Below are 116,805 nucleotides of genomic sequence, written 5' to 3'. Positions count from 1 at the left end.
ATGAGCAAGTTCTTTGGACTTAAGTTGTTGACATTCTGAGTTGATTCAGGGGATCCTGTATTGCAAGACACTTTATTGCCTTGCCTCTGATAACAATATTTGTGATATAATTTTTACCAATGTCCCTATACTTACAATGTGTGAGCTACCCACTTTATTAAGACTTTTATACAGAATTACTCTTAATGATAAATCTTCCAAAAAAAATAAAGATTTGCTGTCATTGAGGATATTTTCTTTAAAAAGTATCCCAGAGTATAAAGGAAATTTCAAAAAAGGAGAGCAAATGTTTTAAGCAATGGCAGCATTATTAGAATGATTTAAGTTAATTCTTGGTAGAAAAATAAACATTTATTAGGCTATATATGTTCTGGTATTTATTTTGAAATATCTGTTACTGCTTTATAGTCATACCACATAGTAAGCAGCATATAGGACAGGGTTTAGAGTATCTTAGCTATCCAGTAAATACTTACCACAAAGAATCCTAGCATACAGAAAGTTCATAACTGGAGTTTCTGTACATTTTATGCCTAAACTGTAGAAAAGTAAAGCAATTGATAGGAATTTATTCAATAGTTAAATTCTAGGTTTGTGTTAGGATTAGTAGGAATTAAATTCAGACCATTACAATTTCTGTATTTACAGTATTCTACAATGACATTTAATATTTAGAAAACATTTGCTAAACTTTTGATATTCAGAAAATATTTGCCAAACTTCTGTATACATGACTTTGTGTGTACTATGTGTATGAGGAAGGATAGGAGATGAAGGTGAGGATACAAAAGGTATGTCCCTTACTAGTTTATAATATGTGTGCTTAAAATAGACAGATAGAAGTCTACAAATAAATAGCAAATTAACAAATAGATAAGGAGTAAGAAGCCATATTAAATATGGGCCAGATGTGGAATAAGGCAGCCCCGGAGCTGCAAATTGGGAATTTAATGTTTTTAAATTCCCTCTCAGAGGCATGATGGTTGTTAGTGCATTTGTCTGGGGCCAGAAAGGCAGGCCAGATGGAAACGCCATTTTACAGTTGATTTCCAATGTTGTAAGTGTGGTAGGTTGAGAGACCAGAGTGAGTTTATACTCAGCTGCTGGAAGACCCAATTTCCTTCTGAATCAAAGAAAGTTTAAATTTTATTTTGTGTTTACCTGCATTATAAAATTACATTTCTTTGGAAACTGTTAATTTTTGACACTAGGAAATCAGGACCAGGTTGCCAGTGAATAATTTTTTTAGTATGAGTGTCCTAAGTATTGTATAGGACATACAACAATTAAAAAATTATTTGTTGATTATCTGAAATTTAAATTTAACTGGGTGGCTTGTATTTTATTTTGTAGCCCTGTAAGGACCTGACAAGAGAAGCTGAAATACAGACTGTACATAAGTTTTAAAAAGAGTGCTAGCATTGAAAACAACATCTAAAGAGCATCTGTTTATTGCCAATCAGAATAGGTGGTTTTTAGATTCACTGAAGTCAGTGAATGTGGTGAACTAAGGTTCTGAACTGTCAAAGAGAATTTGATAATGAATCTAAATAACAACTAAGGTTGAGGCTTCTTCCTGTGTATTTTTTGGTAAAGGAACCTATAAGCGAAAGATATGATTAGCCCTAAGCTTATGGATGGCAAAACCAATATTTTATACTTGTACTGGGAGACACAAGGAAGATTTGGGGGTAGACAAAGAATTTTAGAGCTAGAAAAGTGCTTTGAAAACCTAGTCCAACCCTTTCTTTTACAGATGAGAAAACTGAGTCCCAGGTACACAGCAGCCTGCCCTAAGATCCTACAGTAAGGATGAAAGCCCAGATCTGACTCCCACCTTAGTGCCTGTTCCACTGTTCAATGTTCAGCTTTCCTAAACCGTGGCAAAAGTAGTATTCATTCAACAAAGAATTTGAGTGCCAGCTGTATGTAGTGTCACCTATAGTTTCAGATACTAGGCTGGATTTTGGGGATAATATTGGCCAAAGCAGGTAGTCTCTGTCCTATATAAATTGAAATTTATTGTCTGTCCATTTATTTATCATAGTTAGTGCTAAATGAGCAAGACTTAGGATAAAATAGTTTCATTAAAATGTACAGTCCAGGGCTAGAAATCTGACTCCTGATCCCTGGAGCTCACTCCCCTATTCAGCAGTTTATAATAGTTGTGAAAAAATTTATGTGGGTCTCCAGATATTTTATAACCTAAAACATTTGTGCAGTTAATAGTTTGAACTGCTGCTTTATTTATAGTTCACTCAGTTATCCTCAGTAATGAAGAGTAACATTGATGAGACCTCAACAGTTACATGAAATAAAGTGCTGTAAATTCATCACCTGGCACAGTGAACAGACAAAAATCTGACCTTGGCTGAAGGCTGTATCTTCTCCTTGGGTTAGATTCCTGCCTGCTGAGAGCCTTGGTGTGGAATGATGTCTAATTTATAAGAAAGTGAGTGCCTTTGGGTGCTTACATAGGAGCTCTGGATTTGTCAGCACTGTGGTCTTGATTTTCCTCTCCTCACTTGGAGGAGAGTGTTTTTATATGTTCTTGGTTTTAGTTTACTTTTATTTTTGTTTTTAAATAACTATCTGATTTAGCATTCTACATATAACTAAATTGATGGAAAAGGTGATATTGCACATACTGTATGAGTTTTGCCTCCTAATTCACAGTCCAGTGAATTCTTGGATATGTTTTAATGGTTCCTAAATAAATATATGAAATATATTTTGTTTGATTTAAACGTTTAAAAAGTAAATATTATTGTAAGTTGTAAAATACTAGCATTGCCGTTTAAGCAGCATTTATTTTAATCCCATGTTGAATTTAATCCCAAAATATTAGTATCTTTCTCTTTTAGTAAATAGAGTGTATGGAATAAAACTTAATGTTTCTTGTAATGAGAAAGACACTAGATGATCTGACCACTTTCTTGGCCTTACTGCCTAGTAAGTTGAAAGTACAGTTGTCCCTCAGTCTCCATGGGGGATTGATTCCAGGACCACCCCACCTCCACCCACCTAGATAGCAGAACCCACAGATGTTCAAGTACCTCACGTAAAATATGTTTGCATGTAACCTACGCACATCCTCCCATATACAGAAATGCATTGCAATTTCGTTGTGCAAATGTCACACAGTGTACTACACAAACGTAGATGGTATAGCCTACTGCAGCCCCTAAGCTATGTGGCATGGCCTATTGCTTCTAGGCTGCAAACCCGTATAGCATGTTACTGTACTAAATATTGTAGGCAGTGTAACACAACAGTAAATGTTTGTGTATCTAAACATAAAAAAGGTACAGTAAAAATTGGTATTATAATCTTATGGGACCGTTATCAAATCTGTGGTTTGTCCTTGTTGACCGAAACGTTATGCAGTGCATGGCTGTACTTTAGATCATCTCTAGATTGCTTATAATACCTAACATAATTAAATGCTATGTAAATAGTTGTTATGCTGTATTGTTCAGGGAATAACGACAAGAAAAACATGTCTGTAAATGCTCAGACACATCCTTTTTTTTTTCCCCCGAATATTTTCTATTCGTGGTCGGTTGGATACGGAATCCACAGATAGAGAGGGTCAACTGTATTAGTAACCCCAGAAGGAGTATTATATTAAAGGAATTATAGATATATGGTAGAGACAGGATCTATATATTTTTATCTGGACTAATACTCAGTTTTCTCTTAATGTGTATGTGGCCACTGTAATAACACTTATTGTCACTTTAATATAAATTTATGTGCATCTATGCATGTATATACACCATATACATGAATCATGTAATTTCATGTTGAGAGTGAACATAAATATGCCATGCACCGATGTAGGCATAGTGAAACATGGAAATGGCCTTTGTCCAGAGAGTGCTCTTAGACCAGTTAGGTTGTTTATCAGTATGATTGGTTGGCCATAACATTCATTTATTACAGTAGTATTTCTTAATGAAGAGTATACTCACTGTAAAACAAATTTTGCTAAAATTTCCTTGGGAAATTTTTTGGAAGGTTTAATGATATGTTCCGTTACATTGGATAAAAGGCAAAATACAGTTGTGGTTTTAAAATTTCTAACTACAAAGTAAAATAAAAATGAGTGTACGCAAAAGCATATCAGTATCTGGCATTCTTGTAGTAGGGGAGAAGAGAGGAAAAGAATTTGAGAAGGGGGTCTGGTCTTTGCTTAGGGTAAAGAGTAAGTCAAATTACAATGGATTGTAGATATTGGAACAGCATTATTTAGTACTTGGAAATACATTTCTAACAGCTTAAGCTGGATATACTTTTGGTTTATCTTCTCAAGGGATTAGGGTATAAAATAATCCATCATCTAAAAATGGTGAAAGATTGCCTTGAAGAACACATGCTGAAGGAAATTTTAGAAAATTTTCTTTCTTTAAAAATGGTAGTGTTTTCATTCCATACCTGGAGATAAAAAGTATATTAAAATTAAATAATGCCTGAAGCAAAAGTGGATCTGTTAGTCTGCTAGGGCTCCATAACAGAATGCTACAGATGAGGTGGCTTAAACAACAAATTTGTTTTCTCATAGTTCTGGAGGTTGGAATTCCAAGATCAAGGTATCAGCAAGGTAAGTTTTCTCCTGAGGCCTCTCTCCTTGGCTTGCTGATGGCTTTCTTGCTGTGTCCTCATATGGCCTTTTCGCTGGTATCTCTTCTTAAGGACACCAGTTCTATTGGATTAGGGTCCCACCCATAAGACCTCTTTTAATGCTTAATTACCTCTTAAGACCTTATTGCCAAATATGGTCACATTGGAATTTAAGGCTTTTAACATAGAAATTTTAGGGGGACACAGTCCAGTCCATAATAGAGAAAACAAAGAAATTCACACTAAAATGTAATTTTAGTCAACTAGAACATGGTTCTCAAACTTTAGCATGCACCAGAATCACCTGGAAGGCTTGGTGAGGCCATACCCCCAGAGTTTCTGACTTAAGACGTCTGGAGCAGGTCTGAGAATTTGCATTTCTGCCAAGCTCCATGGTGATGCTGATACTGCTAGTCTGGGGACCATACTTTGAGAGTCACTGATTTCATATTTACTGTTTGGATTGAAAGAAGTTGTCGAAGAAAGCCCCTGAAATAAGGGAAACTGTCCTGAGGATGGGGGAGGGAGGTTAGTGACCAGAGGGATTGCAGTGGGAAATAGAAGACACAGTGGGCATGTTGGTGAAACATTGATTTTGCTTACCCACAGTTACGTTTCCCAAATCAGTGAGTTGAAGAGATACTTTGACTGGAGGTTAAAAGCAAGCACTTCTGTTGTCTGTTACAAGAGGGAAAATGACTCTAGGCTTTATTATTAAGGAACTTAATTCCCAGACTATTTATCACCTCATTTAGATTTTTGGTCAAATGTCCCACTCTTGGTGAGGCACTCCCTTGATCATCCTGCTAAATTGCATCTATGAATGACTGTCACAATAAAATATGGCAATGGCCGAGGCTACATTGAGAAATACAAATTAGGTAGACTGGGGCCTGAAGCTTGGAATTTAGAGTTTACTTAATTTCAACAAACTTTTTGAGTTTAAAGTATAGGTAGTTACTAAAATTGGATTGTGCTCCAGAAGTTCTCCTTCGTTGATTTAGAAATTGAAATGAATTTTTCTGTAGAAATACAACTGTAAACAATGGTCAAGGAAATTGTAAAAGGAAATGAAATTGCTTGTATTAGTAAAATGAGACATGGGGGTCCTGTTTAGATTAATATGGGTTAATAGGCAAGAGGGAGAGAAGCCAAGTTTCTCTCCCCTGTCCAATCTCAAATGGACCAAAAGGAAAAGATTAAGTTTTAGACAGTAAACATAAAGCTCTGCATTACCTGCTCTAAAATAACTCACTTTTTTTCATTTAAAAATTACTCTTTTCTTGGTGTGGCTGATTTTAGCTGAGTGCTGAAACAGTTCTAATTTGTTATGTAGGCTGAATGACCACTATTTCCCTAATCCTTCAGAGGTTCTTGTATTTTAAGAAGTGGATAGGCATGTGTATGTTGTCTGTATATGTGTGTATAGCTATGTATAAATATATATGAAACATGAGTTCATACTGATAGCTCCAATTCCAGTCCAGTTTACCGGGTTCTTCCTTGCCTTCCACTCATCCCATTTCTGTCTTTATTCTTCCATAGTGAGAATGGTAGCTCCCAGCGTTAGCACATTTAATTCTTGGCCCTCTGCCCCAACCCAATTTGTTTCAATTTTACATTTTGAATATGTAGAACATTAATGTGCTTCTAAAAGTTCAGATCTGCCTACACAAAAAATGTACAGTCAGTCCTTTCCTTTTCTACTTTCCCGTCCCTGCTCTTTTTGTAAGTAACCAATTTTCATGTTTTTTGATTTATTATTACTGTATTTCTTTTCCAAAAATAGACATGTATGTTTTCTTATTTCTTCTTTCTTACACATAAAGTAGCATGTATTTTGTACTTTGCTTTTGCCTTTTTCCCCCCAATGGATATATCTTGGAAATTCCACCATACTGACTTGTAGACATTGTGCTCATTCTTTTTTACAGCTTTATGGTATTTGGCCATTCTGCATATTCCAGACGTTAGGATGTTTAAGTAGTTTCCAGCATTTTGAATTTATTAATAATGCTGCAATGCAAAACTTGGTTCATTTGTATTTTCATAGTGCTAAGGTTTATCTTAGAAGTGGATTCCTGGAATTGAGATTGCTGGAATGAAGGGTAAATTAATATGTAGTTTTATTAGCTATTGTCTGATTCCCTTCCATAGCAATCCGTTACTACATAACAGACCACCCCAAACTTAATTGTGTAAAACAATTGTTTTATTATGCTCCTGGATCCTCAGTCAGAAATTTGGGTTGGGGACATCAGGGTGACTTGTTCTCTCCTCTACACTGTCTGGAACTTTCATTGGAAAGTCTCAAATAACCGGGAGCTGGCTAGAATAGTTAGGGGCTAGAATTACATGTTGATTTCTTCATTCATATCTGGTGCCTAGGCTGGGATGACTGCTGATATTGGGCTCAGTTTAGACTGTCAACCAGACACGTACACATGGCCTCTCTTTGTAGCTTACGCTTCTTTACGGAATTGGGAGCCTGATTTCTGATAGGGCATATCTGAAGAGTGGGCATTCCAAGACAATCAGACAGAAGCTGACCTGGCTTCAAGTCCCATAATGTTGCTTCTGTGATATTCTTTTGGCCAAAGCAGTACTAAGTCTGCGCAGATTCAAGTGTAGGGACATAGACTACACCTCTCCATATGGCTGTGTAAAAGAAAAATTGTGACTAAGTTTTAAAATTGCCATATGACGTTTTATGTACATTGCTGGTGAATTGATTGTTTCCCCCAAACCTTGCCAAACAGTATTTTCCAGCTTTTGAACTTTCATTAATGTGAATGATGACAGAGGATATTTTCAGCATAGTTTTAATTAGCATTTCTCTTTTGAGTGAAGTTGAACATTTTTTCTTATTTTTTAATGGCTATTTTTATATTTTGGTGAATTATCTATGGCTTTCAATCATTCTTCTTTAGGATGTTTGATTCTTTTTTCCCTCAACTTAAAACATTTATTTACTGTATTAGGGAAAGTAGCCCTTTTTCTGTGATATTGCTAATATTGTCTTCAAATTTGTTAACTTCTGTCACACAACTTATGTTGTGTTTTGCCATGCAGAAGTTTAATTTTGTGGTCAAATATATCACGCTTATATAATGCCTCTGATTTTTAAGTCATAATAAAACCTTACCCTATACTCCGATTACAGAGTGGTTCACCTATGTTTTCTTCTAATTCTTGTGTAGTTTCATTGCTTTGTTCCATTTGGAATTTATTCTTATGTGGTATAAGAAATTGATCTAATTTTATCTTTGAATGACTGTTCAGTAGTCCCAACACAGTTTATGGAAAAGTTCATCTTTGCTTCCTCTCCCTCACAAATGGTTTAAGCTACTACCATTGTCATATATTTATTTCTGTATGTAGTTAGATCTGTTTCTGGACTTTCTATTTCAGTCCATTGGTCTTTTTATCTATCAGTGCTGTACTGTTTTATTCATAGGGACTTTACAGTGTATTTTAGTATCTGGTAGAGCTAATATTTCCATCATCTTTATTCTTTGCTGTGGTTTCTTGGCTATTTTTGCGTGTTTCATTTTCCCTATAAACGCCAGCTTGTTTAGTTTCAGGAAAAAGCTTGTTGTTTTTATTAGGCTTGCATTAAATTTACAAATTGACTTAGAGAAGTCCTAATCATGACAAAGAATGTCTCTCTTTGTTTAAGTCTACCATGTTATATTTCAGGTGTTTTTACAGTTTTCTTTATATAGATTTTGAACATTTCTTGTTAAATTTATTCCTAAGTGTCTTTAATCTTTTTTGGTTGCTATTGTGGTGGAGTTTTCTGTTATGTTTTGTAATTGGTTATTAGTTGTGTATATAAAGGCTGTTTTATGTATGTTTTAATTTTTATACTTTACTCGGTTGTTTCATTGAATTAATTTTCATTGGCTCTCAGTCCGTGATATTCGAGGTCTACTATTATGTCATCTGTAGAGGTCATTTTTCCTTCCTAATTCTTATGTTTCTAGTTGTTTTCTTTTGTCTTATTCTTTACTGATATCTTTAGAATGATGTTAAATAGTAGTGGAGCTAGCAGGCATCCTTTGCCTTGTATATTAAATGTCTCTAGTTTTCCCCATTAATTAAGATAATTGACTTTAGGACTGAGGTGGATATAATTTATAATGTAAAGTACTCATTTCTGTTTACCAGATTTTCTAATATTGGACTATATATTCCTGGTATAAATTCCACTTGATCATGGCATATTTTTTCTTTATGCCGTTTGGAGACTATTTGCAGAAATCCTAACTAAAATACTAGCATCAATTTTTGTAAGTAATGTTGGTCTGTAATTTTCTCTTACTTTATTAGGTTTAGATGTCAGTGTTTTATTTGCTTCATAAGAAACTTGCATTAGCTGGGCGTGGTGGTACACGGCTGTAATCCCAGCCACTCAGGAGGCTGAGGCACGAGAATCACTTGAATCTGGGAGGCAGAGGTTGCAGTGAGCCGAGATCATGCCACTGCACTCCAGCCTGGGTGACACAGTGAGACTCTGTCTCAAAAAAACGAAAAAAATTATAGAGATTTTTCTTTGCAACATTTTCTGTTTCATCTGTCTCTGTTATAGTCAGTTTTGGTAAGCTGTATTTTCTTAAGAAATTACTTCATTTAGGTTTTAAGATTTATTTTCATAGAGGTCTTTAATCTCTTATTTTGGGGGATTTCCTCTTCTGTCATTTTATTCAGTATATCTGTGCATTTTTCCTACGTTATCAGCATATGTGTAACATATGCATTCTTTTCTTTTTACCGTGTTCCACTTTTGTTTTAGTCCTACAATTAAATATATTAAATGCTTGCCATTAGTCATTTTGCTGAAGCTTCCCAGATTAGCTCTTGGTTGGATGAATTTCACTCTCTAATAAATTCCTCAGGAATGCTCCAGTGTATTGCTGAGTTCTTGTACATTCAAAACTGTTTGTTTTTCTTTTTGTATACTTAATGCTTGAAGGAAAGCTCAGCTCCCACATTCTGAAGTTTCTTGAAAATGCTGTTTCACGGTTATCTTTCTTTATATATTGTTTTTGAAGTCTCATTTTCTTACTTTTTAAAGTAATGTTTTTTTTTTTGTTCTGATGCTCTGGGGATTTTTTTAAATCTTTAAAGTAAACTAGTACATGTCTTGAAGTAGTTTGTTCTCGGTCCAATTTTCCAGATATACAGTGGACGCTTTCATTATGCTGGTTTAGATTGCCTCTTCTATCTGGAAAGATTCCTTGAATTATGTTTTTAAATACTAGTTCTGTTCCATTGTTTCTGAAAAGACTCCAGTTATACAGTGTTGGATCTCTTGCACGTTTTCTGTTTCAGCTACTACCTCTTGACTCTTACTCCTTTTTTAAAAAATCTAATTTTCATTCTCTTATTTTTCTTAATTTCTTCAGTGACCCTTGCTAGATTTTCTACTCGAAATCCATTCTCCAATGAGCATTTTGTAATTCTTAATTTCCAAAATAATTTTGTCTTTTTTCTTTCATTTTCCTCCCTGAGAATGATCAGGTGTTATTGTATTTCTTCCTGGATTTGTGTTCATCTCTCTTTTTGGTTTTTGAATTTTTGGTTCCAGGTGATTTTTGTTTCTGTTGTTAATATCTGCAAATGCTTGAGTATTTAATTCAATTTGAAGTATTGCTTTACAGTTTTCTTCCATTTTGTGGAGTGTATGTGGGGCAGGAGGTAATTGTTTTGTGGAGAGAATGTTCATCAGCTGAAATGTGATTTGCATTTTCTGTTTTCTTCCTCCAGTTCCTTTTCTATGGAGTTGGCTTGATTTTTATTTTCTTTTATTCCTTGGTAGTTTGTGAACTAGGTTCTTAGTTTAAGAATGTCTATTGTCAAAATAGTGAAGTACATCTTTTTAATGGATAATGGTGGTGGTGAAGAGGAGGCAGGAATTTATGTGTCTTTCTCTTTGGTTTCTATAAGATCCTTAATTTTCTCTTCTTTTCCTTCACTGCCATATCTCCAAGGGACCCCTCCCTTCTCTGTTTATCTTCTCCCCCAGAAGCCCTTATTGTGCCTGCCATTTCCGCTGCTATTCCCTTTCAATCTCTTATATAGCTGATATTGTGAAATATCAAATTCTAGTATTTAGTATCTTGTCACTGTGTGTTGGACTTTCTTTTCTGTGGGTGATTTTGTCCGTACTTCCTCTATGTCCTTTGGTCCCCTTTTCTCTTTTGTCATAGAGTCTTAAGCCTCCCCTCTCCTATGATGTACCCTCAGACTTGCATTGGCCAAGGGAGATTTGTTGGATTTTGGCATTTATTTCTCTACTTACAGGTAATTTGAAGTTTGTGGTACTCCATCTGCTATTAATACTGGAGGCTACTTGTGGTTTTATTTGTACTTCTTATGATACCATGCTTTTTGGGGAGAAGAGAGATTGAGATCAGGCTACTGCCATTATCCTCCTGGCTCAGAAGTTCCACAGGAGCTTTTTAAAATCAAGATTCTTAAGTCTTGGTCCTGGAAACTGATTCCAGTGGTATGAAGTGAATTTTTAAAAGACTAGTTCCATTATGTGGATCTAGAGCTAATTTTAGCAACTGGTTGCCTTAGACCAGGGAGAGGCCAGTATTTTTGTAAAGGGTCAGATATTAAATATTTTAGGCTTTGAGGACTGTCTTTGTTGTGTGTTCTTCATTTTTAAGCCGTTAAAATGTGAAATAATAAAATAAAAATTCTTAGTCTTTGGCTGTGCAAACTCAGGCTGTGGGTGATTTTGGCCAACCTCTGCCTTAGACCACCTTCAAAAGTCCTTTTTTTTTTTTTTTTTTTTTTTTTTTTTTTCAAAAGCTTGGCTTAAAAGTTATTGTAATGTTTACCTTTTTCTGAGAGCCTGAAATAGTGATTTTTTTTGTTGTTGTTAATGCCTTAAGTAGCTTTGGATCTACTCTGGAGTATAAACCAAGAGGTACAAACTAGAAAACATGGAAGTAACAATATGAAATGGGAAATGTAAATGTAGTTGTTACCAGTTAGATGCTTCAGCAACAGAGGAACTTTATATTATTACTGTAAAACACCTAACTTTACGAACACTGTGGATGCCTAGCATATTGACCACCACAATGATTAGCAGCTAGTATGCATGTAAATGTGCGAATGAGAAGTTCTTGGAGAGTAAGTTGCAAATGGCCCTCCAGAGTTGTTTGTTTAAATTTTAAAAATTTATGTCAAAACGATTTTGACTTTTGCATGGCTGAAATTGAGCCTTTCTGGCAGTATACAGGTTCAATTGCTTCTTAAGGCAAGTCTTGATTTTTGTTAGTAAGACACACGCAAAATAGCTTCCTATTTGCCATGGCCAGAGGGTATATCCTTAGTCTTGAAGCTGCATCCCGTTGTCTAAATATAATGGAGAAAGTGTGTGAAATCTTACTCTGTGTGTGACCGCCTTTACTACTTCTGATTTTCCCCAGCAGCAGTAGTAAACAGTCATAAAACTCAAGGAGCCAAAGAGATCATTTCAGAAGGGTGAATAAAATGAATAACAGCATAGTGTTGAGAACAGATAAAGCTTAGTTTGCAGGCTCGTTAGTCATTGAGCACCTCTGAATGTCACTCACTGACAGGTTCTCTCTACACCCACAAGAAGAAAACATGAAGTGGAGGCCAAATGGCCACTTCAAAAAATATCATTTAATCCTTCTGTATTCCACGAGGGGATTGATTTCTATTATGGAATCACTATGGTTTGAAGTATAGGTTATTGGTTTTTTTTTAGGGAAAAGAAAGGCAGTATGTTACGCATCTTTAGTTTTTTGGTCACCAGTCATTTTATCTTCGTTATTCATGGATGTGTAGTCAGTGTGTAAAAATCTTTTGTTAAATAGGGGCCAGTTAGGTTAGTTTGTAGTGAACTAAAACCCCTGGATTTTTTTTAAATGATTTCTCCATTCTGTGTATATATGTGTGTGTATATATATATATATATATAATTCCTGCATGCTCCCAACCCCCTGAAATCTAAAGGCGGGATTTAGTATTTGTAAAATGTCATTTGTTCCTTTCTTTGTCCCATTCTGTGAACTTCTAGTTACGGTATTTGAAACTTGTCTTTTATGCTTTCCTTTAGGTTTTTGATTAAAGAGTGAAAAGGATGAACATATAATTTAATTGGTATTCTACTACTGGTGGAATTCTGAATAGTCACACCTGATTTTATGATACTGTTAAGAAGAAGAAATGAACATTGGTATGAGCCTTGGTATCAGGAGAAATAAGCAAATGAAAAGAGTTGAAGGAACCAGTTTATGTATTTTTATGGAAGTAAGTAGTAGTATAATGTTACTTCCAGTACAGTTTTCCTTTGAAGGTAGTAGAGGAGGATGCAGAGAGGGTACATTTGTTCTGTGGCATTTTCAATTGTAAAATGAGTAAATCGTAAGTTTCGTTATAAGCTTGGTCTTGTGTTCTTCCATTTAAAGTGTGGCGAATCAGATATTGCCATTAGTGAATTAAGAGGAGAATATTTGAAGGACAAATTAATCTCAGTTGGAGACTGTTCCTTAAAATGTTCATTAGTGTGCTAGAAAGATTTGGGAGAAGGTATAATCACTACCTCCCACTTCCTAGCATACAATTGAAATTAAACTCCTGTGGATAAATCACTCAAAACAGCTGGGCTCTGCCTAGGAGTGTCTCAAAAGCTGGGCCCCAGATCCATGTAAAATACAAGGTGTTTAATATCCTACAGGGTCTGTATTCAGTATAATTTGGCAGTGACAGAGGAAGCTTGTGTCTGCTGATCCTTGTGTATCCCTGCACATATACAAAGTAGTTGTTAATCTTTAAAATTGCGAAATGCTTTTCAGAATAGCACTGTGATTGTTTTTGTTTGTTTGGTGGTGGTGGTGGTGGTGGTGGTGGTGGTGGTGGTGGTGGTGGTGGTGGTGGTTTTCATTTTTGAGAGAGTGACTTCTGAATTTTTTGGTCCATAATTGCATACTAGTTCCTACAGAGTTTTCTTCTGAGGAAAGAATGTGATTTGCCACCGTGTAGAAAAGGCTCACTTTTTTTGTTTGTGTTATATAATAATAACTAAAAAGTCTGCTTTATAAATTTGATAATTATTCTTTTAACAATGAGAATTTAGGATAATTATCTTGTAAGACTGTGGAGCCAGAACGTTTTGTTTTATATGTGTGGCACAGCTATAAAATGAATAATCTGTATCTATTTGCAGTTTTTATACTCAGTTAAGTAAAAGTGTCTTCACTTAGGGGAGACTGCATTCCCCAAACTTTGCATACTACTTTATTATCCTGTTAAAGCAGATATTACCTACATACACATCAATAGTAGAAAATTCTTCTCATTTAAAAATTGTAATATAGCTGGGTGTGGTAGCTTATGCCTGTAATCCCAGCTTCTTGGGAATACCAGCTACCAGGAGGTGGAGATCAGCCTGGGCAACGTAGTGAGACCCTGTCTCTACCTAATATACATATTATATATATATATGTAGAGAGAGGGAGAAAATATTTATTTTTCTAGACAATTATGACTTTAAGATGAGTGTTCTAAGGCATATGCAGTTGTATATGATGCTGCACAAAGTCTGACGAAATACATCACCAGTAATTCTAGCAACCATCAATTGTGTAAACCTTGTCTGTAGTTTCTTTTGCAATACCTTACATGATTCTGTACATCCAAGGTAAATTCAGAAACTATTTATTGTTGAGGGTAAATTGAACACCTTCGGTTTTAACCTTGTAATCTGTACTTCCCAGAGCCTCTCAGGAGCACCTACAATGGGAGAGAGGAGATTGGGAGGTTCTCTAAGATTGGGAGGTTCTCCATCACTGCACTTCTTTCCCTAACCTCCACCTCACCCAAACTCCTAGCTTGGATTTTGTGTTTTACGTATCAGACATAATTAACCCCCTCCCCCAATGAGGAAACATTTGATGACAAATTCCTGAAGTTGTTTAAAAAGGAAATTCTTCCAGTCTAAATCGATTTGTTAAATATTCTTTAAGTAATGTTATTTTCTGGGAATGTTTTATTATTTGTTTTTGAAATAATAATACTAAAAATAACTCCTGGCTTGTCAGGAAACTTTACAGTAAAAGTAGTATCTTTCCCCAGAAAGTTAACAGAACACCTATCACTAGAATTATAAATGCGCCTGGGGCAATCCAGAAAAGACTCCTCTCTTACCTGTTTTATCAGTCATGTGAAATATTTTGGTGGTCCTGAACTTGAGTTGTGGTGGTCACTTTTTTTTGGAATGTAGTAAAAGCACTTCATTGCTTCAATTGTAAGTTACGTGACAGCAATATATATGGAGAGGGTGCAGATTTTATATTTCTGTGTTTTTCTAGCAGTGCCATTTATTCATTTAACAAATATATAAGTGCCTAACTTGTGTTCGACCACATACTTAGGCTCATTGCTAATATAGCAATAAGACATGTTCTTAAAATTCAAAATAATAATTTTTAAAGATTGAGGAACTACAGTAATTCTGCTTTCAGAATACAGGTAGTCATCCATCAGAATAGATTAATTAACTTGTCTTGAATATTTTGATTCTGAAAGACGTAAGTTGACATTTATATAACGTGATTCTCTCTATACTGTTAGATTTACGCATTACGTGTGAAAAGTATAAGCTTATTGCTAGAACAAATTGAGGTTTTCTAGTTCATTTTTAATGAACAATTCTTGGATTGTAAACTAGACGGAGTCTTTTCCCTTTTTCAGTCTCTTTGTGTTTCCTTAGTGTAATATGATGCCTTTCACATAATGGGCTTTATTAAATATTGATGATAATGAAAATTGTTGATAATGGTTTCATTAACAATTCATCATCATTATTTTCATTGATGATAATGAAAAATCCCTAAAACACAGGATACTTCAGGATTAAAATTCCCAAGAATTTTGGTGACAGCTTCTTAATACATAATATCTCGAGTTTCTGGAATACCTGTAAGAGCTTTTCAGATTTTGGTTAATCTTAGCATGTGACAATTTTAAGTGTTCAAATATCTGATTCAAGCAAGTACGGTTTATGTAAAGGCTAGTGTTTTCAGTAATGTGAACAATATTTTACATTTACTTGGTAGTCTATTTTTTGTTTTTAATTCTATGCATTGCTTTTCCAAATAGATGATTGTCTCAGAGAGGTGTGGTTCCATGCCTCCATAACATACATGCAAAGGCAGAGTGCTGAGGAGCAAACCACACTGACTGGGTGTGAATCCCCCCAGCTCTGCCCCTTAATAGTTGTGTGAACTTGGACAAATTTCTTAACCTGCCTCACTTCAGTTTCCTCTATTGTAAAATGTAAAGCTGATTAATACCAGTCTCATAGGAACACAATAAACCAAAAACGCTGTTGAAATGTTAGCTATTGTTACCATCATCATTAATAATCATTCACTGTATGTAAAACTGGCAGCATAGTGCTCTCCATATAGTAAGTATTCAAAATTGGGTGGTTTTTCATTTAGATTTGGCAGCAAGCCAGAGGCAGTACTTTGAGATGTGTTTGCTAGTATAGGTACAAGTTCAAAGAATTTGTTTGTAATACTGCCTTGTGACCAGACGTTTCCCATTTACCCATCCTTATCTTTCTCCAGATTCTTTTCCTTTTTTTTTTGCCAATTCTAAAAGGCTCTAATCAGACACAGCTTTGAACCCTGTGTGAACTTCATGCCTACTTTTTTCTTCTTTTACTGAACTGTGAATAATAAAAGATTAAAAAAAGAATCAACCAATATATACTTACCACAATTGTAATTAAATTGTGTAATTATAGTTTGATTGATTGATCGATACCTCTTTCAAAGGAATATAAATTCCATGGAGACAGGAATTATTGTGTCTTGCTCACCACTATGTCCCCAACACCTACCATGCAGATAAGCCTTGAATGAGGCAATATTATATGAATACCTGGTCTTTTCTTGCCCACGTCAGTAAGAGGTTAAACGACATGAAAGGTAGTCTTCACCTCTTCAGAAACATAAATTAATTGAGGTATGCAGTATACAGGTATAAAGAGCTAGAAAAACCCAACTTGAAATGCTCGAATAAAAAACTAGCTGTAAATTATTACTTGATGTTTATCTCCTGATTATATTTTAGAGGGAATGATGACCCAGTGCTAGCTGTGACAGCCCCTTACCACTGGTTTTACTCATGTCATATTCATAACATTTCCTAATTACCTCATCAGCCCTCAATCATAGCTGATATGTATAAGACCACTGCTGCCCACCACTGCTGCCCTTATCTTGGAGATGAAAATCCATACACTTCAAATTAAAATTTGACATAATAAAGAACATTTTGCAACCATCAGGTAGAAATGTTGGGTCTTTATGAAGGAGATTGTATGCAAGATGTCATATTTGTTGTCTTTTAGTCCTCATGGCAGCCTCACAGTGTTGATAGCAGTGTATCTAATATTTTATGGACAGGATTTGTAATTGTTATGTATGACCAGATCTGAAATTTTGTGGTTTAGAGGGAATAGAAAGAAAAGATGAATGTGGTAAGTTGAGAAGAAAAAGGAACTTAGCTACTTATTGGATATTGGGAGACAGTGAGAAATCAGAAGTGCTTTTATATTTAAGTGATGGATACTTTGAAATAGGAAAGATGAGAGCAGCATATATTATTCTGTGAAACAGTAGTTTGAAGTGATATTAATAGGTGCTCTGTGGGAAAAAAAAAAGTAGGTAAAAACAAGTTCAGGAAATGTTGCATATAATATTTCCCTCTTGTAGGTTCACAAATATGCAAGGCTACGAAAAGTATCGGCTGAAGGAAACCTATTTAACTGTACTGAACACAAAACACCTTTTTTCACAGCACAACTATTAACATACTATGAGATAGCTTCTCCAGCTCACCAGTTTGGAAGTCTAGTCTAGAGGAATTTGGAAGTTCTTAATAGGAATAGAGTTTTTGTGTTTCAGTTTGAGGATAGGACTAAGATTACTGTCAAGATTTTGGAGATGAAAGATAAATGAGGCTTAGAATTATAGTTTTGTAAATTCAGCTAAGTGGAAACAGGCTAAACTTGGAAAGGAAAATACAAATATCCAATTGTATTCCTGAACCCATTATTGAATTGCATGTGGGTCTTTCAGACAAGGCACAATATTTCAGTACCTCAAGTGTGTGCAGATATCGCACTAGACTTAATATGATTCACAGTAGTTGGGTAATGAAGGGTACAGGTAGTGTTTATAAATAGAAATCTAGAGTCGTAAGTTTGAGTGCCAGTGAGAAGAAAACAGAAGACTCCAGACTCTACTGTGGTGGGTGTGGAGATAGTGGTTGGGTGGGAGAGAGGCAGAAAGTACATAGAGGAGCCAGTCAGAGACACAGAGAAGGAAGGGTCAGAGAAATAGATATAAAATTAGAATTGTACATGGAAGGCAAGAGACATGTACAAGGCAAGACGATTTCACGCGATAGGCAGCCATATATGCTAGATAAGAAAGGAATAGAAAGGAATATACATACATCAGAGGGCCCGGTTTCTTTTTCTTCCTTTTTTTAATTCTTTTTTTTTTTTATTTTTTGAGAGGGAGTCTCATTCTGTCACCCGTGCTGGAGTGCAGTGGCGTGATCTCGGCTCACCACAGCCTCTCCCTCCCAGGTTCAAGCAATCCTTCCACCTCAGCCTCTTGTATAGCTGGGATTACAGGCGCCCACCACCATGCCCAGCTAATTTGGGTGTTTTAATAGAGACAGGGTTTCACCATGTTGACCAGGCTGCTCTTGAACTCCTGGCCTCAGGTGATCTGCCTGCCTCAGCCTCTCAAAGTGCTGGGATTACAGGCATGAGCCACCGCACCAGCCAGTTTCTCTATTTTATACATGAGAAAAATGAAACCAAGGGAGATAGAGCAATTTGCTTAGGATTAAGTGCTAGCACAGCAGAGTCAGAATTAGAATTTTGTCGTTTCGTTGTTGCTTCTTTCTACTCTAGAGATTTCAAAAAGGAAGAGATTGCTAATGATGATACTGAGGTATCTCCTCTCTTGGGATAAAGGAGACTTGCTGTCTCTAAAGGGACCTCTCAGGACAGGGATTGCATCTCTTAGTTTACCATAGTAAAGAGTCTGAAACTTGCAGACCCTGAAGCCTAGTATTTCTACAGTTACCTAATTTTTTGTCTCAGGCTCATATTTACAGAGTTCATGAGCTTGATATAAAAATCAGAATGTCTATTAATTTACAGTAAAAAAAAAAAAAAAAAAAACTGCCTTGGGAAACAGACTCTCAGGTCTTGGCTAGCACATTCTCTTCCCTGTAGATTTACCACATGGGAAACAACGTTATAATTAGGAGGTTGCTTAGTGAGTATGTAGGCAGAACAAGCGGTATGCTTGGAATGTGTGATGGACTCAGGCTTTTCTTAACTTCTCAAAGACCAGTTAGTTACCTCATCTGGCAATTGGGGGTAATAATATTAAATACTACATTGTTCATAGGGCATTGGGAAGATTAGGTGAAAGGATCCATGTAGAGTATACTGTAAATTGCTAAATACAATGTCTGGCACAGGTGTCCTCCTCTTAACTGTGGTAAGTAGTCAACATTTTAATCCCTCAGTTAGGATACAAATACTACTGTAACCTCATTGTGAACGTAGAAAACTCTTCCTTCTAAATACTGCTTGAATGAGAAAGGCCAGATTTTCTTTTCCTCTTCTAATGATTATCCTTTGCCTGTGCTTTCATGTTTGATCAACCCATTTCTGACTGTTAAATGCTTTTTTTCTCCTTTTGAGTTAAACTGACTCATTCAGTCTACCTAATTTCGGATCTTGAGTCCTGGGCTCCATTTTGCTCTTTTTAGGTTGCCCATTTTGAATGTTCTGCCCAATCCGTTTTATTAGGTTGAGCTTTATGAAATTGCTGATACTCTACTGGTTTTCATCCACAAAAATGGCAGTGTCATATGGTTTAACCCGATATAATGTATAATGATTTTAAATTTTAATTCCTTTCAGATGATCCTAGCAATTCCTATTCTAAGTCAGTTGATGAGGTCTGAGCCCCCTCACCCCCCTTTTTTTTTTTAATGTATAAGGCCTGAACTGTTATACTTCTTTCCCTGTGATCAGGTTCCAAGAAGGTTCTTCTGTTGTATGTGGGCATGTGTCTTTTGTGTAGTGTATCATTTTTCCTTTTCTCTTTACATTTAGCTCAGACCAGCATTAACCAGGCAAATCATTACTTGTACTTCCTTAACCGATAGTTTACGTTTTGCATTTATTATTAATTTTTTTGATTGTTGAGCCAAAGTTTGCTGCTCAGTGTACATTCTGTTTATGATATCCTAGGACATAAGCATTAATTTTAAAACCTTCACAGCTTTGGTAAGGATATTGTGGATTAGTACCAGGATTGGCAGATTTCTTCTGTTATACTAGAATTTCAGTGTAATGCTGATAGATCAAAGTCAGAATGCCTGTTGGATACTCTGTTCAATACTTGCACGATGGGATCTTTCATACTCCAAACCTCAGCATCTGGCAGTATACCCAGGTAATAAGCCTGCACATGTACTCACTGAATCTAAAATAAAAGTTGAAAAAAACAAACCAAAACAACAACAACTACAAAAAGTCAGAATGTGTAACAATTGAAAAAAAAAAAAAAACACTTCAGTTTTATTTTGTGCACATAACATCAATTGCATTTAGGAAATAGTCTGTATTTATTTCTTATTTATTTTTAAATGTATTTATTATTTTTATCATTATTTAGAAAAGAATCTGTTGGATTGCTCCTCTGACAGATTAGCTCCTTTTCCCCTCCTGTTTCTGGTTCTTGTCCATTTACAGTATGTCAGTTCTACATGATTATATCTATCTTTGGGTAGATAGATTTCTGTGCTTTCCCCCTGAATATTGTGTCACAAAGAGTTTTCCAATTTGGTATTTAGTTTCCTAGTCATTATTTTTAAATCTCTAAGAATCTTAAACAGTTAATCATCTGATTTTAATTGTGAGAAGAAAACTTTTTTCTCCCACTGGTGTTGTCACTCTCCTTTTCTTCTTAACGTCAACCATTCTGGTTTGGAGATCAGCAGTTATAAAATTATAGATACATAATACATCCCTCTTGCTTTTTAATTCTTAAATACTATTTGATGTCGTATATAAGGACATCACATTCATATACCGAACTGAATATTTTTGTTTATTTAACAAATATATATTGTGTGCCTTCTGTATCACCAAGCTAACTTAAGCATAATATAATGTATGCAAAATAGTTTGTTAGAAACAAATTAAAAATATTACTATTATTACCATAGTTATTACACTTAATAATATACAGTATACAGTTCATGACTGTTTATTATTAAGTGCCAGGCCCTAGCTCTAAGACATTGGGATGATTCTAAGATACTTTGTATGGTAATTCATTTAATCTGCTCAAAAATTATGAGATGGGGGTGATATCCATATTCTACAAACGAGGAAGCTGAAGCACTACGTAAATTGTTCAGGGTCACTCAGCTAGTACGAGAAAGTACTGGGAGGAAATCTAAAGCTGTGGACCTGTCATCATCCTAGTTATGATTTAGTGTCAGGTCAGGCATCCTCTTGAGTGCTGAAAAAAATCTTTGCTGCTTTGGGATTGACAGTCTTTTTTGCTGGCACCTGAGATGGGCCTCGCTAAAGGACATCTGTTTGTCTTCAATATCATTGCCACATGTTCTCCAGTTCAGTTAAGTTACCCTGTGTTGAGCAGTTTCTGTGGGCAAGGTACTGTTGCTGGAGTGGTCACTAGGAGATACAGAAATGAACAAGACCATCCTGCCCTCAGCTTACAGTTTAATCAGGAAGAAAGCTATGTAACAAGAAAATGCAGTACATACTGAGTGTGTTGTAGAAGCTCAGAAAGATTATAGAAGCATAGATACATATTTTAATTCCATGCCATGGAGTCAGAGTAGAAGGAGCATTTTAATTGTTCCTTGAAGAAGTTAATAGAAAGGCAAAGGGAATTGACTAGCTTTCATTAGGGAAAACTCTTTAGTATGACAGTAGGAGACTGTTACTTGGAACTTGTCCAAAGAGAGAAAGAAGGAGATGGGAAATCTAAGAGGTATATTGGAACAAATGGATGAGAGAAGGGATGCTGATTTGGGACATGACACCCATACTGAAGCTGTCAGTATCAGTACCTCCTCTGTTGATCTACTACATGTGTGATCTGTTGAAAACCTCGTGAGAGGGGAAATGTTTATAGGCTAGATGCTGTGCAGCTTCTATCACCATCTTGAAAGTAATCCCTCCTTATTATCTCCCTGGTTCATTCATTTTACCTTTTGCAGTTGGTAGAATGGAAATATCTTCTCAAAAGATGGTGCAAATCTCTCTTTAGGCTTCTAAAATAATTTCAATTGCCTATATTAAAAAGTTACCAGAAAGAATTAGGAAGTCAGGAGCTTTTGAAAACTGTTTTTTCTCCCTCAGTCTAAAAATAACCCAGAGTTTTGGTTACGTTTCTTTTTTATGTGTGTGCTGGTTATCTTATTTTAGTTTTCTGTTAGGAGAGCTTGAGGATTTTAATAGCATTAGTCTTTTGCAATGTAAATTTTATTCTAATAAACAGTGAAGCAATCTGTTAGCCTCTGTAGGGGCTATAAAAGAACATGAGTTGTGGCTACTGCTCTGCCCTCAGGAAGCTTAAGTTGTATTTGAGAAGATGAAGTTTTAAGAAAACCTCCGGAGGTACAGATAGGTAATGCGTTTTTATGATGGTAGCAGCTTCTTTCTGTGTTGCCTTCTTGTTTTCCTGTGTTCAGCTATATTAAACTACCATTCACACTGCAGTTTTTAGCCCCTTCCCCAGCTGTGCACTACTCTGCCTCAATTTAGATATATCCTAGACAGTGAAGCTCTTCTTGAAGTCACGTACCTGGCTAACACGTTGTGTTCATCGTATCTTTTGTGATATTCTCTGCAGCACTTAATTGTTTTCTTGTTTTGGCTATTTAGGTTCTTTTTTGGTTCCATATGAATTTTGGAATGATTTTTTCTAGTTCTGTGAAAAATGGCGTTGGTAGTTTGATAGGAATAGCACTGAATCTGTAGATTGCTTTCAGCAGTATGGCCATTTTAACGATACTGATTCTTCCAATCCATGAGCATGGAATGTTTTTCCATTTGTTTGTATCATCTGTGATTTCTTTTAGCAGTGTACAACACTTAATTGTACTTTCTAGTATGCTTGTCTTTCTCCCTCATTTAGACTGTAAACTCCTTGAAGACAGAGCCTTCGACATAGAGTTTACTCAGATACCTTTGGGACTGGTAAGAACTTTGGAGAACAACAACAGGTGTTGGGGGACAGTGATAAGTTTAATATTGGTGATTGCATTTTAAGTGCAGCAAGATACTCAAATAGAAATGTCTGTTAACAGAACATGGCCTGGCACTTGATTAAGGTGGTAGATGTAGGCTATAATATGGTATGAGTTGCCAAGAGGCCTGTGGATAGATCCCTGGGTAATACCCTCACTTAAGATGTGGTAAAGATTTTAAAAGGGGGTGAATGTGAGCAGAGGAGGATGGGTTAGAGACCTGTGAGAATAAGTAAGTGATACAATGGACAGGAGGGAACAGTACTGTCAAATGACACAGAATTAACAGGAGGATGAGGACTGATAAAAAGCCTGAGATCATTAATAGATGATGGCTAATAGAAGCATTAATAGAAGATGGCTCTTCATAGAGATCCATCTTAGTAGTGTGTGGACAGAAGAATGGATTCAGTTTGTCAGGGTCAAGGTGAGAGTGGACCATTAGGAAGAAGCATTGTGAATAGATCTTTTTAAGAAGTGGGATAAAAGGAGGGGGAAAAAGAAGAATAGCCTGATGGGTTATCAAAATCCAGGAGAGACATGTTTTTTGGGTTTTTTTGTTTTTGGTTTTGGGTTTTTTTTGTGGCGGGGAGGTGGGTAGAGAAAAATGGTCTTTTACGTAGTAGAATGTATCTGAATACTGGCTAGTCTGAGGAAACCAAGAGAAAGGGGATGGAAGTGGTGGTAGCTTGCAGTGGCAAGGAAGCAAGGTCTTGGAGCAGACTTGAGGACCCTGGAAAGAGCTGGAGTAATTTAAGAAAGTCTTGGAATTGAAAGAGGAACATGACAGGAAGTTAGAGATGTGTCCGTGGATCATATATGACTGAGAAAAAATTCTGATGGAACTAAGAACTCAGTTTTTAAACTTTTACCAACATTGCTCAGCCAGATGGTATGTCTATTCAGGGGTAGCTAATTAACCAGATGGGTGGTAGGAGGATAAAGAGCAAGTGAGACATAAGAGCAAAACTGGAGTCGCTGACCCTTGAGAAGTAAGCATTTTTAGGGAGGCAAGTGTTGATCAGAAAGGATCTTGACTACCTTTGAGCTTGAAGGTCAGAATGTATACACAAGATTCAGTAGAAGTGAAGAGAAAATGAGATAAGTTGTTCACTGGAGAGGAAATTTTGAAAATAGAACAATTCCGAGGGATGGTAAGTTTAACTTGTGGCCCTCCTCTTGAATAGCAGGTAGAGAATACAGATCAAAGTCTTAGAATGAAGGTCAGGAGTGTGTGAAACCAGAGAGTTTGAAGGATCATCAATATGTTGTGATGAGCGGGCTACAGTTCAGCACATCCCTGTTGCCCTATTCTTTGCACTTTGATGAGTTAACCATAAATAAATTCTTGTCTGATATCCTCTTAAAATAGAATTTACCTTATTTTCCAACCAGATTATTTAAATGTTTTGCAAAAGTGAGTATTGATTTACTGAACTGTTCTTTAATAATCACAGCTGGAAATTGCAAAAGATCATCAACTATGAAACTATATAAATAAAAAGAGATAAAGAAATGGGAAAGTGCCTTCTTCCCTTAGTTCTCTATTCAGTTGGTGAAGAACTGGAATAAATCTTATTGAAATCTAGAGTTTTTAATTAAGAAAACAGAAAGCTCGTGTTAAATTTACAGATAAGAGTTATGCCTCCCTCAATGTTGCCAACTTTATTTTTGTGAGCTCTTTCAGTGACATAATGAGCATCCTGTTTCCTTAAGCATGTAAGTGTAGGTTCTTGTGAATTGACAAGATAGAAGCTCTTAAGAACTGAGTAGGCCGACAGAGCAGCTGGTGTGACATTCAAGTGTTCATGTTGCCTCCTAGCTCCTGAACAGAAGGAAAAACACAGTTTTAATTTAGAAATCTCTTCTTTGACTATAGCTGAAAATTTCAACACCAGCGAGACTGGAAAATGATAGAACATTTGGTTCTCATATTTAACTGGAGATATAGTATGTTCTTATATTTGGTTAACTGCACAGGATTATATAAAATTAACTATTCTTTGAGCTTTTCAAAAGCTTATTTTACTAGGAAACTTACTGTAAAGATGAAAGGTTTCTAAAATGCCTAAATAGAACAATAGGAGAAAACAAAGTAGTTTATTTTGTGGTAGAACAAGAGAAAGTAGGTACCTAACGTTCTCTGTTAAACTTTTAAAAATTTAATATTTTTTAGGTGTTCAAAGTAATTTAACATATGTTCAGAATGTATCAATATGAGTCTCCACATTTTTTGAATAAAAGAAATTATTTGCAGTGTTTATGTATATTTGTGTATTATAAGGCTTAAATGGAAAAATATTAGTATACTTGGTACTAAAAATCAAAACACACAAAAAAATCAACTCAAGTAGTATTTTTAGAATGTAGTCTGCTTTCGGTTATCCATGCACATCAAGAATAGCATAATAGGCCGGGTGTGGTGGCTCATGCCTGTACTCCCAGCACTTTGGGAGGCCGAGACGGGCGGATCACGAAGTCAGGAGATGGAGACTATCCTAACATAGGGAAACCCTATCTCTACTAAAAATACAAAAATTAGCTGGATATGGTGGTGCATGCCTGTAATCCCACCTGAGGCACGAGAATCGCTTGAACCCAGGAGGTGGAGGTTGCAGTAAGCCGAGTGCACTGCACTCCAGCCTGGCGACAGAGCGAGACTCTGTCTCAAAAAAAAAAAAAAAAGAATAGCATAATAAAGAACCATGAGTAATTTGCCTTTATTTGTTTGAGGAAACTTTTGGATCAAGGTGACAGTCCAGCAGTTTGTTCCCTAGTCAAGGTTGAGGCTACACTTTCTGTCAATAGTAGCTCTCCAGACCAGCAGCATTAGCATCACTGATATCTGAGAAGTTGTTAGACAGTCTCATGAAGTGTTCAATCAACTGAGTGAGGCTCAGCAATCTGTGTTTTCACAGGTGATTGAGGTGATTCTGATGCATGCTGAAGTTTAAGAACCACTAATCTCTAGTGTGTTAACTTTTAAGTTTGTTCTGGTTTTGGTAAATTCAGAGGGATTGTTTTTTGTTTCATAAGTATAACCTTGCAAAATTAGACCAACCTCCCAAGAGACAGGTATCATAAATGTTTGGGATAAGATGATACCAACTGACTTGACCATAGACCAAAAATTTCTATAGTTCAAGATACCTGTGTTTGAGATCATTCACATTAAAATTTTATCATATACTCTGCTTAATTAAGTACTTTGTTGGCATGAATGAATAATCTGTACTGAAAATGACAGCTATCAAAAGCCAAAATAGTTATCTAACAGCCCCAGGGAGGGAGGCGAGTCACCTCTTCTGCTTTGGGCTGGCATATTTCTTTATAGACTAAAGGCTGTGGGAAACAGGAGCTGTGCTTGGGCCTTTAGGATAAGAAAACCTGGGTGTTTTTTTTTTTTTTTTTTTTTTTTTTACACTTTCACTGAAGTGAGCCAGACTGTTACAGTGTGGTTTCATCATTTTAATTGAATTGTGGAATTCTGAAATATGAGAGAAACAAATAGGCCCTGTAAATGCACATGCAAATAAATTTTTATTATTATCAATAAACGAATCTCGTTTCCTCTGACTAAAAACAGATGAAAGCAATTATAAAGGCTGCTGTGCCATCCAACCCCTCCCTACTGACTGCTTTGACTTCTTCGAAAAAAGGGACAAACAGTGGAAAGTGAAAACAAGCAGCTAGAGATGACAGTGTAGTGGGAATAAGAGTCAAACATCAGAGAAATGAAGGCAGCAGAACATTTCAATAGTCAGGGAGTGGTTAACAGTAGCAAAGGTTGCTAGTAGGTTAGATTAGGGCTAAATATGTCCATTAGATTTAAGAACACGAGAGGTCAGTGGTCACCTGGAAGAGGAGTTTCAACACAGCATAAAAGAGGAAGCTAGATTGTAATAGGTTGATTTATGAGTGGGAGATAGTGTAGAAACAGCCAATTTTGGAACAGATGATAGTTAGATGTGGAGTTAAGTGTTTTTTTCACCAAATGGTATTTACTGGGTAAGATTGTTTTCATTATTATTTAGACCTACTTGCCAACTTTATTACCATGTTGATTTGGCAGATTTTTATTTAGCATGGGTAACCCTAACAAATTATTTTTCGAATAAATGTATTGTTTCTTTCAGGCTGTATGAAATATTATAATTCAGTATTATTTCTTTGCATACCCTCAAGAATCTAAGACCCTGGTTAAAAAACATTGCCATGTAGCAGGCGTGTAATTCATTTTAAAATCTGAAATATCCTTTAACTTATTCTGTTGTCTAAAAGGATTTAAAGGAAAGCTGTAATATATCTGGCATACCAACATGGTTTGAAAACTCCTTGAATGCTGTGACTTTCTCTTAACTCATCTAACACCTAACATATTCTTTTAAACAAAGTGTTAGGAAGTTTTGTTTAGCTCTGCTATTTAAATTGTGGTTGCTTCCATTGTAAAATCTGTTTTTCAAATTTATTTTAGCTTATGGTTCAAGAGTACCTACTATGTTCCAGACAGTGCTGGGGTTAAAAATGAATGGCACAGATTCTCCCTTGAGTTACAGTTCATTGGGAAAGAGAGAGGTAAACAAATCATTGCAGCTGTGTGATAAAGGCTATAATAGAAGAACAAATTAATGCCTTCCTTATTCTAATCTAGTTGTTTCCCACCCTGAGAGATTCACTAAAGTGTTTATGCCAAGTTTATAACACAGCAGCTGTAACTTGCCCTTTAAAGTACTGTACTTAGTCTCTGCCTCTGGAAGAGTCTACTAGATAAGTAAGTTACTTAGGGGAGTAGGACTAATTTTAGTCAACGCAGACACAGTGATGGTATTTAGGAATCCTTTGAGACTAATAAATCAGGCATTTTAGATAATGCTTATTTTCTGCTTTATCAGCTCTATAAAACTAAAATCCTGTTTGGTGAATTTACTTTTGTTTATATGTTATTCTTTACTCACCTAATATAAATTACTTTTCTAAACAAGCAGTATAGGTTTAATGATCTTTTATGTGAGTGTGTATGTTTTCTTTAAGCCCCTTAAAAAGTGAAAAATGTGACTTAAGAGCAAATTTAAATTTGAGTCATTCCTTGATTTCTTTAAAGCATTTTAATGAAATAATTTGAATGTATCAAAACTTTGTAGAATAAACTCTTTACCATTGTTAATCTTGTAGTGTCTCTTTGATATGTATAATAATAGACCATCTGCTCTTTTCACCATGAGAGTGAGTTATTACATGCAAGCACTTATATTTAAGTTTACAGTAAATTATCATGGTTGAAAGACTTCAAATTTTTAGGATGTGAATCGGGTAAAAGGTTATTGTCTTTCTGCAGAAAGTGATTATATAAGAAGGTTAAAAGATCATAGTCTTTTTGGAAGACTGAGTAATAATAAAACTCCAGTCTCGTGTTAAAAAAAAGAGAAAGATCATAGTCTCTCGATAAGATATGGAGATCAAAGATGGATAAAGCATGGTTTTTTGCCTTTAAATAACTTTTCGGTGTAATGGACCATAAATTTAGGCTCAGTTATGTAGTATACTATCCAAACCTATAGGACATTTGCAGTGCTAAGTTTCAGATTGTCCACACTGATTGAGAATCACTGCTGATATCTAGGAGGACTGGGTGGGGTAGGGCTGGATTTTTAAACTCGTGAGGTAGCTGTCACTGTCAAAATGCCAATAGCAACCACAGTGAGAAACAGCTATGTAGGCTAGCTATCGCTCTTGCTGTAACTATGTCTGTGTGCAAAGGAAGTGGAATTGATTTTATGTTAAAGAAAAAAACACACAGTGAAAATGGAGATCTCTTGAGTTCTTTTTTGAAAGCCTGTAGTCAAAAATTATTTTTTAGTTCTTTGTCAGTCAAATGGTGCATCTAATGGTCAGGGTGTCAGTACCAGTTTTAAAGTACAGTGCCAGTTATTTCCCTGATAGTAGTAGCCTCCTTAAAACTTGCATATTGTTTATCCTGCGATTTAAATTTCAGCTATTTACTCTCATTTTTAATGATTTTGTGAGTATTTAATGCTTGCTTTATTTTATAAGTATCTTTATCCATTTTGGAAGTAGACGATTATGAGTGTTTGGTTTTAATGGCCATAAAATGAACTATTGGATTTGATCTCCAACATCCCTTTAGCTGTTAAATTCTAGAATTCTTTGCTTTGTAACCATGATTTAACAGACAAGTCTTTTTTAAAATAGTGTTTTATTTTGATTTTGATTTAGTAACTTTTATAAAAAGTAACACTTGCTTAATCACTCCAAAAAATCAGTAATTACTCTGATTAAGGTATCATATTAGTATATTTCGGTCCAGGGAATAAGCTCTAATTGTGTACAGTTATGTCAAAGTTGATATTAATTTATGAGGTGGTACACATTGACTTCTAAACACCAAAGAACTAAAAATTTGAAACTTAAAACTTTGTATTCTCATCAAATGAATGAAAATAAAGTGTCTTTATCTTTAGAAGATTTTTTTTTAAAACCCTAAATCAATAATTTGTGTTCATATAGAACCAGTCATGGATTAAGACCCTTTGTAAATACTAGTTTTGGATTTAAAAATTTTGCTGAGACATGTAGTAAAACTAATAAATCAAAATCTGACTTAACATTTAAATTATTTCAGTATATCATCATATACTGATTCTCTTTTCCTCTAGTTTTAAAAATCTTATTAAACCTTCCACATCTGAAATCGTTTGAGGTCTTCCTCATCTGGGGTGGGAGAAGGCTGTTCTCTGCAGAATGTATCTGCAAATATTCTTAAAGAACAGTAAAAATAGCTAAAATGTATTTGTCATTTACTGTGTGTCAAGGTAAGTTCAAAGTGTTTTACATGTATTTGCACATTTAATAAGATGTGTACTGTTTTTGTATCTTTATTTTACAGATGAGCCTGTTACATAATAGGTGTGTATGTCCAAGGCAAAGTAAAATAGGTCTGTTAGCTCCCTTTGTTAGATATTAGGTTCGTGTCCCTACTGCCTGAGAACACACATGCTTTGGGAGTGAGGGAAGGCACTTAACATCAGTCATGCTAATTAACACCAAATTAATGCATTTTTTAGCTTTGAATAAACTGAACTTTTGTCTTTGCATATATGCTATTGCATTTCTTGTATGCCATATTTGTATGGTTATGTTTTGGGAATTAAATGTAAGAGGCCATACTTTTATACCAATTAAATTTAACCTCTCATTCCCATTTGTCCAGATCCCAATTCTGTCGTGTAACATATTGCCAATTTTTACCTAGCTTTGAGTTGCTTATAGATTGGATAAATACAACTTCTAGGTCTTCAAATTTCTAACAAAAATTTCGAATCATTCAGGAATTAGGAACCCAACAATGCGTTAAGAAAACACCTCTTTCTAGATTGGTCCTCTTGTATCTAATATATTTAATTGTATTAGCATATATTTCTGTCTTGTCTGCAAAAATCTCATGCTGATGTACAATATTAATAATCATTTTTAGCACTCCATGTCTTATCTGTTAATTTACTTTGCTATTTTCTTATATTTATTTAGTGTTTCTAATAATTGATTTTTTATTGTTGAGTCTGGATAACTTTCTTTTTTTTTTTTTTTTTTTGAGTCTCACTTTGTCCCCAGGCTGGAGTGCAGTGGCGCAATCTCAGCTCACTGCAAGCTCTGCCTCCTGGGTTCACACCATTCTCCTGCCTCAGCCTCCCGAGTAGCTGGGACTACAGGCGCCCGCCACCAGACCCGGCTAATTTTTTGTATTTTTTAGTAGAGACGGGGTTTCACCGTGTTAGCCGGGATGGTCTTGATCTCCTGACCTCGTGATCCGCCTGCCTCGGCCTCCCAAAGTGCTGGGATTACAGGCATGAGCCACCGCGCCAACCAAATCTGGATAACTTTCACACAACTTTTCCTTGATCTATAAAGTAACCTTATGAAAGAAGAAATTGAAATTGTATTATTAACCAACCTCTTTATGAGCTCTACTAACTACCTGGGTATAATCATCCTTTTGTCTTTTTCTAAGGCCCTACCCATTCACAGTAAAGATTATATGTCAGTAAAAATCTACCTTATTGTTCATTTTGAATATTGTAACCATTTTTGCCCAACTCCAGTCTTCAGCTATGTGTGTGTGTGTGTATGGGTGTGTGTGTGTGTGTTTTGTAATACCTCAAAGACTACCAACAGTGGTTTGTTCAGAGACAACATTTATTCTGGGATAAATTTTGTAAGCCAGGAGGCCTACATGTGCTTTCTTTAAAATCTCCCTCTTCTTGGGCCTCAGCTTGCACTTAACAACATTTTTTCTTAGACTTTTCAAATAGAAGGTAAAATTCTATTAGAGAACAAAGAGAAGCAAAATAGATATTCTGCTTTCTGTTGTATATCAATCCCAAATAACCTGTGTCTTAACTTGATTGTCATGTTGTCGCTAACAAGTGAAAAGCAAAACTTTTTTGTTGTCCTTAGTATTTTTGTCAACCAGCCAGTTAGATGAATGGAAGAGTAGGTAAAGAAGAAAATAGTAAAAGGAGCTATAGATGATCTAGAAATAGACAACAACCTGCTGTATAATTTGTAGGTGATTGGTAATTCAAATAGGTCCACTTTGGGAAAGTGGCTCATTTGCGTTTGGTGCTTTTGTCTGGATTTCCTTTTCTTTAAACAATGAGGGAATTGAGCATGATTAATAGTCATGTGCTTATCAAAGCTCTGTGGCTTGCAAAGTAATAGAAAACTCAACCCCTGAAGGGCATTTATTGACAGATTACGGAAAAGATCAGTGATAGGACAAACTTTAGTCACTGATTGACCCAGGGGCTCAATTGATGTCCAGGATTGACAGGCACATGCTAGCTCGCTCGCTCTCTCTCTCTCTCTCTCCCCCCCCCCACATGCTCTCTATTGGATCCATTTTCAGAGGCTTTCCCTTGTGGTACCAGATGACCACAGTAGCTCTTCATGTGTCTCTCAGATTTAAGTTCTGGGGATATCTGGGAATGGGGATAGAACTCTGCTCAGACTCTGTTGAGCATTGGGGAAGCACAGATTCCTAAATGAAAAGTGAGGCTATTGCTGAAAGATAGGGAAAGGGATGCTGAGATGGCAAATAGCAAATACAGCAGTGCTCCTTCAGTTCTGATTTATTGTATAAATTGGTACATTTGGTATTATTTCACGATTTTGTGACCTACAAAAACTTCCATTTTGACCTATTAAATGTGAAGATCTAACGTGGAGGCTGTATAGTGGATAATAGTTCCAGTCTTAGCTGTATTATGTATCCTTATTGTTGAGGAATTTAAAGGCATTCAATGAATAATATTCTTTTCTTCTGTTTGAATTCTGTGAAGAGAAAAGATAGATTGGCACATAGGAATAAAAAAAAACAGTTTTATTACTGATAAAAGCTGGAATGGATGACTTGGTTTTTGTGTGACAACAACAAGGCTCTAGTATTGAACCCAGAACTAGGCAATTATTTATCCACTCCAGTAGGCTTTTAAACCTTGGGGTCTGCCCCTAAAAATTCAAACCAGAATACGTGAGTCCTACAGTTATCTGGCTCCCCAAAGAAGGCAGAGGTGAAGAAGCTACATAATAAAGATCATTTTCTCTAGGAAAATCTCCTATCAGGCAGGTCATTTCACATCCATGGTGATTGATGGAGTAGCAGGCCAGGAGTTGTTGAGGAAAATTCCTCTTTGTGGAAACCAGAGGACAGATGAACAAACATGCCCTCAACACACAGACTTCTTAATTATTTTATTTGTTAAATAATAATCTATTTTAAGGTTAGTGTGATGTTCAGGCCAACAAATTCTGGATATAGAAACCTAAGGAGATTATCAAATAACCACCCTCTCCAGTTTTTCAAGTTGGATTGTTATAATAATTGATGTGTGCGTAGGAGGGAACCCACTTTGCCTAGGAGATGAGTAAAATTGGTAATAATTAGACAAGCATAAGGATTTGTGAAGTGGGAGGAAGGAGGCAATGCAAGAAAATGTCTTGCAGAATCTATAACTATCACATCTTTGCAAGCTAAACCTAAGGCAAGCAAACTTTTCTCACCCAGCCATCCTCAACTCACTCATATGAATTCTTTTTAGCCCATTCTCCAGTTCAGTTGTTCTCACAAGTGTGCTCACTAGACTGATAGCATCAGCATCACCCCAAAAATTATTAGAAATGCAGATTATTGAGCCCCACCTTAATCTCCCTGAATCTAAAGATGCTTGAGGTGTGGGGCCCAGCAATCTAACCAATTCTCCCGGTGATTCTGATGTATGCTGAAGTATGAGGACCATACACCATGACTTACAGACATCTTCATAGCAATTTCATAGCTGAAGATTTATTGCATTTGCCATTCTAATCTTTTCTAGTTCTAATCATCAAACATTTTAAAAATATTTTGGAGTGCAGGTAGATTGCTTGAGGTGGGAAGACATTGAATCTGTAAAATGGAGCCAGACAGTCATGAGCAGTGGAACTGCATTTTTATCTTGTAGGTTTAGATTTAGTGGCACGATGCCTATTTCAAAAACTAAATTTAGCAGCAAAATGCTTAGGGCATTGTATGTGTGAGACATTAGAATGAGGAAGAACCAAGGGGTTAGTGATTATAATTTGCATAGAGGAACTTGAAGATCAGGAAGAAAACGAGCTATATACAGAAGAGACTTTTCAAAGGTAGAATTAACTTAGTAACTGACTGAAGCCGGAAAAGATGGAATCAAAGATGATTTAAGATTCCTAGCCGAGGTGATAAGGATAATGGTGGTGGCAGAGCTGTTCAATGAGTGAATGAGATGAGTCCATTGTTGGGCATGTTAACTTTGAGGTGATTGTATGGAGAAGAGAGCTTATCTTTAGGCAGATTAGTATAATAGGAGGACTTGAAAGTGTGATGAAGAAATAAATGTAATGCATGTATTCATTCCTCAAACTTTTACTGAGTGCCTACCATGTGTCTGGTACAGTTCTAGGTTCTCAAGATGTAGTAATGGGCAAACTCTGCCCTCAGAACTAATACTGTAGATGGAGGGAAAAAAATAACATATAAACAAATGAACAAGAGAAATTCAGGTAATAAGAAGACTGGGCAAGGAAAACAAAAGAGTAGAGAATTTCTTTATATAGGGGGTCAAAGGAAGACCTGAGGTGGTAACATGTGACAAATCATATAGAGTATAGTTTTTGACAGCCGGAAGATGGTAGAGTCACAGAGTGGCCAATGAGAATCACAGGAAATAATATTAAAGGATCCGTTATGCTTTTTGTCCTTTCAGGGGCTATTCCATATGAAAGACTTGGAGAGAGAGATCTAAGTATAATGTTAAAAGAACTTGGGCTTGGAGACAGTCCACCTCAGACGTTTCAGCCATTTGTTAGCTGGGCAGAAAACTCACTTTCTTGAAGTCTGCTCTTATCAGTAGAAGAAGAAGGAGTAGCACCTCATGGGATTAAATTGTAATGATTAAGTGAGAGAATGAATTTAAAACAACTAGCATAGTGCTTGGAACAATAACAGTAATGCTGAGTGGATCATAAAATTCAGTCATGTGAAGTGCAGTTTTATTTAATAATGTAATCTAATGTCTTTTGATATACAATTTAATTTAAAAGTTGTACTTTGATCTTTTATCATGCAAAACACTTTAAAAGCACAAGACTGGAGTTCAAAAATATTTATATTATTAAACAATGTACTTTAGCTACCTGATGACATTTAGAAAATATGCTTATGTGCATAATACTCTAAGATAGATTTTATTAACTTTTAAATATTTTCTTCTTACAGGTGTGTATATCTCATGATTGATACGGAGAAACTAGTCATGGGCCAAAGGTCAAGATAATTCTCTGGGAAATGTTGCTGCTGATGCTGCGTTACAAAGTCATACAATGAGTGTTTGGTTTAAGAAAGATTTTCATATTTAAAAGATTTTCATCTTGGGAATACATCAAGTGAAAATTAAATTCTTTTGGGAAACATTTTCCTTCTGATATATTATACTTGTAATGGGCGACATGGCAAACAACTCAGTTGCATACAGTGGTGTGAAAAACTCTTTGAAGGAAGCTAATCATGATGGAGACTTTGGAATTACGCTCGCAGAGCTGCGGGCTCTCATGGAGCTCAGGTCCACAGACGCATTACGAAAAATACAGGAAAGCTATGGAGACGTCTATGGAATTTGCACCAAATTGAAAACATCTCCCAATGAAGGTGAGTTTTATTATGCTTGTTTTTGGTTCTTTGTGCAAAGAGTTCTATATATTTGGCTTATAAATAAGCATGCTTATATTATCTTGGCAATTGTAAGATTATGACATAATTATAGTGACATTAAAAATGGGTTATCAGAGTACAGTTAAGGTATTTTTATATTAACACATAAATGTTGCAAATTAATTTATATGTTTTAGATTGGTGGGGTGAAATATTTTCTTCCATTATACATACTACTGCTGCCTGTTCATGATAAAAAGATTGTCTTCCCTTGAGCTATAGAGGAAGGAACCAGGCTTGGATGTCTCCCAGGGATTTGGTGGAAATAAACTCTCGGATCACTATCCTTCATTTTGCTGGGTGGCTTAAAATAGTTGTCACTCTCAGTAGTTGACTGAGTTGGTTTTAGCTTATGAGGCTTAGCCTAACCTTTAATAATTAGCTCAGGAGTTCCTAAAGCAAATGAAATAGATAAAATGGAAGTTAGTTTTTCACCTAACAGACATTTCCTTTAATGAAACTAGTTTTTAGTCTTTGAATTATGTTGAATATCCCTGTGTTCACAGAAGCCTTTGGTTTCAGAAATTTGTATTTGTGGCAGGTTTTCTTTTTGAGAATCAAAAAGGAAAATTCATTATAACTTTCTGGCATTATGGCCTTTGAAATAATTTCAGAAGATTGCCTTTTATAAATTAATCAGATTGAACGTAAAATAAAGGTTAGGACGTTTCAGGAAAGCAATTCCAAATTGTAAAGGCAGGGTTGGGAAGGGATACATACGAGGATGAATGGGGATTACAATTTATTTTATTAAGGATGAGAAATTATTAATGTAAAATTTTAAAGTATATTAGTATATATTCCAAAGCCAATTCTAGAGAAATTAAGCAAAAGTATTTTTCTTAATATTTTTCCTGAAACATTTTATGCCATGCTATTGCTTAGATAATATATAATGTAATAGCAGAAAGTCTTTTCCAAAATTAAATAACTTTAAATTATATTTAAAAATTCTTTAAAACCTGTGTAACCTATGTAATTCATTGTGAATTGTTAATTATTTTAATGATAGGTAGTTACTTTGATTTCTCTGAAGTAGCATGATCTTGAGGAAGCCACAGTCAGTATTCACACGTGTCCCAACAGGGCTTCTTTAGACTATTTGGAATATGTTCTTTTCCTGCAAGACCTGTTAACTCTTCAAGGTTTTCTGGATCTTTTCAAATTGGAACCACTAGAAACACCAGCTTCTTAGTTATACCTTAGATATGCTATACCATTTTAATGTAGTTGGGTTTGATTACTACAAGATCGATCCCAACTATTAATACATTAAAATGATATTGCATATCAAGGTATAACTAAGAGTATCAGGAACAGTTCCCATGGACTTGAATAGACAATAATTTGACAAAATTGATTGCATACTTAAGGTATAACTAAGAGTATCAGAAACAGTTCCCATGGACTTTAATAGACAGTAATTTGACAAAATTTGAAGATTGTTCATTATGCAAACCGACTCTGAGATATTATATAGCGTCTTAGAGATTTGTACATTAGTATGCTATTCTCAGCTGGTAGATCTATTAATTCAGCTTAACCATTAAAAATCTCATTGTTTTATCATCATCAAGTTGATAGGGGACACTAACATTAAGGAGCCCTCAATATAACAACATAGTTTGTTCATAAAAGCAATATTGAACTTTAGTTTCAAATCTTCACTCAACTGTACTTCCCCTAACCAGGTCCTTGCATTTCTCTATTAATCAAAGTTCTTGTCTTCTGGTAACTGAATACCCCACCCTTTGAGAATGAGAATGGCTTCTCATTTTTATAGACATGATTTCTCATTAGTTTGCACTACAGTTTCTTTCACGGTATTATTTGGAGCAGTGCCTTTTAAATTGGTTTAATTAGTGAAGTTAAGTTAACTGAAAATTTTGCCTCTAGTACAGTGGTTTTTAAAATTTGAGAAGGGGATAGTTATGCACCCTTTTGACAGTATGTTGGAAGCTATGGATAATCTCTAGAAATATCCACTTACCACTCAAAATTCTATGTGAATTGTTGCTGCTTTGGACTATTAGGTAAATTCATGCATTATCCCCTCTTTAATTCATAGAAAGTTTTTGCTCATATTCTTCCTAGTATTGTGAATTTAATATTTGCTAAAATTTGTATAAACTGTTGTCCTCACTGTTTATATATACACAATTTGTTTTTTTGAAATATTTTAAAAAGAATGTGAAGCAAGCCATTTTAAGCATTATACTTATATTTGCAGTTGAAAATACAAATGAAAACAGCAGTGCGGCGGCTCACACCTGTAACCCCAAACTTTGAAAGGCCAAGGCGGGAGGTTTTCTTGAACCTAGGAGTTCAGGACGAGCCTAGGCAATATAGCAAAACCCCATTTCTGCAAATAAAAAGATTAACCACTGTGGTGGCACATGCAGCTCTGCTATTCAGGAGGCTGAGGCAGGTGGATCACTTGAGCCCAGGAGTTTGAGGCTGTGGTGAGCTATGATTGCACCACTGCACCCCAGCCTGGGTAACAGAAGGAGACCCTGTCTCAAAAATAAAAAAAAAACAGCAGCAGCCTTCACAAGAATGTTATTTCCAAAGGAATATTCATAGTTTTAGTTTAACTTAGTGGAAATAATTCATACAGAAGCGTTTTGTCACTGATCAAGTATACAAGTGGTAATAACTGAAACATGACCAGCAGTAAGCAATTAGGAGTTTGTATGTCCAAGGAAATGAACTAGACAGCAAGTAGTCTTTTGTTAGAATACCCTGTTTATAGTCAGGGAAAGTGAGAATTAAAATGATTCTTCAAAGTACATGAATTTCAATTAGGTAAAACTGAAGTTGTCTTACCTGTCCCTTTAGTTCATTCATTTATTGATTAATTCATTGACATACACTTTCTTCAGACTTGGGATATTGATTGTCCTGTGTTTTATATACTTCCCCTAAAAAAGGTGGTGGGGCCTGGCAGTTACTGGAAGGCAGTTGTAGGTGTATAATTAAATCATCACAATTTTAGAGACTTTATGTAACAATATGTGCATCTTAGAATTGCTGAAATTTTGTAGTATTTATTAGCATCTGCCATGCAGTAGGCATTTTTCCAGGCCCTGGGTATACATCCATGAATAAAACAAATATCTTTGCCTAATTTTCACATGTTCACATGGGGAGACAGTTCATAAGACAACTAAATGAAATGTGTAGTGTGTTGGCGATACATGTTTAAAAAAAATGAATGGAGAAGGGAAATCAGAAATATTGGGGGTGTCAATATTGGATTTCTGTCAAGTATGGAGGAACAACCCAAGACATTTCTTAAGCAATAACCACAAAAATGATAGGCTATCCTTATGATGGATAACACTTTTTGTGCCATATTGGCTATTAGCACTTGAAAATATTAAAAGAATATTTTAACAAGTTTATCCTATTTTACAGCCAAAGAACCCTCAGGACAAAAAAGTTAAGCAGTTTACCCAGAGTCTCACTCTGGCTCCAGTCTTATTCTGGCTTCAGAGACCATGCTTTAACCACTGCATTGTATGTTACCGGTTACAAAAGCTCAGTTCACATAGCTTGTAAAAAAGTTGCAATATGAAGAAAGAGGTAGCTGTGTTCCCTCTTCTCAGTAGTAATTTTTGATAGGGAAAAACATTTTTGGAATTACATAGTGAAAAAAATTTTGGTTTAAGGTTCTGCTTATCAATTTGTTCTTTATTTATAAAACATACCCTGGCCAGGTATGGTGGCTCACACCTGTAATCCTAGCATTTTGGGAAGCTGAGGTGGGAGGATCGTTTGAACCCAGGAATTTGAGACCAGCTTGGGCAACATTAAAAAAAAAAAATGAGCCAGGAGTGGTGGCACATGTGTGGTCCCAGCTACTCAGGAGGCTGAGGAGGGAGGATAGCTTGAGTGTGGGAGGATCGCTTGAGTGTGGGAGGATCGCCTGAGTCAAGGCTGCAGTGATCCGTGTGTGATCCCACAAAAGAGTGAGACCCTGTCTCAAGAACAAAAAGAGTTCCCTATTCAAGAAATTGTGTATTTATGTGATTCCTGTTTGTCTTGCCCATTTATCACTTGTTTTCTAACAATATGTTTTGAAGAATATCATATGCATACTGGTCAATAGGAAGTGTTTTGACCAGATGTAATTTTCATATTAAAAACTTCCCAGTGGTTCTGATTAACCATCCTAACTCCTAAAGAAATTGGAACTGTAAATTTCAAGGTGAACTGGAATTGAGGCTTATAACTTCATATTTTTGGCTCTGTTAGAGAAAGCATCTGTCTTACAGTCTTCAGAATCCAAGAATGCACTTTTATACCAAAATAACCTGCTTATAACATCCTAACTGCATAAAATTACCTTCACAGTTTTTTTTTCTTCTGTATCTTTGTTGTTTTCCTGCATTGACTTTCTTGTTCATATTCTGAATCACATTCCTTGATCCTTATATTTTTACACTAGCTTTTGGTGTATCTTTCATCTCATTGTGGTCCTATGTTATCTATGTTATATTTTATATTGAATGCTAGACTTTTTGATAATAGGGTTTCTGGTATACAGGCCTCCAGCCCTAGGATCATGTTTGTTATTCAGAGTTCTACATTAAAAAAGGAATTCATTTTTATAAATGAATTCATAAAAGTTAAAGGCAGGTGCCAAGTGGTATTCCGTAAGAGGCATGGCTTCATGGACTTGTAAAGGGCAAGAAAGCAAATGAGACACTAAGCTTTTAAGTGGTGGTTGCTGAAATTCGGTCCAGGATTTTCTCCTGCGCTTTAGGTTTGAAAACCCACACACAACCCAGAGTGTTTAACTGGTTGCTTGTCAGTCTCCCCCACCAAACTGAGCTCTTTGAGGGCAAGTGGTAGGGAAAGGCATCCTGAGTCATTTCCCTTTGTATGCCTAGTGCACAGTGACATAGTAGGCATTTGGGAAAGAATGTGTAAGTTTGACTTTAGAACAGTGTCTCTTAAATTTGCAGTTAGGGAAGGGATCGCCTCCTCTTTTGAAATTGAGAAAGTAATGAGAATATTAGATTGTTTCCCAAGAAGAATAAACATAAACATAAATTTTTGTGTACTTTCTTGGTCTGCACATTTTCCTGTGTCCCACACTTAGAAAAGTCAGTTTGGCTGCTGCTATAGGTCCACTATGATACAGACTGTGTTAGTCCATTTGCGTACTGCTGTAAAGAAATACCTGAGGCAGGGTAATTTATAAAGAAAAGAGGTTTAATTGGCCTCATGGTTCTGCAAGGCTGTACAGGAAGCATGGCATCAGCATCTGCTTGGCTTCTGGTGAGTCCTCAGGGAGCTTTTACTCATGGCAGAAAGTAAAGTGGAAGCAGGCACATCATATGGTGAGAGAGGGAGCAAGAGAAACAAGGGGGAGGTCCCAGACTCTTTTAAACAGCCAGATCTCATGTGAACTAACTGAGCAAGAACTCACTTATCACCAAGGGGATGGTGCTAAACTGTCCATGAGAAATCTGCCCCTATGATCTAATCACCTCCCACTAGACCCCACCTCCAACATTTGGAATTACATTTCAACATGAAATTTGGAGGGAACAGACATCCAAACCATATTATTCCACCCCGGCCCCCCCAAATCTCATGTCTTTCTCGCATTTCAAAATACAATCATGCTTTCTCAATAGTGTCCCAAAGTTTTAAGTAATTCCAGTATTAATTCAAAAGTTCAAAGTCCAAAATCTCATCTGGGGATGAGTTCCTTCCGTTTATGAGCCTGCAAGATCAAAAACAAGCTATTTACTCCAAGGTGCAATCATGGTACAGGCATTGGGTATACCTTCCCATTTCAAAAGGGAAAAATCAGCCAAAAGAAAGGAGTAGTAGACAAGTCTGAAACCCAGCAGGACAGTCATTAAAGTTCCAAAACAATCTTCTTTGACTGCATATTCTGCATCTAGGGCACACTGATAGAAAGGGTGAAGTCCCAAGGCCTTGGGCAGCTCCGCCTCTGTGGCTTTATAAGGTAGGTGCAGCCCCTGTGGCTACTCTTAGGTTGTAGTTGAGTGATTGAGGCTTTTCTAGGCTTGGGATGCAAACTGCCAGTGGCTCTTCTGTTCTAGGATCTAGAAAACAATGGCCCCCTTCCCACAGCTCCACTAAGCAGTGCCCTAGCTGGGGGACTTTCTGGGGGCTCCAACCCTACAATTCCCCTTGGCACTGCCCTAGTGGAGTTTCACTATGGGGGCTCTGCTCCAGGCAGGCTTCTCTTGTGGCACCAAGGCTTTCCGATATTTCCTTTGAAATCTAGGGGAAAACTGCCAAGCCTCCTCCACACTTGCATTCTGAGTATCTGCAAATTTAATACCACATAGGAACTGCCAAGGCTTATGGCTTGCACCCTCCAGAGCTGTGGCCCAAGCTGTTCCTGGGCCCCTCTGAGCTGAGGCTGGAGCCAGAGCAGCCAGGATGCAGGGAGCAGTGTCCTGAAGCTGAGCAGGACAGCTGCACCCTGGGCCTAGCCCTTGAAAGCATTCTTTCCGCCTAGGCTACTGGGCCTGTGATGGGAGGGGCTGTCCCATAGATCTCTGAAATGCCTTTGAGGCCTTTTTCTCATTGCCTTATCTGTTAGCACTCAGCTCTCTTTTAGTCATGCTAATCTCTCTAGAAATTGAGTGCACTACAGCCCACTTGTTTTCCTTCTTTACCACAGGGCCAGGCTGCACATTTTCCAGACTTTACCCTCTGCTTTGCTTTTAATTATAAGTTCCAACTTCAGGTCATTCGTTTGCTCCTGCTAATAGTAGGCTGTTAGAATCAGTCATGCCAGTTCTTGAATGTTTTGCTGCTGAGAAACGTCTTGTGCTAGATACCCTAGGTCATTACTCTTAAGTTCAAACTTCCACAGATCCCTCAGGCATGGACACAGTACAGCCAAGTTCTTTGCTAAGGCATAACAAAGGTGACCGTTGTTCCAGTTCCCAATAAGTTTCTCATTTCCATCTAAGAACTTGTCAGCTTGGACTTCAGTGTTTATATCTCTCTCAGCATTTTGGTCACAACCATTTAACCAGTCTTTAAGAAGTTTCCAGACTTTCCCTCATCTCCCTGTCTTCTAAGCCCTCCAAACTCTTCCAGCCTCTGCCTGTTACCCAGCTACAAAGCTGCTTCCACTTTTTAAAGTATCTTTATAGCGGTTTCCCACACCTCAGTACCAGTTTTCTGTGTGTGTTCATTGTTGTGTTGCTATAAAGAAATACTTGAGACTGGGTAATTTATAAAGAAAAGAGATTTAATGGGCTCACAGTTCTGCAGGCTATACAGGTAGCATGGCACTGGCATCTGCCTGGCTTCTAGGGATGTCTCAGAGTGCTTTTACTCATGGCAGAAGGTGAAGCAGGAGCAGGCACGTTACATGATGAGAGCGGGAGTGAGAGAAGGAGGAGTTCCCAGACTCTTAACCAGATCTTGCATGAACCTACTGAGCAAGAACTTTCTTATTACCAAGGGGATGATGCTGAACCATTCAGGAAGGATTCGCCCCCATGATCCAATTACCCCACTAGGCCCTACCTCCAACATTTGGAATCACATTTCAACATGAGATTTGGAAGGGATAAACATCCTTACCATATCACAGACGTACATAGATGTACATGTAATATAAACACATACAGACACACACATACATATGATATATACACAAATACAAAATTTCTAGTACATAATTTGATAAGACTGTAGTATGTGCTGTGTGTTAGCTGTGATTGTCGGTTAAATCTACATCCAACGTTCCAGTAAATCCCCCCCACTGTATTTCCTAAATTGGGACATAATTTTATTAGTCCCCACAATTGGGATGCTACATTTTCTTGTAAAACATTAAGATCTTAATATAAATGACATTTTATTTCATAGTATGTTCTTTTCAAATATAAAGACAGTACTTCTGAGCTATTATCTACTCATAGATCAAATATAGACTTTTATTACTCCAAACAATGATGGAGTCATACCCCAAAAGCATGTAATTCTGAGTTTACTTTTGATGTGTTTTGGTTGTATTTTCTCTTTGTGAAGCTAACTGGGCCATAAGAAGATCAATTCCATGCATGACCTTGGCCTCATTGCCACTACACTACAATTAACTGAGCCAATTAGGCAGAAGAGTTCTCGTTGTATTTTCTTACAAGTTATTCCTAATAATTTGATATCATTTATATTTTTTAAAACTAGGACCAGTAATTTCTTTGCCAGTTCCACCAGCTTAGCTATATCTCATACTTTATTTTCTCCCTCCTTACAGTAGAAGCCTCTTCCTGCATCTGTATTAGACAAACATTGCAGCCCTGAATTCCATGGCCTCTGGCCTCTTCGAAAGCTTACCTGTGGTATTACCCTTCGTCTCCTGTATCATCAGTGTTGTCTTCTCCACTTGATCATTGTCATTAAGTCACTTGACTTAATGTCTGTCACCCTACTTTTAAAAAACAAAATGCAAATAAAACCCATTTGAACTCATCTTCACTGATTTATTTCTGCCCACTGGATCACACTCTTGGAAAAAGTTAGCTATACTTACTGTTGCCACTTGCTCATTCCCACTCTCCGTTCAGCTTTTTCCTAATCAGACTTTCTTCCACGCTATTGCACTGGAATATTCCTTACAAGGTCATCAGCCTCTATCTAGTGAAAGACGGTGTTCCATTCTCTGGTCTGTTACTTATCCTTTTAACATCATTTGTCATAGTCAGCCACATCATCTTTTTAAAACCTCTTTTCGTCTCTGGGCTTCTGTAGTACTACCTGAACATGTTTTGTTTTGTTCACCCCTCCCCTGCCTTCCTTGCGTCCCTCACTAGCTGTTTCTTCTTAGGTGCCTTGGGCTCCTCTTGCCTTATTTGAACATCGGTGTTGGGTGCTCCAATGCTGTAGCCTCAGCCTAGCTCCCTTCTTGTCTACTTTAACTTTCTGAGAGCTCTCACTGGGCTTGTGGCTCCAGAATCATCTGTATATTGATGACTCTGGCTCAGACTTCTCCTTGAGTTCTGAAAATGGATAGCCAGCTATCTACTAGACACCTCCACTTGTTTTGTTTAAATCTATGAAACAGAACCATTAACTCCTCCCTCCCCTTTCCTCCTAATTTTTCAATTCTCAAAATCGCCCGTCTTGGAATATGACTACCATCCACCCACTTAAGTGCTTGAAGACCCCTCCCCTCGCAAAAAAAAACAAAAACATTCTTTCCCTTTCATCCTACATCCAGTCCTTCAGTACGTTGTCTGATCTCCTTCCAAAATACCTGGCAAATCCACTTATCCCCTTCTGCCTCCACTTCTAAAACCCAAATTCAAGCACCATCATCTATACTTTATAAGCAGCAACCTCCCAACTGGTCTTTTTCCTTCACTCTTGCTCTCTTCAATTTCCTTCAGATAGCAATTTATGTGATTTTTCTAAAATGCAGGTTAGTTACCACTACTCTGCTTTAATGGTTTTCATTGCACTTTAAGGTGAGAATGCCATTCTCCTCTCCCTAGCCCTCATGTTCTTACCTTTGGCCACTTTTTCCATTTTGACCCTCTCTTCTTTCCTCCAGGGTCACCGGGTTTTAGCTACAGTGGCTTTGCTTCTGGCTAGTAAATCTTCTAATCTTGTTTTGATCTCTGGGCCTTTGTATTTGCTTTTGCGCTGCTGGGAATGTTCTGCTCGAAAGTCTTCTCACCCTTGACCCCTGGAAGTTCAGGCTGAAGCCAAATGTCAGCTCCTTAGAAAGGGTAATGTAGCCCCACTGAGAGAGTTCTAGTGGCCCTTTTTTATTGTCTTCATTGTACTTGTCGGTAGTTATTTTAATTGTCTACTGTCTGCCTCCAGGATAGTATAAACTTATTGAATGTTCTTGTTCTCACTGACTCCTCAGCATGTAGAACAGTCCCTAGAAGTAGTAAACATTCAGTAAATATCTATTGGGAAACAGACTATTGTTACAAAACTGTTCGTTTTATTGTATTTAGATTGTGTAAGTTTATTATTAATAGAAATTAATTGTCCCCAAAATTGAATTAATAACTATAGTGTTCAGTCAGTTTATAATTTGTGGTCCACTTATTTAACTTAAGAGTTGCCCTGTTTATGATTTATGAACTGTGTATACCTTCTCTTTTGGTTCTTCAAAACAACCTTGTAAGTTTGGCCAACTGATGTTAGTGCCCTCCCTTGACTCCCAAAGAGTTAAGTGACTTGCACAAGATTTCAGTAGGTGAACTGGAACCTAGGTCTTCTACTTCCTATACCAGATAGTTTTATTGGTATAGTGTCCTAGGTGTGTGCTTTTGTGTGTGTTGGTAGTTTAGAGGAATTATAATAGCATTTAAGACCTTTACTTCCCATATTCTTTCCAAGATACGTTTTAAAGCTACCTTTAGCTCTGTGGCTGTTCTTTTCAGTGGTAACATAAAATATTGGTTCCTGTTACAACCAATATAAGTTAAGATTTGGCCAATTATTTTTTCGTGGTGATAATTATCAGGTGTTACAGGTATGTCATATGTATGCAATTAATGGTAGTCTTTATACAGTGTGAGTTAGGCTGATATAACCACTATCTCCATTTTTTTTTTCTTTTTGCTAGTAAGAGCATTCAAACACAAGACAAGACAAACCTACCCATAGACTAATCTCATCTTTATTACTGCAGTCCATTGCTGCTTTGCTTTCCGTTGACTCTGTCTTAAAAACTAGAGCTCTTTGGAAGCTTTCAACTGATAAGTCTTTTTTTTTTCCTTTTTTTTTTCTTTTTTTTTTTTTCAACTGAGAAATCTAAAATACTTTCTGTATTACCCAGTATGGACCCTGTTATAGTTGCTAGTGAGATCATTTTCTGAAATCTTTGAATCTTGTTGAATCCTTCCATGAAGTAAGTAATTACTTTAAAGCTATATGTTCATTTCTCATTATTTATTCTAATAATGTATTTATATTCCCTCTTCTACTCTTTGCCTGCCTGAGCAGTGAGATTAATAGTTAAAGCACTTAAAGCTGAGAGCCTTACAGTAATCTACTGTTTTCCTGTCTTCCTCCTTTGATGTTCTCTTGGAATAGGCTCTTGCCAAAAAAACAAATTGAAGTTAGGTTTAATATGAGAAGTCAAAAATGATATTATCCTGGTTATCTCTGCCTTCTTCTCTAGCACTCTTTTTCTTTCTTTCTTTCTTTTTTTTCGGAAACAGAGTCTTGCTCTGTCCTCCAGGCTGGAGTTCAGTGGCGTGATCTTGGCTCACTGCAACCTCGGCCTCCTGGGTTCAAGTGATTCTCATGCCTCAGCCTCCTGAGTAGCTGGGATTACAGGAACCCACCACCATACCTGGTTAATTTTTGTGTTTTTAGTAGAGACGGGATTTCGCCATGTTGGGCAGGCTGGTCTTGAACTCCCAACCTCAGGTGATCTGCCCGCCTCGGCCTCCCAAAGTGTTGGGATTATAGGCGTGAGCCACTGTGCCTGGCTTCTCTAGCATTCTTAGACTAAGGAAAAATATCATTTGTCACTGCTGTCTGTACTGTTATACTCCCACAATAATGTACATGTGTATACACTTTGCATTAACTAATTGGGATATATCTGGGTTTGACAGGATCAACAAGGTTAAAGACTTACTTGGTAGGGTGAAGGAATGGCAAAATGGATGCTCATCCAACTAGCTCTCTTTTAACCTCCTCATATCTTTCTAATTCCATACTCCAGACAATAAATGTTACATCCTACAGTATACCTCCTACAGTATACCTTTTACCTTAAGTGACAATAGGTACATTCAATAGCACCACCTATTACTTCTAAGAAAGATCATCCTAAGTATCCTGTTATGTGACTTGTGAATCTTTTATCAATCGAAGTATAACAGAGACATTTTAGTAGAGAAGCTTTTAGAGCTTGTGATAGATTAACTTTTCACTGTTACTCAGCAAATGAGAGTAAAAAATCAGACTTTCACAGCTGTCCAGTGTGCAATAACTAAACCAAATATATATGTATGTGTATATATATGTGTGTGTGTGTGTATATATATATATCTTTATATATAAACTTCCCAGTTTTGTGGGGACAATATCCTAAGGTCAGGGAAATGTTTAACTCCAATATGAAAACCATCAGACTGTCATAACAGTTCTGATTGCTAACATCTACAAGATGGTACAAGATAGTACGATCAGAAATAAGCAGTTCTGGCCGGGCATGGTGGCTCACATTTGTAATCCCAGCACTTTGGGAGGCTGAGGCAGGTGCATCACCTTAGGTCAGGAGTTCGAGACCAGCCCGGCCAACATGGTGAAACCCTGTCACTACTAAAAATACAAAAATTAGCCGGGTGTGGTGGCATGCACCTATAGTCCCAGCTACTCAAGAAGCTGAGGTAGGAGAATTGCTTGAATCAGGGAGGCAGAGATTGCAGCGAGCCAAGATTGTGCCACTGCACGCCAGCCTGGGTGACAGAGAAAGACTCTGTCTCAAAAAAACAAACAAGCAAAACAAAAAACAAAACTAAGCAGTTGGGAAAGTGAAAATTCTTAGTCCAGTCCTAACTTATCTACTTAAAGTGTTCTTTTAAAGACCTGCACATGTTTTTCAGTGATTTAAATTCTGTACACTTAAAGCATGAAAGTAAACATTTTGGTAGGGTCTTAGGAATTACAATCTAGAGTGATGAGTTAAGGTATTTTGAATAAAACTGTATATTTTCATTTGTAAGAAGTAAAACTGTTCACTGAAACTTGTTTCTTTTTATTAGGTTTAAGTGGAAACCCTGCAGATTTAGAAAGAAGAGAAGCAGTGTTTGGAAAGAATTTTATACCTCCTAAAAAGCCAAAAACCTTTCTTCAATTAGTATGGGAAGCATTACAAGATGTCACTTTAATTATATTAGAAATTGCAGCCATAGTATCATTGGGCCTTTCTTTTTATCAGCCTCCAGAAGGGGATAATGCACGTAAGTAAATGGGGGGAAAAAAGACATATCTGATGCTAGTTCAGATTAACTAATTCATTTAGTTAATGCACAATAATAATAGCTGGCCAGCATTTATTGATGTTTGCTATGTGCTAGGCTCTGTTCTAAGTACTTTATATTATCTCAGATAACTTTCACAGTAACCCTGTGAATTAGACTGTGTTACTTCCCTTTTTTTTTTTTTTTGGAGACGGAGTCTTGCTCTGTCGCCCAGGCTGGAGTGCAGTGGCGCAATATCTGCTCACTGCAAGCTCCGCCTCCTGGGTTCACGCCATTCTCTTGCCTCAGCCTCCCAAGTAGCTGGGACTACAGGCGACTGCCACTACGCCCGGCTAATTTTTTGTATTTTTTAGTAGAGACAGGGTTTCACCGAGTTAGCCAGGATGGTCTCGATCTCTTGACCTTGTGATCCGCCCGCCTCGGCCTCCCAAAGTGCTGGGATTACAGGCATGAGCCACCGCGCCCGGCCTACTTCCCTTTTACAGTGAGGCACAGAGGTTAAATAACCTATCCATATGTGCTTACTATGTGTCTGGCACAGACCTATGCCATGTATATGACATGGTCTTTGCTATCACAGTTTTTAAGTTTTTTAGAACACTATACTATGAAACAATTCCAGTTTTTAATTTTTGGTTTCTTTTGGAAAATGTCATTATGAAAGCAAAATTCTATTCTCTTCCCAAATTCATTATTTGTCAAGTTCTTAAAGTGTTTTGCTATATACACCATTTGGATAATTTCCTTGCCATTATACTATAGGTTGAACATCCCTAATATGAAAATCCGAAATGCTTTGAAATTCAAAATTTTTGAGTACCAACATGAGGCCACAAGTGGAAAAATTCCACACATAAGTACTTACCACAAATTTTGTCTCATATACAAGACTATTTTTTAAATATTGTATAAAATTACTTTTAGGCTGTGTGTATAAGGTATATATGAAACATAAATTGATATTTAGACTTGGGTCCCATCCCCAAGATATCTGATTTTATGTATATGCACATATTCCCAAATCTGAAAAAATTAAAACATTTTTGGCCCCAAGTATTTCAGAAAACGGATACTCAACCTGTGCAGAGTATCCTAACCAACAGAGAAATACATTATAGCGTGGTAGATTTGCTTTAACTTGTAGCTACCAATGTTTTTTTCTCCTATCTTTCCCTTTCTCTTTTAAATTTCTTTTTCTGCCTTTTAAAAAATTTGTTTAAAATTAATAGTTCTGCTGGTAGATTCTGTAACTGGTAGGAAATCTAGCATGCATTTTGGTTACTATATTTAAGTAGCTATAATATAAAACAAACCAGTAGTATTTTATGTATCAAAAGGCTGATTCACCGAAATATTTTTGTGAAAGCTTCATTCCTATACCCTTTTGAGTTGTGAAGAGATACTTGCTAACTCTAAAAGTTGGGTAAGGTAATTATGTTAGTCTGTTTGCATTGCTGTATAAGAATACCTGAGACTGGCTAACTTATAAGAAAAGGTTCTGCAGGCTGTACAGGAAACGTGGTGCCAGCATCTGCTTCTGGTGAGGGCCTCAGAAAACTTACAGTCATGGCAGAAGGCGAAGCAGGAGCAGGCAGAACACATGGAGAGAGAGGGAGCAAGAGGTGGCCTGGAGGGGCCAGGCTTTTTCAAGGACCAACTCTTGTGTGAACTAGTCACCATGGGGAGGGCACCAAGCCATTCATGAGGGATCCACCCTCATGATCCAAACACCTCCCCTTAGGCCCTGCTTTCAACACTAGGGATCATATTTCAGCATGAGATTTGGAGGGGACAAACATCCAAACTCTATCAATAATTATGTAATTATTTATAAGATGTACCAAGGCTCATGTAAGACTGTATTCTTTCTCTTTAAAGAAATTTGGGCACAGCATAAACCAGTTTATCTGAGATTAATATAGATCAAGGTTTCTTAGAAGCAGCAAGACTGACATTTTGAGCAACAAAATTCTTTGTCGCCATATTCATCCTGCACCCCACCCCCAGGGAGGCAACCAAAAACGTCTCCAGATTTTGCCGTGTGTCCCATAGGGAGCAAAGTTGCCTCTGGTTGAAAATCACTATAGATAAGAAGAGGCTTAGACAATATTCTTGTCAGTGTTGAGCTAAATTATTTTTTAAACTTTTCTCTATTTTTACTAAATAAGTAGTACCTATTTTACTGTTTAAAAAAAATAATGGGGTTGGGCAAAGACAGTCCAAAGGAAATAATATTCACTGGAAATCCCACTTCTTAGAGATTCCTGCTATACCCTTTTATGTATATATCCTTTAAGATTTTAAATATGTATCCGTGTGTCTATGTGTCTATGAGCACTAATATATGTAAAGGTATGATGGTGCATAGATATATGTGTTTATCTGAAAAGGGGAGTCATATCATCTTAAGCAACATACAGCTGAATTTTTGTCAGTTTTCCACCTAGGTAGCTGTCACTATCAAATATTGGGTATTGGTTTTCTAGAATTGAGTTAGCAGATTAATAAAAGCTTTTTACTTTAACATTTTAGTTTTCTTAGAAAACAAAAGAAAAATACTTTGAAGAAGTGGAGTTTATTACCAGCAAAGTCCAAGACAAATCTTTTTGGAATTCAAACTGCTTCCTTTGTAAGATGTAGTGACAGGTCCTTCCCTAAATTTGTTGAAGGAGATACAGGTATTAAAATCCAACTGAGAAGATAATCTAGAGCTGTCGGTGTTGTAAGGCCCTTTTAAAAGAGTCAGAGTTCACTAAAAGTTCTTAATGAAACATATAAAGATTTTTTTGCTCCATGGTGAAAAGTTATTTAGTATTTGCATTTTTTATTTTTATTATATATATAAAATAAAATATGTATATTGAGACATATATATAAAATACATATAGAGAGACAGATATATATATATAAAATAGAGAGAGACTATATATAGAGAGAGAGAGAGACAGAGTCTCGCTCTGTCGCCCAGGCTGGAGTGCAGTGGCGCTATCTTGGCTCACTGCAACCTCCACCTCCAAGGTTCAAGTGATTCTACTGCCTCAGCCTCCTGAGTAGCTGGGACTATAGGCATGCGTCACCATGCCTGGCTAATTTTTGTATTTTTAGTAGACACGGGGTTTCGCCATGTTGGCCAGGCTGGTCTCAAACCCCTGACCTCAGGTGATCTGCCCGCCTTGGCCTCCCAAAGTGCTCAGATTACAGGCGTGAGCCACCGTGCCCAGCCTTGCATTTTTAAAAATAATTTATTAGTACACTACGTGTATCTTTTTGTCTTGTTACATCTCAACACTGAGGTGTGGTAACTTGCTTAAAAGGAATCTATTTGTAAATCTACAGTCATAGAAATCTAAATGATCAAAATATCTTACTAATATTACTTGATGTGAAAATACATGCTATAGCCCAAACCATAAATACATCTATAGTTACTGGTATCTGCACTTAACAGGAGTTCTCAAACTTTTTGGCCTCAAGACCTCTTTAAACTCTTCAAGTATTGAGGACTCCAAAGAGCTTTTGATATGTGAATTATTCCTATAAATATTTAGTATATTCTAAATTAAAATGGAAAAATTTTTGAATATTAATGTGTTCTCACCACAAAAGTAACTATATGAGGTGATGGTTATGTTAACTGATTGTGGTAGTCTTTTCACAGCATATATGTATATCAAAATATTTTGTTGTATACCCTAAATATATGCAGTTTTATCAATCATACTGCAGTAAAGCTGGACAAAATATCTATCAATGCATTTTTAAATAATAATCTATTGTATATTCACATAGATAGCATTTTGATGAAAAGTGTTCCCCCAATAATGAATTTTTAAATGAAATAATGTAAAGAGTGGTGTCATATCTCTTTAATGCCCAGCTTAATTGAAGATAGCTCGGTTCTCCTATCTGCTTCTGTATTTATTATGTCACATTATCACATGCAGTGTAATCTTTGGAAAATTATGTTATACATTAATGAAATATGAGACCAATAATTATGCCTTCAAATTATGAAAATAGGAATCCCCTTCAGGTTTCACGACAGCACTTTGAGAACTACTTCTCTATACTATTAATGTACAAACTTGATACATCACCCAAGGAATAGCTCAACTAGGAGGTTTTAAAATGGAATATTTGCCTTGTGGTAGAGAGTATTGACTGAATTTAGACTGTGTGTGTCTCTCAGTTGAATATATTTACAAGAGAACACCTTTGATAATATAGGTTTTTATTATTATATTTGAGCTTGGACTTTACTGAAAACATTGTTAAAGTTCTTTATATATTTATACATATATATAACTAAGCTGTAGTCATTTTGTAGCTTTGATCCTTTTTCCCCTGTAACTTCTCTAAAAATTTGTAATCATTGTCAGTAGGAAAGGATTTATATTTTGTACTATTTCAAGATTATTTTGGTCTTATCTGTATGATGTAGAGTAGAACTATATATGAAATAAAATATGTCATTAATTTGTTTCAAGTTCTCTTGAAATATTCAGTAGTTTAGTGATGGATATCCATGTCAGATTCAGAGCTGAAAATTGTATAGTTGTCCATCATTCTTTCCCCTCCTTAACCTCTGTTGCATTGGTCTTTAAACTTTTTGGTTATTTACTCTTATCAGGAAAAAAATGAGCACATACCTCCAAATGATGCATTTATTATATTTATAACTATATATAATTTGTATATTTTCAGCATATAGAAAAAATAGAAACTGAAAGTAAAAGATAAAGCTGGGCACAGTGGCTCATACCTGTAATCCCAGCACTTCGGGAGGCTGAGGCGAGAGGCCAGGAGTTCAAGGCCAATCTGGGCAATGTGGCGAGATCCCATCTCTACAGAAAATTTTTAAAATGAGCTGGGTGTGGTGGCATGCGCCTTGTGGTCTAAGCTACTTGGGAGGCTGAGGTAGAAAGATTGCTTGAGCCCAGGCTGTTGAGGCTGCAGTGAGCCACATTGGCACCACTGCACTCCAGCCTGAGCAACAAAGTGAGACTCTGTCTCAAAAAAAAAAAAAAAAAAAAATGAAAATTTAATGTTTGCTTTCTTCTTGTAGCCATAAAACATTATTGTTAACCTGATTTAGGTCTAAGTTTGATTAATTTCAGAAGTTGGCTTTAATGTCTCATAGCTAAAAGAAACACATTATATAAATCCAAGTGGGAAAAGTGTAGTTACTAAATAATACTCATTTTCATGATACCTACCCACCAGTTATGCAAAGGTATTTGTTAAAATATGACTGGTAAATTCCATTGTCTGATGTCAATCTGTTGTTTTTGTATGCTATTGTAAAGTATTGCATTTTTTGTGTAATAAATGACATCAAAACCCAGTAAAATGCTTCACTTGGATAATATGTTAGCTGTGTTTCCAAGTTGGTGAAAGTGGTCAGCATGGTGTTCTATCATCTGATCCTGAGTCCAGAGTTGCTCTAATTCAGAGTTAATCTCCTGTCTTCTGGCTAGAGGGAGGAATGGAGCGGGGAGAGTCATTCTTACAGCCTTGACTGTTAAACAGAATGTAAATCATAAAATCACTTAACTGGTTATTATACATAATGACACATGGTGATTTCTTGAGCTTGAAAATAATTAAAATAGAAATTCTGGTATTTGGGTTGGAGGGGGTTCTGTTGGATTATCCTGCTTGTACCTCACAGTTGAATCCTGCTGGTGGTTCTCAGGATATTTTTTGTAACTGTTCACATCAAGTCTTCCATTTCATCCCCGATTGATCTTAACTTCATTCCCTGTCTTCCCTCCCAGATTGCTTTTTAGTCAGCACCCTCACACCTCAGATTTTTTCTTCAGTCTGTGCTCACCATGCTAGAACATGCTTTAGTCATTTCTAGTGTTATTTATTTACTCATTCTTTTCTTCTCAATAATTCTCTTGCTTTGTCTGTTTAAGAGAACCAATGGCTTTCAGACATTTCAATTCAATTCAAAAAGAAATAACTTCACATAGCAACCCAGAAGCCTGTATTCCTTCATGTGAATTTATAAGTAATCAGCGTTTCAGGAAATAATACTTATCCTTACTACACACATATCCTTTCTGTTTTGTTTTGTTTCATTTTTCAGAATGCTGGTCATGAGCCACTGAATTGATTTTGGACTCACAACTAGATTACAGCCTGAAGTCAAAAAGCACTGTTCTGTTATTCTTCACCATTATTGACTATAGAGTTTTGGCTCATTCTCTCCCCACTCCCCATCTCCCACCCTGCATCCTTTTCTGATCTCTATTCTGCCATTTGTACTGACTTTAATCTCTCCCTGGATTTTTTTTTTCTTAGATTTATATGGCTGGTTCTCTACCAACATTTGGTTTGTAGCTCAAATGTCATGCATACCTCAAAGAGGCCTTCTCTGCTCACTGAACCTCAGTTACCCCTCTTTCTTCATTTAATAACACATCACTATGTTTTTCTTCATGGCACTTGTCGATATGTGAAATTAATTATTTGTGTATTATTATCTGAATTCTTCATACACCGTCCCCAGTCTGAGTATGGATTCCATGAGGAGAGAGAGCTTGTGTGTCTTACTCACTACTGTATTTCTAGCTCCTAAAATAGTGTCTGGCACCTAGCATGTGCTCAAATGGTTGGAATAACAAGTAACACTTTGCTTAACTTTTCATGTTATAAAAGCCAATTTTTGATCACACTTCAGTAAAAATGACACAGTAAATAAGCATGATTCATGGGTTTCACATAATACTAACTTTTCATGTATATCTTATCTATCATATGTAATAATTAATATGGTTAGCCCTTGGTTGAGTGTGAAGAAAGCCTTAGCCACTGCTGTACCTACTTTACCAGTATCCTCACATTTAATCCTCACAATAACTCTGGAATAGCTGGTGGTATCATAATTTGACGATGAAGAAACCAAGTCTCAAAAATTAAGTAACTTGCCTCAGGACTGATATTTCATCTCCTTCAGTGTCCTTACTTCTTAACTGCTTCCCTACCTAGACTGCCTCCCTCTCCTGAGATTGAGAATCACAGAAGCAGGGAACTTGAAAGTGACGTAGAGTTCTTATGGAATGCTTTGAATTTAATAAAGTATTTATTGCTATAGGTAAAATTGATAAAGTAAACATAATTAACACAAAAATATGATTTAGACTTACTATATGTATGTTGTCATCAATTCAGAATCTTTTTGATAAGTATTTTCTTTCTTTCCAAATAGTTTGTGGAGAAGTTTCTGTTGGGGAGGAAGAAGGTGAAGGTGAAACTGGTTGGATTGAAGGAGCTGCAATCCTCTTGTCTGTAGTGTGTGTGGTGTTAGTAACAGCTTTCAATGACTGGAGTAAGGAAAAACAGTTTAGAGGTTTGCAGAGCCGAATTGAACAAGAACAGAAGTTCACTGTCATCAGGGGTGGTCAGGTCATTCAGATACCTGTAGCTGACATTACTGTTGGAGATATTGCTCAAGTGAAATATGGTAAGTAAAAAGAGCAATACACCTGACAATAAACATAAAATTACTGTAATCTTGTTTATAGTTTAGTATATCATGCTTTTTATTTTAGGTGATCTTCTTCCAGCTGACGGCATACTTATTCAAGGCAACGATCTTAAAATTGATGAAAGCTCATTGACTGGTGAATCAGATCATGTTAAAAAGTCTTTAGATAAGGATCCCTTACTTCTGTCAGGTAAAAATTTCTTTTGTATCTTTGAACACTTTCCTCTTTCGCAACTATGTACCATTGTCAGCAAACACCATTTTCCTAAGAGTCAATAATATAAAGACGAATCTGTATTTTATGCTATCTTCTACTGTTGTAATCCTTGGAGACTTTTTTTGGTAAGCTGACAAAAACATTAGAAATCTTTGAATGCAGAGCTATATTTTTCAAATGAGGGACCAGAGTCCAAAAAATCAAGAGATTTGAGATTCAGTATGCATGCTAGTGTAATGATAAAACTGAAATATAGGCCTAATGATACCTCTTGAGTTGGTCTGTTATTCTGTATCATGACCATTTTTAATGCCTATTGAAGTATAAAATTAAAGAATGAATATATGTTTAAAGCAAATTAATGAATTCTCTGTGATGCTCTACAAAGGACAGGTTGTTTTTTCTTGAGAACTGGTAAAATCCTTAAAGTTTTCCTAACCCAACTCCTTTAACTGCTGAAGAATGAGTTTGAGATATAAACTATTTAGTATTATATGACTAACCAAGAGTAGATCTAGCAGTCACACCTCCATCTAGTCAGAACTGAATTTGCAGATGGTTAAGATATGTTCTGGGTTTGGAGAAGGGAAGGATAGGTGAGGATACTGTTTGAAATGGAGGGTGACAGCTTGGGAGGCTCTTGTAGTAACCTCATTGTGATAGCTTGAACTAAGTTGAACTAAGTAAATATGAAATGGAAGGGGTGGTGGGAAAAATTACAAGTTTGCTTCCAAAACACTGAATGAGAGAAAGCTATAGTATCACAAATTGACCCCCAAGTCATATTAATTCTTTTAACTTTTAGGTTCTAAGGTTCCTATTCTTATTTTCCCAGTATTCTATATGGAATTTATGAAATTGTCTATCAGAACTGTACTTGTTGGATTGAATTTATACTAGAGTTTTGGGAAAGCTGAATGTAACCTTCTACATGTAGTCTTCTGTCATTGTCAGGTGTTGATAGATTGCCAACATTTTATACATTGTCAGATGATTGCTGCTGAAACCAGTGTCAAACCTGTGATATCCGCAAGGGTCAGTTAAGTTAGAATCACAACTTTAGAGCAAAACCTAAGTTTAACCATAACTTTTTAAGATTTATAAATGCATGCCAAAAGAAGCTTATTGCAAAGAACCAGACACATTTATATTGGCCAGAAAATCTTATTGCAAAAAAATCAGAGTAATTACATTTATAAACACCATTATAAATAGGATAAAAGTTCCAATTCTAATATAGACTTAATGTTTCATCAAAAAAAAAAATCTTGAGATGTGTATACCTTCAGTATCCTGTGCCACTTAGAACATTCACACCGTTTGGATTTTTCTTTGTATTGGTGTGCTTGTCATTTATACCAAATAGCCAGAAAGAGCTTGGATATATAAATATAATGTATTTAAGTGTAATGTGTTAACTCTTTCTACTTACCTTGCCATGCTTCTAAGGAACTGTAGTTAATGTTAACCAAATAAAATCTATAACCTTTCCAAAGGAGAGGGAAGCTATCTAATCATACCTTACCATCACAGATTCACCAGACCACAATGTGTAACAAACTAAGATAGTCTCCTGTTTGCTATGTATACTGCATGGGCTTTTATGTACATCTCACTTATTTACATAGTGCTTAGCTCTTCAGGTTGATTTCCTCTAACTGAACTTTGGTCCTTTCTGTTTTAACAGAGATGACTGGTAAGCTTTATGTAGACTCAGGTTCCTAACACACCAAGTATACCAGGAGAACTCTATAAATTTTCCACATTTAAGAAAAGACTGAAATAACTTTGTAGAGTCCCTTATCGCAGTATGGGTGGGAAAGTTTTTCTGCATTTATTTCCCTATTCCAAAAATGTACTAAAAAACATGACATGCATTTATTTTTAAATTTACTCTCATGATGCCATCTCTGACTGCTGTTCTTGGCTTCTTAAGTTTAGATTTTTAAAAGCAGTATTCAGTTAGTGGTGGGGATATGACCAAGACTTAAAACTGTTTACTTTGCCTGAGCACATTCACTGCCAACATCTGATTACCTGTGGTAAGGCAAAATAGAACCTAAAAAATTGGAATCTGGAGAAAACCAGAGTTGCTAAAAGAAATAAATTATCTGTTATGCATAATACTTACTGTTTCACTATCTTGAATTATATTTCTTGTTTTCCCTGCACTTTCACTGGCAAAGAAGCTAATAACTAGTGAAATAATCAATATGGATTTTTAAAAGCAAGAAAGCAAAGGCCTAAAAAACAATATTGGATAAGTTACTCAGTAATTAATAGCCAAATATAGTTTCTTAAATACTTGAGTAAGTACATATATTTTATGAGCGTACTTAGCAAATAATCCTTGAGCATAAACTTGGTTCATAAGATTATGGTAGATGCTGCTCCAGAAGATTGTAAATGAGGAAATAAAATACAAATCAATAACTGTAAAGAAGACTTTAGTGTAAAAAAAAAAAGTTGCTTTAAAGCCTGCTTAAAACTAACAAAAAGATTAGAATAGAGGGATTAGAAGCCTTTTAGTGAATAAGGAAAGATATAGAGATGTGGATGTACAAGTTGGAGAACCGTAAGCAAACTTGTCAGCATTATAACTAAAGAAGAATACACTCTTTATCCTCTGACAGAGCTGGACTGAATCTTTGTCTTGACATTTAATAGTTGTATAACCTTCAGGCCGAGCACGGTGACTCGCACCTGTAATTCCAGCACTTTGGGGGCTAAGACGGGAGACAATTATTGAGATCAGCCTGGGCAACACATACCCTGTCTCTACAAAAAAAAAAAAAAAAAAAAAAAAAGTTGTATAACCTTGGGCAAGTTTCTAGAAAATGAGAATAATAATGCCTGCCAACTTGCAAAATCGTTCTGAGGGACATAGAATTTAATCCATGTTCCCATCTCTGATTCCTAGTTTTCTGTAATGAAATTTTATGTTAAGAGTAGCAGATGAGTAAGTTTGTAAGATTGGGTCGTTCTCAAGGTGAGGACTTTGGACTCAATCCAGTAGGCAACAAAGAATCAGAAATTTTTCAGCCATGAGAAGTATATGATGAAATCACATTTTAGGAAGATTAAAACGGATTTCAGGATGAACTGGGAAGACACAGAGACTAGGTAGGGGGCTATTGCAGTTATGAAGGCGGGCTGGAATGAAAGCTTGTGTTAGATAGAGGTTATGAGGTTGGGTGTGGGAAGTGTGACATTGGTTGTTATTGATACGTATGTTGTTTCTTTATAAGCAGTGTTTTTCTCAGAGAAATGTCCCTCATACCTTAGGTTACAATTAATGAGCATTCATTGAACCCCTACAAATTCTAGGCAGTATGCTAAGCACTTGACATTTATAGGTTTATATGAGAAATGTAAATCTCATATTTCTATGAAGTGTACAGACAGGGAACTGAGTTGTTACAATTTACCTAATATTACATGGTAAGTGAGTAGTAGATTGAGCTTTGAACTTGGATATGACTGATTAGAGTTAAAACCTGAAGCACAAGAAATAAGTTTTATTTAATGTCTTACTAAATTTATTTTATTGATCCAGACATGGTGGCTCAAATCTGTAATCCCAACAATTTGGGTGGCCAAGACAGGATGATTGCTTGAGCCCAGGAGTTTGAGACCAGCCTGAGCACTACAGTGAGACCCTGTCTCTAGAAAATTTTTTTTTAAAAATTAGCAGAGTGTAGTGGCGTGTACCTGTGGTCCCAGCTACTCGGGAGGGTTACTTCAGCTGAGGAGATCCAGGCTGTAGTAAGCCATGTTCACACCATTGCACTGCAGCCTGGGTGACAGACCAAGACCCTGCCTTTAAAAAAAAAAAAAAAAATATATATATATATATATATGTATAGATATGTATAGATATATATATAGATATAGATACATATAGATATAGATATATAGATATATAGATATAGATATAGATAGATCTATATCTATCTATAGATATTTTCCTAGATGTTGAGGCTGTTAAAAACAATATTACTGAAATTTGAAATTTGGTGGTAGCAAGGAAATCTATTAGTATTTTTAAAAACAAACTATGTTTTTGGTTATAGGTACTCATGTAATGGAAGGCTCTGGAAGAATGGTAGTTACAGCTGTAGGTGTAAATTCTCAAACTGGAATTATCTTTACCTTACTTGGAGCTGGAGGTGAAGAGGAAGAGAAGAAAGATGAGAAGAAAAAGGAAAAGAAAAGTAAGAATAACAATTTTCTATAATTGGTATTTGGAAATAGGGCAAGTAATTCGTAAGAACTAGTACCTTCTTTCAAGAGATTCTGGTATGAAAAATTCCACAAAAAGTTAAAAGAAGATTTTTCTTTTAGACTTAATAGCATGGGCCTTTAGAGAATACATCAGTCCCCTTTACCATGGCCAGAGAGATTCAGCATCTACTTGAATACTTCCATTGGCATTCTTGCATTTATTCTCTAGGTGTAGAATTTCCCCTGTCATCTGATCAGCAAAATGAATTGAACTCTCACGGCGGATTTTTTCTGCTACTTTAGCAGTAGCTTTATCAGCCATATTATATTTTGGTTTCACTGAGCTTTCTTTTAATCTTCTTCAACTATTCACGTTTCTATTCTACTATACTTAATGTGCTTGGTTTTTGAACACAAGACTAGGACTTCACTTTGACACCTTACATTTCTTTTGTTATATTCAGCCCATCATTAGATATCAAAATCTTTTTAAAATGTTGATCCGTTGTATCTACTGTCCCTCCAAGTGTTCTGTTATCAGCAAACTTGATAATCTTACATACCATTTATCCACAAGGATCTTACAAGAAACTGTTATACACAAGAGACATCTCAGAATCTCCTAGTTAGGGGCATGCCACTTTTAAAAAGCCCTTCCCACCCTGCTTCTAAGTGTCTGCTGTACCACCCTTCCTTCCCACTCAGGATTACCCCTCTGGAGTCTTTTCCCTTTAGGTTGACAACATTTTACGGTGGTTTAGCCACTTAGATTTATTTGATGTTATTTAGGATAGTAAACCCATATTGTTGTTTCTCACATGAATATTTTGAAACATTCTAAAATAACTGCCTGGCTAAAATCCTGGTTTGCTATAACTACAGCAGTGTTTTTAATATTTGAGTGGTTTGTTTTGTTCTTTGAGTTTTGCCGTTAGCTATAAAATCTCTATTTCGAAACAAAAATGTATGTGAAAAATTCTGGATGCAGATCCAGGTGGCAAGCCCCCCCATTCTAGGTTTTTTTTCTATGTCCTCCTTGAAGTAGTTCTCAATGTGCTTCCATAGGTTTCTTAAGGCTGAGTAGAACGCGGTTTGAAAACCAGCACAATAATGATTCTATTTATTGAGTGTTTTACATTCACTATCTCATTAATCCTCACAACTGTACAAAGTAAAGACTATTATTATTTTTTTACTGATGAATAAACTGAGGCTTATGGAGATTATGTAATTTGCTCTAGATCAAAGTGCTAGTAAGTGGCAGGTCACACCCTCTTCTCTGGCTCAAGAGTCTACCCTTTTATGCTGCGCTCCATCCTAATCCACAGGAGTTGAAAGTCACTGAACGCTGAAGGGAAGTTTGCATCCTCACTTTATTCCACAGTGTCTTTTCCAGTAAGCTCCTTTTCCCCCTGATTCTCATACACTGGTTTTATTAATCTAGTCAAGAACATTCCCTGGAAATTAACATCTAATTTGTTGACTCCCTTTTTTTTGTTGTTGTTGTTTTTTTTTTTTTTTAAAAGAACAGGGCAACATTTTTTCTTTTGTGGACCTCCAGCCCTTCTCCCATTCCCTTGACTGCCTTAGCAATTACTCAGAAGCAGTCCAGGGTAATCTGTCTCAGTTCCCTCAGTGGCCTGGACTGTGGCCGTCTGGTCTCTCCAAACTTGAGCTCATTAAAATTAGCTAGGTATTATCTTACTATCTCCTCATCAATCTTGAGCTTCTGTTCCTTCTTGACCATGTTTGTTCCATGTTTTCCGTTTGAAGATAGTTCTCCTCGATAAAGAAGCTAGAAGAATATAGGCTGAATGGTTCTGCTGCTCTTTGGCATTTTTAATATTGTAGTGCCTACTCCAGACAATAGGCCTGTCCCTTCTTTCGTTACTTTATTGCTTCAGATATGCTCAACTTTCTGTGTTTTCCAACTATAAGCTGATTTTGGAGAGCTACCTTACCTGGTAGTCTTACTGGCTTATTCTATACATTCGTATCCTAGTTAGTTTACTAAGTTGCCTCTCCTATCTTTTGTACGTACAATTTTTGTCCTTGCTCTCATCAACACTTTGCTGTGTGCCAGTTGTCTTTTTGGTTTTTGTTTGTTTTTGTTTTTTTGAGACGGAGTCTCACTCTATCTCCCAGGCTGGAGTGCAATGGCATGATCTTGGCTCACTGCAACCTCCGCCTTCCGGGTTCAAGCAACTCTCCCACCTCAACCTCCTGACTAGCTGGGACTACAGGTGCATGCCACCACACCCGGCTAATTTTTTATTTTTAGTAGAGACGAGGTTTCACCATGTTAGCCAGGCTGGTCTTGAACCCCCGACCTCAGATGATCCACCTGCCTTGGCCTCCCAAAGTTCTGGGATTACAGGCATGAGCCACCACACCCGGCTGCCCATTGTCTTTTTATAACATCCCTTCCTCCTCTCTCTTCATCTCTGCCCTTCTTTCTCCCTCTCCACCTCTGCCCTTTTCTGCTTTCTTAGGGTTATATTTGTATTTAGTTTTAAAACCTTTTGTATCATATTTAGGTTTATTACAGCTTATAAAATAGTGAAGTCTTATGGAAAAATAAAACAAATATAGACACCCTAAATTATTTTGCGGTATTCTCCCATAGGTAAGACTTAGGGAGTGATTGACCCAGCAGGTCATCACAAGTCAAATGTTTTCTAATCTGTAGACACACACACCATTGTGTAACAACTGTTATAGAAATGTGAACTACTTCTGCATAATTTAGCATGGCTGTATTCATTTCTTTTGGAAAGCTTTAATTCCCATTTTGTTCCTACAGATAAGAAACAAGATGGAGCTATTGAGAATCGCAACAAAGGTAAATTTAGGAGGACAAAAGTATAGTGAGCTTGTTTTCATTATATCCAGAAATCTACTGTATACCATATTTATTCAAAAGTAAGATACACGTGGCAGGGAAAATCAACAATATATGTTATCTTGGGTTAACCTTTCTTCCTGCTGGTGTCTTAGTCATGTTGTCACTACAATGTTAGTAAGATTTTAAGTACGATTTGTGGTACATGTTGAGTATCCCTTATCCGAAATGCTTGGGACCAGAAGTGTTTCAGATTTCAGGGGTTTTTTTTGTTTGTTTGTTTTTTCGGATTTTAGAATATTTGCATGTACATAATGAGATATCTTGGGGATGAGACCCAACTCCAAACACGAAATTTATTTATACATTGCCATATATACCTTCTACACATTGCCTGATGGTAATTTTGTACAACATTTTTAATAATTTTGTGCATGAAATAGAGTTTTGACTATTCCCCATCATAGGAGATCAGGTGTGGAATTTTCCACTTGTGTCATGTCAGTGCTCAAAAAGTTTCAGATTTTGGGGTATTTTAGATTTTCGGATTAGGGTAAATTTATGTAGATTAACTTTCAACTTAAGTATTTCAAGTATTTGAACACTGGTTATTAAATAGTAGCAAAAATGCATAAGAAACAAAATATATAGCATAAATGTTACTGCATTTATTTAAGAGTCATATATGCATATTTCTGTATACATATGGTTATACATGATCTCTACATTATGGTCATAAATTGTAGGGGAGGGATTTATGTTGTTTAGATGTTACCTAACATAACACACAGGAAAAGAAGTTTAGTATTCTTTAGTTCTCAGTTTAAGGACCTTGTATGCCTCATCCTCATTACCTAGCACAACATTTTCAAATATGGTACAAAGTTTCACAACCTAATGTCACTATTGTCTTATTTTCTCTGTGTAGACACACACACACACACACACACTCACAAAGCTGAATGCTTATACCTTTACTGGTTTCTGTAAGAAACTGATTTTTAAAATTTCTTTAAATGTTAATAGTGATATGTGCCTTTAAAGTATAGTGAAGTTCTATTTGCTCTTAAATGTAGCAAAAGCCCAGGATGGTGCAGCCATGGAAATGCAGCCATTGAAGAGTGAGGAAGGTGGAGATGGTGATGAAAAAGATAAAAAGAAAGCAAATTTGCCAAAAAAGGAAAAATCTGTTTTACAAGGGAAACTTACAAAACTGGCTGTTCAGATTGGCAAAGCAGGTATGATACAGAGACGAAAATAAAGTGTTTTATTTTTAAATATGCTTTCTGCTTAAAAATTGTCTTTTGATACACTTAAGGCTGGAAATTGTTGCTTCGTGAATAGAAGGGGAGTTTGAAATATTTTCAGTTCTAGCTACAATGCACCAGGCCCTTTGAGTTACTACTATAGGTACTTATAATTTGCTAATAAGTGGTCGGGTTAGGATTACTGCCTAAGTCTGTCCAGTTACAAGCCTATGCACTCATCTCTGAATTTCTGCATTAAGTGGAGAAAAGGCAACCTGTGAGGTTATTCAGTAAAGATGAACTAATTATATTTTAATAAAATTTCATCACACATGTTGCTCATCTTTTTACTGGTTATGAGAATTTTTAGTTATGCCTCTAATGTTAAAGTTCTGCCCTGAATGGAGTCATTGTAGTGCAGCAGAAGTTACTGTATTACTGCCATCACTAGAAAATACCTGTTAATACAGCCATTCTTTAAGGGAAAAAGCAGAGCTCTGAGGTTAGAAACAGCATGACCTCCAGCAGTAGCATCTTTTTGGAAGAACACTGTGTGGATAAATAAGCATATATTATTAAAATTGCTTAAATTGCATCATTTTACTGCTCTCTAGGAGTCTGATGGGAAAAGTGACGTTTTTGCTTCTGTCCTCAGTACACTTATTATCTAATAGCAAATATTTGCTCTTTGTAATATGTAGCCAAGTGGTAATACTGACTCATGTAGTGTTGGGGGAAAAGGTGGATTTGAGGTGGTAAATCCACTTAGTAGACATTAGATTGGGATGTTAGAACCAGATATGTGGACTTACAACTTTTTTTTTCCTTTTTTTTTTTTTTTTTTTTTTTTTTGAGACAGGGTCTTACTCTGTCACCCAGGCTGGAATACAGTGGCATGATCACAACTCACTGAACCCTTGACATCCCAAGGCTCAGGTTATCCTCCTGCCTCCACCCCCTAAGTAGCTGGGACTACAGATGCACACCACTACACCCAGCTAATTTTTGTATTTTTAGTAGAAACAGGGTTTCACCGTGTTGGCCAGGCTGGTCTCAAATGCCTAGGCTCAAGTGATCCTCCCACCTCAGCTTCCCAAAGTGCTGGGATTACAAGCGTGAGCCACTGCGCCCAGCTGCCTCTTTTTTTTGGAGGGGGTGGTTGGGAGTGGGAGACAGAGTCTTGCTCTGTCACCCAGACTGGAGTGCAGTGGTGCAATCTCGGCTCACTGCAACCTCTGCCTCCTGGGTTCAGGCAGTTCTCCTGCCTCAGCCTGAGTAGATGGTATTACAGGCACGCACCACCATGCCCAGCTAATTTTTGTATTTTTAGTAGAGATGGGATTACATCATGTTTGTCCGGCTGGTCTTGAATTCCTGACCTCAGGTGATCCACCCACCTCGACTTCCCAAAGTGCCGGGATTACAGGCGTGAGCCACTGTGCCCAGCCAGCTGCCCTATTTTTAATACACATGTCAAAGAGCAGAGTATCCCACAAGATACATGGTTAACTCTTGGTTTACTAAGTTAATGAAGCAGTAAGGATAGAGCAAACAAATTTAAGAAATAATACTTCGTGTTATATAATTTTATTTATTATAATGTTATTTTTTTAAAACATGGGTTGAGTATTTAATTCTAGGTCCCCCCATTGATCAGACCAGTTTCTCTTTAAGCATTAGGGAGCTTGCCTCTTGAACATGAAAAGCAACAGTTTATTCTAAGCTTTGGATACTTCCTTATCATTGTGTATTATTTTGTCTTAGTTTCAGTACAAGGCCAAAGATATAATTAAGTCTAAGAAAGAATCGTAAGTGTTTTTCTCTCAGTTCTCCTGGGGACAAGACTGTACTTGGAAGCAAAAAATTAAATCTGACAATGTCAAGTTATAAGTTAGGTGCAAGAAAGAAGTAATTTCTCAGAGGAATTCAATACTGTCAAGCAAGTTATAACTCTTTACAGTGTTTAATATATATCTGGCAGTGGTAGTGTCTGGAAATTTAATAATCACATTTTTCTTTCATTTCTATTCTGAAAGGTCTGTTGATGTCTGCCATCACAGTTATCATTCTAGTATTATATTTTGTCATTGACACCTTCTGGGTTCAGAAAAGACCATGGCTTGCTGAGTGCACACCAATTTATATACAATACTTTGTGAAGTTCTTCATTATTGGAGTTACAGTTTTAGTGGTCGCAGTGCCAGAAGGTCTTCCACTTGCAGTTACGATCTCACTGGCTTATTCAGTCAAAGTAAGTAGAAAATAGTTCACTAGACGTTGTTATGTTTAAAGCCTTAGCTGGTATAGAAAATGCCCATCTAGTTACTCCTTTTCTGCTTCTGAAAGTGAGGACTTTCATAAATACACTATTTTCTCTAGAAATGTTGTCATTGATGCCCTGTACCTCCCACCAGTTGAATATCTCTGTAGGAGACCTGTGCATTCCACATAGGTCAACCTTGACACAATACTAAGCACGACTCTGCTGGGCAAAGTTCTAGCATGATTTTCTCTACGTGATAGTTGTATTGCCAAGTCACGTCACCTCCTCTTTCCCATCTGTAAAATTAAGGTGAGCGTGTTAGGCTAATGTTTCTAAAAATTAAAAAAAAGTTAAAAATTATGATTTCTATGTGTGAAACCATTCAGTCAGTTCTCATGACAATTAGAGTAAAATGCAAACTCCTTACCATGGCCTGCAGGGCCCTGCCAATCTGGCCTTTGCTTACCTCTCAGTGCTCAATTCCCTTCTCTTCTGGCCCAGCCTCACCAGCCTTCCTGATGATTTTCAAACATCTCAACTGTATTCTTACTTCAGGGCCCACTTGTTCCTTCCTTTGAGTAACCTGCTGTCTTTCTTTATTCAGGTCTCTTCAAATGTCACCTTCCTCTGACCACTTGATTTACAGTAGCTCAGTCCTTCTTGTTTTCCAAGTAGAATGCTAAGAAATGAGCTTTGATGGCTTTGCTTACTGCTGTTTACCTTAAAGTAATAATCCTTTTGAAGATTATTAATTTAATTTATCAATTTTCTGTCTTACGGAAAAGGTGGATTGGATTTAAAAAAAAAAGATGTAGCTCGGACAGTTTTGAACTTTTTTTGTTTTTTTCAAAATGATCTTGCAGGTAAAAAATTATAACCAAACGAAGAATGCTGCTTTTGTAAATTTTCAAATGTTAATTACTAGTTCTCTTTAAGAAACACTGCTGACAGTGAGCAATATTAATTAATTAGTCATCGTTTCTACCTTTGCATTCTTCATTATTAGACCTGTCTTGATAAGAATGTTTTTTGCTTACTGTTTGAGTTTATTTTCTTTTCAGGCATTTAACAACTTTCGTTTCAAAAATAAATTGGTAAATGTATTGAAGTGCTAAGATACAGTATAATCATCTATTTGTCCTTTTTTGATATTTTAAAGTAATTTGAAATATTTGGGGTAAATACAAGTTTTTGACACATAGAACAGTCATTTTACCGAACTGTCATTAGTTCATTTTGAGTAGTCATTAATGATACTAATTTTTCAATTTTGATTAGAAAGATACTGGTAGGATTGACTTATGTTTTTTGAACAGAAAATTAATAAGAACAAGTTAACTACTTTTTTAAGCCTTTATTAGATGTTTATCTAGCTCTAATGTTACCAATTACTGTTCTTTTCACACAGGTATAGTCTTTATGGATTCTCTGTTAGTGTTTCACAAAACTGAACATGGTTTCTTTACTGCAGAACTTCATTTTTCTAATCTTTAATATGTAAATCACAAGTAATTTAGGAAATACACATCCCTTTTTCACATATTTTTTCAAGGAACCAGTTTTTTTGCAGTATCTTGCATATTAGCCATCACAAAAAACACTTTGTAAAATAACTCCATATAGTTTTTAACCCATTCCACATTAAGTGCTGAGGACTAATTATAAGGTATTTTAACTTAAATGCCCTGTGAGACTACTGTGAAAACTGTTGGTTTTTTAGAAATGATCTTTTCTGTTGTAAATGAGAGAAAGAAGTGAGACACAGTTTGATGCTAAGGATGAAAATGCCAAGTCTGCCAGCATATAGAATAGCTAAAAAATGACTCATTCTAGTTTTGATATGTTAACTCTATCAGAGTTAATAATAAAAAAAAAAATCAACTACATACCCACAAGCTCTTTATTTTAGCTGCTAAGGGCTATTTTTTCCTTGGCGCTGATGTAAGAATCTTTTGTTTTCCACTTAATAAGGAGGCTTAATCCTTTAATATACTCTTACACTACTATAAGTACCACTGTACTTAACAGTACAGATTGTCATTGCTCTTGTAATGTGAGGACATTTTGCAAAAACCGTTGGAGACATATATTCAGTGTTATTTGTGTACGGATGTAGGTACCTGAATTGATTTACTAGGTTATGTTATGCAGCAATAAAATGATTGAAACCCCAGAAAGCTCTAGTACTGTGTTTAGCTTATTTTAATAGGTCAAATAAGCTAAAAATAATTTTTAGTGTTACATTGGTACTTTATACATTGTATTTATAGAAAGCTGGGAGTTTTAGTTCTAATTTTAAAACAATTTATAATCATTTTAATGTAATGAGGTGATTGGTTTTATATGCAGCTTAACTAGTTGTTTTTTTTTTTGTCACTGTAGAAAATGATGAAAGATAATAACTTAGTAAGGCATCTGGATGCTTGTGAAACCATGGGAAATGCTACAGCTATTTGTTCAGATAAAACAGGAACTTTGACAATGAACAGAATGACAGTCGTTCAAGCTTACATAAATGAAAAACATTATAAAAAGGTTCCTGAACCAGAAGCTATTCCACCAAATATTTTGTCCTATCTTGTAACAGGAATTTCTGTGAATTGTGCTTATACATCAAAAATATTGGTAAGGTTTTTGAAATAATTTATATATATGAAAATTAATTTTTAAATCTATAATGATCAGACTATATGTAAGTCTTCAGACCCACCATTACTGTATGTAAACTGAACTGTGTTAAGTTTTTAAAAGGCATATATTTATTTATATAATGGTTTTTAAATTTGTGTTATGAGTGAGGTCTGCTGATCAACATAAACATTGTTTACTTACGTTTTTCTCCTATATTTTGAATTTCCTGTGTTCAGAAACTCTCCACCCTTATAACCAGAGCATGTATTTAATTTTAAATTCTTATTAAGCTCATTTTTGAGAAAGATCAAACTGTCTTACTATAGGAGGTCAGCTCTCAACTTAGAGAAAATTTTGAAGCCAATTTCAACTTAAAATAACATGTTTTATATATGGTTGCCATGTGCTCTGTTTGGTTTCTCAGTAGTTCCTACCTAAAAGGTGGTCCTTAGACCTTTTTAGAACTAATGCAGTAAAGTAATTCTAGACTTGTGCTACCATATAATAAAAAATTTTCAACTTTACAAGTTTTAAAAATCTTATTTATAACAGAAAGCATGCGATGTTATGTTTGACTTAATCTCTTCTAGTGATTTATGGATGACAGTCATTAACAAAAATAATATTGCAAGCTGTTCATTAGGGAAAACATACATGAATTGGATGATTGCATTGGAAAGTTATGGGATCTTGGTTCTAGATCTAGCTTTGCCCTTTACTAGCTGAAAGTCTGAGCTACCTTCTTTAATTACTGAGTAAAGATGATCACATCTGCCCTTAATACCATTGTGATAATTATGTAAAGTGGTATTTCTGAAGGCACTATGAAGGAAATGAAGCTTCTCACTGCGTTTAAGAGAACAATATTTTAATGCATGTACTTTTAAGCCATAAAAATTGGTGAAGTAGATTTAATTTTGAATGATTTAGTATAAAAGTTAAGTGAAAATAGGAAAAGGAAATTAAAATTAAGTTCCACTCTGTATTAGGAACCAACTATAAACTTTATACATCTTATATCTCTTAATTTTGGGGTCATAAGTGCTCCTGTTTTACAGATGCTGAAGCCAAGGACCACAGCAGTTGGGTAATTGTCAAATTTCACGTAGCTAACTGGCAGGACTGAGATTAGAATTCATGTCATTCTCACCCCAGGCTGCTTTCTACCTTACTTTTCTATATCTTTCTTTAAAATGTTGATATTAGACAGTTGCTCTGTAATTTTATTTTAGAATGTCGCATTCTTTTTTACATTATAAATTAAATGTTCATAGAGAAATGAGATACTAGCTACTAAACCTTTTTCTCTTATAGCCACCAGAGAAAGAGGGTGGATTACCTCGTCACGTTGGTAATAAAACTGAATGTGCCTTGTTGGGACTTCTTTTGGATTTAAAACGGGATTATCAGGATGTTAGAAATGAAATACCAGAAGAAGCACTGTACAAAGTCTATACCTTCAATTCTGTTAGGAAGTCCATGAGTACTGTCCTGAAAAATTCAGATGGAAGTTATCGAATATTCAGCAAGGGTGCATCTGAGATAATTCTGAAAAAGTAAGAGTAAAATGCTTGGATGAATAAATTACTGACTATAGTTGCTTTATGGAGTATCTACTGTGTTGTTATTGTTGTTGTCTTTTTGTGAACATCAGGCATTTGATAGGACCTCAGAGCTTTTTAGCATATTTTATGGTATCCAGATATTTGCCCCTGCTATTCTGCCATTTTCACACTCTAGCTTCTCTTAATTTCTTAGTATTTTGCTATAGGGAAAATAAGCCCATTACATTCAATCTGGTATGTTTAATGAAGTATACTTTGATGTTTATTTTTAGAAGTTGATTTACTTGTTATTTAATATGTAGAATCTTGAAAAGCCTCCTGGGAAGAAAATCAAGTTTATGTCTGTCTTTTTTTTTGTTAGGTTTTTTTTGTTTGTTTGTTTAAGATGGAGTTTCCCTGTATCACCCAGGCTGGAGGGCAGTGGCGCGATCTCAGCTCACTTCACCCTCCACCCCTGGGTTCAAGGGATTCTCCTGCCTCAGCCTCCCAAGTAACTGGGATTACAGGCACCTGCCACCACGCCTGGCTAATTTTTGTATTTTTAGTAGAGTCAGGGTTTCACAATGTTGGCCAGGCTGGTCTTGAACTCCTGACCTCAAGTAATCTGCCCGTGTCGGCCTCCCAAAGTGCTGGGATTACAGACGTGAGTCATCGCACCTGGCCTCAAATTTAGATCTTCAGTGCTCATTGTGGTTACTGGAGAATTATGAAGTAATTTTTAGAATAGCAAAGCATAAAAGCTGGATCTTGGAAATTCCCCATTTATATCAAAATGAGATTTATCATATTTATGCTGCTGCAGTATCATATTTAAATATCTCCTGTCATTTTGAATACCAATTTTTCTTACTGTCCTTGTACAGACCAGTAGCTTTAATTTTGTTATTACATGTTCACATATAATTCCCCTGATGTTTATTTGTTATTAAAGGTGGTGAAATTATTTTGGTTTCTTTAATTCCATTAAAGAAGTAGAGAACTGGTTAAAAAAAAAAATACTGGTTAAGAGCAAGTTGGGAAAATTGGAACTCATTTGAAATTATAATATTTACAATATTAAAGTAAATGTTTAAAATATACTTTTAGTTTGCTTACATGTGGATTATAAGCCAGTATTAATGAACACTTTACAATTAGTTTAAGAGACAAATATATAAATAAATAACTGAAGGCAGCATATAATAAATTGGTACAAAGTTTTTGGGTGTGAGATCACACTGTAGGGATGTGGCATTTAAGATAGATTTTGGTATGAAATGATAAATTCAAGGTGGAGAAACCACAGCAGAGGAAAGGAGATGGGAATATGCAGGTCATATTGGGGAGAGGGATATCTGGTTGTATAGTTCAGCTGAATAGTGATGGGCTTTTGTGGCACACAGGCCATATACAGCTTTCTTCTTGCCACAGTACGCTCAGTTACCTGATTTCATTGAAAAGGTTAGAAATCTGTTTCATCCCTGGCTTGCTGGGTAGTAGATAGATGGTTTAGGAGAGAATTTTTTTTTAATCAAAACAGATCAGGCATTGACTCTTTCTCTGCAACTAACTAGCTTCTGGATATGGGGCAGATTCTTCCCTTACTTCCATTTTCCTCGTCTGAGAAAGGGGGTGATGACCGCCAACTCTGTGGCACTTAAATAATGCATACCAACTATCTAGCATGAAGCCTGGTGGACAGTAAACATACAGCAAGTGTTCCCACAGTAATGTTTGCATTTTGTTGTGGAGACTTTTTAAATGTTGGGCTGAGCAGTTAAAATTGAAGTAAGCCAGATAACGCAAATGAAGTATTTTTTTCTTCAAGTAGTAGAATCATCAAAGCTGTGATTGAAGATAATTCTTGCATCAGGGAACAAGGTGGCTTAGAGGGGAAAAAAAAAAAACAATCAACTAGAGACAGATACCAATTAAAAGGCTATTGCTATGACAATAGCTGTAGCTTTGTAGCTTGAAGTAAGAACCAGAAGAAAGTAGTAGCAGGAGAAATAAAAAGGAGTGGACACACTGAGGAGGCTGTTCAGAGGAGAAATGTATAGGACTTAGGAGTTAATAGTAGAGAGATGATCAGGAAAAATAAGTATTAAGGTGAAATTTTAGACTTACATCAAAATGATTAGGGTAATGTTGATGCACATTACATGGGCAGTGAAGAGGCGGCTTCCAGTCTTTCATCCATTAAGGTTTAGGTACTGATAAAACATCTGGGTAGAATTTTTCAGCAGTGATGGAAGGCTTTGAAAAACAAAACGGAGGATGGGGATTTGGGAATTACCTCCCTAGAAGCAGGAAGAGATGGCATCATCAAGGGAGAGGAGTATAGAGGGGCATTATGAAAAACAAACTTTAAATAGGTATATAGTATGATTTTTATTCATTACGTAATGAAAGAAAAGGTAGTGTCACTGAAAATAACTATTTTGGCATTAACTCCCATTCTGATAGAATGCTTATTTTAACAATAAGTTATTTTTTTTCTTTCATGGTTAAAACAATATAGGTGATGAAACAACATCTCAGGTAAGGGGTTGACTACACTTGGCTTTTTACCTTAAAAGAAGAAAACATTTGTGATTTTGGTGTTATTTCAAACTAATGTCTGATTCTGTACCAAAATGGTGAAGTATATAGTTTATTCTCCTTTGCCACCCAGGGATTCTTTATGAAAGTTTGAAAGCACTGCATTTCCAAAAGAGAAGGTTTAGAGGAGTTCTAGAGTAACTGATAAATGGAGAACTATCAAATGAGAACCATACATATTAGTTCTGTTTTGTAAAGGGGAGGGTGAAAAGTGAATTTAAGTCTATAAAAATGAATTACATGTAATTCTCTAAATTCCAGATATCAGATCCCATGATTTCTAGGCCTGCCACTTCACTTAAATGGCATTAACCATTATTTTTTTAAATTATTGATGTTTGGATTCAACATTTCCTTTTAGGTGTTTCAAAATCTTGAGTGCTAATGGTGAGGCAAAAGTGTTCAGACCAAGGGACCGTGATGATATTGTAAAAACTGTGATTGAACCGATGGCATCAGAAGGCTTGAGAACCATATGTCTTGCATTCAGAGATTTTCCAGCAGGAGAACCAGAACCAGAGTGGGATAATGAAAATGATATTGTCACCGGCCTTACATGCATTGCTGTTGTGGGGATTGAAGATCCTGTGAGACCTGAGGTGGTGAAACATTCTGTGTTCTGCATGTGCAGAATCTCATAACTATAGAGGACCTAGGCCTTAACTGTAACCAGTTTTCTAGTAAAATTCTTGGTGTTTGTGATTCTTTTTTTTCTGTGTGAGCCCAAGATAAATGAAATAATAGTACCTACGGTGCATATGCTAGCTTTTATGGTTTTTAAAGACAGCCTGTCTTTGGGATCCTGTGTATTCATAGCACCATAACCTGGCACAGTGCCTTGCAGTGGGCAGAATTTTCAGTTATTATTTATCTTAAATAATAGGTGCCATTATTTGTTTTCACAGTCTCTAGACTAGCATTGTCTAGGAGAGCTTTCTGTGATAATAGAAATGTTCTGTATATTGTTCAGTACAGTAGCCACTAGCCATGTGTGACTACTGACTTCTAGTTTTCAGTGGCTAGTGCAACTGAAAGACAGGATTTTTAAATTTTATTTAATTCAAATTAAAATATCTTGCTAGTAGTTGTCATATTGGATGTCGTGCAGCTCTAGGCTGATTTCCCTCTAATTTTTTTTTGCTGTTTGGTTTTTCGCCTTTTTTAAGTTTGTTGAACAACTACTGTATGCCAGGCACTATCCTAAGGTACTAGAGACTTAAGAGTTTTGAGATCTGATCCCCAGCCTCAAAGGAGTTACTGTCTTATGTGGGATGAACCAAACACATGATTATTGCAATCCAGGATATTAGTACCTTGCTGGGTATATACAGAGCATGTTATATGAGTAGAGAACAGGAGTTCTCAACCTAGCCTAATAGCATCTTTTTATTGAGTTCTCACTGTGTGCCATATACTTAAGCCACTTGTTTTACAAGTAATTTTTTTAAATGTCTACCTGTATGAGGTATGCATATTATTACTCTTATTTGGCAGATTTTTAAAAATCAAAAATGTATAGAGCGTTAGACGTGTAAAAATACATTTTTAAAAATGGAGAATGTATAGAGCATAGACCTAGTGTGTTAAAATACCAGCTTTGTCTAAAACACATATGCCTAAAAGACTACTGTGCTTTATTGACCACTGGAGGGGTCAGGTAAGACTTCCTAGAGGTTAATTACCTGATCTGATTCTTAAAGAAGGAGGAAGTATTATCTAAACCAAGAAAGAGAGCGAGCAGTTAGGTACATTCTGAGCAAAAAAGCAATATAAGTAAAAGCACTAACAGAAAACCACTTTTGTTCAGTGACTTTATCAGCTAATTGATTCAAAACCTAATGTGTAGCACTCTTCTAGGAACTGGAAATACTGCAGTGACCAGAATAGGCTTGAGATTTATATTCTAGAGGAAGAAGACAGCTAAGTAGGTAGGATGATAGATACATGGACACCGTGTCAAGTGAAAAATGAATTCTGGGAGGAATAAGACTTGGTCCCTGTTCTCATAGGCCTTAAGATATTCTGGGTGGCAGGGTGGCGATCGGGGGGATGATATTAAATAAGACAATTACAAGTGCAAAAGGGCTATATAAGATATGCACAGTGTAATGAAATAAAGTAATGGAGAGAGACTGCATTAAGAATTTCTGAGGATGTGGCATTTGAGATGCAATCTGATGGTTCACAGTGGGTCTGCCATGTAAATAGCTGCAAGAAGGGCATTCCAAACAAAACGAGAAATGCAAGTGAAAGTGAGAAAAGTATTTAGCTATTTTAAAGGTGGAAAAGAGGCCAGTGTGGCTATAAGTGTAAAGAAGAAAGGGGAGACGAGATGATCTCTGGCCTTACTGGGCTGTGAGGGCTCTGAATTTTCTGAAATTCAGGCTGGGAAGTGACATGATTTATGTTATAAAAATACTATTTTGGGTACATGTAAGACAGGGATTAGAGATGAAGAAGAGTAGAAGCAGGGAAGCTAATGAGATTATTACAGTGATCCCAGGCAAGAGATGATCATGGCTTGGCCTACAGTTGTGGCATAGGAGATGGAAAGAAAGGAATGATTTCAAAGTAAGTGGGGATAGAACCAGTAGGAAGTAATATGTTGGGTTTGGATATGCCGTTTTTGACATTATTGAGGTATCTGAGACATCCAAATGTATGTCAAGCATTTGGACCTCAGAGCCTGAAAGTGGGCTAGTCTGAAGAAATCACTGATGAAACAAGATATTTAGAGAAAGTGTATAGCTAGGGAAGAAGGCTTTTATGACTAAGAGGTTGCCACAATTAGAAGTCTTATAAAGGAGGTGGTCGCTAACTATCTCTATACAAGTTAGAGAACCAGTCTGTAACTTGTATAACTTGGTAGCTGATAGAGGGTTACCAATGTAATAAGAGAACCAGAAACAGCAGCCTGTTGCGAGATTAAGATAAATTTGGTTTGGGGTTTTGTAATTTCAAATGCTTATAAAATAGCCAGGTGAGTAATGTTTGCCATGTGGTCACAGGAGACTCATTCAAAGGTTGTTTTTTTATTTTGTCTTGTTTTTGTTTTTTTAAGGAAGGAGTCTTCCTGTGTTGCCCAGGCTGGAGTACAGTGGCTTTTCACAGGCAGGAGATCATGGTGCAGTGCAGCCTCAAACTCCTGGCCTCAAGCAGCCTCCCACCTCAGCCTCCTGAATAACTGTAATTACAGGCATGCACTACTGTGCCTGGCTTTTCAAAGTTCTATATATTGACTTACGGTTTAAACTTTAACATGAAATCAGGGTATCTGCAACTTTCATTCTTTGGAAGACAAATCAGTCTACTATCATGCTCTTGGCATTGCAGTTGATGGAGAGTTTTGTCTTTTTTAAAGCATGTAAATGACACTTGTTTTTCAGTATCACAGAATGAGATGGGTATTTATATACTAAATTGAGACGATGTAATATGAAACAGCTTTCTCTGAGTTTATTTTGTACAGTGCAGCTCTGGTGGAGGGATTCTTGAATAATTAGATGTCTAGAACAAATCCAGTTTTTATTACATATGTATAAGTACTTGGCCTTGCTTTAGTTTCTTATATGTTAATAGTAGAGATAGTTTGTGAGTTTTAAGCTGAAAGCATCTGATGATTAGTAGGCAGTTAATAAATGTTAGTGTGCCTTTCTTATGTATTATTTGCCACGTAGTTTTAACCTGAGACCAATTTCTCCCTTTTACTCATTGTTTCCCTGTCCAGATGATCCTGGGATACCACCTAATCAAGGACTGCTTAGATATAAAAATTTAAGATAGATTTTATCTCAAATGAGATAACAGGAGATATATACATTTATAAAACAGACAAGTGTTTTTAGTGTCAAATACTGATATTTTTGAAAAAATAATTTAAGCAGGCCCTGTCCTTTTGCTCATCACTCTGGCACTAGGACCTAAGCTCAGTGCCTGGCATTCAGTAAATATTAGTTTGAGTAAATGCATATGATGTCCCCCTCCAATGATTTGAATCACTAAGAGTTGACTGGGTAGAGGGAAATAACTTCTATGATATAAATCTTAAAACTTACAGATAAATATGTATTTAAATTGCAATTAATTACATTGCATACATGTTTTAAAACATGGTACCCTGAGTCGGGCATGGTGGCTCACACCTATAATCCCATTACTTTGGGAGGCTGAGGCAGATGGATCGCCTGAGCTCAGGAGTTCAAGACCAGCCTGGGCAACATGGTGAAACCCCATCTCTACCAAAAATACAAAAAATTAGCTGTGCATGGTGGCATGTACCTGTGATCCCAGCTACTCAGGAGGCTGAGGTGGGAGGATCACATGAGCCTGGGAGGCAGAGGTTGCAGTGAGTCAACATTGTACCCCTGCACTTTATCCTGGGTGATGGAGTGAGACCCATCTTAAAAAAAAAGTACCTTGTCTGGAATGTGCACCCCTTAGAAAATGTACCTTGCTATTATCCCAAAGATATTTAATTCAGCAGTTCAGTAAATACTTAGCTCCAGTTACATGCCTGGTGCTTATTTGTTAAATGAACAAAAGGTATACTAGGTATTGGTGATGCAAAGATAAGGTAAAGGTCCTATCTTCAAGAAGCTCATTGAAGATTCAGGTAAACAACAACTATAGTATGACTTAATGACCTGTAACAGAGGTATGTATAAGATGAAGGTGCAGTTTTGTCTAGGTACACCAAGAAAGCTCCAGATAACTTAGATTTACACTGGATTTAGGATAGACTTCACAAACAGCTAGGCTGCAGTCCAAAGTTAGCCTTCAGTCAAGTTATCTTTGTTGGGCGGGGGGAGTTAGAAACATTAAGTATGAAGAGATTACGCACAAATCTGTGTTTCTTTCTTTTGCAGTTACAAGTTCTGTTAACATTGGGCTCTCATTCCATCATGGCAGAAATAGGCTAGAGCTAAATAGCTCTTTCATTAGGCATTTGTCTCGGGAGTTTGTCATTTTCAGCATATTTTCTTCATGTATGTTACCTCCATGATCCTGTAGGCATTTTAATATGCAACCCCTGCTCCAGTAGGATCCATGTGGATTTTCTTGTTATAGAAAAGCAGGAAAAGATTTTCTAGGTGAAAGGAACTGTAGTAGCACAGGCACAAACAGTGATTCTGTTATACTGAGAACTTTGTGGTTTGTGTATAACAGCTGAGGAATCAGCATATATTTTAAGAAAGGGTATTTCTGTTTAAAAAATAAAATAAAAAACTCTACCAAGTATATCATATGTTTTAAAGGAGGAACAAACTTAAAGGCAGGGTACCAATTAAAAAGCCATTGCAGTAGGTTGGGCAACAAGCAACAGAGACATGATGCAGGGCAAGTTTGAGGTAGAATCCACAGGATTTACTGGCTTCTAAGGATGTAGGATAAGAGAGCTGGAAGAAGAGGTACAGGTGACTCTTAGGTTTCTGCTAGATAGGTAAAGGAAACATGGTTTCACTTTTAGACACCTGCATCGATATCCACCTTTCAGGTGGAACTATGAATCCTTTTATGGTGAGGTAGGGGCAGGATGTGGATTCTAAAGTCATTAGAATATGATGGAATTAGATGGAAATCGAAGGTATGGGAGTAGGTAAGGTAACACCTTAAAAGATATGGATTGTGAGCCACCCTTAACCCTAAACGAAGAATACCGACATTTTACTCTGGTGTAATCTGGGTAGTAAAACCAGAAAGGTAGAAAGCCAACCAGAAAAGATTGCCTAATGGTTGCCGGGGGAAAGGGTGCTTTAAAAAGCCTTCTGTAAATAAATACTGCAAACAAATTAGTAGATGACAGCTGAAAATGAAGCCTGAGCTAAGTCTGGCAGTGGAATTGGAAAGAGATTATTGAAAATAGTGCAAGAAATGTTGAGTATTGGAAATGAAATCAATCATTATTAAGTCATTTTATCATTGTCATCATTTGGGAGACTATAAAGTAATCCAGTTGTGTGCAGTGAAATATTTTTCCCTCTAAAAATACCAAATTAACTTTGTAATTTTTTTTTTAATGTAAACCAGGTGCCAGATGCAATTAAAAAGTGTCAGAGGGCTGGAATTACTGTGCGGATGGTCACTGGTGATAATATTAATACTGCTCGGGCCATTGCTACCAAATGTGGTATTTTACATCCTGGGGAAGATTTTCTGTGCCTAGAAGGTAAAGATTTTAACAGAAGAATACGAAATGAAAAAGGAGAGGTAAAGATTCATTATATTTTGTTTTTGGTTGACAGATGTTTAATATATTAGGAATTTAATTCAACAAACACATATTGAATATGCACTATGTTAGGCACCATGCATGAAATAAATGCAGTCTATACCTTAGGAAGCAAAATACTAGTGTCCTAAGGGATAAAAGAGAGAAGTAATAAATTGGTACTAAAGAGAGTAAGCATTTCTTGCTATGAATGCTATATGAAAGTAGCGGCAGTGAATCTAGGCCAATTTCAGAAGTACAATATGTATAAGGGAGTAATGGGAGATGGGTTGGAAAGGCTGGTATGGAGCATATTTTAGGGAACCCCAAACTCTCTGAACTTCTTAATGCTAAATTAAGGAAGTTCTATTTTCATAGGCAGTGGGAGGATTTTTAAAATTTGGTCTTATAATGATATATAAAAAACAGTGGCTTTTAAACTTGAGTATGCATCAGAGTCACCTAGCAAGATTATTAAAACACAGATTGCTGGGCCTGCCCCACAGTATTCACTAAGATAGATCTGGGTCCATGCCCAAGATCTAACAAATTCCCAGGAGTTTCTAACAAGTTCCCAGGAGTTTCTGATAGTATTGTTCTGTGGACCACACTTTGAGAGCTACTGATAAATATGCCAGATAGCTCATTAGGATTTAAGAAACTATGGGCATATTTTAACTTTGATAAACACTTACAGATTGAGCAAGAGAGGATAGACAAGATTTGGCCAAAGCTTCGAGTACTTGCAAGATCATCTCCTACTGATAAGCATACACTGGTTAAAGGTAAGTAGATTTTTCAGTTATTTCACAATTTCTTAATACAGAAATGTGCTCTGCTTCCCAAAATAGTAATAGATACTGAATATTAGATTGAGTCATGGATATCATCTGTTTTAACAAAATCTAAATACATTTCCTTTGATACCTTAGGTAAATTGTGTTCTTAAGTGATTGTTTAAAACAGGATATTGCTCTGAATATACCCATAGTTTCTGAAGTAGGTTCTCACCCAACATCTAAGCAATTTCCATTTTTATGTTTGTTTATTTATTTTTAACCTTGAGTCTATAAAACTGACTAGTCAGGATATTCTTCAGAATCATCTTATTAAAGAGTAATGTTTTTACAACACAAATATTTGCTTGTATTTAAGGTATAATTGACAGCACTGTCTCAGACCAACGCCAGGTTGTAGCTGTAACTGGTGATGGTACAAATGATGGCCCAGCACTAAAGAAAGCAGATGTTGGATTTGCAATGGTAAGAATTTACTCATTCAAATATCCAAACGTAATTTACTGACTGGTTTATTTGTTTGTTTGTTGACTGAATTACTATGGATTTTAAACACTGTCCCTCAAGATTAGTTTGAGGGATAATTAATAAGCCTAAATTGGTTTAGAAGTCTAATTCGTTTATGCATTAGCTTTATTTGATGTCATGAAATCTGACTAGATTGTTTCTTTTGAACAATTTAATAATATTGTATGTTGGCTTTGTATTCTGTTAATTTTTTAATGTCTGTCAACTTACCTGAACCTTTTAATAACCCTTTTACACAGGACACAGGCTTAGAACAGTTGTGTGTATTTAAATTAAAAATATAATTGAAACTCTTCCATTCATCTACTCAGTTAATCTTCAGTTATTTAAACAGTAATTGAATACCATCTTTTATATATAATGTTTTTTGATTGAAAAATGTCTACCTACTTGTTTTCCCCAAAGTCCTCAATTTAAGTATTTTATTTTCTTTGAGTTTCATTTTTGTTTTTGGAAATAACTGGTTCATAATCACAATTCTCAAATCCAGAACTATCAGGAAACTGAAATTTTTAACCTAAATTTTGCAGCGGACTCATTTGATTGCAAAATTTGTTCTGAACTGATGTGAGGCTGTTATTTGTCCTACTTAGTGTGAATATTCATAGCCATTGTGGAGATTTTAATGTGATTTTTATGGGGTGCTAAGCTCTTTTGGGAAAATTGAGATATAAGGTTATGTGTCTCATTATCTTTCCAAACTATGAGAGACTGAATTCTGAATCACAATCTGGCCCTAAGGTTTTCAGATGAGAGATTGTTTTTGTGTACGAATGTTTATTTGCATAATTTGTCCCCCTGATATTTTGCTGCTAAAATGGAAATTTAGAAGATCTACCATGGTGGCAGCCTTTCAACAGGAGTGAGAGAGATGAGGAAAGGAAATTATGGGTAAATTTCCCTCAATCAAAAGCAGTGAATCCAAAGATCCCCCGCCCTACCCCATCCCAAATTTAAATGGTTGGCAGCTGCATTGGTAGGAGCTTCTGAAGACATGTGAAGCATAGCTGAAGAGGTCTATGGAATAATTAAGTGCTCTTCCTTTTGCTCTAGGCAAACAGGCTCATTCCCTTTAGGAACATAGGATCACTCACTGCTGCTCTTGAGCATTTAGCAGGATTCTTAGTGCTATTTACATTCTGACAGCTGACCAGAAAGGCAGTTATGTAAAATGAATTTTAAAATAAAAAAAGCTTTCTTCCCAAAACTTGAATGTAAGACAGATACAGTGGGCTTTAAATAAATACAGGTAAATATAATCAAACAAATACACAATACAGTGGCTGATTGGTTAGTGTTTTTTAAGCTCTTGACGGTTTTAGGCCCAGTTGTACCACTTTTTTTTTTTTTTTTTTTTTTTAATGATAACATCAAAAGTCTAAATTTAGTTCAAAAACAGGCTGGCCATGATGGCTCACGCCTATAATCCCAGCACTTTGGGAGGCTGAGGCGGGTGGATCACATAAGGTCAGGTGTTCAAGAACAGCCTGGCCAACATGGCAAAACCCCATCTCTACTTAAAAAAAAAAAAAAAAAAAAAAAAAATACAAAAATTATCTGGGTGTGGTGGTCACACCTGTAATCCCAGCTACTTGGAAGGCTGAGGCATGAGAATCACTTGAACCCAGGAGGCGCAGGCTGCAGTGAGCCAAGATGGCACCACTGCACTCCAGCCTAGGTGACAGAGCGAGACTGTCTCACATAATAAATTTAGTTTAAAAACATAGAGAAACTGTAAGTGCTTGGTAGCTTGGACTTGAAACTACTCTTGTTTAAGCTTGAATTTACTTTGATTTTGCATTTGTACAGTTAAAACTTAAAGACAAACGTATTGTCTTAGAGTTTTTTTTTTTAGTTACAAGAAATCACTGTTGATAATTTCTTTCTAAATGTATCCCCTATTTTTCAGGCAGATACAGCATTTTACAGCATACTTCCTTGATTTGTTGATCTATAGATAAAGTGTGTGTTCTGCTTGTACATTTGGCCCTTTGTATCCATGGATTCTGCATCCGCAGAATCAACCAACTGTGGATCGAAAATATTCAGGACAAAAATATGGATGGTTGCATCTGTAGTGAACATGTGCAGACTTTTTCTTGTCATGATTCCCTAAATAACATAGTATAATAATTATCTACATAGCAAGTTTTGGTCAAAGGAGAGAATCCTTGTCACATGATATTATTCTTGCCAAAAATTAGTTAACCATGTATAGACATACTGCTAACATCAAAGACTGAATGTCGTGGTGTAATCCAATAATCAAATACATCTATGGTAGTAAAACCTAAGGTAATTAAAATACTTTTATTTTAAATTTTATTTGGATTAATGCGGGACTCCAAATATTAAGAGACTGTGTTCAGTATTCCAGTCCAGAAACATTAGAAGTGAAGAGTTGCTGTCTCCTAAAAATTCACAGCACATGGAAATAATCACAGGACAGTGACAGGTGTCTCAGGCAGAAGTCTTTGACTCTGCCTGTAGAGACTGGGAAAGGTTTTCTGGAAGAGGTGCCAGTTTAGCTGAGGGAAGGAGATGAACCAAGAGGCCTTCATTCATCAGCAAATTATGTACAAGTTGTTCAATCTAACTAGAAGAGGTTGCGGTGCTGTAATGAGATACGAAGCTAGAAGAATTCACAGGGGGCCACATTAAAAAGGCCTTGAATGCCAAGATAAGGAATTTTGTTTCTCTTATCCTATAGATGAACATTTGCCAAGCCTACTTCTGATGAAGTAAGTTTAGAGAGACACTATGCGATATCATATGACTCCTAGAAGCTCATTTTTTAAAAGCAGTTTAACCTTTTGTGATTGAAAGTTTTCTAGACTTGTTTCATCATAGAACTAATTTTTATTTGAATACCAATTAACACCATAGAGTTATTTTTAGAAATTTAAGGATTTTGAGCAAGGGAATGGTGAGATTTGCATTTAAAATCCCATGGAGTTTAAGTATGTTAAATATATGGGACATTGGCCAGACATGGTGGCTCACACCTGTAATCCCAGCACTTTGGGAGGCCAAGGCGGGTGGATCTCTTGAGGTCAGGAGTTCAAGACCAGCCTTGCCAACATGGTAAAACCCTGTCTCTACTAAAAATACAAAATAGTGGGTGTGGTGATGTGTGCCTGTAATCTCAGCTACTCCAGAGGCTGAGGCAGGAAAATGGTGTGAACCCAGAAGGCAGAGCTTGCAGTGAGCCAAGATCGCACTACTGCACTCCAGCCTGGGCAACAGAGCAAGACTCTGTCTCAAAAAAAAAAAAGTGGGACATTAAAAGTAAAATATTCACATTGGGAGCTGCAGACTAAGATTCTAAAATAAGATTATTTCTTCATTGAGTATTTTGAGAAAGATTTCATCTGAACTTCGTGTTTATCAAAACAATGTATGCGTAGCATTTAAAAGGTCAAGTAGTTCTATAAGACCTAATACCAAGTCCCCTGCCACATACCAAATTTTTGGCTCCTAAAGGAAACTGTTTTAGCTGCTGCTTTTCCTTAGTTATGTACCTTTATATCTCTAAATCACATGATTCTGGGGCTTTTTGATTTTTTTAATATAAGGCTTTAACCACTGACTTTCATTAATGAAGATGAGGACTTAGTGCTTTCATAAGCATATAGACCACATTCAACCCATATACCTTCATGCTCACTACCTATCCCATCTGCCAGCAGTTATATCATAATTTAGATTCAATCAATATTCAGTCCTTACTGTGACTGTAAATGCTGTTTCAACCTAATCTATGTGGTCTACTGTAATTACTTTTCCTTCCTTACACAACTTTTTATGTTCCCTATAATTTGTTGTCTTTTACTTGCTTGCTTTTAATTTTTATTTGGTTTGTTTGAATTTTTTTGGCTTAGTTTTTTTATGTACTTAACTAATTCATCCCCGAATTCTCTGTTCCATACATCAGAGACCTTTAGCACTCTTACCAGTTTTAGTTTCTAACAGATACGTCTCTCAGGATCTTTCAGTGTGCTTTAATCTGCACTCGCTGTTTGCTAGCCTTGCTGCACAGCTCTCTTCTTGGTCTCCATACCTGAGGATTTTCTTTATCTCTCCTTTGTGTTGGATCTTGTACTTCATGAATTCGGTGGCATCATCTTTGGTTTACTCCCTTATCTGGTGGAGTCATCTCCTCCAGCTGCTTCCTGAGAAAGGGTTTGTCTTAGTCCATTTTGTATTGTGGTAACAGAATATCTAAGACTTAATAATTCATGAACAATGAAAGTTTATTTGACTTGAGGTTCTGGAAGTGAGTAAATCCAAGAGCCAGGGTGCCAGCATCTGGTGGGGGCCTTCATGCTGTGTCATGGGAGAAGGGCAAGAGAACACCGCAAGTGAGCACAAAAGCAAGAGGGGGTCAAACTCACCTTTATAACGATGTCACTCTTGATAATGAAACCACTCCCAAAATAATGACATTAATCCATACATGAGGGCAGAGCCTTAATCATGATATCACCTCTGAGTTTCCATGTCTGCACTTGGTTGATTGGAGATTATGTTTCCAACACATGAATTTGGGGAATGCTTTCAGCTGATGGCAAGGTTCATGAGGTTAAGCTTTTTGATAATTTTTTAGTGAATCCTACTCCCTTCTAATTACTGCCTTATCTCTCTGCAAAGATAAACCAGTATCCTGAAGATTATTCCTTTTGCCTGTTTTTGAACTTTGTACAGAAGAATCATACATTATGTGTTGAGTTCATCTTCTTTATTCAGCATTATGTTTGTGAGGTCATTTATGTTAATATAGTTGTAGTTCACTCATTTTATTAATCCACAATTTATTAATTACCCCATTCTCCTGTTGATGACATTGTTATTAGTTTGAAGCTTCTAAATGTGTCTTCAGTAGACTTTCAAGAGATCTTCCTTTTTTTATTCCTACCTTCACCCCTACTTCCAGTGCCACGTAAATCTGCCAAGTCCGGAGCTGACAGGAGGGTTCTGTTGTCGGGGGGGAAAGGGGGCTACTTCTACTTTCTCTACCCTTGGATTAGGATTCAGCTTTCTTGTGTCTGCTGAGTTACTTACCATTCGGCTATCTGCTTTCTAGCCTCTAAGGTTTTATGGGTTTTTTTTTTTTTTTTTTTTTTTGGTAGAATCTCCTTGTCCTCTAACTTTGTCTTCATAGAGTTTGTTTGCTTTTTATTAAAAGAGTTTTTTTTTTGCTTTTTGTCTGGCTTTTGGAAGGAACTTAGGTAATGTCTTTATTCATTCCTCCATTTTTAACCCAACTTGAACCTTATTTTTAATACATCATTCTTTGTTTGATTTCTGCTAAACCAGAATGTCTTTCCTAGTAATATCTTAGAATAACTCTGTTACCTTCTTTTAGTGTAAATTTAAGTAATATTTATTAGGTATAATGGTAAACTTTTTGTTTATTAAATGTGTATTTTTTGACTATTCAAAAGTTATACTTAAAACATTTAGTCTAATTCACAAAATTTTTTTTAATAGGGTATTGCTGGAACTGATGTAGCTAAAGAAGCATCCGATATTATTCTCACAGATGACAACTTTACAAGCATTGTTAAAGCAGTTATGTGGGGACGAAACGTCTATGACAGCATCTCAAAATTCCTTCAGTTCCAACTTACTGTTAATGTAGTAGCAGTGATTGTTGCTTTTACGGGCGCCTGCATTACTCAAGTAGGTGATGACTTGTCTATCAAAACTTGTTTACTTTAAATTAAAAAAGTATATTAAATGCCTTTTAAAAAATACTTAATATTTAAGCTGAAGCTTAATATTTTAGGTTAGTTGATATAAAAATATAATCCTGTTCTGTTTCTCAAGTTTTTAAACCCTAAAGGCTTCCTGAGAATTGCTGAGCCCCTGAGTAGTTGTGAATGTCTATTAGGAAACATATCTTTTCTAGGACTCACCGCTTAAGGCTGTGCAGATGCTGTGGGTAAACCTCATAATGGATACACTCGCTTCCCTGGCTCTGGCAACGGAACCACCCACTGAATCTCTCTTGCTTCGGAAACCTTATGGTAGAAATAAGCCTCTCATCTCACGTACAATGATGAAGAATATTTTGGGTCATGCATTCTATCAACTTGTAGTAGTCTTTACACTCTTATTTGCTGGTAAGAATTCAGTGTCTAATAAAGCTTCAGTTAATTGTTTCTCTTCCAAGCTAATCATCCAAGATGTTATAATGTTATAAATTTTCAAGAGCCTAAATTCTATTCCTGACTTCCCATTTATCTTTAATTTCTTCTTAATCAGTGAGTGCTTAGTAAATTTGGGGAGACAGTAAGCTAGATAGTAGGGGAGAATAAAGAGTCCTGATGTCTTATCCTGGCTCTCCACTAATTTAGATATGTGATCCTGAGATTATCACCATAGTTTTGGGAGCTTCTGTTTCCTTGTCTATAAACAAGAGAGTTGTACTAGATAATCCCAGGTTTCTTCCAGCTCCTTCCATGCTGCCATTTCAGATCAAATAAAAGGTCTAGCTAAGTTTTAATTTGTATACCTCCTTGAAATCTTATTTGGTATGATAATTACAAAATAGTCATTTTTCATTCTTTCAGGAGAAAAGTTTTTTGACATTGATAGTGGAAGAAATGCTCCTTTGCATGCTCCTCCTTCAGAACATTATACTATTGTTTTTAATACCTTTGTGCTGATGCAACTTTTCAACGAAATAAATGCCCGGAAAATTCATGGTGAAAGAAATGTATTTGAAGGAATCTTTAACAATGCCATCTTCTGCACAATTGTTTTAGGCACTTTTGTGGTACAGGTGGGTAATTGGAAAAGATAGTTTCAAATTTGCCTGTTAAATGGGAGACATTAGGTAAACAGCTTGTTCTAGCAATCACTTGTGTGGAACATGTGTGGAACTACTGCCTTGGTGACATATATAGTATCATGGTGATTTAAGGTATATGTTAAAGAATATGGGAACTGAATCTCCTGTTCTCAGAAGTAAATGCCACAACCAGCTAGACAAACAGTTTTATTTCTTCCAACTATAAAGTGAAAGATATTATTTCTTAGGAAACAAAGTCAGCCAATCACATTAATTGTTTCCCAGCATTTTAGTATTCTTTTTACATCCCACATTATACCAAAAAAAAGATCAGGTTTAAATTTTAAAAAAAATTAAGACCACTTGTACAATACATATTGAACTGTTTTCATGCTCGTTGTTTTCTTGATTTATAAAAGAAAATTACTTCAGTTTTATATCTCTACTAAAATCCAGACCTGATTGTCAAGTCAGTTGTAATCTAATTGGGCTACTAACAAAGCAGTTGGAAATCTATCTGTACAAGTGCACAAATTAACTTAAAAAATAGTGGAACCAAGAAGTAAAAATCACTTGAATTTGAATAAAGTAGAGCTAAAAAGAAAGGAATTGTAACTTTAAGGTTTTAAAATGTTAACTACCAAAATTATTTTTGATTTTAATATTTGGGAACTACTTAACGCCATATCAAAGAGAGGCCTGTCAGACTCACAGGAGGGTGAATATTGTTAATTGATTCTTTTTTAAAAAATTATTTATTATTTAATTAAGATGGGGTCTTGCTATGTTGCCTAGGCTGGTCTTGAACTCCTGGGCTCAAGCAATCCTCTCACCTCAGCCTCCAAAAGTGCTAGAATTACAGGTATGAGTCACCACACCCAACCCCAGTTAATTCTTAATATTTCCGTGCACACTATTTTAGGCCTTTTAGAATAACAAGCAAAACATAAGCACTGTATTATGAATTTTTTATATTCATCATCAGACCTCACTCTTTTCATAAAGGAGAGCAAATCTGAGTTAGCCCATATTTCATAGAACTTTCCAAGTTGCCTTTCTTCTCTTACAGTCTGTTTGTATTTATTTTAGTATGTCTAAATGTTAACTAGAAATAAACAGCTATGTGGAATTTTTTTAATATTGCGTATTTTTCCAGTAGCGTACAGTCTTTTCTACAAAAGAGTACTATATTTTGAGAAAGGCATAAATTATTTGAAGAATTGTACTAAATACAGGGGAATGTAGTTGCTTGGGGTTATATTGGAAACAGTATAAGTCATTCTTCTTGGTCATAAGAATTTTACTTTTTAGTAAGCGTAATTTAAACATGAAATACGCATGCATTAAAAACATTGGGCAGAGATTTTACTTTATTTCAGTTGTCTTTTTTTTTTTTAAGAGGGAAAGTGGACTGGAGGGGAAAGAGGAAAGATCTATTTCAGTTGTCTTATTTTCAGTTGTGACTAATGTAATACAATTCATCAGAATAGTGGTTGTTCACCTTGTTTTAGAGGACATAAATTTGATATTTTTTTAAGTATATGAATTTTAAAATTTAAGATTTAAGTAAATTTACTCTTGATTATTCCTCCAGATAATAATTGTGCAGTTTGGTGGAAAACCTTTCAGTTGTTCAGAACTTTCAATAGAACAGTGGCTATGGTCAATATTCCTAGGAATGGGAACATTACTCTGGGGCCAGGTAAAAATTTCATCAGTTTTTGTTTAAACCTAAAGTGATTTTTTTTTTAATTTCTAGTGTATATTTTCTTTAACAGTTTCATTACTTGATTCTAAATCGTTAATGTGGTGAGTAAAGAGAGGGGATTCAAAGATAAGTTTTTTTAATGTATTAGTTCCAGTATGTCACTTGTTCATTATGATTATGCCTGTACTATAAAATACTATCCTAACTTTTTATGTAGTTTTTTTAACTTGTTTTTTAGAAGAAGTTTTGTAGCGGTTGTTAAAAATGATGTATTTATAACTGCTTAGGATGCTAATATCTGTATCTTTTACTCTGTAACCTATTTTTACATTTTCAGAAAAAAATTTTTTACAAAAATGTAAAAAATACATGGCCGGGTGCGGTGGCTCACGCCTGTAATCCCAGCACTTTGGGAGGCCAAGGCGGGCGGATCACCTGAGGTAAGGAGTTCGAGACCAGCCTGGCCAACATGGTGAAACCCCGTCTCTACTAAAAGTACAAAAATTAGCTGGGCATGGTGGCAGACACCTATAATCCCAGCTACTTGGGAGGCTGAGGCAGGAGAATCGCTTGAACTCAGGAGGCGGAGGTTGCAGTGATCCAAAATCGTGCCATTGCACTCCAGCCTGGGAGAGAAGAGCGAGACTTCATCTCAAAAAAAAAAAAAAAAAAAAATACATTGTCATTTTGTTCTGTAATTTAATCCAGCATGCAGCATAGGAAAAACTGACCTTAGAGAATGTTTTTATAAAAGTAATGTTACCTGGAAAAAGGGGTCACAAAATGATGTTTTAGATTTGAATTGAATAGCTTTAACAGTGTATATATAAAATAAAGTGCCTGAAATAAGAGATATACCTCATATTTACTATAGGCAGCTTACTTGCAAATGCATGTCATTTTTTAAATGTGACATGATTTATGCATTCTTCATTTTAAGCCCATTACTATAAAACTAAGTTATAGAAAATCTATACTAACATTTTCGTAGATGAAGGTTAATATATATTATGGCATATAATTTGCATGAGCTAATTTATTGTCATTCTGCAAATCAGTGAAACCAGACTTTCAGGTTTTCCTTAAATTTAGCCCAATCTTTACATCTTTCTATCTCTTCTTTTTCTTGACTGTGTTTCTAGATTCTGAGGTTTCTTTTCTTATCTATTTTGAGTACCTCATTAATAGAGATCATCTTTTAAGTAAGACCCATACTAAGTGTCCCATGGCAGAACAAGCACTGTCTTTGGTGGTCAGGAGACCTAGCTTCCTAGTCACTCCATGAACAAGTCACTTTTTGTGCCTTGAAGCCTATTTCACCTTGGTGAAATGAGGTGGGTGTACTAGAAGTTCTTCAAGCAGAATTCTGTAGCTGACTACGTGCTTGTTTCTCCCTGATAAACCCAACTGCTGCCTTAGAGAATGGATGTTAACACATAAGCTAATATATGTGTATTGGTGTTTCTTGTATCCTTTGTGTTTTCTAGGGCATCTGTTTTTGTTTGGCGTCATCAATCAGTACTAATCTAATTTTAAACTGTTGCATTTTAAAAAAAATACTTAATCAACAAAACTATTTTCAGTGTAACCTTAATGATTTTTTTAAAAATTTTATACATTTTTTCTCATTGAACTCTGACAGCATTAATGAAATGTAAGCATGTTTTGCATCTAGTAAGACCACCTGCCATTTTCATTGTATTCGAAATAAATAGGACTTTTTAAGTAAAAAAGAGCATGGTTTTACAATGTACTGTCTTGAATGTCCTGATGAAAATATGAAAAATGTAATCAGGTTAATTTCCATTTAGGAAAACTTTTTATCCCTCAAACTCAAATCTTTTGTTTAGCTAAGAGAAGAATGTATTTTGCTCTGGGAGAGAGACTAATCAACAGGATCCCATTACTTCATTGGTAAAGATAGTCGGATACTGTCACCACTTTTAATACCTTTAGTATTACAGTTGATTAGCTTACCTTTACTTGATATGATTTATTTCTAAGTTCATTCCCCTGTGTTGTAGCTTATTTCAACAATTCCAACTAGCCGTTTAAAATTCCTCAAAGAAGCTGGTCATGGAACACAAAAGGAAGAAATACCTGAGGAGGAACTAGCAGAGGACGTTGAAGAGATTGATCACGCTGAAAGGGAGTTGCGGCGTGGCCAAATCTTGTGGTTTAGAGGTCTGAACAGAATCCAAACACAGGTATGGGCCTGGTAGAGAGGTAGGAGAGATGATGGGAGCCAGGGCTTTTTTGACCTTGGGAGGAGGTTCGAGTGTGCTCCTTAAACTTCCTCTCTAGCCTTCCCAACCCACAAATTGTATTCTCTTGAAAAGTAATACTGATGCCTGGAATGAGTGAGACTTTTAACTGATTATGAAAGAATGTGTCTATATGCCCCTAAGCTCCTTTTTTCCTAGCTCCCCCACCCCCCCCACTTCATCTCAAAATGCTATTCTTGCCTATATGCTGTGTAAAAAGTGCCTTTTTCTTTTTATATGTTGATAGATGGAATGGTCCTTTCTCTTGTTCTCTCTCTCTCTTGCTGAGCAAGCTGTCACAATCTCTGATTCCTTGCAGATGGATGTAGTGAATGCTTTCCAGAGTGGAAGTTCCATTCAGGGGGCTCTAAGGCGGCAACCCTCCATCGCCAGCCAGCATCATGATGTAACAAATATTTCTACCCCTACACATGTAGTGTTTTCCTCTTCTACTGCTTCTACTACTGTGGGGTGTGAGTGTGTGTTCCTAAGTGCATGAAATTAACATTTCCTACTTCACACACCTAACGTTTCTCATTTTCTCCTTAATGTTTGAATTCATTGTTCAGGCTTTTTCATAAAGCTTTCTTTTCGTAAAGTGGATTGAGACCTCAAAGTGTTGTCGTTGTTGTTTTATTTCTTAGAGGGCTAGATAACAGGTGGAACAATTGCAACCAAAGATTAGATGCAATCTGTGAGCTTGTCTCTGCTAACTCTGATAGTTAATATGGGGAATAAAACTGTAGCTTAGAACTTGTGAAACTACTATAAATTTTTGAGTATATGCCTTTAAACATGTTTATATTGCATGTTTCCTAAAAGCATGTGATTTGAAACTCATCTAACAGAACCAGGAAATTACATTTTCAAAGCTAAGAATAAACTTAGCATTTTGACTTTTGTCTGATTTGGAAAGTAAGTTAGTAGCCTGAAGACAAGTGTTCAGTATGTATAGCCAGTTGCTTGCCTTCTTAACCTGAACTTTGCCTTGCTTTGAATTTTTTTTTTTTTTTTTTTTTTTTTGGTTTTTTGCTTGTGGGGTGGTTTCAGGGGAAATCACTGTGTAAATTTAAAAAGTTTCTGTGGTATTTATGGTTTGGGGTGGTTTTTTTTCCATTTGTATAGTCAATTTAGTTAAAAATTACATCATAGATAAGAAATGTTCTGTTAAGTTTCAGTAGAAGTAGGAAAAGTATACTATTGATTAATTGTTGAACCAATAAATGTTGTAATTTTCAATAATTGACTAAAATAACATTTTCTTTCAGGTTTTTAGTAAATAGCAAACTTTCTAAAAGCCTTACAAGCTATAAATCTTACTGAGAATTCATGGTGCATTCTCAATATATTGGAGGCATTAAAGATGTAAACCCAACCTCACCCCAAAAATTTACGGAGATACCTAAGGTTAGCCTTGAAGTAGACAGAGGCCTATCTTTTCCATTTGGTCTCCAGCCAGCAAAGGACTAGAGGAACCTTGAGAAGCTGCAGAGAGGATGAATTAAGGTAGAAAACAGTGCAGACTTTCCATTTAATGCCTGTTTGTTCCCTATTTACTTAAGTATATTTTCATTTGATATTTTTAAAAATAGTGAAACAGGCACAGTAAGAACTATCCCTGTTTTACAGGTGTGAAAACTGCCTTAGAGTTTAAATAACTTGTCTACGGCTAATAAGCAGAGGCTGCATGATGTAAAGCAAAGTGTTCCAAGTGACTCTCTAACATTAAGATATTAAATTTACATACAGGGACAGCTAGAACTCTTCCTTTTAAAAACTACCTACCTGAATAAAATGGTAACCATAAATTGCCTGGCCTTATGCCTGATAAAAATGCCTCTTCCTCCCTGTATCTATGGATTTCAAACTATGCCTCTCTCTCTAGAGCTCCTTACCACCTAGCCCTAGATGGTAAATGTTCCACAAGCCTTTATGGAAGGCCTACCATATGTCAGAACTATGCTGGAACCTCCAGAACCTGCAGCCTAGTAAAGGACAAAAACAAATCATTGGAAATTTCTACATGGCAGTAAAACACAAACTGTCTTAACAGGGTCCTTAGGCTAAACCCTGGAAAGTCAAGAAAAATTGCCTGAAGGAGGTGACTGCCAAGATGACCCTTGACAGAATTCACCAAATGAGGCCTCAGTGATTATAATCCGGTACTAAAAGAGGAATAAACTAAGGGATTAATAATAGTCTGGTACTGAAAGAGTAATAAACTAAGGGAAGCTGAAATGGAAAGTAAGCATCTGTTTATACCCCACAAGAAGGAGCCAAACTAAGACTGTATCCTGATAGACCCCCTTCCCTCAAAATTTTAAATTTGAAAAATTCAAACCGACAGACAAGTTGAAAAATTAATACATGAAAATCTTTCACCTGGATTTACCACTTAATATTTTATGACACTACTTTATCTGTATATTAATATAACTTTTTTTCTGAGCCGTTTGAAAATGGCAGATACCACAGTGTTTTATCCCTAAATACTTCAGCATGTACCTAAGAATTCCCATATATAATCATACTTTATTGTCCAAGAAATTTAACATTCATACCATATTATCTAACAGACAGTTAGTATTCAGATTTCTCTAGATGTCCCCAAAATTTCCTTTATAGCTTTTTTAATCCAAGAAATAATTATTGATAGTATGTGTGTTATGAGTCTAGTCTCCAACCTATATTCATTCCCTGCCTTTATTTTTTATGACATTGACTTATGAAAAATCCAGGTGAATTGTCTTATGAAGAGTTCTGCATTCCAGATTTGTCTGATTGATTCCTACTGATTAGATTAGCTTCATATTAAACTTTTTCGACAAGTTTATCTCATGGGTAATGTGTATCCCATTTGTTTTTATTTACCAATATTTTAAGTAATTGTTTTTTTCATTTGGAGGGATATCAGACGGCTTTAGGTATACTATACTTATATTTCTCAGTCTGATTGTGTTCCAAGCTTTATATTAAATATCAAAGCAATCGTAAACTGTTCTAAGACAGGCAGGCAGACACATATATGCACACACCTCTGCACATCCACCCCAGGCTCTTTTTTTCTGATGCACGGTTACATATGAAACCTCTGAGTTTCTGGGCCCATGTGGCTAGGGGAGCTGATACTTCAGGGAAGTAAAGGTGCACTTAAGAGAGTGGCAAAGGAAGGTTTGTGTTGTTGCTTTATCAAAGTTTGAGATGTTTACTTCTTTATGCTATGTCCTATGTTCTTGGAGTTATCCAAGGACTAAATCATATCTCGTTAATACAGTTGTCATTATACACCAAGAGTTGCAGTAATTATGTTGCTGTTACCATAAACATCTTTCAACCTGGCTGGTGGAGCATTGTCTTAGGTGGTACAGAACATCAGCCAAAATATAGAATTATGTTAATATATTTAATGAAAGATTTCATTTTATCACTGTGTTTCTGCCCTAATATGAAATAGTTTTAGAACTACCTATGGGTGTCAAATTTCTTTAACCCTTATTGGGTGACCTTGCTTAGCTAAAATAGAAGAAATAATCCATTTCGACTTTGTCAAATGCTAGACTCAAACATCTCTGAAGAGACCTTTTTCCCTTCATTTATTAGTCAGATCTTCACTCTTAACAGGTCTCTAGAGAAAACATTCTGTAGTTTTTTTCTGTTTATAAAGTATATCATTCTAACACCCGTTTTTGCCATTAGTAGATTTTTTTTTCCTGAATAAATAAATACACATTTCTGGAAATGAGAAATTGAGAGAAAATTTGGTTTTCTAGGTGAAGGATCAGCAAACCACAGCTTATGGGCCAAATCTAGCCTGTTGCCTATTTTTGGAAATAAGTTGTTATTGGAATGGAGCATTGCCCATTCATTTAAGTATTACCTGTGGCAGATTTTTCACTATAAGGGCAGAGTTGTATAATTATGACAGACTGTATGACTCACAAAATCGGCCGGGCGCGGTGGCTCACGCTTGTAATCCCAGCACTTTGGGAGGCCGAGGCGGGCGGATCACGAGGTCAGGAGATCGAGACCACGGTGATAACCCCGTCTCTACTAAAAATACAAAAAAAAATTAGCCGGGCGTGGTGGCGGGCCCCTGTAGTCCCAGCTACTCGGAGAGGCTGAGGCAGGAGAATGGCGTGAACCCGGGAGGCGGAGCTTGCAGTGAGCCGAGATTGCGCCACTGCACTCCAGCCTGGGCGACAGAGCGAGACTCCGTCTCAAAAAAAAAAAAAAAAAAAAAAAAACCTAAAATATTTTACTGTCTGGCACTTCACAGAAAAAGTTTACCAACCCCTGTTCCAGATAGATAAGAACATTACACCGGTGGGTCTCCTTTTGAGAAAATTTAATATGCAAGTACCCAACTTTGGAAAACAATCGTAGAATTTTGTTTCTAGTTGCAAAGTATCTTTTACTGTACCATTGCAATTCTTTAAGTTAGTGCACATAGAAAAGTAGTAATGAAAACAAATTTCAGAAGTGGGCAATTTGTTGTAGAAGGTAAGATTTATTGGCTTGTGATTAGTATTTTAGAGCTCTCTCTTCTGTACAACGTTTTGGGCAGTAAACAATGTTATTTTCTGCTATCAAAAGTTAGGATGGTATTTAGAAAAATTGGTTTTGTAGGTACATGATCTTGTTTGGATTTGTTACATTTCATATATTATTTACCTTGATAATCATTTTCAGTTTCTTAAAATTCATGATTATGATAATCACTTCAGTTTTTTGTTTACCATATATGCTTCATGCAGTATTTTTGTTTTTTTTCTCTGTTGAATAATTTACTTTTACAGAATATTTTTGACATAGGAATTGAATTTTTCAGTAGGACTGAATTTTTCTTAATTCTGATAATTTCGAGGGGTATAAGTATGCTCCACAGAGTAGGTTTAAATAGATAAATAATAGGAATTGAATTTTAAAACTGGATAAAAGAAATAGGCTTGGATTTTCAAAAGCCTATAATTAAGTTTTCTTATATTTCTACTTAAATCGAATTATTATTAATATTGTTTCCTTCCTACCTAAAGTATTGTGCACAAAACTATTATTTTCCTCACAGTTACTGTACTGTGAGAATTTTACATACAGAAAGTAATAAAGATCAGAGCAGGTGTAAGCCAGCTCAGTGTCATGCCTTAGATCAAGAGTGCTTTCTTATGTTCTTTATAAGTAGAAAGTAAAACAAATCTGATTCGATGATTCCTGGTTAATCTGAGCTTTATTGTATGTATCTCGAGAACTGTTCTTTGAAAATTGAATTGCTTTCGAGCATTGCTGAGCTGACCTATTAACGTGCTGAAACTAACCAGTCGTGGCTTAAATAGATGTGTCAGACAAAGGAAGCATTAACCTTAATCTTATAGAATGTTTTATTCAAGTGAAGTTAGTGATAAAGTAAATGTTCGTATGTTTTTGTCTTCTCTTGACTTCCAAGGAACCTGGAATTGGGAGCCCAGAAACCTAGGTTTTAAGACTCTTTAGCACTAATTAAGAGTCCCTTAACAAGTCAGCCACCCATCCTCTCTGTTGCTGAGTTTTATTATTTATGAAGTGGTTAGAAAGAAAAAATCTCTAATATTGTGCAACAAATTCTTTTTTTTTTTTTTTTTTTTTTGAGACGGAGTCTTGCTCTGTTGCCCAGGCTGGAGTGCAGTGGCGCAATCTCCACTCACTGCAAGCCCCGTCTCCCAGGTTCACGCCATTCTCCTGCCTCAGCCTCCCGAGTAGCTGGGACTACAGGTGCCCGCCACCACGCCAGGCTAATTTTTTTGTATTTTTAGTAGAGACGGGGTTTCACCGTGTTAGCCAGGGCAATCTCGATCTCCTGACCTCGTGATCCGCCCGCCTCGGCCTCCCCAAAGTGCTGGGATTACAGGCTTGAGCCACTGCGCCCGGCCAACAAATTCTTTCAGATAGGAAAAATCTTCGCAGAATTGAAGTTTTGCTAAGAAGGGATTTAATCTGACTTTGCCTGCTACCGGTGTATGTGTGTAATTGTGTGCACATATACTTGTTGCCCTCACCTTTATACTCTGCCCCTCTTAGAGCTTCACTAACTCTCAAATCTCTAACTTCTGAGCTCTAGATATTTTCCAAATTTAACATGTTTAAAAAAGTAGATTTATTTCCCCCTGATTCTTCACTGCTCACTTTTATACCCAGACTGATTACAAAGAAAAACAGAGGGAAAACACACACATACACAGAAAGCTTAACTGTTGTTCTATCTTCAGTAGCAGCAGCACCAGCAACCTTATCAAATAAGCAACATCTTCAGCGTTATCTTGAACAGTTCTCATCACCCATCAAGTTTGCTGGCTGATCCTCTAATTTGTATTCTCCTCTGTGCCTACGGGCTGTTGATACCAACACATTTTTTTTAGGAAGTTATCTTTTTGCATTTTAAGCTTTACAGTTTGTTATTAGGACATTCAGGATACTTGCTGAATGTTCACATGTATAAAATGTGAATTTTAAGACTTCACAATAAAACACTGAATGAATTACTATAACGTTATATTTAGCAAACATTGTTTACATTCCATATGTAGAACACTACATCTTAGTAAAGGGGAAGAGGGGGAACAAGAGCAATAAAAGAAGTTGAAAAATATTTACTGCTATTCATCAGTCAAATTAAGGAACTAAAGTACAAGCAATCAAATAGAATAGAATTATAAAAGATGGTAAAGTTGCAAGACATCATAGAATAGATGCTTGCTGCTCCAAGTGTGGATCATGGACCAGCAGCTTTAGCATCACCTTGGAGGTTGTTAGAAATGCAGGACTTCAGGCCCCTGCTGAATCAGAATCTGCATTTTAACAAGATCCCCAACTAATTTATATGCACATTAAAGTTCGAGAAGCCCTGGCCTCAATACTTGTGACCTAACACTGTTTTAAGTTTGTAGTGTGCTAACGAATTTAATCTCCCACAACAACCCCGTAAGGCAAGTACCATTGCTGTTTCCCATTTTATAGTTGAAGAAACCTGTTTGACCGAGGTTCCTCAGGTCAAAGTGGCAGAGCTGGAATTTACACCGACATTTTGCTTTTGTATTTCTCAGCTGACAATGCTGTACTCTCTATATAAAGGGCTAAGTGAATATGGACTAAAGCAGCTTACAAATAGGGCTTGGTAAATAAGGAAAGACAACTTGAAGGTGAGATGTGGGTGCATGGCCCTAAACTCTACATTACATTTTTTAAATGCATTCACATGTTGATTTGAAGAAATGTATTAATTTATTGATTATTGCTGTCTTATGAGATGAATTTGGTGACCACATCTTTTTTCTAGAATGTCAAAAGTGTTATTTACTTCTCTTAACAATGAGTAGATGATGTCTTTATTACTAAACAGGATTTATTAGAATCAAAGCAAAAGCAAACACTGTATTTGAATTGTTACATAGTAAATGCTCAACTAGTTGGATTTTGTCTTTTTTTCTAAATCTGAATGACGCTTGAGTTAATAGCACTTAATGTCAGTGTGTGCACTGATGTTTTTAAGTTTGATTGGCCATTAATCTTTTTCATTTATACAGCAGACTGACAAGGAAGGTGAATTGTTGAGCTCTCTGTTTAGGGGTGAAAATACTAGAAAACTTTTAACACTTTGTCTTCTTGGGAAATTTTTCACAGAAGAATCCCAGAGGATTTGTTTTTGTTTTTGATGTATTCTTTCCAGATAACTGTAGTAATTGATTTAAGTTTTAATCTGTTACAGAGAAAAACACTAACACTTTATAGACAAATGATAGACAAATGGCATATACTCAAATATTTATAGCTGTTTAATGGCATTTTATAGACATTTATTTGGGTTTTGTTCTTATTTTTGTTTTTAATTAAGGGAGTAGTGGGGTAGATGTGAGTTCATTGTGGCATTCAGCTTATATTTGCTTGGCTTTTTCATGGTCGGTGACACCCTAATTCCTAGCATGATAAATAGTAACCCTTTGTGCTTGATTTTGTTTAACTTATTTGAGTTGTTTTCAAAATACATTCTTTTTAATTTAAAAAATCAGCTAAGCTTGTGTATGGTTAAGTTTTTGTTTTGTTTTGTGTTTGATTTGTTCTTTTAGGGAAAAAATCCTATAAAATGGCTATTAAATCTTTAGCCAATGACAATGAGATTTTCTTAATATTACTTTGAATTCTTTACCTCTTAATTCTTAGAGTATGTGGTTTTGTTGTTCTGTAGTGTCTTACTAAAATATTCATTTTTTTACAGTGTATTGCAAGTTCCACTGCATTACATGCAAATATGATTCACTCATACCTAGCTGTTTGTGGATTCAGACTCATAAATGAACCATTTTTAAGTTGTTAATAGTGTACTGACATATTTCTCTGTTTTCTGATATTTACAGATTCGAGTGGTGAATGCATTTCGTAGTTCTTTATATGAAGGGTTAGAAAAACCGGAATCAAGAAGTTCGATTCACAACTTTATGACACATCCTGAGTTTAGGATAGAAGATTCAGAGCCTCATATCCCCCTTATTGATGACACTGATGCTGAAGATGATGCTCCTACAAAACGTAACTCCAGTCCTCCACCCTCTCCCAACAAAAATAACAATGCTGTTGACAGTGGAATTCACCTTACAATAGAAATGAACAAGTCTGCTACCTCTTCATCCCCAGGAAGCCCACTACATAGTTTGGAAACATCACTCTGATTGTAAGCTGAATGTTAACACACTAGCTGCATTGTAAAGAAACAAATTGAAACTGGGTCTTTTCACATATTGTGATGGACAAGCTAGTATTCTTGTCTTTGGACTTCAACAGAAGACACACTTGTACGAATGTAGATTTATTTTTTTAAAAAAAAAAAAGCAAAGCTTTCTGCCAGACTGAGGGTGCTTTTTGGGGGGTGGGAGAAATGAACTGACAGATAAACAGTAACTCAGCTTAAGTGACCCCGTGGATCATCAGTAGTACCCAAGCATGGTCCTGAACAGTGTATTAGCAGAGCTTTAGTTTATCTCAGTCCTGGATGGGAGAGAGGGAGGAGTAAAACTGGGCAAGACAAAGAGCCCTGGATCGTTGAATTGATAGTTTAATTTCTGCTGTTGGCTGTTAATAATTTGGATTATTTATGTTTATAAATGATACAGATCTGTTTACAAGGTTTGTAGATACTTTTTTTGTTCCTGTTCATAGATGGGAAGCTTCCTTATAACTGATGCAGAGAAAAATTAGTCCTTCAAATACTGCTGTATTTTCAGGAAAAAAAAAAGGGGTGTTTCTATTGAAACTGTACTAAATTTTTGCCTACAATTTACCTTGTTAAATATTGTAGATAAATTGCTAATACTAATAGCCAAATAGATAACACTAATGCTTTGTTTAAAAAAACAACAAAAAAAAACAAAACAAAACAAAAAAACATGAGCAGTGGTGTTCTAATGAAGTTATGACATCTGTCCTAATTAGTTTCTTAAATACATTTACTACTTAATGGTTTTGAAGCAACTGTTTAATTTTTAAAATTTTTGAAAACTTGCTAATAACCTTTTGTTCAGAATTTAGTAGATTGTTTAATGCAGGACATCAACTACATAATGAAAGATGCTTGAAATGCTTTTGTTATTTCAGGCAAATCAAATTAAATCAGACTATCAAACTACAAGAGAACCTTAGTCCTTTTTGTTTTTGTCTAAACATGTTAGTTCAGTGATGTCTTGGTGAACTGTGAGTGAACTGTATTGATTTTTCTAATCTTTAGAGACCTTCACACAGCATGAGGGCTGTTGGCATTTTGAAAAAGGTTAATAAGTAGAAGCATACATGTTTTCCTTTTGTTTTTGAAACTTGTTTGTAAACATAAATAAATATGCCCTTTTATTAAATAAATTCATGGCAATGTTTTTTTAAAAGACATTTCAGCTTCTTTACTCAATTTTGCATATACAGTGCATCAGTCTGTTCTCTTTGACCACAATTGGAATACATTTCAAGATGGTAACAGCCCCATGAAGTACCGCTTTAATTCCTTGCTGGTAATCTAATAGAATCAGATTAAGGAAATTAACACAATTTTGCCATTTGACATACTCTTCATTGAATTTAGTTTGTCTAAAATAGTCTCACAGGTAAAAAACATAATAACAATGACCACCATTGTCTTTGATACATTTATTTTAATTCTTAAGTGGCCAAATAACAGATTAGGTAAAATGAGATTACATGAAATGGTTCTAAAATGATATATTTAGATGCAATAATTAACCATATGCTAGAATGCCCACTTCTAAGCCAATTGGATTCTTTAGCTCTCTTTTTCTTTCCTTTGTCTACCTTCTTCCCTTTTTTGCCTCTGTCCTTACCCTTTAGAAACTGGCATGTGTTAGGGCCCAGATTTCACCAGATACACAATCCTCAGGCTGACATAAAGTTTATGAGGACTGCTACTATAACTGAGAGTGCTGACCAAGCAAAGAAACATTTAGTTGATGGTGCTTGATATTTTTGGTGGGTGGGGGAAATCTTTTTCTCACCATCAAATCTTTGCAGTAATCCTCTGCAGGTCTTAGAAACACATTGGCTCTGTCAGCATTTGTTAATTGTACATTTATTCATCAGGTATATATAGTGAATCATACTGTAAAAAAGAGGTAGCATGATATGCTGGAAAGCATATTAGACTAGGAGTCAAGACCTGGTTTCTAGTCTTGGTTTTGCCATTAATGTGCTGCATGATCTTGGGAAAATCATTTACCCTAAATAAGGGTGGTGGACTATCTTGAAGAACCCTTTCAACTCTAAAAATTGACCCTATCAACTGGAGAGCCTATAAGGCATAGGGAATAGAGAAAAGGGAAATGTTTTCAGTTTTCTTTTTTATTTTGGTTATGCTTAAATATGAATGTAATTACCAAAAGATTTAGAAGTGCATGTGCTTTGGAGGATTTGTATTGAGCTTTTACAGTATTCATTTTTCAACTCAAGGCAATGGCTTCCTACACCAACTCTAATCCATAAACGGGTCTTATGACATCCATGAAGTAGTAGCAAGACATGCTTAGTGTGTATTTCTCTCTTTGAGACACTGTAATTTCTACCAGAAATTTCCAGAGCATTATGTAAGTAGAAAAAAATGCAAGCAAGCTGTTAAAGATCTTGGATCCCATTATATAGTATGTATAGCTGAAATCTGTAATTCAATCACTTTTTCTCTTTTATCCTCTAACCAAAAAATTGTTTAATTTTGCATCCCAAATGTTTTTAATCTTTGTATATTTTTTAAAAATCCTTTTCTTCTCATCATTGCCTTTTTTGTGGTTGTAAATAGACTTACTTGCACTTTGAAGATGAGTTACTCCTTGTCATCTTACAAATATGTGATATGGTAATTTTCATAACATGTCAGTTTTGAACCAAGAATTGGTGATTTGTTTATAAGAAAAAAACTGGCTTCATTTCTGTGAAATTGCTCTTTGAAAATTTCTTTTTACACGTGTAAGCCAACTGAGATACCGTGATGGTGTTGATTTATTTCAATGATGCTTACCATCTATTTTAGCCACTGAGCCTTTTATTATTTGTCTATTTGTAAAGTTTATTTGTCTTAACTCATTTAATAAATATACTGTTTATCTGTTTCTGAATGGGGACTGAACTTTTTGGATATTGATATTGATTTGAAAATATTTTGGAATTTTTTCTACTTGAAATTTTAGAAATCTAATTGAAAATTCTATAATGTACTTGAAATGTTATGGTTGTGTTACAGTGAATCACTCTTCTGATAATATGCATGATCTTGCCTCTAAAATGAGAGTGGGTACATTGTCCCTACTCTCCTACCCACTGTCCTCAACCCTTATAGCACAATAGATCATTTCTGCAGTCTGTGGGAATGTAATCTGCTGGTTTTAGTACAGATTAGTTTTTCACATTAGCTGTAAGAGCTTATTTTTATTTCATTATCCATACTTGTCAATACCAGTTATCTGAACTCTATGGTAAAAATTAATAAAATTACCCTTAGTTGTTTTTTATAATAAGTTATTAGTATAAACTAGCAACTTTGTTGAAATACTGAGTAAACTCTAAATGATGAATACCATATTTTTCAGTTAGTATAAATCATTAGTAAATTATTGAGTATACTTAAGTACCATATTTGTGACATGAAAGATATTTTCCATTTTGTCAAATTGGGTTTTATATATATATTATGTATTAGAATTGAATTTTGAATTAAGTTCTCTTTGTAAAAATTAGCTGAGAAAGAAAGGGGAGTTTAAGCCTTTGCATGTTGACATTGTTCCTTCCCCATGCCTTTAGGATCGTGTCTTATTGCAGCTGCCTTCTTTCTTTAACCTGTGCTACTCTAAGACTCTTATGCTCAAACCCCCATCAACTTTTATCTTTTTTAATTAGTCTGTTAACACTCATTTGTAGACCAAAATAAAAGATACTCTTAATAGCATAATTATACCACCTCACTAAAAATCTGAAAAATAATCTTTCTTTTAGAATAAGTGTTTTTATACCATAAAGACTGTTTCATGTGGTCAGGAAGTTGATAGTTGTGTTTCTGTACTTTTCTCATCAGTATGTGTCACAAAGGAAATTACCAGACCAGGCATTGTGGCTCATGCCTGTAATCCCAGCACTTGGGGAGGCCAAGGCTGGACAATCATTTGAGACCATCCTGAGCAACAAAGCTAGATCCCCATCTCAACAAAAATAAAAATAAAAAATTATCTAGTGGTGGTACCTGCGGGTAGTCGTAGATACCAGAGTGGCTGAGGTGAGAGGATCTCTTGAACCCAAGTTCAAGGCTGCAGTGAGCTGTGATCACACTACTGCACTCTAGCCTGGGAAACAGTGAGACCCTGTCTCAAAGAAAAAAAGGAAATTGCCTTTATGCAAATAGTTTCTTTTTCAACGGATTGATAGCTTTACCCCTTAAACTCACCATTGAGTTTGCTTTTATGCTTTACGTCTAAGAACTGTTTAACATTTTTCCTACTAAAGTATTTCAATAGACATGTTAAATCTGTATTCTGTTAGTTCAAGGTATCGTTGTTGAACAGTATAATAATTGTTCCAAAGTAGGGAATCAAAGTTAAAAAAATGTGCATACGTGCTTATACAGAATCAGTCTCTGGCACAACTTCCTTAACCACCACTACATCCTAGGAAAACAAGTTCCCAAATCAGTAACACATAGTCTGGGTTTGGGTTCAGTGCAGGGAATCCCTAGGATTAAGGATTCATTTTTTCCAAATACGTTTTCAGATCATTAGTTATAAGCACTGATACTTTCGTTAGCTATTATTAAAAGGGACATGTCACAACATAAATTAGTATTTACGGAGTACTGGGTATATACTAAGCAGTTTACATGGATTATGTAAGCAACCTGGTAAACATTCTGCCATTTTACAGCAGGGAAATAGGCCTAAAGAGTTCAGGGTAACTTGCTCTAGGTCACATGGCTAGGTAGTAGAGCTGGGATTCACACTTGAGGCAGACCATTTCAAGAGGCCAAACCAGTAGCCACTGGTCTTTACTGCAGGACTAGCATCTTGTTAACCTCAATCAGGGTCCAAATTTTTGAACAGTTACAAATTTCTGCTTAACTCCTAAGCGTTTCCATTATTGCACTTTTCTGGTATCAAATGCTTCTGAGAGGATCTTAAGAATCTTCACAGCCTTCCTGGGATAGCTCAAAAGACTGAGGCAGAATCACCTATTAAGATGTATAATCCAAGCTTTCCTCATGATCAGAGTTCCTCTAGCCAAAGAGTCAAAGATAAACTCGGTAGAATGGTGCTTTTAACAGCACATTTTGAATAGAGAATTTCATTATTTAGTGCTTTTAAGATGGGTATGTTTATTCATAGTCTTATAGATAGCCCAATAATTTAACCTGTTGCTTTGTTTCCTAGATAGTTTGGAATGAAAATAAATATAACATTAGTGAGGCACTCTGCATCTCTGCATTTTTTGGTTTTAAAGCTTATGAGACTAGGGTGTTTTACTTTCAATTAACTTTTTATTTTGTGAAGAATTATTTTGTCTTTAAACAGTATTTTCTTTGATGGGAATTCTTTTTTTTTTTTTTTTTTTTTTTTTGGAGATGGAGTCTCACTGTCACCAGGCTGGAGTGTGGTGGCACAATCTCAGCTCACTGCAATCTCCTCCTCCTGGGTTCAAGCGATTCCCCTACCTCGGTTTCCCAAGTAGCTGGGACTACAGGTGCACACCACCACGCCCGGCTAATTTTTTGTATTTTAGTAGAGACAGGATTTCACCATGTTGGCCAGGATGGTCTCGATCTCCTGACATCTCCGCCCACCTCGGCCTCCCAAAATACTGGGATTACAGGCGTGAGCCACCGCACCCGGCCAATGAAAATTCTTAATGCTGTAATATTTAGTCCTATTGCACATTGGATTTTAAATGATCTGTTTTTAAAATAAGAAAATTGTTGCCATTTTTAAACTACTGTCTTGATACCATTTTATATTAATGTTATTTGCTTTGTAAATGGTTCCCCTTGGTTTGTAAAAATTAGGTGCCGATTTTTATAATCTTAAAGATATCTTTGTTAAGAAAAAGTATCTTAAAACATTGTCCTGGAGGGGAGGTGGGCAAAGTGGTGATTTGGGAAGGTTTTGGATGTGTCGGATGGATTGGTGATTGAAGAGACTGAGGATAGAGATGTAAACAGAACAGTTAAAACATTGAGTTGTACAGGCCTGGCGTACAGAGGGAATAGACTAGGATAATAACAGCAAAAGTAGAGAGAATAGAAAAGAAAGAGTACTTGAAAGCATAGATGAAATATTTGTAGCAAAACAGGAAACCTAGTTGATGGCATTTCAAGGCATCATCTACTTTTGGATTTGTTAGCTACTTGTGTGTAGAATGAAAGAACATTTAATTAGATGACCACTTAATTGGCAGAATGATTGGATTAAATATCAGTCTGGTAGTGGTTTCAAAGCATTGTTTACAGATCTTGTCCATGTCTTTCAGATTTTCTGTGAAACAGTTTTTTCAATAAGGAAGTAGAAGGAAAGCTTGTCACTGTCTTGGGCAGCATTAAGCTGGGAAGGGTTGAGAATAAACTAGATGACAAAATCAGGAGTCAAACTGATATGTGATGAGATGACTAAAACAATAGTTTAATATAGATAGATGTAAAATCCTGCTCTTTGGGACCTAAAGTCAGAAACAAAATGACAAGAGGAGGCAGATGTCTGCTAAAATGTGGAAAAACTATAGGTTTGGTTAACAGAATGGAAAAGGTGCATTCTAGAGTCCTGAATCCTGGCCTTGAGGGACATAGGAAGGTTTGGAATAAATGCATTGAGGAATGTTCCTGAAAAGAATAAGAGACAAAAGCTAGTTTGAGCAACAGTGAGGAAAACCAGGACATTAGTATACATTTTGCCCACCAGCAAGACAGATAAACTAAAACTGAAAACAGGTATGAAGTTGAAGGTGGCTCAGGTTTAGGTACCAAGGTAACATAACCTAAAGAAAGCAAAGCCATCTAGGTCAGTCACAGCAGGAGCGACGTGGCCAACTCGAGTAAATACCTCCAAGAAGCTATGAATGGCTCTTCATTTGCTCCTTAACAACTCTAACCTCACATAGTTGTCACTTCTCTCTTTTTCCATTGCTATGAGCACATTATATGTTCACGTGTTCTTCCTGCCCCTGTAAATTCCTCGAGGCCCCTTTTGTACTTGTATCTCTTCACAGTGCTTGCACTACCCTGCCTCTCCTTCCTCAACACAACAGATGTGTAAAAGAAGGTGCTTTTTTCTTTCCCCAAAGGAAAATCACCTCTCTGGGAGGGTGTTGAGGCTCAGAGTGAATCTCTGAGGTGTGGAAGAGGCAGTATTTTTTCGTAGCAGTTCACCAGAACTGGGTTCTAAACGGTTCCAACTCTTATACCAACTTTTAATATTTTGAGCCCTCAGTTTCCTCAACAGGAATATGAGTATTGCGATTTCTGCCCTGCTTTAGAAGCTCAGATGAACTTGAAAATGTGAAAGCACTTTTAACAATTACAAAGCACAGTATAAGGTAAGCCTATTGACTGAGCAACTGAAACCTGTGAAGAACTGTTCCTGCCTCCTCTAAGAAATTTGGCTTAAATAAAAAATTTCAGAGTTGAAAAAGACCCTTAAGTCCCAACTGGGCCATAAATACCCATGCATTATGAAGGTTACCCGGGAGATTCATCTCATTAGAATAACAGTGTTTGCGTCCATTTCCATTTTTTCTGTTTTTAGTCAATTTTCCCTTCTAAAAAGCAGGTTGCTTTCCTCTGGGTGATAAATAAATGAGGGTGCTAGTGATCCAGTCACACAGTTTTTTATTATTTATCATTTAGCTGAACACTAGAGCTGCTCTGATGGTTTGAGACCATTACCAAGTTTTAATTGGTCTTTCTGTTCCTAGCTATATCTTTATTCCCATAATAAACCATGGGATAGATCAGTACTTCCCAAACTTTGCTGTACATTGGCGTCACTTGGGAGAACTTTAAAACATACTGGTGCCAGGCTCCCAGCTCAGGCATTGTAGTTTATGGTGTGGCCTGAGGGAGCACTGACACTTAAAATTTAATTCCCAAATGATTCTAATATGCAGCCACACTTTGAGAACTACTGAGTAAAACAGAGGGAAGCATTGAGAACCACAATGATGAAATGCAAGAAGTTAGTGAGCATAAAAGAGAAAGTATACAGGTGAGTATATTAAACTTAGGTTTTTGTTCTTCTTTTTAGAGACAGGTTACAGTCCTAGTTCACTGCAGCCTCAAACTTCTGAGCTTAGGTGATCCTCCTGCCTCAGCCTCCTGAGTAGCTAGGACTACAGGTGCATGCCACCACACCCAGCCATTTTTTTTTTTTTTTACTTTTTATAGAGAGGAAGCCTCACTATGTTGCCTAGGCTGTTCTCAAACTCCTGGCCTCAAACAATCGTCTCATCTCAGCCTCCTGAAGTCTGGGATTACAAGTGAGCTGCTATGCCCAGCTAAGCTTAGTTTTTTTGTTTTTTTGTTTTTGTTTTCATTTACTGTTATTAAAAACCTGAACTTTTGGTGGAAGTTTACTTATACCAGGTTGAAAACGTCTTTATCTCATTTTTTTAGAAAAAACAAATTATGAACAAATTTAAAATAAACTACTTGGTCCTATGAAAGCAAAATAAAAGGATTTCTTTTTTTTCTTTTTTTTTTTGAGATGGAGTCTCGCTGTGTCACCCACGCTGGAGTGCAGTGGCACGATCTCCGCTCACTGCAAGCTCCACCTCCCGGGTTCACGCCATTTTCCTGCCTCAGCCTCCTGAGTAGCTGGGACTACAGGCGCCCGCCACCACGCCCGGCTAATTTTTTGTATTTTTACTAGAGACAGGGTTTCACCGTGTTAGCCAGGATGGTCTCAATCTCCTGACCTCATGATCCGCCCGCCTTGGCCTTCCAAAATGCTAGGATTATAGGTGTGAGCCACCGCGCCTGGCCAATAAAAGGATTTCAAAATCAGGTCATGAAAGTTTACTTTTAATTTCTAGTCTCTCTATATTTTTTGCCCCCAGCCTGTGACCAAAGCCATCTAGTCTGTATTTATATATACAGTTTCAAAATCATGCAGTATGCCTTTTTTAAGTTTATTTCTAATATATTGTACTTTTTGGCACAGTTGAAAGTAAACAGCATATATCACTTGGCAGGAAAATGTCAGATTTTATGATGAATATTTAAAGTATTTATATTTAAGAGTATACATCTTTAAAATTAGATGTTTATATAAAATCACCTTGTGCCTGGGAAAAATTACTAGTTGATTTTTTTGTTGTTGTCTCTAAGAACAATTTCTAAGTCAAATTGGTCAAAAAATATTGGCTCCAGCCATACACTCACTTAACCTCTAAAAGATCCCAATAGCATACCCAACTGGCCTGTACCATATCCAACTATAGTTACAGTGCACAAACTGACTTATTGAGCCACTGTTCTGGATCACTTGCTTTTGCATTTTACCCCAGTAAGTCATTATAACTCTACTCCTCTCTTATAATAAAGAAGTTAAAGTTGCCTGTGACCACACAACTAGTTAGTATCATCTGGGATTTGAATCCAAAATTGTTCAACAACCGAACTCATGACCATTTTGCTGTATCTGAAATGGTATATCAGAAATGACTCGGTCCAGACGCTCTTAAGTTTTAAAATCCTGGCTGGGTGCGATTTCTCACACCTGTAATCCCAGCACTTTGTGAGGCCAAGGCGGACGGATCACCTGAGGTCAGGAGTTCGAGACCAGCCTGGCCAACATGGTGAAACCCCGTCTCTACTAAAACTGCAAAAGGTAGCTAGGCCTGGTGGCAGGTGCCTGTAATCCCAGCTACTCGGGAGGCTGAGGCAGGAGAATCGCTTGAACCCGGGAGGCAGAGGTTGCAGTGAGCTGAGACCGTGACATTGCACTCCAGCCTGGGGGACAAGACCAAGACTTCGTCTCAAAAAAAAAAAAAAAAAAAAAAAAAAGCTTTAAAATCCTATCAAACCAGATTTTCAGATAAAGGCAGCTTGCAAGTCCCTCAGCCTCCAAACTCCATTCCTATCTTCTCTTCCTTGCTCAACATCTCCAGTTTCTACAACTGTTCTTCAAGAACATAAAACATCCTAGTGGGGTGCCCATATGTCCCAGTTTACCAGGGTAGACTTGGTATGCAAGCCTGCCATCCCACTGTAATTAAGAGCGATCTGGGCTGGGCGTAATGGCTCACACCTGTAGTCCTAGCACTTTGGGAGGCTGAGGTGGGCAGATTGCATGAGCTCAGGAATTCAAGACCAGCCTGGACAACATGGTGAAACCCCGTCTCTACTAAAATACAAAAAATTAGTCAGAAGAATCTCTTGAACCTGGGAAGCAGAGGTTACAGTGAATCGAGATCGTACCACTACACTCTAGCCTGGGCAACAGAGCGAGGTTCTTGTCTCAAAAAAAATAATGTTTTCAAGTTGCATCATCATTTCTATCCTTTTTCTCCAATGTGTCTGTATCCCTCTGCAACCTGGCAACTGTTACTTTGAAATTGTGAAATTTAGAATTCTGCTATGACAAGTGGAAAATTGAGAAAAGACACAGCGCCACTTTTTGTCATCATATAGGTGACAAGGAGGCTCCCAAGTATATCCTGCTAATAGGAGTAGCTCTCAAAAGTTAATCTCAATGAAGTCTCCTAAAGTCTCTGGCAAAGAAAACTGCTGCAATGCCTTGTATAATTCTCCAGACTAAGCTGTTTGGGGGAAGCCTACCTTTTTTCAGCCCAAAGTTCAGGAGACTGAGGATGTAACTGGGGACATGATCATTGATTCAAAGGTGATTGCTTAAGTATCTTAAAAAGGTATAGAGCTAATCTGAGTACCTGCTTAAATTTCAAAGAAGCTCTGTGGCTTTTTTCTTTCATTTTTTAAAGGATAAAATTTACTCACCAGAAATACATTGTGAGTCAGACATCCCTTTGAGGACAGCATCTAATAAAATGACTGGCACACAGGTGATCAATTAATGATTTTAAATGAATGAAATCAAGTTCTTTTAAAAAATGCTTTCCTACATGATTTTAATAGCAAAACAAGTAATAATAGATGCTCATTTAAGAGTATTTTAGTGTATCTTCATGATGAAATAATATGCAGTTACTAAAAATGTTTTTTAAAACTTCAAAAATCATGCGTTTTATAGCCTACTCTTCATTCAGCATAATACTGTAAATATTTCCATGTAAATATTCTGGACGTAAGTTGTGTGGGTTAGGACATGTTATTCAGTCCCTGAGCTTTACCTTAACTTTCATCTGTGAAATGAGGCTAACAGTTTATCTGCCTATGGTAGCTCAGTGTTACTGTGATGATCAAATGAGATGGAGTCAGAAAATCCTGGCACAGAGCATAGCCTGTAAAAGAGACTCAGTAAACATACTGTGGTGAGAAAGAAAAGAACTTTCGGCCGGGTGCAGTGGCTCATGCCTCCCAGCACTTTGGGAGGCCAAGGCGGGCAAATCACCTGAAGTCAAGAGTTCAAGACCAGCCTGGACAACATGGCGAAACCCCGTCTCTACTAAAAATACAAAAATTAGCCAGGCATGATGGCACGCACCTGTAATCCCAGCCACTCAGGAGGCTGAGGCAGGAGAATCGCTTGAACCTGGGAGGCAGAGGTTGCAGTGAGCCAAGATCGCGCCACTGCACTCCTGCCTGGGCAACAGAGTAAGAGACTGTCTCAAAAAAAAAAAAAACTTTCATTGATGAAATATTACTAGCAAGTTATTTAATATGTGCTGGCCCTAGTACAATGAGAGAGGCAAAGTAATGGCTCACAAGGTTGTTTTTGTTTGTTTGTTTGTTTTTATGTTTTTCATTGGCTACATTGAAAATTAGATTTCACCAAAAACATCCATATTTTTGGGCATCTGTTAGCATTAGGCCTTCATTCCTGTGTAACAATAACCTAGTGCTTTTCCTACCCCCCAGTTTGCCACGGTCCCCAGCACTCCTTCTGGTCTCTGTGCCACTGTCATTTATCAGTATTGGTGGCCATTTATTATTGTTTCTGTAATGGTAGAACTAAGAAGAAAGTGAAATATTTTTGTTGCTATCAAATGTGAAATAAGGAGACATTTAAAAGGATTTACTTTAAAAAGAAATTCTCGTCACTCTGGTCATCTTCACTCATATTTTACCTGCATGACTCCATAGGCATTTATGTGGAAATTGTAACCTCTTATAAAATTTTAGAGCCATAAGGAACCAGCACTTTGGACTAGACAGTCATACTTTTCCTGGTATAGACCAATGAGTTAAGACTAATCATGCCTCTCCTGGTATAGATGAGTGAGTTAAGATTTCTGAGAAATTACAACTTGCCCAAGATCCTAGTTAAAAATAAAGTTAGGGCTGAATCTAGATGTAGAGTGTTGTCTTTATATTAGGTATTTAGAAGTTTTATTTTTTACCTTTATTTTTAAATAATGAAAATTAGTGTAAATTCTCTTTAGAGTAAACAAACCTTCCAACAACTCTCCCCTCTACAAAATACATATGTAAGTCATGGCTTTCTAAAAGTAGATTTTTAGCACTTTCTGACAATTTCAAGAAACTTTTTAGCTTAATAAGCTTTAGTTTTGCCACAGTGTTTGTAGCAAATTTATTTAAAGAGACCATCTGAAAAGTATTGAATTTTGTGTTACTGATTTTCCTTTTCTCAAAACTGAAGAACCTGGGCAGAACTTGTCCATTGAAAGCAACACAACCTCGACCCTTGGATCTGGAGATTTCTGGAAGTCGTAAATTTGGTTTGGTCTATCAGGAAGAGACTTCACAGTGGCTCTCGATTGCCTGTGGAACTGGAAAACCCACAAGTAATAGATTCAGTTCGGTAGATAATTTCAGTCTTCTCCAAAATTACTTAATGCAAATAACAAACGAGCAAATTATTTTGTTTTTGTGCTTTTCTTCTTCCCCTCTCTGGTTTCTGGAAAGGGAAACAGCCCAAATAAGTTGGAAAGCAGATAACATGGGTAATTGACAATTGGATCTGTACTAATTAAGTCATTATTAGTATGTATAAAAATGTAAAGCTCTTTTGAGGCCAGGTGCGGTGGCTCATGCCTGTAATCCCAACACTTTGGGAGGCTGGAGCAGGCGGATCACCTGAGGTCAGGAGTTCAAAATCAGCCCGATCAACATGGAGGAACCCCGCCTCTACTAAAAATACAAAAATTAGCTGGGTGTGGTGGTGCGTGCTTGTAATCCCAGCTACTCAGGATACTGAGGCAGGAGAATCGCTTGAATCCAGGAGGCGAAGGTTGCAGTGAGTCGAGACCACACCACTGCACTCCAGCCTGGGCAAAAGAGTGAGACTCTGTCTCAAAAATAAAATAAAATAAGATAAGGCTCTTTTGATATTTACAATGAGACTAATTGAATTCATTTGAAAATGGACCCAAAAGGAATTATAGCTAATAGCTCTACTTTAAAAACATCTTAGCTTTTTACGCTTTCTCTTTTGAAACATTGCTTTCAGCATTGAATTGGTAACCACTTTATATGGAAGATTTTGTGTTATATTTGTTATGAAATATTCCCAAATATAAATATCTTTGGTGTTTATTTCAGATTATAATAATCTATGCTCACTATTAAGTTGGCAAAGTATATAATGACAAAGAAAACTACCATTAAGCGTATCACACAGACTTAAAATTTTGGTGTATATATTTGGAAGCTTGTGTTCTGTGTGTGAATACCATCATTCACATCTAGCCAAACCATTGGAACTGTACACAGCTGGGGTTTCAGATATATAACATTCAGTTGATGGATTTAGGAATGGCCCACTGCAATTTAAATTGCAAGGTAGGACGAGAAACACTTTTTTAAAAAGTTTGCATATATGAAGGTATAAGGCATGGGCCATCAATCTCTGACCAGGCTGGCTGAGAGGAAGAGAGCAAAGGATCTTGGTTCACAATGAGGCTGTCCCTGAGAAAGAAAGAAGTGAGAGTGAAAATGCTGTGTGATTAATGTCCTCAGCAACTGTATGGGAAGTCTGTCTTCTTTCCAAAAGGGCTATAAAATGAAATATAATAAGGAGTAGCCCAAGCCATTCTTCTGTGAGACCCCCAAAAGTGGAGAGAAGGACATAAACAGAGAAGCCATTTCTCCATCAGTCAGAGAGAGGGAGATGATGTAGGCTAAATAGGAAGTGCATCAAATAGTCCCAAGGGGCAAGTGTGGAAGACCCAAGTTGAGTGGCAATGGCAAGGCAGTGTTGTAGTAACAAGCAGCCTTGTTACTCTAATAACTCAAAGTGATGCTTTGGATTCTGTTTCAGAAACCATTGCACGTCTCCCCTATGCAGGGACTATGCTAGGCAGGAGGGAAACCAAGAATCCCCCGTAGGAACAATTATAATACCACACTACGTGCAATAATGATGTCAAACAGGGTATGTTGGAGGGTTAATTTCAACAAGCATGGGGGCCCAGGGTTAAAGAATATCTAACAAAGTCCATGGGCAAGAACAGAGATGGATGAGGTTTTGCCATATGGGAAAAATGGGGACAGTCCATACTGAAAACAGCTGGTACAATGAAGCAGGAGAGAGAATGATATTTCTTCATGATCTACAAACTCATAAGGTAAGCAGTAGTGCTGAATTCTCTACTCTTTCAGATTTATTGAATTACAGCTGTTTAAAATATAGTAAAAATCTCTCTAACACAAGCTAATGACAAAGCCTTATCTGATTAACCAGATTCTTGGAGATAAGGGATTCTATCGCTTTTAGATATGTAAACGTCATTTAAATGGAGAGAGTAGCTGTGTTTGATATGAAGAGTTTTGGAAACTAACAATGAAACATTGGCTTTTAAATGGGTGCTTTTGACGTTGTTTTCTAGCCTTTAAACCTTTCCCCTTACAATCTTGATTATGCTGTAAATTTGCTAAGTTAACGTTCCTTTTTCTTTCATCCAAAGCAAAATCCTGAAAATGAATAGTAAGTAGTGTGCTATTTTGTGCAAAATAATACTGATAACATTTTGGTTAGCAAAATGAAATAACATACCTGAAATAAATAATATACCTAGTAAATTTGTACTCATGGGTCGATTTGATGACAGAAAGGAAAAGAAAGCTTAAAGATAAATATCTCTAAAGTTATGCTTTCAATGCCATCTGTACAAACTTCACGTCAAGATCTAACAAAAAAAAAAAAAAAAACTCTGTCTTATGCCAACACAACTAATTCCATGAAGTCTGGATCATCACAAAACTCAAATTGTTTTATGATTTCTTTTTTCCCTGTCTTTTAACTGTACAGTACATTTTACTGTATATACAGTTTTATGGAATGTGGAGGCAGCATCTGATGTAATATTTTCTGTTCAGACTGTTTACTTTGTAGTCAAACATTCTTCAAAAACACTTTAGTCTCCCCTCCCCTCACCCACTCTGATTTTCCATTCAAGTCTGTCAGTTCCTATTTAGAAAGGTTAATTGACACCTGGAGTCTCAAAGCCTCTGATACAGAAGCAACTTTTGCCATCCTTAACACATTTCTTTGAATTTGCTGCCAGGTCTTATTCTACATGTAAATATTTAAGTGAGTTAGTAAAATAAAAATAAAAATAAATTAAAAAAACTTTTTTTTAACAAGAGTGGGAAAGCAAGTGTACCATAAAGTAATTTATGACATGAGAAAATGAACTTTCATTTCTGCATACTTCTTTTTGCAAACTTCTTGGTTATTGTCAAATTTGCAGATGTCTTTCTTACTGCTCTTCATTAAACTTTCAGCCTCCTGTGGAATTGCTGAGTCAACCAGGAGATAATGCAACACATTTGTAGAAGCCCATTCTGTTTTAATTATCTCCCCTTAATGTCACCAAGGAGGTGGGGTTGAGAGAGCCCTTTGCTGTGACCCTTAACTCTTGAAAAGTGAGTATCTTCTTATAAGAGCCAGCTTTGAGCAGTTCACTTCGGACTGCTGACATGTTTTTTACCTCTCCAAAAAGCAGAGCCTGCTTTGGAATGCAATGGAAATAACCCACCACAGAAGAAATAGTCTGTAAACCGAAGAACTTACTGTGAATGTTGGCTTTTTGCCACAGCCTCCTGCAGGGAAGGAAGAAACCTTGTCTCTTTCCACCACCTCACTTCCTCTTTCCAGCCAGTGGTCACCCACCAAATTTAGACAGGAGGAAGGCCCTGAGAGGAGAGCCAGGCCCTGCGCTTACTGGTCCATGCCTGAACTGTCCAATTGGAATATAATGTGAGCCACAAAAGTAATTTTTAATTTTCTAGTAACTGCATTAAAAAAGTAAAAAGACACAGATGAAATTAATAATATATTTTAACCCATCATATCCAAAATATTGCAATTTCAACATGCAATCAATAGGAAATTTAACAAGATATTTTTGCATTCTTTTTTTAATGGAGTCTTCAAACTCAGGTGTTTATTTTACACTTACAGCATATCTCAATTCAGACATTAAATTTTCATTAGAAATACATGTTTGGTTGTTTAACTTTCAAAGCCAGGCAGCTTTGGACTGGGGAGATATTAAGTGGTTGAGAATCCATTAATCAAGTAGTAA

General features: G+C 36.3%; 1 protein-coding gene and 1 long non-coding RNA gene across 17 annotated transcripts; one reads left to right on the top strand and one right to left on the bottom strand.

Annotated features, from left to right (window-relative positions):
• Window positions 1-34,816: 34,816 nt before the first annotated feature.
• Window positions 34,817-103,268, top strand: ATP2B1 (ATPase plasma membrane Ca2+ transporting 1). Of its 16 annotated transcripts, none has more exons than XM_055237349.2 (21): window positions 34,817-35,245; window positions 48,058-48,255; window positions 55,493-55,747; window positions 55,836-55,961; window positions 60,062-60,202; window positions 63,016-63,054; window positions 64,131-64,292; window positions 66,338-66,552; window positions 68,947-69,189; window positions 70,510-70,751; window positions 73,702-73,939; window positions 79,368-79,547; window positions 80,246-80,333; window positions 80,704-80,810; window positions 86,364-86,555; window positions 86,785-86,998; window positions 87,449-87,660; window positions 89,264-89,371; window positions 91,402-91,584; window positions 91,961-92,047; window positions 100,023-103,268. In XM_055237349.2, the coding sequence occupies exons 1-21, from the start codon at window positions 35,038-35,040 to the stop codon at window positions 100,332-100,334; spliced, it is 3,750 nt and encodes a 1,249-aa protein (XP_055093324.1). In that variant the 5' UTR covers window positions 34,817-35,037; the 3' UTR covers window positions 100,335-103,268. The 16 variants fall into 16 exon arrangements, with proteins under 16 accessions (XP_055093324.1, XP_063471212.1, XP_063471216.1 ...); XM_063615142.1 differs by having other exon boundaries at window positions 91,961-92,074; XM_063615146.1 differs by having other exon boundaries at window positions 91,961-92,114.
• LOC129459954 (uncharacterized) lies at window positions 43,568-55,512 on the bottom strand. Its single transcript, XR_008650106.1, has 6 exons — window positions 55,431-55,512; window positions 53,493-53,749; window positions 50,859-50,930; window positions 44,827-45,206; window positions 43,851-43,954; window positions 43,568-43,748 (listed from the first exon to the last, which is right to left on the bottom strand). It is a non-coding gene; the product is annotated as an uncharacterized lncRNA (long non-coding RNA).
• Window positions 103,269-116,805: the final 13,537 nt, after the last annotated feature.

The sequence above is a fragment of the Symphalangus syndactylus genome, chromosome 13 (genome assembly GCF_028878055.3).
Source record: "Symphalangus syndactylus isolate Jambi chromosome 13, NHGRI_mSymSyn1-v2.1_pri, whole genome shotgun sequence".
In the NCBI taxonomy this organism is placed as follows: domain Eukaryota; kingdom Metazoa; phylum Chordata; class Mammalia; order Primates; family Hylobatidae; genus Symphalangus; species Symphalangus syndactylus.
The sequence above is the reverse complement of the archived record's forward strand: the minus strand, read 5'-3'. Positions and strand labels throughout refer to the sequence as shown.

What these genes read in the sequence shown, in the direction of transcription:
- ATP2B1 (XM_063615142.1), top strand. Translation starts at nt 35,038, where the DNA reads ATGGGCGACATGGCAAACAACTCAGTTGCATACAGTGGTGTGAAAAAC. An exon ending in GAAGAAAAAGGAAAAGAAAA is followed by an intron (nt 60,203 to 63,015) that starts GTAAGAATAACA and finishes TTGTTCCTACAG; the next exon opens with ATAAGAAACAAGATGGAGCT. An exon ending in CTTATACATCAAAAATATTG is followed by an intron (nt 69,190 to 70,509) that starts GTAAGGTTTTTG and finishes TTTCTCTTATAG; the next exon opens with CCACCAGAGAAAGAGGGTGG.